The sequence below is a fragment of the Oncorhynchus gorbuscha genome, linkage group LG10, assembly GCF_021184085.1.
Source record: "Oncorhynchus gorbuscha isolate QuinsamMale2020 ecotype Even-year linkage group LG10, OgorEven_v1.0, whole genome shotgun sequence".
NCBI classification, from domain to species: domain Eukaryota; kingdom Metazoa; phylum Chordata; class Actinopteri; order Salmoniformes; family Salmonidae; genus Oncorhynchus; species Oncorhynchus gorbuscha.
Genome location: NC_060182.1, coordinates 55,685,318 through 55,829,496, shown reverse-complemented (window position 1 = coordinate 55,829,496; position 144,179 = coordinate 55,685,318). Strand labels below are relative to the sequence as shown.

Below are 144,179 nucleotides of genomic sequence, written 5' to 3'. Positions count from 1 at the left end.
GTCGGTCACACCCAGAGAGCGAAGCTTGATTAATCTCTCTGGCTGGTTTCAGTCTAGTGCAGAGCCATAGAGCCCTCCCTATTACAGCCCTAAAGGAACTTGCCTCCAGGCTGCAGTAGTTAACATGATCCAAGTCAGCAGCCTGCAGCCACAGGCCCAATCTGGCAACCCTGAGGGCAAAATGCTGTGATAGCACAGACAACTAGCTACAACAATTACTACCAATTTTCTGCTTGGTTTTGCAGCAGCAGATACTTAAAATATATTGTTCTCTAAGTGAAATGTGAGAGGGACAGCTGGTGTTTCAACACACACTCCACTGAGAAAAAAATATAAAATTCCAACTACATGCAGGAATTTGGTGAAATGACCTTTTTGACAGTTGGCATGTTTGAAGCGTTAAAGGATATGGAAATGAATCGTCCGTGCATTTGTTTCCTGTTATGAGTTTAAAAAAACATGCCTTGTGTGTGTGAGTACATGTGTATTTACATGTTTGTGCACAGAAAGGGAGATAAACAAAAACTTCACAAATGACCAGATGTGTTATGGAATAGACAGTGTAATCATCTTTCTGGGAAATGGCTGTAAATCAGGCGTGTGGGTGTGAGTGCTGTGTGAAACTCCTTATCACACTGTCAAATGGACCAAAAGCAAGACCCACTGATTCAGACATAGCGTGCAGTACTCTGCACTTCCTTCTCTCCCTCTTACGATAACCATCTCCCTCCTCCTTCTCTTCTTCTTCCCCCCTTCCCTCCCTCCACCCCTCCACTTTCTTTATGGATGACTTGCGATATTCCCGTGGGATAGTGAGGCCAGAGTGCTTTCCAGGCTTTCCTTGGCCTCGTTGTTGCCTCATCCCAAATCACCTGCAGGGAACATGTTCAGTCAGACCACCTCGCCATCTGGAATAGTACAGTATCACTGCTCGAAACCGGGCCCTTACCTGGCCGTGGGACACAGGTGATCCCCTCCTCCTCCTCAAACAGACACTTTATACTCTCTCTCTTTCGCTCTATCGCGAGGGCTTCTTTCGAGATGCTCGCACCCAGTTTCAGTCTACGTGTCTCGTCTTGTCCTGAAGTCGAATGAGAAACACACTCCCTTTCTTCTCAATCTTGTTAAATAAATCTGTGTGTACGTGTGTGTGCGTGTTAATCATACTCCTGGGCCACAGTGGGGCGCGACATCTTCATTGTTCATTCACAAAAACTGATGTCATTATTTACTATTTTCTACATTGTAGAATAATAGTGAAGACATCAACACTATGAAATAACACATATGGAATCATGTAGTAACCAAAAATGTGATTAACTTATTCGGGATCGCTGTTCCTTCCACGGGACGGTTGAGCTAACGTAGGCTTATGCAATTAGCTTGAGGTTGTACAAGACAACAAGACAATTTCCCAGGACATAGACATATCTGATATTGTCAGAAAGCTTAAATTATTGTGTTAACTTTTTGGTGAAGGCGCAGTATTTTCACGACCGGATGAAATGCATGCCCAAATTCAACTGCCTGCTACTCACCCCCAGAAGATAAGATATGCATATCAGTAGTAGATTTGGATAGAAAACACACCGAAGTTTCTAAAACTGTTTGAATGATGTCTGTGAGTATAACAGAACTTATGTAGCAGGCGAAACCCCGAGGAAAAACCATTCAGATTTTATTTTTAGGTCACTCTCTTTTCAATGGGTCTCATTGGGAATCCAGATTTCTAAGGGACCTTCTTGCAGTTCCTACCGCTTCCACTGGATGTCACCAGTCTTTAGAAATTGTTTGAGGTTTTTCCTTTGTGTAATGAAGAAGTAGCCCTGTTCAAAACGAGGGTCACTTCAAGTGTACTGTTAGATGGAGGCATGTGACAAGAAAGGTAGCGTCAGTTTGTTTTCTTCCTGTATTTAACACAGATCATCCCGTCTTCAATTTTATAGATTATTTACTTTTAAAAATACCTAAAGTTGTATTACAAAAGTAGTTTGGAATGTTTTGGCAAAGTTTACAGGTAACCTTTGAGATATTTTGTAGTCACGTTGCGCGAGTTGGAACCGGTGATTTCTGGATCAAACTTGCCAAATAAATGGACATTTTGGATATATATCGACGGAATTAATTGAAGAAAAGACCATTTGTATTGTTTATGGGACATATTGGAGTGCCAACAAAATAAGCTTGTCAAAGGTAAGGCATGATTTATATTTATATTTCTGCGTTTTGTGTCGTGCCTGCAGAGTTGAAATGTTTTCTCTTTGTTTACGGAGGTGCTACCCTCAGATAATAGCATCGTTTGCTTTTGCCGAAAAGCTTTTTTGAAATCTGACACATTGGCTGGATTCACAACACGTGTAGCTTTAATTTGGTATCTTACATGTGTGATTTTATGAAAGATTTTTATAGCAATTTATTTGAATTTGGTGCTCTGCATTTTCACTGGCTTTTGGCCAGGTGGCGTCCCACATATCCCAGAGAGGTTAATCTAACTGCACTGTCCAATTTACAGTAGCTATTACAGTGAAATAATGCCATGCTATTGTTGGAGGAGAGTGCACAATTTTGAACATGAAGTTATTAATAAACAAATTATGCACATTTGGGCAGTATTGATACAATATTTTAAACAGAAATGCAACGGTTCATTGGATTAGTCTAAAATGTTGCACATACACAGCTGCCATATAGTGGCCAAAATCTAAATTGCACCTGGGCTGGAATAATACATGATGGCCTGTCTCTTGCATTTCAAAGAGGATGGAACAAAAAATACAAAATAATGTTTTTTTTCCTTTGTATTATCTATTACCAGATCTATTGTGTTATATTCTCCTACATTCCATTCACATTTCCACAAACTTCAAAGTGTTTCCTTTCAAATGGCACCAATAATATGCATATCCTTGCTTCAGGGCCTGAGCTACAGGCAGTTAGGTATGTCATTTTAGGCGAAAATGGAAAAAAAGGGGCGTAAACAAGTCAAAATATATTTTAGATGAAAGATTCTTCAAAGTAGCCACCCATTTCCTTGATAACAGCTTTGCACACTCTTGGCATTCTCTCAACCAGCTTCATGAGGAATGCTTTTCCAACAGTATTGAAGGAGTTCCCTCATATGCTGAGCACTTGTTGGCAGCTTTTCCTTTATTCTGCAGTCAACTCATCCCAAACCATCTCAATTGGGTTGAGGTCGGGTGATTGTGGAGGCCAGGTCATCTGATGCAGCACTCCATCACTCTTCTTCTTGGTCAAATAGCCCTTACACAGCCTGGAAGTGTGTAAGGGCTATTGGTAGTCAAATGGTATACCCATTAAGCACAGACCACATGGGATGGTGTATCGCTGCAGAATGCTGTGGTAGCCATGCTGGTTAAGTGTGCCTTGAATTCTAAATAAATCACAGAAAGTGTCACCAACAACACCACCTCCTCCATGCTTCACGGTGGGAACCACACATGCGGAGATCATCCGTTCACCTACTCTGCATCTCACAAAGACACAGCGGTTGGAACCAAACATCTCAAATTTGGACTCATCAGACCAAAGGACAGTTTTCCACCGGTTTAATGTCCATTGTTCTTGTTTGTTGTTCAAAGCAAGTCCCTTCTTCTTATTGGTGTCTTTTAGTAGTGGTTTCGTTGTAGCAATTCAACCATGAAGGCCCGATTCACAGTCTCCTCTGAACAGTTGATGTTGAGATGTCTCTGTTACTTGAACTCTGTGAAGCATTTATTTGGGCAGCAATCTGAAGTGTAGTTAACGCTAATGAACTTATTCTCTGCAGCAGAGGTAACTCTGGGTCTTCCTTTCAAAGTAGGAGCAGTCCTCATGAGAGACAGTTTCATAATAGCGTTTGATGGTTTTTGCAACTGCACTTGAAAAAACTTTCTGGAAATGTTCCGCATTGACTGACCTTCATTTCTTAAAGTAATGATGGACTGTTGTTTCTCTTTGCTTATTTGAGCTGTTCTTGCAATAATATGAACTTGGCCCAGATAGGTTTATCTTCTGTATACCACCCCTACCTTGTCACAACACAACTGACTGGCTCAAATGCATTAAGGAGGGCGAAAATTCCACAAATTAACTTTTAACAAGGCACACCTGTTAATTGAAATGCATTCCAGGTGACTACCACAGCTGGTTGAGAGAATGCCAAGTGTGTGCAAAGCTGTTATCAAGGCAAAAGGTGGCTACTTTGAAAAATCTCAAATATATTGTCATTTGTTTAACACTTTTTTGGTTACTACATGATTCCATATGTGTTATGTCACTAAACACAAATGCTGCGTTAGTAAATTATGTCTGAGTATGCCCATGGCAGTTGGAGTATACCCATGGCTATCCGTAATATAAAAATAAAAAATAAAATTGTGACATCTGGTTCGCTTAATATAAGGAATTTGAGATGATTTATACTTTTATTTTTGATACTTAAGTATATTTTTAGCAATAACATTTACTTTTGATACTTAAGTATATCTAAAACCAAATACTTTTATACTTTTACTCAAGTAGTACTTTCACTTTTATTTGAGTCATTTTCTATTAAGGTATCTATACTTTTACTTAAGTATGACAAATTGGGTACTTTTTCCACCACTGCTTACATTTGACCTTTGACCTCCTGCAGATGGAAACACAGTCGTCACAAACATGAACCAGTAGTTTCCATAAGCTGCTCTTGTCAACTGCTGAACGCATGGCTGACACAGGAAGCTCTCTTTTGAGTCAAACCTTTTAAAGAAAAGTTTATTAGATTAGATTCAATTGTTACTTTTCCCATTAGGGAACTTCTTTTTTGGATTGGTTCAATAAACAAATAAAACACAGTAGACCCACTAGGCACAAATAATAGTCTTACCAGACACATATAGCCTGCAGGCAGAGGTTACACATATAAACAGGACAGTACAGTAATATCATCATAAACATTTGTAAGTGCAATATAAAGCAGGACTTCCCCAGCAGATTTCCGAATGAGCGATGTTACTAGCCACGCCTCAGAATCATGACCATGCATTCGCTGCCCACATTTATAGTGGTAGTTCATAAAGTTCACACAGCAGCATTATGGAGATTATGTTTGGTTGGTTCATACCACAGGCATAGCCATGGTAGCCAAAGTAATGGGAAACTGGGCCTGCCCAGCATTTTCATACATGACCCTAAGCATTATGGAATTGTTAATAGCTTAGGAATTGCTCAGGAACCAAACCTTTGTGGAATCACCTACTTTCAATGTACTTTGTTTCCCTCATTTACTCAAGTGTTTCCTTTATTTTGGCAGTTACTTGTACATACAGTGGAATCCGGAATTATTGGATCCCTTGATAAAGAGGAGCAAAAGAGACTAGGAAAAAATTATACAAATACTGAGCTATATTGTATGTTCCAAAAATGTTTAAAAATGTTATTTTATACTAATATAATTTCTCAGAGAAAGAGATTTTTTTAACAAGTAAAAGATAGGGGTCAAATGATTGGATCCCTTATATTCAATACTCCAGCACCCTCTCCTTGCGAGGATGACACTAGAGATTAGAGAACACATTGGGAGGGATCTTAGACAATTCTAAGCCTTCGAAAGAACAAGGCATATGTAGGAAATACCTCATCCATAATGTAAAATATGGTGGTGGATCTTTGATGTTATGGGGCTATTTTGCTTCCACTGGTCCTGGGGCCCTTATTAAGGTCAACAGCATCATGAACTTTACCAAGAACCAGGACATTTTTAGAACAAAACCTAATTGACTCTGCCAGGAAGCTGAAACCTGGCCGAAAGTGGATCTTCCAGCAAGACAGCACCAAGCACACATCAAAATCCACAAAGAAATGGTTAATTGACCACAAAATCAACATTTTGCAATGGCCATCGCAGTCTGCGGACTTGAACCCCATTGAAAACTTGCGTTTTGAATTGCAGAGGGCAGTCCATAAGCACAGACAAAGGATATCAAGGATCTGGAAAGATTCTGTATGGAAGTTCCCTCCCAATGTGTTCTCCAATCTTATCAAACATTTTAGAAAAAGACTCAAGTGTCGTTATCCTCGTAAGGTGGGTGCTGGATTATTGAAAACAGGGGATCCAATAATATTAACCCCCATCTTTTTTTAGGTTTTTAAAATAATTTGTTGAAACAAAATCTATTTCTCTAAGCAATTGTATTAGTATAAAATAATAGTAAAAAAAATAATTGGGGGAGGATCCAATATGTCTTTTTTGCTCATCTTTATCAAGGGATCCAATAATTCGGGCCCCACTGTATTTCTCTATGGGAATGAAAGCAAGCACCTCAGCTCAGCTTGAACAAAAAGGGAATCAGATGTTCAACTCGGGGACTTTAAAATCTCAAAAAGATTTTTATTTTTTTACACCAGGACATTTCAACAGGTGACTGTCCCGGAAAGAGTAACGAAAAAGGAGCACGCTGTGTCTGCATTTATTTACAGGACAAACAAACAGGCTTTGTTTTCAGTTGAAGTGTCTTCGGGGTAAGAAAATAATTTTGGGGATCGCTATTCGTACCAGAGGTACACATTTTATGTCATGTAAAAACTCTGACATGTAAGAATTTGACAACTTAATTAATAGAAATTGTTTTTATGTGTGGTAAATAATGTGAGGAGCATGTAGGTAACCTGAGTGGAGCAGCCAACACCAGCTGGCATAGGGTGACATCAGGCATGCACCTGCTATTGTGTGACTCAAGTACCTCCTGAATGAATGCACCTGTCAGGGAGAGAGGGAGGGAGAGGAATGGAGAGAAAAATAAGAAAAAAAAGGGAGGGGAGCGAGGGACTACTGCCTTCAAGACAAATATGTCCTGTCATTATGTAAAACACCACAAATCAAGATGGAGGCTGAATGAAAGTTTGGAGGAGTTTGGAGGAGGACGACAGGGTGGGGGAGACTTGGAGGAGAGGAAGGAAGAGGGGTGTTCACTTGTCCTTTGCTCTGCAACAAGTTAAACCTGAATCTAAAACTAACAAAAGGCAGGGATTGTAAGGTGCTGAAAATATGAAGGAACAAGCAAACAAAACACACTTTTTTTCTTCTTCTTTTTTTTACAGTCTTTTGTTCACTCCGCTCTTCTCTTTCTTCTCAGGTTTCAGCTGAGGTTTTCTGTCCAGAAGCAGTGTCTTCAGTCCCCGAAACAAGTACAGATTGACAGGATAAAGTGTCACTGGCCGACCCTGACAAAGTTTATACAGCCATACTGGCAGCGGGCAACAAGCATGCAGGCGGCATCCGCACGTACACGCACACACACACACACACGTACACACACACACACACACACACACACACACACACACACACACACACACACACACACACACACACACACACACACACACACACACACACACACACACACACACACACACACACACACACACACACACACACACACACCAACGAATCCCGCTCCCTAACACCTACACTTAAATATACAGTCACTCGCTTACTTTGGTATATACATTCAAAACAGCCATACTAAATCAAGCACTAAGTAACACTCTACACACACAAACCCTGATACAAATGATCTTCTGCCCCATTATGAAAGTGTTATGAAGAAATGGCAAAATAGGAGTTTTCAGATTAGGATGTATGCACGGATAGGCTAAACACAATCCACAATGCATGAACACCTCCACTCCAAACATGCTGCCAGAACCACATACAGGTGTTTAACATCTACGCTAAGGTCAAAAGGTAAGACGACGAGTTTCTCTTCTCTTGTCATGGCTTGAACCCAGAGAGAACCTATCCTTGATCTGTGCATTGTTTCGGATCAGGGCCCTCAAAACACTGTCATAGTGTTACAGTGGTACAGTTATGGCAACACCGTGCCGTTGCTACTGTGACAGACATCCGGACAGACACACGCGCGCGCACAAACACATGCAAACGCATGAGAACGCACGCACACAGAAGAAGCAAGACACATCCCTTAATTAAACCCCAAAATCTCCCATTTGTACTCAGCCTAATTATAGTACTTATGCCATTAAGAATCTCCAGCCCTTTGACCCCTCTGTTCCTAATGAGCAGGTATGGCTGCATGAGCTCACTATCTCTATGCCAGAACAATACATTGTGGGGCTTATGGACCTGACAGGTTAACTAAGTGCAACAGCAGGAATTTGAGTGGTTTTGTCAAAGTCGTAATGGTTACAGTTTAGGGGACTAATGATCCATATCATGTTCTATGTGGCAGGGTGCTGGAATTGTGCTGCCTTTAGAAATATGTGTTTTGTGTGGGTTTGTTTGGTAACTCAATACGGTCAAGACAATTGGGTTTTATTATGAGGCAGGCCTGGCATTTGATAGGTAGTGTACTCTATTGTAGGGCCAGTGATATGGGGGCGTTGAGGTTGCACGTTTTTACTTATAATAGACTGTACTGGACTGGCATAGCAGCTATTGAGGAGTAGAAGGAATGTAATAATGAATTCTACATTCAAGACATCAAGGAAAAAACGCTAGTTCGATAGTGAGCAGCATAGTGAGCAGCAACTGTCCTAAATGCTTGTGTAACGTCCACTCAATGGGACATTTGACTCCTCAACCTGTAAAAGTTATGAGACCCAAAAATCCCAATTTAATTACTTGAGCGGTCTAATAATAATAATAACAACACATTTCAAAGAGTCAGTGGCACATACCACCGAAACCAATGTTCCCGATAGGTGCATGCCCAAAAAAATGAAATTATGATTCAATCAATAAAGTCACACTCAAGTCATAGGTATGCATCAAATCCCACCCAAATCACTCATCCAGCGTTTCTGAACTTCCTCCTAACATTGTCACTGTCACCTTTATAAATCAAAGCCTCCATGTTCCCAAACGTGCAGGGAGACGAGCCTGGGCAGGTAGAGAGGACTGAAGAAAACGCCTGCTCTGCTCTGCCATGACCTAACCTCATAATGACACAACATTCTCCGCAGAAAGGAGTATCACCTCATTGCTCAAAAAGAAACTAACCAGCCTTCCTGAAAGAGTGACATGTAGACAGTAATAAAGCGTTCCTCTTGTTCTCCTAACGTACATGCATTCTTGAGCCGTGATTAAGGGACGTATGTACTGGCCGCCCGCAGGCTTGTTTGCTTTTTGAAACGGGTTTGTCGGATACACTTTAGAGACACTTGTCATTACCACCAACGTTCGTGCATTCCTCTGGAGATGGTGGGCATCGCCCACGCATGGCAAGGAACTGACAGCCGTGGATGAGTGACTTACATGTAGTTATACATGAGAAAATATAAATAATATGGGGAACACACACCAGAGGCACGCGCACACTCACACTCACGCGCACACACACACTGTATGTCACAGGTCATGACAATCACATGCTTTATTTCCCAAACATACCGAATAAAACACAATATGTCACCCCCGAAAAGATTGTGTTAAATAATAGATGCTCTGAAATAGACACACTCCAATGATCCCAACACTACTTTGACACTGCATCTGTCAAGCGCATAAGACCAAGACATTTATGCACTACAACCATGACCCTGCGAGTCACAGCTTCAACTAGGGCTAAAGAAATGACACAGCCCTTCTCCAGCCCTCCCAATCAAACCCCCAGTCATAAAACCACCTGCAGCTTGCTTCTAACCTCAACCAGGAGGAAGTTGTTAGCATTTGAAGCTAATACAATGACAGGATATTGGAGGATTTTGGGGATTGGCAGATTGATCCATCCTTAGCCTAAGCCCCTGGAGGCTGCCATAGGCAAGTGCTGTAGAAATTCCAACGGTTATTAAAGTTGGGCGGATACAGGTGGTGAACTGAACTGGTCGGTCCACTATGCAGTATGAATGAACCTCTAAGGCCCCCCGGGTAGGATGCACCCTCTCTCCTTTGGCGCATATCCCCTGGACCCCAACCCCACCCACCCACAAATTCGTATATGCACACACACACCAGTTCTCAGTACGTAGACCAAGCCTCAAAGCTCCTCCTGGCTCTATGGAGATCAATGCCTGTGTTGTGCACCTGTAAACAACCTCTGAAGAACGCCTTATGCGTTGGGGCATTCACACAACTCATGTTAAGTGGCAATATAGTTTGACAGGTGTGATTTGCTCAGGGGGAACAGCTTTGAAGTTTTGGAGGGAGATATTTGCATCACAGGAGGCTGCTAAGGGGAGGACAGCTCATAATAAAGGCTGGAACGGAGCGAATGGAATGACATCAAACACATGCAGACCATGTGTTGGATGTATTTGATACCACTTCACTTATTCAGCTCCAGCCATTACGTTGAGCCGCTCCTCCCAAATGAAGGTGTCACCAACCTCCTGTGATTTGCATGATGTCTTTTGTGGGTCATTTTTAGCCAATCCCATGATTATTTCATATAGAGCAGGTATTCCCAAACTGGGAGTATGCCAAATAAAAACGTGATTCCCATTTTCTTTTTTAAATATATATATTTTAAACATTTTTTCTTCACATTATAAAACAGTCCATTAATATTTCATCACCAGTGTAGCCTTGTTCCACTGCCAAAAATTAAATTAAACCATCTAGTGTTCAGCGAAATAACAACACAATGTCAAATACAGGTAGCCTCTTCAAATAATTAACATCCAAATCACATGAACTGTTACTCTCTCACGGGAATTCCACTAATGGTCTGTATGCAGCCAAACGTAGCTGCTGCTCATGTTGGTACTGATGTACTGATGGCGCAAATACCATAACAGGGAGACATAGTGGAGTGGGTGCAAGCAGTTGCTCCCGACGCCACTTGGGTACACCGCAGCATCCACCGAGAGGCTCTTGCTGCCAAGGGAATGCCTGACAGCTTGAAAGACATTTTGGACACTACAGTGAAAATTGTTAACTTTGTTAAAGCAAGGCCCCTGAAATCTTGTGTATTTTCTGCTCTATGCAATGATATGGGCAGCGATCATGTAACGCTTTTACAACATACAGAAGTGTGCTGGTTAGGGGCAAAGTATTGACACGTTTTTTAAAAATTGAGAGACGAGCTTAAAGTTTTCTTTACTGACCATCAGTCTGACCGCTTGCATGATGACGAGTTTCTCACACGACTGGTGATGTTTTTTCTCCCCTGAATGATCTGAATCGAGGGATTACAGGGACTCTCCACAACTGTATTCAATGTGCGGGACAAAATTTAGGCTATGATTAAGAAGTTGGAGCTCTTCTCTGTTTGCATTAACAAGGACAACACACAGGTCTTTCCATCATGGTATGTTTTTTTGTGTGCAAATTAACTCAAGCTTACGGACAACGTCAAATGTGATATAGAGAGGCATCTATGTAAGTTGGGTGCGCAATTACACAGGTACTTTCCCGAAACAGATGACACAAACAACTGGATTCGTTATCCCTGCCAGCCCTGCCTCCAGTCTACTTACCGATATCTGAACAAGAGAGCCTCATCGAAATTGCAACAAGAGGTTCTGTGAAATTTTAATTTAATCAGAAGCCACTGCCAGATTTCTGGATTGAGTATCAGAGTATCCTGTTTTGGCAAATCGCGCTGTTAAGACACTGATGCCCTTTGCAACCACGTACCTATGTGAGAGAGGATTCTCGGCCCACACTAGCATGGAAACTAAATACAGGCACAGTGTCACGACTTCTGCCGAAGACGGTCCCTCTCCTTGTTCGGGCGGCGTTTGGTGGTCGTGTTTATAGAATTTCCTGAGTTTTCCCCGCATTCCCAGCATAAGGCGCTAGTAGATTCAGGTGCAGCTGAGAACTTTATTGACTGTTCATTTGCACATAGTTTAGGGATCCCCATTGTTTCTGTTGATATGCCCTTCCCTGTACATGCCTTAGATAGTCAACCATTAGGGTCGGGGCTGATTAGGGAGGCCACCGCTCCACTATGCATGGGTACGCAGGAGGGTCATGAGGAGAGAATTATTCTCTTCCTTATTGATTCTCCTGCGTTTCCCATGGTGCTGGGCCTACCCTGGTTCGCCTATCATGACCCCACTATTTTGTGGCAACAGAGGGCTCTCAAGGGATGGTCACGAAAGTGCTCAGGGAGGTGTGTAGGTGTTTCCATCGGTGCGACTATGGTGGAGAGTCCAAACCAGGTCTCCACTGTGCACATCCCCCTCAGAATATGCCGAAGAAGAAGAAGGCGACTCAACTATCACCCCATCGACAGGGTCATTGTGCAATAAATCTCCTGGTAGACACAGCACTTCCCAGGAGTCACGTGTATCCTCTGTCACAGGAGGAGACGGTGGCTATGGAAACATATGTCTCCGAATATCTGGGGCAGGATACATTCGGCCCTCCACTTCACCTGCCTCCTCGAGTTTATTTTTTGTGAAGAAGAAGGATAGAGGTCTGCGCCCGTGTCTTGACTATCGAGGTATGAATCAAATCACTGTGAGGTACAGCTACCCACTGCCTCTCATAGCCAGTGTGACCGAGTCAATGTATGGGGCGCGCTTCTACACCAAATACGGTAATCAGCTTCAGCTTCCCCCTGATTACCGTATTAACCCCTCGTTCCATGTGTCTCTCCTCAGTCCGTTGGTGGCTGGTCCACTCCAGGAATCTGAGGTGCAGGAGATTTCTCCGCACCCTCTGGACATCGAGGCTTCGGGCGAGAGGCCTTCAGTACCTCATGGAGTGGGAGGGGTACGGTCCAGAGGAGAGATGCTGGGTGCCGGTGGAGGACAACCTGGACCCTTCGTTACTGCGGGAGTTTCACCGTTTCCACCCGGGTCTTCCCCGAGGCCGGTGTCGGGACGCAGCTGGAGCCAAATGTCAAGGGGTGGGTACTGTCACGACTTCTGCCAAAGTTGGTCCCTCTCCTTGTTCGGGCGGCGTTCGGTGGTCAACGTCACCGGTTTTCTAGCAGCCACAGATCCACTTTTCATTTTCCATTTGTTTTGTCTTCATTGTACACACCCGGTTTCCATTCCCATAGTTATATGTTCCTTATTTAACCCTCTGGTTCCCCCATGGTTTTGTTCGTGTTTGTTCATTGTAAGTTTGTTGTGAGCTTGATTATTTTCCTTATTGGAATATTTGTTGTTTTGAGTAAAGTTACGTGCATTACTCATCTCTGTGTCCTGCGCCTGACTCCACCTTACCTGCTACACCTAGTGTGGGAAATTATTTAAGACTGAGACTCTTGCGAGCCGGGTTGTGACAAAAACTCAATCATTCTTATGTTTAATACATGTATTGTATAGTGTGTGTGGCAGGCTTACAATGATGGTATAAAACAACATTTGAGAGTGCGCTGACCCTGATGCTACGGGGGAAAACAGCTGGAGGTTGAATGTTTGAAGGGGTACAGGGCTATAAAAAGTCTGGGAACCACTGATATATAGAGGGTTACCTACTGATCATAGCATATTTGTGTTCGAGACTATGTCCAATCTGAAATCCCGAAGTTGTGGCCTTGGACTGATTCATGTAAATATCAGAAGTTTGATTTCATAAATGGATCTTATTGTAATTCTGGCTTCTCAAACTAATGCAGGCATTTTGATAATTACTGAGACTTAGTTAAAAAATGATGTTCCATACTCTGATGTGTCTGAATGGTTCTAATGTTTATAGATCTGACAGAGCTGGCAGGGGTGGGAGTGTCACCATATTAATAAAGAACAACTACTGTGTGATTTGCTGTATGTATTACCACCTCTGTTCTCAAGCAATATGAATGTCTTGTCCTAAATGTAAGGCTTGGTAATTATCAGGTTTGAAGGTAAGACCCAGATGCAGACTGTGTTGGAGTGACAATGTTTATTACAGCAACAGGGCAGGCGATAGACAGTTCAAGGCAGGCAGGGGACAATAACCAGAGTAGTGGGGGAAAGGTACAGGACGACAGGCAAGCTCAGGGTCAGGGTCAGGGTCAGAGTGATCAGGCAGGCGGGCTCAGAGACAGGACAGGCAAGGGTAAAAACCAGGAGGGCGAGAAAGAGGAAGACTGGGGAAAAGCAGTAGCTGAGACACAAAATGCTGGTTGACTTGACAAACAAGATGAACTGGCAACAGACAAACAGAGAACACAGGTATAAGTACCCAGGGGATAAAGGGGAAGATGGGTGACATCTGGAGGGGGGTGAAGACAAGCACAAGGACAGGTGAAACAGATCAGGGAGTGACAGGTAATAATGCCCAACTAACTTTAGTGGGATTGCCCTCCCTCGGTCATCCCATTTGCTCTTTGCAAATTGTCTGACTTGCAAAATCTGAATACTAATATTGGGGGTTAACCTGAATTGGTTGATGCCAGTATCAGATCAACTGATCATCAAAGAGACATTTTAAAACTTTCAATGAGCAACATTTTCTGTATTACTTGGGGTTGTATGATTGGGAGGGAGTGTCCTCTAGCTCTGATTCGGATCAGGCTCCTAAATGTTTTACCGCTCTGTTGAACTCTATTGCAGTTAAGCATGACCCATATAAGAGATTAAGGGTAAAGGACAGATCTAACCAATGCTTCACGCATGATTTGTCTGAAAGATTTCATGAAAATAATCGCAGTTGAGTCTAAGGCTAGATTGACTGATTCTACCTCTGATTGGCAGTCCTTCAGATATTTGAGAAATCAAATCAAATTCTATTTGTCGCGGAAAACAACAGCTGTAGAACTTACGTGACATGCTTACTTCCAAACCCTTAAAACCTCTTAAGGATTGGCCCCTTTTTTCAATTTTCACCTAAAATGACATGACCCAAATGACCCAAATCTAACTGCCTGTGTTCAGGCCCTGAAGCAAGGATATGCATATTCTTCCTACCATTTGAAAGGAAACACTTTGAAGTTTGTGGAACTGTGAAAGGAATGTAGGTTATTAGATTTGGTAAAATATCATACAAATGTAAAAAAAACACATTTTGTTTTGTATTTTCTTGTACCATCATCAAGAGAAAGGCCATATTGTATTATTCCAGCCCAGAATAGAAATTAACCAACATGCAAAAAAACTTAAGAACATGTTTATTAAAAAAATACAAAACTTTTAAAAAATGAAGAAAAAAATTAACACAATAAAATAATGAGGCTATATACAGGGGATACAGGTACACAGTCAAGGGGGTACAGGTTAGTCAGTGTAATTGAGGTAATATGTAAATGAGGGTAGGGTTATATATTGATAAGCTGTATGCATTGATAATAAACAGCGAGTAGCAGCAGCATAAAAAGGAAGTCAATGTAAATAATCTGGGTACTGTTTAGCAGTACCTAGACTTGGTGCTCTGGTACCGCTTGCGGTGTAGTAGCAGAGAGAACAGTCTATGACTAGGGTGGCTGGAGTCTTCAACACCTTTTAGGGCCTTCCTCTGACACCGCCTGGTATAGAGGTCCTGGATGGCAGGAAGCTTGAACCCAGTGATGTACTGGGCCGTACGCACTACCCTCTGCAGCATCTTGCAATTGGATGCAGAGCAGTTGCCATTCCAAGCGGTGATGCAACCAGTCAGAATGCTCTTGACCTGCTCCACTACAGTCCCATCAATGTGAAAGGGGGTGTGCTCGGCCCTCCTTTTCCTGTAGTCCACGATCAGCTCTTTTGTCTTGCTCATGTTGAGGGAGATGTTGTTGTCCTGGCACCACACTGCCAGGTCTCTGACCTCCTCCCTGTATGCTGTCTCATTGTTGTCGGTGATCAGGCCTACCTACCACTGTTGTGTCATCGGCAAACTTAATGATGGTGTTGGAGTCGTGCGTGGCCATCGTGGGTGAACAGGGAGTATAGGAGGGAACTAAGCATGCATCTAATGCCACCCTTTGTCTTACCAGAGGTTGATGTTCTTGCCAATGCACAGAAAAGCCAGCCAACTGTATATTATCCATGTCGGTGAATCATAAGATATTACAGTTTTTAAGGCCCCGTTGGTAGGATAGTCCCGAACGGAGCTCATCCAGTTTATTCTCAAGTGATTGCAAATTTGCCAGTAGGATGGATGGTAAAGGCGGATTATCCATTCGCTGACAAATTCTCACCAAGCACCAGGATCTGCGCCCCCTGTATCGGGGTCTCCTCTTCGTGTGAATGACAGGGATTTGAGCCTGGTCCAGGAGGAGCCATAAATCTTTCGCCTCCGATTAGTTAAAAAAAAAGGTATTTTCAGTCATTATTATTATTATTATTATTATTATTATTATTATTATTATTTAACCATTATTTAACTAGGCAAGTCAGTTAAGAACAAATTCTTATTTACAACGACAGCTATTATTAGATAGATGTCTTCCTCTGGATAGAAAAGCAAAGTCAACTTACTTCTTGAATTGTGTAGCTGAGAGTGGTGGAAATCCAGCTACATTCTGGAAAGTGGTCAAATCTATGAAAAAAAATGACACCCCGTCATTGCCCCAGCAGGTTACGACAGCCTCTGGTCCCATAACAGACAAAAATTACATTTGTGATTGTTTTAATAACCCTTTTCCTAGCGTTAACCCTTTTCTTATTCACTGCTAGACAGATAGCAGAGAATGATACTCTTTTGTAAATTTGAACCATTTTTATGTCAATGACGTATTAAAAAACATCCACAGGAACAGATTCGCTTGATCCCTTTCTACTGCAGCTTTCTGTCCCCCTATTGTAAAAACGTTGACCCACATTTTTATATAACAATTGCTTCTGGTGCTATCCCTAAGATCTGGAAGGCGGTGCATGTCCTCCCCCTTCACAAAATGGAGATCTTTCTCACCTAGATCAAGACCACCCAATTTCTAAACTATCTTGCCTTGCAAAAATATTAGAATCCCTGGCAAACACTCATCTAAGAACTATTTTAAATTCAAATTATATTCTTAATGTGTACCAGTCTGGTTTTAGACCTGGACATAGCACCGTTTCAGCAGCTACGTTTGTCTTAAATGATACATTAAATTGCTTAGATCTTAGGAATCACTGTGCTGCCATATTTATAGACCTATCCAAGGCCTTTAATACTGTCAACCATCCCCTACTCATTCAAATGGGGCTCGACTAGGCATCTTGGAAGTGGTTTGGGGAATATATGTCAGACAGGACGCAATGTGTGCTTTTTGATGATGATTTCAAGTCAAGTTACCTCGGTGTTACTAAAGGTGTTCTGCAGGGGTCAATTTTGGGACCCGTCCTCTTTACTATGTATATACAGTGTATTCGGAAAAGTATTCAGACCCCTTGATTTTCTCCCCACATTTTGCCAAACTGACCAATCAGGGGAGAAGGGCCTTAGTCAGGGAGATGTATCACGCTGCATGAGGCAAATCAAAAGGTTGGCTGGTCCTCATTAAAGTCCCGTAGATCACTTCATTACTTCCTTTTTGATTACAAAGCTCTACCACACACGCTTTCGACCTACCTCACTTCACTGTTAAAATGTCTAAATATCAGACAGCGAACACTTTCACAGGGATGGTTAACTCTTAAGGTTCCACTAGTACGTACCGACCTAGGCAAATCCTAATTCAGTTTCAGTGACCCCCCCAATTTGTTGTATTGATGTCCTCAGGGAACCATTGTAAATGAGACCCTGATGTCAATGGGCTGCCCTGAATGAATTCAATTAAAATAAAATACATTAGAACAAATGAAAAATTGACACGGGTCATGTGAAAATGTATTTATAGAAACACTCTCTCTGGTACATATTGATAAAATCGAGTCCTAACTATACATTTAACTATGCATGCATCGAGTCATAAATATGCAGGCATCCATCCACCTCTCTCTCTCAAACTACCCACCTAACTACCCACCCAACCATCCATTCACATGGGCTTTAGAATTGGCTGTGGAAAGGAGGCATATAAAGTCCTGAAAGCCAAGGCAATCTTTTCACAAATCTTTTCCAAATTGTCAAATGTTGCCAATGCAAGGACATACGTCACTGTGTATTGTCCTCAAAATGTCACAATAAATATGTGATTACCTAAGAAGCATTACCCATATTGAGAATAGGAGGGGACAGATGATGAATCCAGTCCATCAAAATATGCAGCTACCTACCTGAGGGTTGTCGGGATGATGTAACATCTGGGCTCTTTCTAGAAGAGATGGCATCTTTCATTTTCATTTATATTTCTTCAGATGTGTTGATTTCTAGCCTCTGCATTGAGATGAAAAGACAAGGATTACTGACATGTTTTCATCCATGTCAGTATCCCAATTACACTGGGATACATATCTGGCAGGCTATGTATCCTGCTGTGGAAAAAAACAACAAAATATTTCATCCATGTGAATATGCCAATTTTTGTGTTTTGTGTTTGTTATTCACTGTGTCTCATAGTATCATTGTCATGGGCTTTGTCAATCATTGTCAATACTGGCTACATGTCCCCACTGACTGGAAGAGTCTATGGGCAATTTCTGTGTAAAAACTCTCTATGCAAAGTGATAGTACACTTCAAACTGCAAATTGACAACGTATGACATCATCCCCATGTGAGCGAATACCCCATGTGAGCGAATAGCCTTCCTATGTTCTTGTTGTGCTAAACCCAAGACACAGGATAGTTTTGATTATTAGTATAAATAATTGTTTGCTTCAGAGGTGTTATTTTCACTTAAACACATCACATTTTATTTTATTTGTCTGTTCATTATGCATTTCTAACGGTATTCAGCTACTCAAGTTAAGGAGGATACTTTCCAGGGTAGTGGGTTCGATCCCCGGGACCACCCATACGTAGAATGTATGCACACATGACTGTAAGTCGCTTTGGATAAAAGCGTCTGCTAAATGGCATATATTATTATTATATTATTCCATGATCAAATAGTCTACAAAATAAAGACCAGGAAAATAAACCATGTAGCTTCACTCCCCTCTACTGGATTAAACAAATACTGAAGATATTGTGTGTGGTTGAAATTGAGGATGACAATGATCAGTTCTTTTTTTCCTCCTTTTTTGTGAGCAGCTTTTTACTTTGTCTCTTTTCAAGGGGGGGGGGGTTACAAGTTATTTTTGTAAGTCAAAGAAATGCCTACAAAGATATCCCCAAACCATTCCCTCCCTCACTCCCTATCCACATCCCGACCTGATGAAAGCATGCCTCCCACAGTTTCTCACCCAGAAACAGAGGTTGCCCATCAGTCCCCATCCCACCCATTCATTCTCGCTGTCAATAATTATAATGTGATAACTTCCAATAGTAACTGTATCCACTTGTTAAATGGGAGAGTGAGGATTTTTCTATCTTAGAGGCAAAAACAATTTGCAGCAGTAACCTTCTCTGACTGATTGAGAGATTCAGGGAGATGTCATTATTAAGTAACATAAGCATTGAATATTTAAGTACATACAGTTGAAGTTCGGAAGTATACATACACCTAGGTTGGAGTCATTAAAACTCGTTTTTCAACCACTCCACAAATTTCTTGTCAACAAACTATGGGTTTGGCAAGTCGGTTAGGACATCTACCTTGTGCATGACACAAGTCATTTTTCCAACAATTGTTTACAGACAGATTGTTTCACTTATAATTCACTGTATCACAACTCCGGTGGTTCAGAAAAAATTGACTGTGCCTTTAAACAGCTTGGAAAATTCCAGAAAATTATTATGTCATGGCTGTAGAACATTCTGATAGCCTAATTGACATTATTTGAGTCAATTGGAGGTGTATCTGTGGCTGTATTTCAAGGCCTACCTTCAAACTCCTGGTCCTTCTGTAGCTCAGTTGGTAGAGCATGGCGCTTGTAACGCCAGGGTAGTGGGTTCGATTCCCGGGACCACCCATACGTAGAATGTATGCACACATGACTGTAAGTCGCTTTGGATAAAAGCGTCCGCTAAATGGCATATATTATATTATTATTAACTCCGTGCCTTTGCTTGACATCAAGGGGAAATCAAAAGAAATCAGCCAAGACCTCAGAAAAAAAAGTGTAGAGCTCCACAAGTCTGGTTCATCCTTGGGAGCAATTTCCAAACGCCTGAAGGTACCACATTCATCTGTACAAACAATAGTACTTACAATAATAAGTATAAACACCATGGGACCACACAGCCGTCATACCGCTCAGGAAGGAGACGCGTTCTGTCTCCTGGAGGTGAACGTACTTTGGTGTGAAAAGTGCAAATTAATCACAGAACAACAGCAAAGGACCTTGTGAAGATGCTGGAGGAAACGGGTACAAAATTATCTATATCCACAGTAAAACGAGTCCTATATCTACATAACCTGAAAGTCCGCTCAGCAAGGAAGAAGCCACTGCTCCAAAACTGCCATAAAAAAGACAGACTACGGTTTGCAACGGCACATGGGGACAAAGATCGTACTTTTTGGAGAAATGTCCCCTGCTCTGATGAAACAAAAATAGAACTGTTTGGCCATAATGACCATCGTTATTTTGGAGGAAAAAGATCATGTTGTGGGGGTGCTTTGCTGCAGGAGGGACTGGTGTGCTTCACTAAATAGATGGCATCATGAGGCTGGAAAATTATGTGGAAATATTGAAGCAATAACTCAAGACAACAATCAGGAAGTTAAAGCTTGGTCACAAATGGGTCTTCCAAATGGACAATGACCCCAAGCATACTTCCAAAGTTGTGGCAAAATGGCTTAAGGAAAACAAAGTCAAGGTATTGGAGTGGCCATCACAAAGCCCTGACCTCAATCCTATAGAACATTTGTGGGCAGAACTGAAAAAGCGTGTGCGAGCAAGGAGGCCTACAAACCTGACTCAGTTATACCAGCTCTGTCAAGAGGAATGGGCCAAAATTCACCCAACTTATTGTGGGAAGCTTGTGGAAGGCTACCTGAAACATTTGACCCAAGTTAAACAATTGAAATGCAACACTACCAAATACTACCTGAGTGTATGTAAACTTCTGAACCACTGTGAATGTTATGAAAGAAATAAAAGCTGAAATAAATTTCTCTCTACTATTATTGACATTTCACATTCTTAAAATAAAGTGGTGATTCTAACTGACCTATGACAGGGAATGTTTACTAGGATTAAATGTCAGAAATTGTGAGAAACTGAGTTTAAATGTATTTGTGTAACGTACTGGGTGTAGCGGGTGAGAAGTCAGGCGCAGGAAGTAGAGAGTTCAGGGTAGTGCTATATTTAATGCACAAAACGGCGAACATAAGCCAACCCCACGAAAACACAGGGCGCACAACAAAATAAATGCCCCAAACACGGAGACTTAAACTGTCCCACAAAAATGGGAAACATGTAACCCACAGACGTACACACAAGTTACACAAAACAATCCCGCACAAAGAGCAGGCGGGCCTACTGGTAAATAAAGCCTGACTAATCAGCCTAAAACACAAACAGGTGAAACCAATAAACAGAAACGGGGAAAAAGGATCAGTGGCAGCTAGTAGGTCGGTGACGATGACCGCTACCCGAACAGGAAGGGGAGCCACCTTCGGTAGGAGTCGTGACAATTTGCCTAAGGTGTATGTAAAACTTCCGGCTTCAACTGTACATTTCTTAATGAATTTTGTAACTTTGCCCCAGAAATATTTTGCTGCACTCCCACATCATATGAAGGAATATGCCTACCTGATTTAGGGGACACACACAATTAGGAGTTGTGGCCAATTTTATTGTACATGGTTTCCTTAGTGTTAAATACAGTCGGTGAACAAATTTAAAATGTACAAGTTGATGGTTGGGATTATGGGATGCCAAGGACATATTTTTCAAAATTCTGTTCCAGTTAAGGGGTTGTTCAGAATCAATTAGATATGTGGACCATACTTGAATAGCTAACTCTGAATATGAACTTTCCAAAAGTAGTTTATATATTATAGAGATCAGTCCATTCAGGAGCCCAGATCATTTATTTATAAACCCCATCATTGGATGGTTCGATAGTTGTATTTCCCAAGGGACTCCATAGGCCAGCATAGCTGACCTAAGTTGCAAATATAGAAATAAGGAGTGTCCTAGTAAAGTGTATGTATCTTTCAAATCTTGAAGCGTTCTCAAACCACATTGGGACCATTGGGTGCATGCAAAAGGCCACCCTCCAGATCACACGACATTACTGTGAAATATGCCATTTTGATTCCCAGTTACTTTGTTTTTCCAATGTTGTGCCAAATAGAAATTGTGTGACCAATCATAGGACCAAAGAATAGTTTACATTGTTTAAGTGATATATCAGTGAAGACCACCTCTCCAGGGGCAATAGGAGGCACCATATTTCTCTTTATACTCAGCCAGGGGGAAGAATAATTATGTCTAAACCAATTTAGGATGGGGCAAAATGCTGGTGGCTGGAAATACAATTTAAAGTTTGGTACGCATAGTCCACCTGCGTCTTTCCCTCTTTGTAAATGGGTTAATTTTTTAATCCGGGATCGTTTACCTTATCATATACATTGAAACCACACTATGAATTTTATCCCAATAGGCAGAAGGAGGGGCCATGGGAAACATTGAACTACAGCTGTTCAGCCGTGGCAATATAACAGATTAAAGCAACTGGGACATTATTCCATCTACTGAGGTTGGATTTAATAGATTTTTTTCTGAAAAACTAAATATAGGTTACAACATGAATATAATTTATTTGCTTATTCGCCACAATTAAACAAATACTACACCCTCACATTAAGCTCCCGCCTGTCTGAAATTCTGAATCTTATCATAATTGTGACATGAGTAGCCTATTGTATCTCCATCATTCATTGTTTTGGTGCCTCTTTACCATGGCTTTTCTCCAATCCCGTGACAATGTATTTTTACTAAATAAACTTGTCAGTCACCATGACTAATCATATAGAACAGGTGGACTGGCGTGATCCCTGTGTGTTCTTAAAACAAGAGGACACAAATAGTTGTCCTCTGTCATCAGCAGGCACAACACACCCTCCCCCCCCCTGACCTGCCTTAAAGCTACAATAGCAGGGAATGTGTATGGAACCAGTAGCTTTGACGCAATGCAGGGTATGTCAAATGCCTGTAGGAGTGTATGACACAAAAGGAAAGCATTTGTTTCATTCAGCAAAGTTAGAGATGACTGATGGCATCAGATTATCATTATCTTTCTCCATTTACCACCCAGTTTTTAATAATAGCTACCGTGGCAACGCACAGGCAGAACACTGTATCATACCATTCATTACAAGTCACAGGTGTGTGTGTGTGTGTGTGTGTGTGTGTGTGTGTGTGTGTGTGTGTGTGTGTGTGTGTGTGTGTGTGTGTGTGTGTGTGTGTGTGTGTGTGTGTGTGTGTGTGTGTGTGTGTGTGTGTGTGTGTGTGTGTGTGTGTGTGTGTGTGTGTGTGTGTGTGTGTGTGTGTGGATAGAAGAATTGGGATAACACTTTATGAACCTCTGGTTTGATATGGTTTAGCTTTGGTGTTGTGGTTATGTCATACTTTGTTCTCCCATATTGATGAATATGGTTTTTGTATAGGTAAAAACCTGGAGTACTTCATACTGTATATAATAAACGCACCTGCCTTCATTTAGGTCTATGGTAGCTCTCAAAAACCCAAGTGGGGTATACCCAGTTTACAGCCGCCTCCCCTTGGGTTCTCAGTTGACGTTACTGATTACAGCTGGCTCTCTCGTGAACTACAATCCCGACGCTCTGTTGAATCTCGACGCTCTGTCTAAATGTAAATACACTTCACTTGCGATACCGTTTTGGAAACCTTTGGAACTAACTTTTCATATAAGCGAGAAAATCTTTAAAACACAAAAGATACAGTACACTTACTGAGCTCAGTTAAGCAAAGTTGCACCCGTCTATTTTTCTTGAGGCAAGTTTTCTTGAGTCTACCGCCTCTTCATAAGAGATTGGTTAGCAGTACTACTCCTAGTAGAAGTGGGAATTAGGGGAAGGAGTCTTCAACAAAGAGTTTGTTGCCATTCAACGAGAGACGACTAGTTTTCATGCACATTTTGTCACTTGTGAAATACTGCACCAAACATCTTGGTTAGAGATGTAAAATTGCGCAACTAAGACCTCCTCGGAAAAAAAACGTAAAATTATATACTGTATATGATTTATCTTCGATTAATTCATACTATTTTGATGAAGTGTTAAAGCGATGCAGTTACGGTGGCTCAAGAGAGACAAACAGCAGTATAGCACTTTGGAGTCTGGAAGGGCAAAGGGGCATATGCTCTGCACAGGTAGACTGCGTTTAGACAAGAAGCTCAATAATATTTATTTTTTTCACAAATTGCCATGGTGTTTTGACCAATCTGATCAACCCCGTGAAAACATTGGATGTAATTGGTCAAAATGCCAATTAATGGAGAAAAAAACATCTGAATTGGGCTGCCTGTGTAAATGCAGCCAGCCATAGAGCCCTATCTGTGCATGTGCCTGGTTTAGACTCTCATGGTTCCACCTATCACCAGAGGGCGGCAGAGACCTGTCATCTTTCACCTGTCACTAGAGGGCGGCAGAGACTGTTTTAGAGACCTATGACAGGTGTTTTCTATTTAAGCAATAAGGCACAAAGGTGTGGTATGTGGCCAACATACCGTGGCTTAGGGCTGTTCTTATGCATGATGCAATGCAGGGTGACTGGATACAGCCTGAAGCCATGGTATATTGGTCATATACCACAAACCTCAGAGGTGCCTTATTGCTATTATAAACTGGTTACCAACGTAATTAGACCATTAAAATTACATGTTTTGTCATACCCATGATATACTGTCTGATATACCATGACTGTCAGCCAATCAGCATTCAGTGCACGAACCACCCAGTTTATAATACCAATTACCACCGGTGAAATATATGACTTTAAAATGCTGACTTACTCTGTTTCATCTGACTGCGCAATCCACTGTCTCATCAGTCCAGCCAGGCACTTTATAAACGTGATCTCCACTATAAAAAACATCTAGACATTATCTCACATTTATTTTAGACCAACATTCTGTTTTCAACAGCGATTTGTATAAACCTTGCTGTCTATCTCTCCGACATTTGCAACATTGTTTCAATATTGTCACGCCTTGGTCTTTGTATCTTGTGTTTTTGTTATATGTTTGGGTAGGCCAGGGTGTGACATGGGTTTATATGTTGTATTTCGTATTGGGGTTGTATTAATTGGGAGTGTGTATTATTAGGGGTGTGTCTAGTTAGGCTTGGCTGCCTGAGGCGATTCCTAATTGGAGTCAGCTGATTCTCGTTGTCTCGGATTGGGAACCGTATTTAGGCAGCCTGAGTGCGCGTTGTATTTGGTGGGTGATTGTACCTGTCTCTGTGTTAGTCACCAGATAGGCTGTATTAGTTTCTCTCGTTTGTTGTTTTCGTATTTTCAGTTATTTCATGTACCGCTATTTTCTTCATTAAAAGTCATGAGTAACCTACACGCTGCATTTCGGTCTGACTCTCTTCAAACAGCAGACGAATATCATTACAGAATCACCCACCATTCACAGACCGAGCAGCGTGTGAACTGGCAGGAGCTAAAGGAGGACGCTATGGACGGCAGAAGCAGGGATTATACGAAGTGGGAAGAAATCGACAGGTGGGTGGCTGACCCAGAGCGAGTGCAGGAGCCCGCCTGGGATTCCCTACAGCAATGCGAAGAGGGCTATACACGTATGGAATCGAGAAGGAAAGCATTGCTATACAGAGTGAAAACCGAAGGTAAAGGGGGAAAGCGCAGAGAGAGAGTGGCTGAGTCAGAGAATAGACCTGAGCCTACTCTTCCTGTTAATCGTGAAGAGCAGTTGCAATGGGAGAGACTGCATTATTTGGAGATTTGGTCATGGGAGGAGGAATTAGATGGTCAAGGACCCTGGGAGCAGCCGGGAGAATATCGCCGTCCCAAGGAGGAAATAGAGGCAGCTAAAGCGGAGAGGCGCATGTATGAGGAGGCAGCACGGCGACACGGTTGGAAACCGGAAAGTCACCCCCCAAAAAATATTGGGGGGGGCTAAAAGGGAGAATAGTTATGCCAGGTAGGAAACCTGCGCATACTCCCTGTGCTCACCGTTGGGCTAGAGAGACCGGGCAGGCACCGTGTTATGCTATGGAGTGCACGGTGTTTCCAGTGCGGGTGCAGAGCCAGCTGCGACACATACCAGCCCTTCCTATTTGCCGGGCTAGAGTGGGCATCGAGCCAGGTAAGCTTGGGCAGGCTAGGTGCTCAAGAGCTCCAGTGCGCCTGCACGGTCCGGTCTATCCAGAGCCACCTCTACACACCAGTCCTCCGGTAGCAGCTCCCCGCACCAGGCTTCCTGTGCGTTTCCTCGCGCCAGTACCACCAGTTCCAGCACCATGCACCAGGCCTCCAGTGCGCCTCGCCTGTTCAGCACAGCCAGTGCTTTTCTCCCCTCCTGTGCTATCGGAGTCTCCAGCCTGTTTAGCGCAGCCAGAGCTTTTCTCCTCTCCTGCGCTGCCGGAGTCTCCTGTCTGTCCAGCGCCACCAGTGCTCCCAGTCGGCCCAGCGCGTCCAGTGCGCATCGCCTGTTCAGCACAGCCAGTGCTTTCCTCCCCTCCTGTGCTATCGGAGTCTCCAGCCTGTTTAGCGCAGCCAGAGCCTTTCTCCTCTCCGGCGCTGCCGGAGTCTCCTGTCTGTCCAGCGCCACCAGTGCTACCAGTCGGCCCAGCGCGTCCAGTGCGCCTCGCCTGTTCAGCGCAGCCAGAGCTTTTCTCCTCTCCTGCACTGTTGGAGTCTCCCGCCTGTTCAGCTCAGCCAGAGCCTTTCTCCTCTCCTGCGCTGCCGGAGTCTCCTGTCTGCCCAGCGCCGCCAGTCGGCCCAGCGTCACCAGTCTGCCAGGATCCACCAGAAGTGCCAGTCTGCCGGGATCCGCCAGAAGTGCCAGTCTGCCAAGATCTTCTAGATCGGCCAGACAACCTTAATCATCCAGGTCCACCAGCCAGCCAGGATTTACCGGAGCCTACTACCTGCCTGAGCTTCCTCTCAGTACTGAGCTTTCTCTCTGTACTAGGCTCCCTCTCTGTACTGGGCTCCCTCTCTGTACTGGGCTCCCTCTCAGTACTGAGCTTCCTCTCAGTACAGGGCTCCCTCTCAGTACTGGGCTCCCTCTCAGTACCGGGCTTCCCCTCAGTACCGGGCTTCCCCTCAGTACCGGGCTGCTTCGGTCCCAGGCTGCCCCTCTATCCCGGGCTGCCCCTCTGTCCCGGGCTGCCCCTCGGTCCCGAGCTGCCCCTCAGTTATGTGGGGATCAGGGTGAGGACTATTAGGCCATGGTCGGCGGAGAAGGTGGATTATCCTAGGACGCGAAGGGGAGGAACTAGGACATTTATGGAGTGGGGTCCACGTCCCGAGCCAGAACCGCCACGATGGACAGACGCCCACCCGGACCCTCCCTATGCTCTTGAGGTGCGTCCCGGAGTCCGCACCTTAGGGGGGGGGGGTTCTGTCACGCCTTGGTCATTGTATCTTGTGTTTTTGTTATATGTTTGGGTAGGCCAGGGTGTGACATGGGTTTATATGTTGTATTTCGTATTGGGGTTGTATTAATTGGGAGTGTGTATTATTAGGGGTGTGTCTAGTTAGGCTTGGCTGCCTGAGGCGATTCCTAATTGGAGTCAGCTGATTCTCGTTGTCTCGGATTGGGAACCGTATTTAGGCAGCCTGAGTGCGCGTTGTATTTGGTGGGTGATTATACCTGTCTCTGTGTTAGTCACCAGATAGGCTGTATTAGTTTCTCTCGTTTGTTGTTTTCGTATTTTCAGTTATTTCATGTACCGCTATTTTCTTCATTAAAAGTCATGAGTAACCTACACGCTGCATTTCAGTCTGACTCTCTTCAAACAGCAGACGAATATCATTACAAATATACCAATTCGATCTCCAACTGTCCCATAGTAATGAACGTGTCTGGACGAGACAGGCAGAGTTTCTCAGCCAGTCGAATCATGAATCAGCTGGCATCATCTTTATGGATATACAAAGAAATGTCAATTGAAAAAAGGTCAAATGAAACAAAGTGCAGCTAGTTTGCAGTATTTCCAGCTTCAGTTTGAAGTGATTGTGTTAGCTATGTTGTTGGCTAGCTCTGTGTGACAGCTTGGAGAGACAGCTGACCGGAGGGAATAGACCCCACTGGGGCTGTCATGGGCTAGCTACCCATGTTGGCAGTCTCCGACGCTGTCTCAGTATGTTGGAGACACCCGCTAAGTGCTACTGAAAGTCAACAAAGGAACCTAGAGCCTGCGAGAGCTGGGCAGGACACACACTTCAGGTGTGCAGCTGTGGTTGGGAGAGAGTAACATCGGCAAGGGGGTTAAGGATCCATCAAGGGAGGAAAAGGTGCTTGGGAGAGCAGAGACAGGGACCTCACATTGACCAGTACTTCTTACGAAGCAGCCAGTCAAATAAGTCGAATGAAGCACAGCGACCAGACGCAAACCAAAGTTCGCAGAGCATCAGCACCCCTGTAACTGAGGAGGATAACACAAGCACAGAAATGCCGGTGGATGAACTCACCCAACCACAGAGACCTCCTAAAAGAGCAAAAGATCAAAGGGCACAGACAGACCGAGTGTGAAGTGGCCCAAAGCCGTTGAATAGAGAGAGTGGGAAAGAATCAACAACGACTTGACAAAAATCTTGGAACAACAGGTAGGAACAGCAGAGAAAAAGCTTGAAAGGATGGGAGACATTATCTACCACTACGGAGAAGAGCGCTTTGGAATAAACTAAAGGAGAAGTGGCAAGACAGCTTCCGCGCCAGCCAAATCTAGGAGGCAGCAGGAGATCGAGAAACTTGTCAGAGAGAGAAGTCAGCTGAGGAAGCAGTGGAAGAAGGCCTCTGATGCAGAGAGAGAAGGTATCATGCTACTCCAAGCAGACATTAAATGTCGGCTGGCAACCTTGCGAAGAGTGGAAAACTTAAGGAAACTTCGTAGGAAGAAGGAACACTCAAGAACACGGTTCTATAAAAACCCCTTTAAGTTTGTCAAAGATCTCTTCGCAAAGGAAAAGTGCGGAATCCTAAAAACTCCAAAGCCTGAACTGGAAGAACATCTGGAGAAGGTCCACCAGGCCATGAAAAGGCATGAGCAGATAATCATCCCACATGACATCCCACCTATTCAAACACCAGAATTCAATCTGGGTACTGACCCTCCTAAATTGAGGGAAGTAGAGAACGTTGTCCGAAGAGCAAGAGCGGCCTCGGCTCCTGGGCCTAATGGAGTACCATACAAGCTCTACAAGAACGCCCCGGATGTTCTACGCTTTCTTTGGAGGCTCATGAGGATAGTGTGGCAGAAGGAAATAATACCAAAGGCATGGCGAAGGGCTAGTGGTGTGCTAATCCCGAAAGAGAAGGATGCGACAAACATCAGTCAATTCCGAACAATCTCCCTTCTCAACGTCGAAGGGAAGATCTTTTTCAGTATAATAGCACAGAGGCTGTCCACTTATCTGGAAAGGAACAAGTACATTGATACATCTGTACATAAAGCAGGCATTCCTGGTTTCTCTGGTTGCCTGGAACATACTAGTATGATTTGGCACCAGATCCAAACAGCTAAGAAGGACAAGAGAGACCTCTATGTCATCTTCCTCGACCTGGTCAATGCCTTTGGCTCAGTTCCCCATGAACTCCTCTGGGAATCCTTCAACATTTTCCACGTACCAGAACCCATCCCTACACTGGTAAAGGCCTATTTCCAAGACCTGCAATTGTGTTTCAGAACACCTGACTTCACAACAACATGGCAGCGCTTGGAAGTAGGCATAATGGCAGGCTGTACAATTTCTCCTTTGGCCTTCACTATGGCCATGGAAGTCATCATCAGGGCATCGAGATGGGTGGTCGACGGTGAGAGAACTAAGGAAGAGCTCCATCTCCCACCTATCCGAGCATACATGGATGACATGACTACACTGACCACCACTGCAGCATGCACCAGGCGGCTACTTGCAAAACTGCAGGATAACATCAAGTGGGCCCGGATGAAAATCAAGCCAAGCAAATCTCGAAGCATCTCCATAGTCAAGGGACAGCTTAAAGATGTGAGGTTCTGCATTGGAGATGACCCGATACCAACGGTGTCTGAGCAACCCATCAAGAGCCTGGGTAGATGGTACAACGAAAGCCTCCGGGATAAAGATCAAGTGCAGCAAGTATGGCAGGACATCGCCGACGGTCTTGAGAACATCAACAAGACCCTACTGCCTCGGAGGCTCAAGCTTTGGTGCCTACAGTTTGGACTTCTCCCCCGGGTAATGTGGCCACTCACCGTCTATGAGGTCCCAATAACAACAGTGGAGAAGATGGAGCGAACCATTACCTCATACGTGAAGAAATGGCTGGGTGTCCCACGATGCCTGAGTAACATCGGCCTCTATGGCAAAGGGGTCCTTGAACTACCTCTTACAAGTCTAACAGAGGAGTACAAGTGCTCTAAAGTAAGACTTCAGATGACATTGAAGGACTCCAAAGACCAGACCATTAGCAGGGCTGCACATCCCCTACAAACTGGACGGTATTGGACATCATCCAAGGCTGTGCAGCAAGCAACATCAGCCCTGAGACACCAAGACATTGTGGGGAATTATCCAGCATGGAAGAGGAGGCTTTGGCCTGGCAGCATGCAAACCAACGTTCCATAAGGCAACAACATCTGAATGCAGGAAGCTGGTGGTCGAGGAGGTGCGCAGACAGGAGGAGACTGCAAGAAGTGCAAAGGCTGTCTCTCTTGCTAAACAAGGGCAATGGACACGGTGGGAAGGCCTGGCGAGGAGAAAGATCAACTGGAGTGAGCTTTGGCAAATGGAGGCAAGCAACATCAGCTTCATCATAAGAGCTGTTTATGATGTGCTTCCATCACCACAAAATCTACATCAATGGTATGGCGAGGACTCGACCTGCCCCCTCTGCCCAGCTCCAGCGACTCTCAGGCACATAATGACAGGTTGCAAGACCAGCCACTCACAAGGCCGCTACACCTGGAGGCACAATCAGGTCCTCAAGAGCCTGGCTGCAGCACTTGAGACCAAGAGGAGTGCAACCAATTCATTACCTCCAAAAACAAGCAATCCCGTCAAAACAACAACATTCATCCGGGAGGGACAGAAAAGGCCCAAGTATCCTCCTACAAAGCCAGAAACTGGACACCTAGCCATGGCCCGGGACTGGAAGATGCTTGTCGATATTGGCCAGCAACTCATTTTTCCACCTGAGATTGCTTCTGCCAACCTTAGGCCAGACATGGTACTCTGGTCCCCTTCACGAAAGGCTGTGTACATCATAGAGCTCACAGTCCCGTGGGAAAACTCTGTTGAAGAGGCCTACGAGCGTAAGAAACTGCGTTACACAGAGTTGGCAGCAGACGCAACTCAGCGTGGCTGGAATGCAAAAGTCTGGCCAGTTGAAATGGGATGCAGCGGATTCGTGGCTTCTTCCATCATCAGGTTGCTGAAAGAACTTGGAATCCATGGACAGGCTCTGCGGCAGACCGTCAGAGCAGTTTCTCAAGCAGCTGAAAGAGGCAGCCAGTGGATCTGGATCAAACGGAAGGACCCTTGCTGGGCTATAACTTCATGACCCCCCCACCCCCACCTGAGAACCCAATTCAGATTCCTCCAACTTGAGGAGGGCATATGAGGTATGCGGTCAGCTGTATGGCTGGCTCAGGGAAGAGGACGCCACTGCCTTGCATTGTCCCGTGGGACATCTTAATTGGGCATGGGACACAAGCTAAGGCTTGATCACCCTTTAGCTGGCCACCTTTGATGAGGGTGTTTAGTGATTAAAGGCCGAAACACCCACTGATTCGAAGGCACACTACTGAGGATGTGTCCAAAAAATTGACATCTTACCCCAGTCTAAGAAATAAACCTCCCATGCCACTCTGTCAACATCACGGCAAATCTCATGTGAGTGCATTCCATCTATTGGCACAATGGACAGTTTTTAACATCTCGTCCCGTGTTTTATGATTCTGAAGAACAGTGTCCTGAGGAGTGAGCAAATTTTCTATGCCAGGTGAAATCGTGCCTCATTAGCTCGTTTTTATGGATGTATCCAAATAAATGTCACTAGAAAACAGCTTAAACATATCTTCTTTGCTGTTATTCTGGCTCGACTTCGGCCTAACACCCGTGCCAATATATCCTCCAAACACCGGCTTCTCGGGCATTTTCACTTAATTATGATTCCCTTTTAAGAGAGGTGTGTTTCTCTTACCCTTTGATGAAGCTTGATTCGTTTGCCGTGTGCGCTTATCTCCTGAGTACATTTTCGAGTCCTAGTTGTTTCCCAGTGTTTCTTTGTACCTTCTGTTTAACTGTTTTCCAGTAAAGTATTTATGTGTACCCTATACCACTCAGGCGGCAGCCAGCGTTCTTGAATAGACGGTATAATGTTTAATAACAATTACTACCTATTTGAATGGGCTAGGTCTATGGTTTCCTCCCTTCATGTAGCCTTTTTGTTGCCTATTCGAAGAAAGGGTGTGTTAGCGTGGCCTACTGTACGCCAACTGCATCTAATCATATCCTGCAAAATATACACCATAGGCAAGAACACAATGTGTTGTTCAATTATTGTCAATCCTTTCCATTAGCAATTACTTTCTTAAGTGAATTTGTCATCTTTATTTGCAAGCTGCACAAACAATTTGGGCATGCAACTTCAATCTGGTATAAGGTGCTGTAAGGCGATGTCACGACTTCTACCAAAGGTAGCTCCTCTCCCTGTTCGGCGGAGGTCGGAGGTCGGAGTCGCCCGGTCTACTAGCCATCACCGATCCCTTTTTCCTTTTCTGTTTTTTTTTGTCTTTGGTTCTTTTTCATACCTGGTTTCATTTTCCTTAATTTCTGTGTGTATAATAATCGTAACCTGTTGCCTGCCTAAGTTTGTGCGGGATTAGTTGTTGATTGTGAGGTGCTCGGTTAAGTATTACCGTTTGTTTTCACGGGTTCTGAAGTATGAGTGTCAGAACTTTGTTTGTCGCGTGGAAAAAGGAATGGGGTGGTGAAATAATTCTGTCATGGACAAAGGAACTCAAAGGGTTTGATGATATTAATTAACAAAAATGTTAATCTGAATGTTTATTTTTATTTACTTCACCTTTATTTAACCAGGTAGGCTAGATTGAGAACAAGTTCTCATTTGCAACTGCGACCTGGCCAAGAAAGCGTAGCAATTCGACACATACAAGAGTTACACTTGGAAAAAAACAAAACATACAGTCAATAATACAGTAGAACACAAGAAAACAAAAAGTATATATACAGTGAGTGCAAATGAGAAGTTAAGGAAATAAATAGGCCATGGTGGCGAAGTAATTACAATATAGCAATTAAACACTGGAATGGTAGATCGGCAGAAGATGAATGTGCAGGTAGAGATACTGGGGTGCAAATGAGCAAAATAAATAAATAAATACCAGTATGGGGATGAGGTAGGTAGATAGATGGGCTGTTTACAGATGGGCTATGTACAGGTGCAGTGATCTGTAAGCTGCTCTGACAGCTGGTGATTAAAGCTAGTGAGGGAGATGTGAGTCAGGAATGATTCGCAAGGAAGGTGGATCCCTTTGAATATGAAAGTGGACGAAAAAGAGATTTGGCTCATTAATCTATATGGTCCAAATTAGGATGTTCCACACTTCTTCAAAAACAACAATTTATTGAATTTACAGGGAACAGATGATCTAATCATTATGGTAGGAGACTATAACACAGTGTTAAGTACCTCAATGGACCGTAAAGGTAATCACTCAAACTATCACCCGTGCCCTTAAGGAAATCACAAATATTATGGACACATTAGAAATAGTAGATATTTGGAGACTAAAAACTATACTAACAAGGAGGAGACCTAATCAAGCAAGTAGTCTTGACTACTTTCTTGTCTCTTTCTCTCTTCCATCAAAGGTTAAATAAGTTTTAATAGGAGAAAGAATGCGATCGGATCATCATCTAATTGGCATTCACTTCACTCATAGATTTTCCACGTGGATGGAGATATTGGAAATTTAATCAAAGTTTACTGGAGGACAACTTATTTTTAACTAAGACAAAAGATTTTATAACTCCATTTTTCCAGTATAATATACAGTGGGGCAAAAAAGTATTTAGTCAGCCACCAATTGTGCAAGTTCTCCCACTTAAAGATGAGAGGCCTGTAATTTTCATCATAGGTACACTTCAACTATGACAGACAAAATGAGAAAAAAAATCCAGAAAATCACATTGTAGGATTTTTAATGAATTTATTTGCAAATTATGGTGGAAAATAAGTATTTGGTCAATAACAAGTTTCTCAATACTTTGTTATATACCCTTTATTGGCAATAACAGAGTTCAAATGTTTTCTGTAAGTCTTCACAAGGTTTTCACACACTGTTGCTGGTATTTTGGCCCATTCCTCCATGCGGATCTCCTCTAGAGCAGTGATGTTTTGGGGCTGTTGCTGGGCAACACAGACTTTCAACTCCCTCCAAAGATTTTCTATGGGGTTGATATCTGGAGACTGGCTAGGCCACTCCAGGACCTTGAAATGCTTCTTACGAAGCCACTCCTTTGTTACCCGGGCGGTGTGTTTGGGATCATTGTCATGCTGAAAGACCCATTCACGTTTCATCTTCAATGCCCTTGCTGACCTAGCCAGTCTCCAGATCTCAACCCCATAGAAAATCTTTGGAGGGAGTTGAAAGTCCATGTTGCCCAGCCACAGCCCCAAAACATCACTGCTCTTGGTCTTCTTCTACAGACGATCTTCACAATAATAGAACATCATGAAATATAAGAAGCCAGGAATGGTATTTATAGGGGATTTTGAAAGGGCATTATGATGATCTAAGACTGGATTTTATTCATAAATGCCTGGATTTTTTTCAAGTTTGGTAATTCTCTCATAAAATGGGCAAAAATAATGTATAGCAACCCCAGGTGTAAAATAGTAAATAACGTTTTGAATTGTCAAGAGGAGTTAAACAAGAGTGTCCGCTGTCACCATATCTATTCGTTATGGACATCGAGATGCTAGCTATTAAAATCAGATCCAATAACAGCATTAGAGGATTAGAAATCCAAGGCTTAAAAAACAAAAGGTGCCCATGTATGCCAATGACTCAATTTTATATTAAGTCCACAAGCTAGATTCTTGCAATGTCTCATTGAAGATAGGTTTTAGTCCAGAGAGTACGGAAAAGTTAATTATGATAAGTGTACAATATTACGTATTGGATCCTTAAAAAATTATACTTTTACATTACCCTGCAGTTTAGCTATAAAAAAGGCTGATTGTGAAGTAGACATACTCACAAAATATATAAATACGTTTTCCCCAATGAATTTCAATAGAAAACTTGTAAAAATAGACAAGATACTGCAACCATGGAGAGGTAAATACCTGTCTATTTATGTAAAAATTCCCCTGATGTAACGATGTTAGTCTGTTGTATGAAGAGAGTCAGACCGAAATGCAGCGTGTAGGTTACTCATGACTTTAATGAAGATAATAGCGGTACATGAAATAACTGAATATGAAAACAACAAACGAAACGAAAACCTATTACAGCCTATCTGGTGACTACAACACTAAGACAGGAACAATCACCCACAAAATACAACGCGCACTCAGGCTACCTAAATACGGTTCCCAATCCGAGACAACGAGAAACAGCTGACTCCAATTGAGAATCGCCTCAGGCAGCCAAGCCTAACTAGACACACCCCTAATCATACACAATCCCAATTACTACAAACCCCAATACGAAAACACAACATATAAACCCATGTCACACCCTGGTTTACCCAAACATATCAAAAACACAAAATATAATGACCAGGGCGTGACACCTGATTACTTAGTCATATCTCAGTTAACTCACTTACTTATGGCGCTGCCTACTCCTGGTGATTTTGTTTTTCAAATCATATGAGCAAATAATATTTCGCTTTATCTGGGACGCTAAACCAGACAACATAAAACGTGCTTATCTATATAATGAATATGAATTTGGTGCATTGAGATTAAATATAAAAGCACTCAAACTCTCTCTAAAAGCTTCACTCATTCAAAAGTTTTATTTGAACCCTAAATGGTTCAAGCAGATTACTAAGAAAAGCATTGTTTAAAATGGCCTTTTTGCCTTTGTGCAGATTGCCATGTCTCATTTTTGATTAATTGAAAATTACACTTTTTTTCAAAGTATCTCTTTTTCAAACAAGCATTGCAGAGCTGGCTACAATTATTTGTATCCCCCTGAAAAGGTAGAACAAACATCACAACAAATATTATGGCTAAACTCATGTGCTTGTTGATAAAATACCTGTATTTATGGGAAAGATGTTTGAAAGGGGTATTTTGTTCTTAAACTATATTGTAAATTGTAATGGTAGAGTCATGGCCTTCATGGAGTTATCAGAATTGTACGGGAAGGTCTGCTCAATCCATGAGTACAACCAATTGATTACAGCATTACCCCAAACATGGAGGAGGTAGGTAGCAGCGGGAGGAGGTAGGGAAGTGGTCTGTCTGCTCAATATAAAGGATCAACTTGCGGAGGAATAAAAATAACATAAATGGGAAAGTATACCAGTTTAATTTGAGGACCAGAATGTTGACAACTGTGCCATACAGATTGCAAAATAGCTGGGAAGAGATTGATGTACCGATTCCATGGTACAGGTTGTATGAGTTGATATATAAAACAACCCAAGATTGAAGACTTTTGCTTTTCAGCTAAAACAATTATATAGAATTCTTGCAACCAACAAAATGTTGAATGTTTGGGGCAAACAATCATCGAAGCTCTGCAGATTTGTTTTGTGAGGATACAGAATCAATAGACCATTTGCTTTGGTATGTGGAAGGCCAGCATGCTGGAGTTGCCTCTTCACTGTTGACGTTGAGACTGGTGTTTTGCGAGTACTATTTAATGAAGCTGTCAGTTGAGGACTAGTGGGGCTTCTATTTCTCAAACTAGACACTCTAATGTACTTGTCCTCTTGCTCGGTTGTGCACTCCTCCCAGTCCTCTTTCTATTTTGGTTAGAGACAATTTGCGGTGTTCTGTGAAGGGAGTAGTACACAGCGTTGTACGAGATGTTCTGTTTCCTGGCAATTTCTCGCATGGAATAGCCTTAATTTCTCAGAACAAGAGTAGACGGACGAGTTTCAGAAGAAAGTTATTTTGTTTCTGGCCATTTTGAGCCTGTGATAGAAGCCACAAATGCTGATGCTTCAGATACTCAACTAGTCTAAAGAAGGACAGTTTTATTGATTCTTTAATCAGAACAACAGTTTTCAGCTGTGCTAACATAATTGTAAAAGGGTTTTTCTAATGATTAATTAGCTTTTTAAAATGATAAACTTGGATTAGCAAACACAACATGCCACTGGAACACAGGAGTGATGGTTATTGATAGTGGGCCTCTGTACGCCTTAAATCTGCAGTTTCCAGCTACAATAGTCATTTACAACATGAACTATGTCTACACTGTATATCTGATCAATTTGATGTTATTTTAATGGACAAATAAATGTGCTTTTCTTTCAAAAACAAGGACATTTCTAAGTGACCTCAAACTTTTGAACGGTAGAGTATGGTACGTAGAAATCCGAAGAGGGTGGCCAGCAGAGGTAGATGGGATGTGCTGAGGGTTGGGATGTGGAATTAGAGACAAATGGGAGTGGAGTTTCTGGGCGGGGGATAGAATGATGGTCAAAATAAAAAATTGAAATAAAATAAACAAAAGGTAAGTTTAAATGGCACTGAGGGGGAGTGTTTTACAGCTAATGCCGGTTTGCCTGAGGCTGATGCCGTGCAGGTGTTTGTACACGTGTATATACACACACTCATTCAAATGCACACGTGCACATACACGGACACACACACACACACACACACACACACACACACACATGTAAATAGTGCCATACATGCACTCAAACATATTCAGTTGACCTTGCTGTTATGATTTTTGTTTTGTTTGTTTTCTGTTTTCCTTTGTCTCTCTTTTTTTTCTTTTGTTAATTTTCTTGGTCATGGGGGGTGGGGAATGTTTATTTTATTTTTCTCTGGGGGGTCTCGGATGGTTGAGGGGCAGCTCTTGGGGAACTGTGGGGGGGGGGGGATCTTGGAGGACTGGTAGCCTGGCGGTTGGGAGTTTGGGCTGATGGATCGCTGGTTCGGGTCCATGTTTTTGACCTTGTGGGAGATCTATCGACGTGCTCTTGCGCAGGATGTTGACCCTGGTTGCTTCTGTGTGTCGCTCTGGAGGGAGTCTGTTAGATGACTAATGTGATGTAGTTGTTGAGCGGCTTCACTGCAAGTATATTGTATATTTTAGATACTCAAACAACAACAAATAATTACCAAAAGAGTTATAAACTGTTATTTATCTTATTTTTGTTTTAACAAGTTTTGTTAACATGCTTGAATCGTCAGGTAGTAGTTGGCGATATGGTCTAAAATGCACAATGATTCAATGTGTGGGTTTTATTTAAAACTGAAGGAACTGGGGGAAGATGTACGTAGAATAAAGCCATATTTATTGGGTTTGAAAGCATAATATGATAACGGTTGAAAGGCTCTATTCGAGTGGTCTTGGTGTTGAGGATGGATTTGACACAATTTTCTGCTCTTTTAAGTACAAATATTTTTAAGTAGGGATCTAGTTGCATTTATTCTGTGGACTACTGGGCTATTGAACGTTTTGCGTTACATAGATATTATTACAATTTCTATGTATCGCTGTGCAAGCAAACCCAATATGAAAACAATTCTATGAGTAATTAGAGAGGTGAATTAGAATAGTCTACAGACATTACTGGTCAAAGCTTATTGTTTGGCAGAATTAGTATTTTTTTCGCAAAAGAAAATCCAGTGGCACTGGCAGAACCATGAGCTCACAGAATCCCGCTGGGTAAAGCTAATAAATATTATACTACTGATGTTCATTCAAAAGATTAATGTATGACCATAAAACATCAAATCTATGAGAGGTTTCCCAAATACAAAGATTATCCATTATATTGACCAGATACTTTAGTGGCCGCTCTAACAATTAAAATAAAAGACTTCAAAAATGGAATGCAGTCGGGAGGAGGCAGGATCAGGTGGGACCATTCTAGCCAATGAGAGGGCACAAACGTTTCCACTAGTTACCACAGCTAGAAAGTCAAAATTGGCCATTATTGTAAAAAAAAACATTAGCTTTTTAGTCTTCATTTAATGTTATCGTTAGGTATAAGGTTAGGCATAGGGTTAGTAGTGTGTTTAAGGTTATGTTTAAAATCACATTTTAAAGAAGATCAATTGTAAAAATAGGCAGGGTTTATGACCTTGTGGCTGTGGTGACTAGTAACGACTTGGCCCAACTCCCATATAAAGTGTTTTTTATTACTTTTATAGATAACTTTGACACCTTCTGGAAACAGAAGATACTCTACAGGAATGACGGAGTACATCCAAATCATCTTGGCTCTTGGGTACACTTCAAGGCTGTGTTGAAACAATGACTTATCAATGACCCAAGACCAGCTCAGCTAATCCCTACCATTGTGATGCTGCATTAAATGTGCATTATCCTAAGGGCGTTGGCAGACACAATGTACTTAACTTAATTTATGTCCCCCTAATTGCCCTGAATACCTTTGTTAATCCTACTGCTATTTGATGCAGTAATCATGAGCCAATGAACCAGAGTTACACTGTTAGCACTGTGCCCTAGTAGGTAAGACCACTTTGTGCAGCTCACCCTGCACTATCAAGTCTACTTCTGAGAAGCTTCCCAGTAAAGCATTAAAAACAATCAAACAACGCAGAAAAGTGCTAAAAGAATTGCCCATATTAACATATGCAGCCTGAGAAACAAGGTACATGAAATTAATAACTTGCTTGTAACAGATCTCTGACTATCTCTGAAATTCACTTAGATAATACATTTGATACAGTGGTAACAACGCATGGTTATAACATCTACCGAAAAGACAGAAATGCCAACGGAGGCGGTGTTGCAGTCTATATTCAGAACCATATTCCTGTAAAGCTTTTGAGCAGATCTAATGTTACTATTGAAGTAATATGGCTACAGGTACATCTGCCTCACCTAAAGCCCATTCTTGTGGGAAGCTGCAATAGATCATCAAATGCTAACAGTCAGTATCTGGAAAATATGTGTGAAATGCTTGATAATGTATGTGATATCAACAGAGAAGTATATTTTCTGGGTGATTTAAATATTGACTGGCTCTCATCAAGCTGCCCACTAAAGAAAAAGGTTCAATGAGGAGCAACCAGACTCTACACTTGACACATTTATGAAATAGCTTATTCCAGTTACTAATAAGCACGCACCCATTAAAAAGGTATTCAGGATCGGTGGGTCCGCCACGGGACGGTTGAGCTAACGTAGACTAATGCGATTAGCACAAGGTTGTAAGTAACAAGAACATTTCCCAGGACATAGCCATATCTGATATTGGCAGAAAGCTTAAATTCTTGTTAATCTAACTGCACTGTCCAATTTACAGTAGCTATTACAGTGAAATAATACCATGCTATTGTTTGAGGAGAGTGCACAGCCACATTTGGGCAGTCTTGATACAATATTTTGAACAGAAATGCAATGGGTCAATGGATCAGTCTATAACTTTGCACATACACTGCTGCTATTTAGTGGCCAAATTATAAATTGCACCTGGGCTGGAATACAAAAAACGGTGGAAAACATAAGCTCATTCGTAGCTCATTCACAGCCATATAAGGAGTCATTGGCATGATGCGGTTTTAAAAAATGCGGCACTTCCTGATTGGACTTTTATCTGGGTTTTTCTGTAACATCAGTACTGTGGCACTCACAGACAATATCTTTGCAGTTTTGGAAACGTCAGTGTTTTCTTTCCAAAGCTGTCAATTATATGCATAGTCGAGCATCTTTGTGACAAAATATCTTGTTTAAAACGGGAACGTTTTTCATCCAAAAATTAAAATAGCGCCCCCTAGTTATAAAAGGTTAAGAAATCACGTGACTAAGCTAAATAAAAATAAACTAAACTATGAAACAAAGATGTAATGAATGATAGCCAAACCCTTCGGAGCACCTTAAATACATTTTTTGGGGAAAAAATCCAACTCGGTTCCATCATTCATTGAATCAGATGGCTCATTTATCACAAAACCCACTCATATTGCCAACTACTTTAATGGCTTTTCATTGACACGATAAACAAAAACAAACTTAGGGATGACATGCCAGTGACAAACGCTGACACCACACATCCAAGTATATCTGACCAAATTATGAAAGACAAGAATTGTACTTTCGAATTCAGTGTGGTAGAGGTGAGAAATTATTGTTGTCTATCAACAATGACAAGCCACCGGGGTCTGACAATCTGGATGGAAAATTACTGAGGATAATAGCGAACAACATTGCCACTCCTATTTGCCACATCTTAGCCTACTAGAAAGTGTGTGCCCTCAGGCCTGAAGGGAAGCTAAAGTCATTCCGCTAGCCAAGAATAGTAAAGCCCCCTTTACTGGCTCAAATAGCCGACCAATCAGCCTGTTACAAACCCCTAGTAAACATCTGTAAAAATTGGTGTTTTGCCAGATACAGTGCTATTTCACAGTAACCAAATTGGCAAAATATTTTCAGCAAAGACACTCAACAAGCACAGCACTTACACAAATTACTGATGAATGGCTGAGAGAAATTGATGATAAAATAATTGTGAAGGATGTCTTGTTAGACTTCAGTGCAGCTGTTTACATTATCGATCATAGTCTGCTGCTGGAAAAATGTATGTGTTATGGCTTTACACCCCCTGCTACAATGTGGATGAAGAGTTACTTGTCTAACAGAACCCAGAGGGTGTTCTTTAATGGAACCCTCTCAAACATAATCCAAGTAGAAGCAGGAATTCCCCAGGGTAGCTGTTTAGGCCCCTTGCTTTTTTCTAACTTTACTAACGACATGCCACTGGCTTTGATTAAGGCCAGTGTGTCTATGTATGCAGATGACTCAACACCATACACATCAGCTACAACAGCAACTGAAATGTCTGCAACACTCATCAAAGAGCTGCAGTTAGCTTCAAAATGGGTAGAAAGGAATAAGTTAGTCCTAAATATTTCCAAAACTAAAAGCATTGTATTTGGGACAAATCATTCACTAAACCTTGAACCTCAACTACATCTCGTAATGAATAATGTGGAAATTGAGCAAGTTGAGATGTCATGGTCAAAACATATTGATGCAACAGTAGCTAAGATGGGGAGAAGTCTGTCCATAGTAAAGCGATTCTCTGCAATCTTAACACTATCAACAAGGCAGGTCCTACAGGCCCTAGTTTAGTTGCACCTTGACTACTGTTCAGTTGTGTGGTCAGGTGCCACAAAAAAAGGAGTTAGGAAAATTGCAATTGGCTAAGAACAGGGCAGCACGGCTGAACCTTGGATGTACACAGAGAGGTAATATTAATAATATACATGTCAATCGCTCCTGGCTGAAAGTGGAAGAGAGATTGACTTCATCACTACTTTTATTTGAGAGTTATTGACATGTTGAATGCATCGAGCTGCCTGTCTAAACTACTGCTCGGACACCCATGCATACCCCACAAGACATGCCACAAGAGGTCTCTTCACAGTCCCCAAGACCAGAACAGACTATGGGAGGCACACAGTACTGCATAGAGCCTTGACTACATGGAACTCTATTCCACATCAAGTAACTGACGCAAGCAGTAAAATCAGATTTAAAAAAAAACAGATTTAAAAAAACACCTTATGGAACAGCGGGGACTGTGAAGCAACACAAACATTGGCACAGACCCATGCATACACACACACAAACACGATAACATACGCACTATACATACACATGGATTTAGTACTGTAGATGTGTGGTAGTAGTGGAGTAGGGGACTGAGGGCACACAGTGTGTAATGAAATCTGTGAATGTATTGTAATGTTTTTACATTTTATGAACTGCCTTCATTTTGCTGGACCCCAGGAAGAGTAGCGGCTGCTTTGGCAGCAGTTAATTGGGATCCATAATAAATACAAATACAAATAGGGTGAAGCATGGTGGTGGCAGCATCATGCTGTGGGGAAGTTTTTCAGCAGCAGGGACTGGGAGATTAGTCAGGTTCGAGGGAAAGATGAACGGAGCAAAGTAGAGATCCTTGATGAAAACCTGCTCCAGAGTGCTCAGGACCTAAGACTGAGATTAACGTTCACCTTCGAACAGGACAACGACCTTAAGCACACAGCCAAGACAATGCATGAGTGGCTTGGGGACAAGTCTCTGAATGTCCTTGAGTGGCCCAGCCAGAGCCCGGACTTGAACCCATTCTAACATCTCTGGAGAGACCTGAAAACCGCTGTGCAGCGATGCTCCCCATCGAAACTGACAGAGCTTGAGAGGAACTGCAGAGAAGAATAGGAGAAACTCCCCAAATACAAGTGTGCCAAGCTTGTACTGTCATACCCAAGAAGACTAGAGGCTGTAATTGCTGCCAAAGGTGGTTCAACAGTCCTGAGTAAAGGGTCTGAATACTTGTGATATTTCATACATAAGAAAAATATATTTTTATTTTATTTCTAAAAACCTGTTTTTGCTTTGTCATTATGGGGTATTATGTATAGATTGAGGGGGGGGGACGATTTAATCCATTTTAGAATAATGCTGCACCATAACAAAATGTGCAAAAGTCAAAGGGGTCTGAATATTTTCCCGAATGCACTGTAGCACAGAACCATCCTGTCAGCTGGCCTCAGATCGACATAAGTCAAAGTTTGCGACTGGATGTGTAGTTCTGTATGATAGCTGCTAATGTGGCTAACTAGCATTTAATTTGGGGGGGATAATTACCGCCAAATATATTGATAAAAGTTACCTTCTCTGAGAGAGATTTGCACCGTTATCAAAACATCACGCCAGGGTAAGCCTACACCAAACACATAATTTATATGGTTGGTTTGGTTCAAAAATCCAAGACACAAAATGGATGGTGAAAAATGATTGGAACCACTTCCGTGTTTTACCGCTAGGTTTTATGGGTATTATGACTCATACTGTGGTCCTCAATATGGCCGAGTCTAACCGAACCACAGACTGAATGGCAAACACTTCCAGCTGATTGCAAGGAAATGTGCTTCGGTTGACTACATTTGGCTATTGTTTACATATTGTAATGTAACAGGCAGCAAGCTCTGCTTGAACCCTCAACCTATCCCAAAGCCCAGTGCACCATCGACTGTGCCACAAACGCATGCTTGAGTAGCAGAGTCGATATCCACGCTTATAAACCAGGGTCGCTACAATATTGTGCATCATGTGCAATGAATCAAGAGACAAGTGACAGAACCTACCAGCGGCGCAAAAAGTCAGGTAAGCAACACTTTTTAAGGAGATTATTTTCTGTGCCCACGCAGCTGAAACAGGACTAGTAAAGGCCCATTCTGATTTTTCAGGCTCAGCATCCCTACTTCCCGCGGCTGCCCACCTCCTACCACCAAAAGGAACAACAACATGTACCACCGGTAAAGTAACCTCAAATGCCATTTTATTCTACATTCTGGCTTGTTGAGACTATTGCAGCCTTTTTTTACAGCGACTTCTTTCAGACTGAAATCCATGGTGCAACCATGGTAACAGTCTGATGTTTAGACAAGGATAAAACGTGAACCACTTTCCTGATAGGACTATCAGTTATCACGAGTTGAAAATTTAACTCCTCAATCCTGTTTCGAAGTATATGGCTCAGAATGGCCCGGTTCCAAAATTAATACATTTTTCACCCCTCGCAAACTATGCCTACTTGGGCGCCAGGCCAGATTAATATAATCCCCTTGTGGATGGAGTTTACCTCCTTTTGTTTAAACTCAGCTCACATTAAACTTTGCTGGCAGCTCTGTAACAAAAAACGGTATACATTGTAGCTTTTATAGAGAGATTACATTGTTACAGCATTGCGTTGTTGACATGCTGTGCAGTTTTGACAAGGCTACACTATTGTTGTTGCCTATATAGGCTATATTCTGCGCTTTGGAAAGAAACGTACCAGTATGTCAGTTGTATTTAATCACACACTTATCAGCCACCAGGGGTCACCCTATCCGACCACAGTGTTTGAAATGTCCCTCTATTGACTTATTCATGAAGGGCTACACGCTTAGAAAAAAAGAGTTCCTCGGTTGTCCCCATCGGAGTACCCTTTTTGGTTCCAGGTAGAACCCACCCTTTTTGACTCCAGGTAGAACATCTGCCTGAAACCAAAATAGTTATTCAAAGGGTTGTCCTATGGGGACAGTCGAATAACCCTCTAAACCTTTTGGGATAGGGGGCAGCATTTTCACTTTTGGATGAATAGCATGCCCAGAGTGAACTGCCTCCTACTCTGTCCCAGATGCTAATATATGCATATTATTATTAGTATTGGATAGAAAACACTCTGAAGTTTCTAAAACTGTTTGAATGATGTCTGAGTATAACAGAACTCATATGGCAGGAAAAACCTGAGGAACAATCCAACCAGGAAGTGGGAAATCTGAGGTTTGTAGTTTTTCAACTCAGCCCCCATTGAAGATACAGGGTGATATGAGTTATGTTTCACTTCCCATGGCTTCCACTAGATGTCAACAGTATTTAAAACCTGTTTTGAGGATTCTACTCTAAAGGAGGGGCTCAAAAGGGCTCTTTGAGTGAGTGGTCTGGCAGAGTGCCACAGCCTTGGTCTGGCTCGCTCATGTGAAAGGTAGCTATGTTCCACTTCATTTGTACAGACAAAGGAATTGTCCGGTTGGAACATTAAGTTTTATGTAAAAAACATCCTAAACATTTATTCCATACTTAGTTTGGCATGTTTCTACGGACTGTAACTTTTCGTCCGACGTTCGGCGCGACCTGAACGCGCTTTTGGAATTGTCTCCTCACCACGCGCTCTCACCACTGGTGTCCCCCAGGCTCTGTTCTAGGCCCTCTCCTATTCTCGCTATACACCAAGTCACTTGGCTCTGTCATAACCTCACATGGTCTCTCCTATCATTGCTATGCAGACGACACACAATTAATCTTCTCCTTTCCCCCTTCTGATGACCAGGTGGCGAATCGCATCTCTGCATGTCTGGCAGACATATCAGTGTGGATGACGGATCACCACCTCAAGCTGAACCTCGGCAAGATGGAGCTGCTCTTCCTCCCGGGGAAGGACTGCCCGTTCCATGATCTCGCCATCACAGTTGACAACTCCATTGTGTCCTCCTCCCAGAGCGCTAAGAACCTTGGCATGATCCTGGACAACACCCTGTCGTTCTCAACCAACATCAAGGCGGTGGCCCGTTCCTGTAGGTTCATGCTCTACAACATCCGCAGAGTACGACCCTGCCTCACACAGGAAGCGGCGCAGGTCCTAATCCAGGCACTTGTCATCTCCCGTCTGGATTACTGCAACTCGCTGTTGGCTGGGCTCCCTGCCTGTGCCATTAAACCCCTTCAACTCATCCAGAACGCCGCAGCCCGTCTGGTGTTCAACCTTCCCAAGTTCTCTCACGTCACCCCGCTCCTCCGTTCTCTCCACTGGCTTCCAGTTGAAGCTCGCATCCGCTACAAGACCATGGTGCTTGCCTACGGAGCTGTGAGGGGAACGGCACCTCAGTACCTCCAGGCTCTGATCAGGCCCTACACCCAAACAAGGGCACTGCGTTCATCCACCTCTGGCCTGCTCGCCTCCCTACCACTGAGGAAGTACAGCTCCCGCTCAGCCCAGTCAAAACTGTTCGCTGCTCTGGCCCCCCCAATGGTGGAACAAACTACCTCACAACGCCAGGACAGCGGAGTCAATCACCTCCTTCCGGAGACACCTGAAACCCCACCTCTTTAAGGAATACCTAGGATAGGATAAGTAATCCCTCTCACCCCCCCCCCCCCTTTAAGATTTAGATGCACTATTGTAAAGTGACTGTTCCACTCAATGTCATAAGGTGAATGCACCAATTTGTAAGTCGCTCTGGATAAGAGCGTCTGCTAAATGACTTAAATGTAAATGTTTACCAAACGCCCTAACAAAAGAAGATATTTGGACATAACTGATGGACATTATCGAACAAATCAAACATGGTGGAACTGGGATTCCTTAGAGTGCATTCTGATGAAGATCATCAAATGTAAGTGATTAATTAAAGTGCTATTTCTGAGTAATGTTGACTACCCAATATGGCGGGTATCTTTTTGGCTGCTTTGTTGTTTAGAGGCTGTACTCAGATTATTGCATGGTTTGCTTTCTCCGTAAAGTTTTTTTGAAATCTGACACAACGGTTGCATTAAGGAGAAGTTTTTTTTTTTTGTAACAGTATTTTTATTGAAATTTCACAATTTTCACCCATATTAAGAGATACAACAGAGACAAAGCACACAGAACAAAAAGAAAAACAGCCCCCACTTACCCATATCTACGTGCATATATATACACATACATACATACACATACATACACACATATACATATACCCATGCATATACACACACCTATGCATACATACACGCACGCACGCACACACCTATACACACCCATACATACGTACACCATTTTCCTCTTCCCGCTCTGTGCCTCTCTCACCCCATCACCATCATTGTGTCTCTCAATACATACATTTTAAACAAACTTACAAACAGAAATTAACCAAAAAAAACTCAGTTTAAACCAAGAGGTTAGGTTCCACACATGGAACGTACAGTGTAGTTCTGAAATACATAGATCCCCGCCATTCTAAGAGAATCCTTGCAGCATAATAGTTGATACCTCAGGTTCTATATAATTTAGATAAGGCTCCCATACTTTGTAGAACTGGTCTGTTTTAGAATGCAATGCACATGTCAGATATTCCAGAGGCACCCATTCAAATAGTATCTTATGCCAGTCTTTAATAGAAGGAACCTTATCACTAATCCACTGTAAAAGGATGTTTTTCCTCGCTGCGAAGGTAAAGATGTTGTAAAGCCTCCTTTTACAGACAGAAGTAACATGCCTACTAGGGAGACCTAACAGTAAAGAAACTGGGTCCAATTCTAGATCAACCCCTAGGATCTTTTCAATTTCTTGCAGGACACCAGACCAGTATCTTTGTATTTTGGTACATGACCATAAACAATGTGTTAAGGTGCCTGTATCAGTTTTGCATTTAAGACACTGGGGGGAAGAGGAAGTGGGGCTAAAAGCATGTCTGCGATTTGGGGATATATGCAATCTGTGTATTATTCTTAATTGGATTGCTCTAGTACGGTTACATATAGATATTGTTTTTGCATATCTCCAAATGTCCTCCCACATCTCTTCGTCAATAGTAACAGACAATTCTTTCTCCCACACTTGTTTCACCCTCTGTGTGTTGACAGCAGAAAAGGACCTTAAAGTATCATAAAACAGACTTACAGACATCTTCCTTTGTGGGGAAAAAAGCATTCTTTCAATGACATACACATCAGGGTTACCAATTAAGGTGGTGCTCTCCAGAATATAATGTCTTACTTGTAGGAAGCAGAAAAAGTCCTGCTTTGGGAGTCGATATTTCTCGACCATCTGCTCAAATGACAACAAAATCTTATCAGCAAATAAGTCGTTTAGCCTGCGTATGCCCTTATTAAGCCATAAGTTAAAGCCAGCATCCAGCAATCCTGGGCTGAAATCTGGGTTGTTAAGAATTGGGGTAAGAGCAGAGGTTAGTTTGGACCTTCCCAGGAAGCGTTGAACTGACCTCCATACTTTGAGTGTGTTAAATGTAACTGGATTATTGCAGTGTTCTTCTACAGACTTGAAACTTCTGAAAAATAAAAGATCCTGTAAGGGGTATTTTGAAAGAGAAGTCTCAATGTCTAACCAAATAGAGGAGTCATCATTTGTGATCCAGTCAGAAATATAACAAAGGTGGGCACACCATTGATATCAAATCAAATCAAATCAAATTTATTTATATAGCCCTTCGTACATCAGCTGATATCTCAAAGTGCTGTACAGAAACCCAGCCTAAAACCCCAAACAGCAAACAATGCAGGTGTAAAAGCACGGTGGCTAGGAAAAACTCCCTAGAAAGGCCAAAACCTAGGACGAAACCTAGAGAGGAACCGGGCTATGTGGGGTGGCCAGTCCTCTTCTGGCTGTGCCGGGTAGAGATTATAACAGAACATGACCAAGATGTTCAAATGTTCATAAATGACCAGCATGGTCAAATAATAATAAGGCAGAACAGTTGAAACTGGAGCAGCAGCACAGTCAGGTGGACTGGGGACAGCAAGGAGCCATCATGTCAGGTAGTCCTGGGGCACAGTCCTAGGGCTCAGGTCCTCCGAGAGAGAGAAAGAAAGAGAGAATTAGAGAGAGCATATGTGGGGTGGCCAGTCCTCTTCTGGCTGTGCCGGGTGGAGATTATAACAGAACGTGGCCAAGATGTTCAAATGTTCATAAATGACCAGCATGGTTGAATAATAGTAAGGCAGAACAGTTGAAACTGGAGCAGGAGCATGGCCAGGTGGACTGGGGACAGCAAGGAGTCCTCATGTCAGGTAGTCCTGGGACATGGTCCTAGGGCCCAGGCCAGTTGAAACTGGAGCAGCAGCATGGCCAGGTGGACTGGGGACAGCAAGGAGTCATCATGTCAGGTAGTCCTGGGGCATGGTTCTAGGGCTCAGGTCCTCCGAGAGAGAGAAAGAAAGAGAGAAGGAGAGAATTAGAGAACGCACACTTAGATTTACACAGGACACCGAATAGGACAGGAGAAGTACTCCAGATAAACAAACTGAACCTAGCCCCCCGACACATAAACTACTGCAGCATAAATACTGGAGGCTGAGACAGGAGGGGTCAGGAGACACTGTGGCCCCATCCGAGGACACCCCCGGACAGGGCCAAACAGGAAGGATAAACTTAGATAGAACTTGATATTGGGCAGGTCCAAGCCGCCCATAGAACTTGGCAGCTGCAATATTGCCATCTTAAGTCTTGGCTTGCGCTTACTCCATATAAAGGAACTTAGCCATCCATTTACATCCTTTATTACCTTATTGGAGAGTAATACTGGGATCATTTGGATTGGGTAAAGTAGTCTAGGTAAAACGTTTATTTTCAAAATGGATATTCTACCCAACCAAAAAATGGGGAGAGAGTTCCAGCGCTCCAGATCCTGTGTTATTGTAACAAACAAAGGAACAAAATTGGCTTTGTATATTAGCTGGAATTTAGGAGTTACAAATATACCCAGATACATGAAACCTGAGGGAGACCATTTAAAAGGGAAGGGGGGAGAAGTATTAGGTACAGAATGCAGGCTACCAAGTGGCATAGCCTCTGACTTAGTAAGGTTAATCTTGTAGCCTGAGAATCCGCTGAATAATTCAATAATATTAATAAGAGGTGTAATTGAAGTCTCGGGACTAGAGATGAATATCAGGACATCGTCAGCATACAAGCTTATTTTATGGTGAACATCACCAATGAGCAGCCCCTGAGTGCAAAGAGGAGGGGGATAAAGGACAGCCCTGTCTGGTACCTCTGTGTATAGGGAAGCTATTTGACCGTAGCCCATTAGTAAGGACAGCAGCCTGAGGATCATCATATAAAACTTTCACCCATTTTATAAAGTTGTCCCCCAGACCAAATTTATTTAGAGCAAATGCTTTCTCAGCATCTAGGGAGAGCACAAGACCATCCACAGCACTTTGTTGGTAGGCTTGAATTACATTAAGAAGCCGCCTGACGTTGTTGCATGACTTACGGCCCCTAATGAAGCCAGTTTGGTCTCCTTTCACAATTAGTGGCAATGAGTCCTCTAATCTTGTGGCTAGAATTTTAGAAAGCAATTTTCTATCCACATTCAGAAGGGAAATTGGTCTGTACGAGGAACAAGACTGGACATTTTCCCTTTTTGAGAATAAGTGAAATGTTGGCTTCTCTCAGCGTTTGAGGGAGTTGGTCATTTGAAAATGAGTGGTTAAACATATCACGCAATGGCACAAGGATCAGGCCATGGAACTCTTTATAGAACTCACTACAAAACCCATCTGGTCCTGGGGCCTTACCATTTTGCAGATTCTTAATTGCGAACATTATCTCTTCCTTGGTAATAGGGGCATTGAGGAGGGACCTCTGTTCTTCTGAGATAGTAGGGAGCTCAATCTTACCAAAGAAGTTCTCCATTAATTTGGGTGCATCCTTTGGCAGTTCTGAGGCATAAAGGTTTGTATAAAATTTCTTAAATGAGTCACTTATCAATTTATTTTCATATAAATGATTACCATCAGAATCAGTAATAGTAACAATTGACTGAGAGTCAGCCCTCTTTTTAGCTAGGTATGCCAAGTACTTTCCTGGCTTATCGCCATGTTCATATAGCTTTTGCCTGACAAATCTCATTTTCTTTTCAGCGTCCTGTGTTAGGAGAGAGTCTAACGTTGATCTAATGACTGATATTTCCTTTAATAGGGCAGGAGTGGGCGTTTTAATGTAGTCCTTCTCTTTAGTTCCTAATTCACCCTCTAACATTTTTTGCTTTTCCCGCTTTTTCCGTCTCTTAGTAGCTGTGTATGACATAATCAGACCCCTGGCATACGCTTTACAGGTCTCCCAAAGGAGCGAGGGGTTATCTGTTGATTGAGAGTTAATAGAGAAAAATGCTTTAAACTCTGTTATAAAATATGATGTGAATGTATGGTCTTTAAGAATGGTTGTGTTCAACCTCCAATGTCTTGACCGATTGAATGCCCCGTTGAGTTTTATGTCCAGGATCACCTCAGCATGATCAGATATGACTATGCTTCCTATCCTAGCAGATAAAATAGACTGCAAAGACATCTTGGGCATAAAAAAATAGTCTATTCTAGTCTGACATCCAGGTGCAGAGAAAAAAGTGAACTCTCTGTTGGAGGGATGGAAAGCTCTCCAGACATCCGCATACCCCAGATCATCACAAATAACTTTAAGTGACTTAGCTTGAGGAGAGAGTGAAGCTATACCGCTGGGAGACTTATCAATAAGGGGGTTCAACAAGCAGTTAAAATCTCCTCCAACCACTGCAGTGTCTGAGTTTAATTGTGAAAAGTCTAGAAATGCTTTAGTGAGGAAATCAGGGGGGTGAGCAGGGGGGAAGTAAATATTCATTATGGAAATGTTCTGCCCTTGTAAAGTACCATTAATTATAACAAAGCGACCAAATTTATCTTTCACACAATTCAAGACCTTAAGTGGTAAGTTCTTTTTCACCAGAATTGCTACACCTCTACTTCTGGATGTAAATGATGAGAAAAACAGTTGGCCAAACCCTCCTTGTTGTAATTTTAGGTGCTCCTTATCATCCAAATGGGTTTCTTGTAACAGGGCAATATCAATATTTTCTTTTTTCAAAAAAGACAATACTTTCTTCCTCTTAATGGGGTTATGGCTCCCTCTAATGTTCCACGTACATACACGCAGTCTGTTATCTGCCATTGTATCTTGACCATTCAATATTCAGACTGGATCCTACTGTAAAAGTGGGGTGGTACCTTTTTCCATGTGTTGAACTCTCCTCCATCTCACTGAGAATAAACAAAAAATATGAACCCTGAACTCGAACTATACTGAACCCAAAAATTAAACATGTAAAAATCCAAAAGGGGGTTTTCCCACTAGCTAACATACAGGGGATTTCAACTCTCCAATGTAGACTCTTAAGTCCGCATTGCCGCTCAATAGCCTCATCCTTTATATATATGGAAAATAAAATCAATAGAAGAAGATTGAGGCTCTTCCACCTAAAACCAAGCCTGGGCACCAATATGGATTCACACATATCTCAGCCTGAGCTATAGTGGCTATTACTTTAGCAAGAAAAATAATAAAGATACGAATATTACTGAGCCGGAGTACGTGAGGACTCACACCACTGTTTCATGATCAGATTCAACCAAAAATAAGCAAAGTTATTCAATGCTGTGGAGGTGCAGCTTAGAGTTATTTACCCGAGAGAGTCAATAAACGCAGCAGCCTCTTCAGGTGTGTAGAGCTTTTTAGGTGATCCGTTGACCATAATCTTCAATGTGGCCGGGTACAACAGTGCGTAGTCCATCTTCATTCTCCTGAGTCGAGCCTTCGCCTCATCAAACGCTTTGCGTCTTCGTACAACCGCTGTGGAGTAATCATTGAAGAATGAGACCTTTGGACCTTTATGTTGACTACCAACAGAGCCGATGTTTCTAGCCGCATCCATGACGCGCTGCTTGTCGGTGAAGTTGTGGAACTTTATAACCACCAGCCGTGGGCGCTGATTGGGGCCCGGTATCGGTGCTTGAGAGCGATGGGCTCTGTCCAGCTTCACACGACCAGCCTTAGTGTCCATTTGTAGGTAGCCAGGGATCCATTCCTCAAAGAATTTTACTGAACGTGTCCCTTCAGAATTTTCCGGGAGTCCCACAACACGAATATTGCATCTGCGTCCTCGATTATCCAAGTCGTCAATGTGCTCCACCATTTCGCGCACCTGTTTCTCAAGTGCTTTTATCTTAGCGTCCATAGATGTAGTTGAAGTTTCCACTGCAGCAATTCTTCCTTCCGCCTCAACAACACGTTTCACAACGTTCTGTATTTCAGCTGAATGACTTGCTATTGCTTCCAAGACCATTCTTATCTTAGCATCGATCACTTTAGTAATGTTATCAGTCATCTTTTGAATTATCAGGTCCATTGTGCCTGGGTCCGCAATGGTGTTAGCTTCGCTAACGTTAGCTAACTCCTCGTGCACATCCACAGGGGTGGTGGTTTTGGTCGATTTCTTAGTAGTTCTATTGGGCATGTTGTCGGAGATTTTTGAGAAATAGTCGTCAAGACTCATTATATGGTAACTTATTTAGCTAATTCTACCACTTTTTCAAGCTAGGAGATTAATGTAAGAATATAAATTTACGAATGCCACGAGAGCTCGCTGAAACACCGTGTTCTCTCTACGGCGCCATTTTGTCCCCGCATTAAGGAGAAGTTTATCTAAAGTTCCATGTATAATAGCCGTATCTTTATTCATGTTTGTTTATTATGAGTATTTCTGTAAATTGATGTTGCTCTCTGCAATATCACAGCATGTTTTAGAACTACTGAACGTAATGCACCAATGTAAACTCAGATTTTTTTTATAGAAATATGAACTTTATCAAACAAAACCGACATGTATTGTGTAACATGAAGTCCTATGAGTGTCATCTGATGAAGATCATCAAAGGTCAGTGATTAATTTGATCTCTATTTCTGCTTTTTGTGACTCCTCTCTTAGGCTGGAAAAATGGCTGTTTTTCTGTGACTTGTTGGTTACCTAACAATAGTTTGTGGTGCTTTAGCTGTAAATCATTTTTAAATCAGACATTGGCTGGAATAACGATAATTGTATCTTTAAAATGGTGTGAAATAATTATGAAATTTTTGTTTTGAACTTGGTGCCCTGCACGTTCACTGGCTGTTGCGGGGGGTTCCGCTAGAAAGGTTAACGTTCTAGATAGCACTTTTTCCCCCTAAGAACGTAGTTTAAATGCTGGTGTTGGGGTCTTATAATGGGAAACATGTATACGGAAGAAAGGAATATCTGTAGCATTTGGTTCGATCAATATCCTCATCACTTGTTGTCTAGTAGGCCTACTGCCTGACTGACATAATAATAGATAGGTGATAAGGGAATTATATGCTTAATGGTAATGATTAAAATATTCCACCCTGAAACCATATAATTGTATTACCTCTTAAGGAAGCTGCGAATTTTCGCAGCTTTTTGTTAAAAATCGTGCAACATTTCAGTGCCCTGCTACTCATGCCTGGACTATAGCATATGCATATGATTAGTATGTGTGGATGGAAAACACTCAGACGTTTCTAAAACTGGTTAAATCATGGCTGTGACTATAACAGAAGGTGCGTTTCATCGAAAAGTGCAGGAAAATCTGATCACTGAAAATGGAAAAATATATCCATGCGCAACTTCAATCAATTGTTAAAAGTGACCCCCATTAAATGGAGCCGAGGTTGCAATACCTACAGCTTCCACACGATGTCAAAAGTCTTGTCATTTGCCTACTATTTTTTTCTTGGTCAAACAGACTCAAGGCAGAGCAGTTCTTCCGGTCTCCGACCGGATATTTTGGTTGAGATTTACCCGGACATTATTTCAAGACACACAGCTATAGAATATAATTCGCCTCGTGATCAATTTGATCGCTTATTAACGTTTACTAATACCTAAAGTTGCATTACAAAAGTATTTCGAAGTGTTTTGTGAAAGTTTATCGTCAACTTATTTAATTTAAAAAAATTACGTTACGTTAAAAAACGCTATTTGTTTCGTTGATCACACACTCTTCATAGATCGATATCTAGGCTATATACCGATTTAATCGAAAAAAAGACCCAATAGTGATTATGGGACATCTAGGAGTGCCAACAAAGAAGATGGTCAAAGGTAATGAATGTTTTATATTTTATTTGTGCGGTTTGCCGAAAAGCATTTTACAAATCATTTACATTTACATTTACATTTAAGTCATTTAGCAGATGCTCTTATCCAGAGCGACTTACAAATTGGTGCATTCACCTTATGACATCCAGTGGGACAGTCACTTAACAATAGTGCATCTAAAACTTAAGGGGGGGGGGGGGTGAGAGGGATTACTTATCCTATCCTAGGTATCTGACTTGGTGGATAGATTCACAACGAGTGTAGCTTTAATTCACTACCTTGAATGTGTATTTTAATGAAAGTTTAATGACAGTTTGAGTTTTATCAAAAACTATAGGTGGCGCTCTGAAACTCCGCTGAGTGATGTTCCTGCCAGGGAACTGTATTCTGCTACATCCTTAAGAAGTATTAGAATTATGTATTAGAATTATAAAACTATAATCTGATGTGTGTAGTTTTAGTCAGAATTAGAACAAGGACCTTTTGTTCCTTTTTAGTATGTAAGCAGGGTGCAAGTGTGAAACAAATGATAAGAGGAGCTATCGACAGACACGTTGTACTACTGTGTTCCTTACAGGACATTCTGTCTCCACCCGTGGAGGGGAATAACTGTTAGGCTTGCAGAAAATTATGAAACATGTTGCAGATTAAAGAAACAAAGTATCTGTGTAGTGGAAAAACACAGACTGCCTGAGCAAGGCGTAGCTTAAGATTTGGACTTGTTTGTGTGTGTGCTATAAAGACCGTTCTGAAGTCCATAATACAAACATTCTTGTGAATAAACTGTATTAACCTTTTGCATATGCTGAGTCTTTGCCTAATTATTATTATTAAACCCATGGTCTTACAAACCTTGGGGATTGGTCAAAGCTATTGATTGTTAGTTATTATCATTGTGATTGAAAATTCTCCTGACACTAGGTTAGAACAGTAAGACCATGCAAGGAGCAGGGAAATTACATCAATATGTCATATAAATCAATTTTTTGATTACTTAAAGTAAAAAATCTATACTTTATTTCTGTATCTCTCTCTTTCTTTCTCTTGAGTCTTGTCCCTGCTAGTGCCCCAGTAGGGGGCCCTCCTCTCCCACTAGCAGCTCACCTCTACCCCTCTGTTCCCTGACCCTGGGCCTGGTTGGCCATGCTGCAGGAGGGGGCCAAAGCCTGGAGCAATGGCTCAGAGGCCTACAGCATAGACCCTGAAGAGACGGAGGAAGAGGACATGGTATGTGGGGAGGATGAAGACGAAGTGGAGTAGATGATGGATCTGTGACCTGCCCAAGCCTTCAGGGTCCACACGGCCTTGTTCGAGGAGGACCACCACCGGGTGAGACTAGTGATGATGTCACTTCCTGTTTCAGATGTGCCACACCCTCTGGTTGACTTGTAGGCTAAACTAAATTAAGGCCGTTAGGAAGCAATTCACCCAAAATGTTGTTTTGATTTAGCGTGTGTGCATGTGTAATGGATGTGAAACGGCTAGCTTAGTTAGCGGTGTGCGCTAAATAGCGTTTCAATCGGTTACGTCACTTGCTCTGAGACCTTGAAGTAGTGTTTCCCCTTGCTCTGCAAGGGCCGCGGCTCTTGTGGAGCGATGGGTAACGATGCTTCGAGGGTGACTGTTGTCGTTGTGTGCAGAAGGTCCCTGGTTCGCGCCCGGGTATGGGCGAGGGGACGGTTCAAAATTATACGGTTACATTGATGCTGTTGACCCGGATTACTGGTTGCTGCGGAAAAAGGAGGAAGGTCAAAAGGGGGGTGAGTGTAACGGATGTGAAATGGCTAGCTTAGTTAGCGGTGTGCGCTAAATAGCGTTTCAATCGGTTACGTCACTTGCTCTGAGACCTTGAAGTAGTGTTTCCCCTTGCTCTGCAAGGGCCGCGGCTTTTGTGGAGCGATGGGTAACGATGCTTCGAGGGTGACTGTTGTCGTTGTGTGCAGAAGGTCCCTGGTTCGCGCCCGGGTATGGGCGAGGGGACGGTTTAAAATTATACTGTTACACATGCATGCATGTATCTGACTATCCATGCATGTGTGTGTTACCTTACATGAGTTCTGTCCGTCTCCCAACCACAGATTCAGTTCTCCACAAATAGCATTATATCATTACCTATCGAGAAATTGCACCCCACACAGCTTATCCCCAGCCTAGCCAAATTCGGTCATCTCTCCCACAGTGGCTGCCAATGGCCCAGGAAGTACACCTGCTGCTACAAGGTTTATTTGTGACACATATGCCAGGAAACATCCCATGCTGGGGTCTGATATAATGACTCACACCCTATCCCGAGATGAGCCACTTGCCATATTCAGTCACATTCTATCATTGTATGCATGCACATGTGGTTAGCTTGGCCTTAGCAGGGCTCACACACAGGCACAATCAAGCACACACGCATTCAAGCACACAGACACACACACACCACCTAAGCTGAACCTATGGGCCCTATGGGACACAGTTGGTGGATCAAGGCCTGTCACATCTTTATCTACCAGGGATGAAACACAACCCAGGCTGTCTAAAAGAAAATACTTTTTAATTTTCTGCCCCTCTAATCCAATTAGGCTGTCCCAGCATCCATCCCTCCATCTGGCATGCCTCACATCCCTCTCTCTTTCTCACCCCCTCTCTCTCTTAATTCTTTACCTCTATATTTCACTCACCCAGTTCCCGCTCTTGTTACCTCACTCGCTCCTTTCAATTCCCCCTGCACTCTTTTGTTTTTTCTTCTCTCAATCCAACATGCACTCTTTTTTTTCTCTCCTTTTCATTCTCTCTCCCTCTCTCTGTCTCCTTGGACAAATGATAACCAACACACAAGCAGGCAACAACAAAAATGGCACACAAATAAATGAATCACTCTCACTTTGTGAATTTGGTTGCTTGTACACCCTTTGCTCCTTGCAGTTGAATCCGCCCCCCTTCCCTCCCCATCCTTTGATTCCTTTTAAGTAGAAATGCCACCCCCTCACACTTCAATTAACGGATATCAATACACCATACACTGCATTTGAATAGGCCTGACTAAAAAAAGAACCATTTCAACACTTATTTGAATATTCGTAAACTGGTAGCGAAATGAGAAGGTAACCTTTCAAAGGATAAGGAAAAAAACTCTCGATGCCCCCACATGTGAATGTTGTAAGCAAGAGAGTAGGTGGTCATTATTCGTCATTGTATCCATGAACACACAAAATCACACAGACGTGCATTGACATACAGTTCAAGCACACACACATAAACCCACACACATGCTCTGCATGTCCCAAATTTACAGTTGAAGTCAGAAGTTTACATACACTAAGGTTGGAATTATTAAAACTGTTTTTTTTCAGCCACTCCACAAATTTCTTGTTTACAAACTATAGTTTTGGCAAGTCGGTTTGGACATCTACTTTGTGCATGACACAAGTCATTTTTCCAACAATTGTTTACAGACAGATTATTTCACTTATAATTCACTGTATCACAATTCCAGTCAGTCAGAAGTTCACATACACTAAGTTGTGCCTTTAAACAGCTTGGAAAATTCCAGAAAATTATGTAATGGATTTAGAAGCTTCTGATAAGCTAATTGACATCATTTGAGTCAATTGGAGGTGTACCTGTGGATGTATTTCAAGGACGACCTTCAAACTCGGTGCCTCTTTGCTTGACATATTGGGAAAATCAAAAGAAATCAGCCAAGACCTTAGAAAAACATTTTTAGACCTCCACAAGTCTGGTTCATCCTTGGGATCAATTTCCAAACGTCTGACGGTACCACGTTCATCTGTACAAACAATAGTACACAAGTATAAACACCATGGGACCACGCAGCCGTCATACCACTCAGGAAGGAGACGTGTTCTGTCTCCTAGAGATGAAAGTACTTTGGTGCGAAAAGTGCAAATCAATCCCAGAACAACAGCAAAGGACCTTGTGAAGATGCTGGAGAAAACAAGTACAAAGGTATCTATATCCACAGTAAAACGAGTCCTATATCGACATAACCTGAAAAGCCACTCAGCAAGGAAGAAGCAATTGCTCTAAAATCACCATTAAAAAAGCCAGACTACGGTTTGCAACTGCACATGGGGACAAAGATTGTACTTTTTGGAGAAATGTCCTCTGGTTTGATTAAATAAAAATAGAACTGCTTGGACATAATCACCATCGTTATGTTTGGAGGAAAAAGGTGGAGGCTTGCAAGCCCAAGTCACCATCCCAACCATAAAGCATGGGGGTAGCAGCATGATGTTGAGGGGGTGCTTTGCTATAAGAGGGACTGGTGCACTTCAAAAAATAGATGGCATCATGAGGTAAGAAAATTATGTGGATATATTGAAGCAACATCTCAAGACATCAGTCAGGAAGTTAAAGCTTGGTCGCAAATGGGTCTTCCAAATGGACAATGACCTCAAGCATACTTCCAAAGTTGTGGCAAAATGGCTTAAGGACAACAAAGTCAAGGTATTGGAGTGGCCATCACAAAGCCCTGACCTCAATCCCATAGAAAATATGTGGGTAGAACTGAAAAAGTGTGTGAGAGCAAGGAGGCCTACAAACCTGACTCAGTTACACCAACTCTGTCAGGAGGAATGGGCCAAAATGCACACAGCTTATTGTGGGAAGGTTGCAGAAGGCTACCTGAAACATTTGACCCAAATTAAACAATTTAAAGGCAATGCTACAAAATACTAATTGAGTCTATGTAAACTTCTATGATGAAAGAAATAAAAGCTGTTATTCTGACATTTCACATTCTTAAAATAAAGTGGTGATCGTAACTGACCTAAGACAAGGAATCTTTTACTAGGATTAAATGGCAGGAATTGTGAAAAACTGAGTTTAATGTATTTGGCTAAGGTGTAATTTTAGTGTAATTTAAATTGAATGTATTCGACTTCAACTGTAGTATCTTTGTTGCTTCCATTCCCTGTTTAAATCTCTGGTACATTGATTCTTTCTCATCTGTAAGAACTCACATCCCAATCCCAGCCTTTCTCCTACTTACCAGCGAGACAACATTCTAGAGTCAGTCACACACCCCCCTTTCTTCTCCACACACACACACACACACACACACACACACACACACACACACACACACACACACACACACACACACACACACACACACACACACACACACACACACACACACACACACACACACACACACACACACACACACACACATACACACACACACACACGTGGCATGTGTGGGCTAGTCTGCCACTGTAATCAGGTACTGTAGGGCTCTGTAGTCGGAGCACGACGTGCCATAGCTTTATCAAATGCTCTTAAGAACTGCTGGGACTGCAAAGAGCTTTACCCCCCCCCCCAGCTGCATTAGCAAAGGGAAAACCTAGTGACACACTTTCTTTATCTGAATTATATTTCCGTGACCTACTCTCAGCAAAAAATCGAAAGGACTTAAAAAATAAAATCTAACGCTTCCTAATTCTACCTAGAAGTTATGGCGGCCCAGTCTTTCCTCCCCATCGTTATGAAGTGATAGCCTCATGGTAGTTCTTTATTTTACAGCCCAATTTCAGCTGGTACTTACCTGATGTTTACATTAGAAACTATGTGGGAATAATGTCTAGTGCTTACCTCAAAGAATTCAACACAATTGGTAACTACCAGTCCCAAATGGTACATAGAATAGAAAATAATAAAAATAGAGAATAGAATACATTAAGTAAGCAGTGGGCTGTAAAACAAAGCTCTACCCAACTCATTTATTTAGTTTGTATTTTATATTAATTGCCCTCGATTTGCTGCACTTGTTATTACACCGATATAAATTTCTGTCGAGGGAAGGTCACGCATGATGAGGCTATGCTGATGAGGGATTTTTTTGGGTTAGTAATGAGAGACAAGAATGGGAGGGGTGGTGGTGGAGGGGAGGAGGTAAAGGTCAGTGAGGCTATTAAGACTTCTCATTTCTTATACAGTCCATGCCAGCAGCCTAATCAGCCTACCGCAAGGTTTTCAGATGCTCTCAGTGCGGCTGACAGGAACGACCAGTAGGTTCCTTTCACTCCCTATCATTTCACCTTTATTTAAACCAGGTAAGCTAGTTGAGAACAAGTTCTCATTTGCAACTGCGACCTGGCCAAGATAAAGCATAGCAGTTCGACACATACAACAACACAGTTAGTTACACATGGAATGAACAAAACATACAGTCAATAATACAGTAGAACAAAAAGAAAACCAAGTCTATATACAGTGAGTGCAAATTATGTCATAAGGGAGTTAAGGCAATAAATAGGCCATGGTGGCGAAGTAAATACAATATGGCAATTAAACACTTGAATGGTAGATGTGCAAAAGATGGATGTGCAAGTAGAGATACTGTGGTGCAAAAGGAGTAAAATAAATAAATACAGTATGGGTAATAGAGGTAAATAGATGGGCTATGAACAGGTGCAGTGATATGTGAGCTGCTCTGACAGCTGGTTCTTAAAGCTAGTGAGGGAGATGGAAATCTCCAGCTTCAGTGATTTTTGCAGTTCGTTCCAGTCAGTGGCAGCAGAGAACTGGAAGGAAAGGCGACCAAAAGAGGAATTGGCTTTTGGGGTGACCAGTGAGATATACCTGCTGGAGCGTGTGCTACGAGTGGGTGCTGCTATGGTGACCAGCGAGCTGAGATAGGGCGGGGATTTACCTAGCAGAGACTTGTAGATAACCTGTAGCCAGTGGGTTTGGCGATGAGGATGAAGCGAGGGCCAGCCAACGAGAGTGTACAGGTCGCAGTGGTGGGTAGTATATGGGGCTTTGGTGACAAAACGGATGGCACTGTGATAGACTACATCCAGTTTGCTGAGTAGAGTGTTGGAGGCTATTTTATAGATGACATCACCGAAGTCAAGGATCGGTAGGATGGTCAGTTTTACGAGGGTATGTTTGGCAGCATGAGTGAAGGAAGCTTTGTTTTGCGAAATAGGAAGCCAATTCTAGATTACATTTTTTATTGGAGATGCTTAATGAAAGTTTACAGTCTAGCCAAACACCTAGGTATTTGTAGTTATCCACGTATTCGAAGTCAGAGCCGTCCAGAGTAGTGATGCTGAATGGGCGGGCAGGTGCGGTTGGATAGCATGCCTTTAGTTTTATTTGCGTTTAAGAGCAGTTGGAGGCCACGGAAGGAGAATTGTATGTCATTGAAGCTCGTCTGGAGGTTAGTTAACACTGTCCAAAGAATGGCCAGAAGTATACAGAATGGTGTCGTCTGCGTAGAGGTGGATTAGAGAATCACCAGCAGCAAGAGTGACATCATTGATGTATACAGATAAGAGAGTCGGCCCGAGAATTGAACCCTGTGGCACCCCCATAGAGACTGCCAGAGGTCCGGACAACAGGCCCTCCGATTTGACACATTGAGATCTATCAGAGAAGTAGTTGTTGAACCAGGCGAGACAATCATTTGAGAAACCAAGGCTGTCAAGTCTGCCAATAAGAATGTGGTGATTGACAGAGTCGAAAGCATTGGCCAGGTCGATGAATACAGCTGCACAGTAATGTCTCTTATCGATGCCAGTTATGATATCTTTAAAGACCTTGAGCGTGGCTGAGGTGCACCCATGACCAGCTCGGAAACCAGATTGCATAGCGGAGAAGGTACGATGTGATTCAAAATGGTCAGTAATCTGTTTTGCTAACTTGGCTTTTGTAGACCTTAGAGATGCAGGGTAGGACATATATATATAGGTCTGTTTGGGTCTAGAGTGTCTCCCCCTTTGAAGAGGGGGATGACCGCGGCAGCTTTCCAATCTTTGGGAATCTCCGACGATACGAAAGAGGGTGAACAGGCTAGTAATAGGGGTTGCAACAATTTCGGCAGATAATTTAAGAAAGAGAGGGTCCAGATTGTCTAGCCCGGCTGATTTGTAGGGGTCCAGATTTTGCAGCTCTTTCAGGACATCTGCTATCTGGATATGGGTGAATGAGAAATGGTGGGGGCTTGGGCGGGTTGCTGTGAAGGGTGCCGGGCAGTTGACCGGGGTAGGGGTAGCCAGGTGGATAGCATGGCCAGTCGTAGAGAAATGTTTATTGAGATTCTCAATTATAGTGGATTTGTTGGTTGTAACAGTGTTTCCTAGCCTCAGAGCATTGGGTAGCTGGGATGAGGTGCTCTTATTCTCCATGGACTTTACAGTGTCCCAGAACCATTTTGAGTTTGTACTGCAGGATGCAAATTTCTGTTTAAAAAAGCTAGCCTTAGCTTTCCTAACTGCCTGTGTATATTGGTTCCTAACTTCCCTGAAAAGTTGCATATTCTGCTAATGCAGAACGCCACAGGATGTTTTTGTGCTGGTCAAGGGCAGACAGGTCTGGAGTGAACCAAGGAATATATCTATTCCTGGTTCTACATTTTTTTGAATGGGGCATGCCTATTTAAGATGGTGAGGAAGGCACTTTTAAAGAATAACCAGGCATCCTCTACTGTCGGGATGAGGTCAATGTCAATCATTCTGTGATTTAATCAATCATTTAATCATTAATCATGATTAAAGTAGAACCCCCATCCCAAAACCATAAGACAATGCTCTTTGTGGTACAGACATACTGCAATGAAACAGTAGCGCAGCATTGGTAGTGCAAAAAAAGTTATTTATTAGTATCTCCATACAATCTAGTGCTTTGAACACCAGGAAAATCCAATACATTGTAGTTATATTAAGCTTAACTATACTGAATACATTTTCCATCTGCACAAAAAGCTAATTTCTCTCAAATTTTGTCCACAAATTTGTTAATATCCCTGTTAATGAGCATTTCCTCTTTGTCAAGATAATCCATCCACCTGACAGGTGTGGCATATCAAGAAGCTGAGGCCACTCTAAAATGTGCAATTTTGTCACACAACGCCAGAGATTTCTCAAGTTTTGGGGGAGCATGCAATTGGCATGCTGACAGCAGGAATGTCTACCAGAGCTGTTGTCAGATAATTTAATGTTACTTTCTCTAAAATAAGCCACCTCCAACATAATTTTTGAGCATTTGAGCAAACTGTCAGAAACAGTCTCAGGGAAGCTCATCTGTGTGCTCGTCATCCTCACCAGGGTCTTGACCTGACTGCAGTTCGACGTCGTAACTGACTTCAGTGGGCAAATGCTCACCTTCGATGGCCACTGGCATGCTGGAGAAGTGTGCTTTTCACTGATGAATCCCGGTTTCAACTGTACTGGGCAGATGGCAAACAGCGAGTATGGCGTTGTGTGCATGAACAATTTTCTGCTGTCAATGTTGTGAACGGAGTGCCACATGGTGGCGGTGCGGTTATGGGCAGGGATAAGCTAAGGACAATGAACACAATAGCATTTTATTGATGGCAATAGGAATACACAGAGATATCGTGATGCGATCCTGAGGGCCATTGTCGTGCCATTCATCCGCCCCGCCATCACCTCATGTTTGAGCATGATTATGCACGGCCCCATGTCACAAGGATCTGTACACAATTCCTGGAAGATGAAAATGTCCCAATTCTTCCATGGCCTGCATACTCACCAGACATGTCACCCATTGAGCATGTTTGGAATGCTCTGGATCCACGTATAGTTTGGGATGCTCTGGATTGACGTGTACGACAGTGTGTTCCAGTTCCCACCAATATCCAGAAACTTTGCACAGCCATTGAAAAGGAGTGGGACAACATTCCACACGCCACAATCAACAGCCTGATCAACTCTATGTGAAGGAGATGTGTTGAGCTGTGCATGAGGCAAATGGTGGTCACACCAGATATTGACTGTTTTCTGATCCACGCCACTACTTTTTTTTTTAAAGGTATCTGTGACCAACAGATGCGTATCTGTATTCCCAGTCATGTGAAATCCATAGATTATGGGCTCATTCATTTATTTCAAATGACTGATTTCCTTATATGAACTGTAACTCAGTAAAATCTTTGAAATTGTTGCATGTTGCATTTATATTTTCGTTCAGGAGTAACATCATCCCCCTGATGGCATTGTATTGTCATTGTGCACTGTGCCATGTAACCCTCAACTCCGAATTTACAATTGGTCAGAGTGGTTAGGGTCAATTCGAATTGAAAACAGTCAATTCAGGGAGTAAACTGAAATTCCAATTGAATAATTGAAAACATTGCTTCACAACAGACCGAGGATAAACAATTACAAAAGTTCATACATTATTTTTATTTCATCACTTCCCGATTTGATTGAAACCCTGCAATTCGTGCTATAGTACACTATGGTGAAAGCACAGCATTGACTGTTTGTACAGTTGGGGAGCAGCAGAGCAGAGGTTAGTGTTGTGGCCTCTTGTTTGTATCTAGAACCGAGAGATTAAAGCCAGTCTGAAGGAAAAAGATCATATTGGATGGAGCTGCTGTGCTGCGCGTGTTATGTTGTCCGTCTATTTTGGGGTCTCTGTCCCGTAGGGGGAACGTGCGGGAGGGCGCACAGAGAGCTGAAGGTCACCCATGATGCACTGTTGCAGAGTGTGTCCATCGTCCATTCCTCTGGAAGACTTCTGGAAGTCTTTGGTGAGGTAAACCTTACTCATAGTCAAGTTCATGGTCTTGTAATGGCTGATCTAAGCATCCACAAGGACATTTTTTGCACGTCTGTCACAAGACATAATGACTGCCCCTGCAATTGTAAATTGCAATTTCACATGGGAAATTTCAATAAATGCTACCTTGTTGAAGTTCAATAACCAACGTTTTATGCAGGTTGTTGTTTTTGGAGGAGGGGATGACATTTAAAGTATACTGTTATTGTGTCCTTTGGAAAGGACATCATCTTGTTCTTTGCTTATGCATTTTGCCGCTGCAATTTGCCTGGCAGGGAGGCTTGCTGGAGGATGAAAAATCTATGTATTCCACTCTCTGTTCCTCTCTTTTTCATTCTTCCCCAATGTCTCTTTCTCTCCACTTATCCCTGTCTTTATCCACCTCTCTTGCCCTTAATTACTCTCCATCTCTCTTTTATCCCTTCTCTCTCAAGCTCTATTTATTCCTCTCCTGTCATTTATATCTCTCTCCAAAGGTACAGTCTATTTTTATTTCCCTGGCATGTTAGCTACAGTTGAAGTTTACATAAACTAAGGTTGAAGTCATTAAAACTAGTTTTTAAACTACTCCACAAATTTCTTGTTAACAAACTATAGTTTTGGCAAGTCTGGTTAGAACATCTACTTTGTGCAGGACACAAGTAATTTTTTCAACAATTGTTTACAGACAGATTATTTCACTTATGATTTGCTGTATCACAATTCCACTAAATTGACTGTGCCTTTTAAACAGCCTGGAAAATTACAGAACATGATGTCATGGCTTTAGAAGCTTCTGATAGGCTAATTGACATCATTAGAGTCAATTGGAGGTGTACCTGTGGATGTATTTCAAGGCCTACCTTCAAACTCCGTGCCTTTTTGCTTGACATAATGGGGAAATCAGCAAGCCCATAGAAGAAAAAAAATGTAGACCTCTGGTTCATCCTTGGGAGCAATTTCCAAACGTCTGACGGTACCATGTTCATCTGTACAAACAATAGTACGCAAGTATAAACACCATGGGACTACGCAGCTGTCGTATCGCTCAGGAAGGAGATGTGTTGTGTCTCCTAGAGATGAAACTTTGGTACTTTGGTGCGAAAAGTGCAAATCAATCCCAGAACAACAGCAAAGGACCTTGTGAAGATGCTGGAGGAAACAAGTACAAAAGTATCTATATCCACAGTAAAACAAGTCCTATATTGACAACCTAAAAGGCCACTCAGCAAGGAAGAATCCACTGCTCCAAAACTGCCGTAAAAAAGCCAGACTACGGTTTGCAACTGCACATGGGGATAAAGATCATAAAATGTCCTCTGGTCTGATGAAACAAAAATAGAACCGTTTGGCCATAATGACCATCGTTATGTTTGGAGGAAAAAGGCGGAAGCTTGCAAGCCGAAGAACACCATCCCAACCGTGAAGCATGGGGGTGGCAGCATCATGTTGTGGGGGTGCTTTGCTATAGGAGGGACTGGTGCACTTCACAAAATAGATGGCATCATGAGGTAGGAAAATTATGTAGATATATTGAAGCAATCTCAAGACATCAGTCAGGAAGTTAAAGCTTGGTTGCAAATGGGTCTTCCAAATGGACAATGACCTCAAGCATACTTCCAAAGTTGTGGCAAAATGGCTTAAGGACAACAAAGTCAAGGTATTGGAGGGGCCATCACAAAGCCCTGACTTCAATCCCATAGAACATTTGTGGGCAGAACTGAAAAAGCGTGTTCGAGCAAGGAGGCCTACGGACCTGATTCAGTTACACCAGCTCGGCCAGGAGGAATGGGCCAAAATTCACAACTTATTGTGCGAAGCTTGTGGAAGGCTACCTGAAACGTTTGACCCAAGTTAAAAAATTTAAAGGCAATACACTCAATTGATATTTGGTAGCATGTAAACTTCTGACCCACTGGGAATGTGATGGAAGAAATTAAATCTGAAATAAATGATTCTCTCTACCATTATTCTGACATTTCACATTCTTAAAATAAAGTGGTGATCCTAACTGACCTAAAACAGGGATTTCTTTACTCGGATTAAATGTCAGAATTTGTGAAAAACCGAGTTTAAAAGTAGTTGGCTTAGGTATATGTAAACTTCCGACTTCAACTGTAGATCTCGTAACGGCATTGTAAAAATAGGAGAGAGACTGAAAAGGAATGGGAACACATTCTATCCTTAAGCAAAGTTCCATCCCTTGCATTTATGAGCCTGTGGGTTTCGTAAATAACAATGCTACTTCTCTCTGTCTGCTTGCCTCGTGGAAATGACACACTTAAGTCTTGGAACACTGTGCTGTCTTCAATATTTGTTTATCCTCTTGTCTTTCCAGCTGCTGGCTATTCAGGCTGACATACAGCGCATTTGGAATGTATACAGACCCCTTACAGACGTTACAGCCTTATTCTAAAATGGATTAAATAAATAAAAAATCTTTATCAATCTACACACAATACCCCATAATGACTAAGTAAAAACAGATTTTTAGACATTTCTGCAGATTTAGTCAAATAAACAGAAATACCTTATTTACGTAACTATTCAGACCCTTTGCTATGAGACTCGAAATTGAGCTCGGGTGCATCCCGTTTCCAATTATCATCCTTGAGATGTTTCTACAACTTGACTGGAGTCCACCTGTGGTACATTCAATTGATTGAACATGATTTTGAAAGGCACACACCTGTCTATATAAGGTCACACAGTTGACAGTGCATGTCAGAGCAAAAACCAAGCTACAGTATGAGGTCGAAGGAATTGTCCGTAGAGCTCCGAGACAGGATTGTGTCGAGGCACAAATCTGGGGAAGGGTACCAAGAATTTCTGCAGCATTGAAGGTCCCCAAGAACACATTGGCCTCCATCATTCTTAAATGGAAGAAGTTTGGAAAAACCAAGACTCTTCCTAGAGCTGGCCGCCTGGCCAAACTGAGCAATCGGGGGAGAAGATGACCAAGAACCCGATAGTCACTCTGACAGAACTCCAGAGTTCCCCTGTGGAGATGGGAGAACCTTCCAGAAGGACAACCATCTCTACAGCACTCCACCAATCAGGACTTTATGATAGAGCAGCCAGACAGAAGCCACTCTTCAGTAAAAGGCACTTGACAGCCCGCTTAGAGTTTGCCAAAAGGCACACAAGATTCTCTGGTCGGATGAAACCGAGATTGAACTCTTTGGCCTGAATCCAAAGCGTCACGTCTGCAGGAAACCTGGCACCATCCCTACAGCATGTCCTTGAGAGGCACAGCCAGAGCCCGGACTTGAACCCGATCGAACATCTCTGGAGAGACCTGAAATAGCTGTGCATCGACACTCCCCATCCAACCTGACAGAGCTTGAGAAGATCTGCAGAGAAGAATGGGAGAAACTCCAAGTACAGTTGTGCCAAGCTTGTAGCGTCATACCCAAGAAGACTCGAGGCAGTAATCGCTGCCAAAGGTGCTTCAACAAAACACTGAGTAAAGGGTTCTGAATACTTATGTAAATAATTTTTTTTCTTATATATAGATTTGCAAAAAAAATTCTAAACCTGTTTTGCTTTGTCATTATGAGGTATTCTGTGTAGATTGATGAGGGAGGGGGGGAACAATTGAATCCATTGTAGAATAAGGCTGTAACATAACAAAATGTGAAAGGGTTCTACATGGAACCCAAAAGGGTTTTTACCTGCAACCAAAAAGGGTACTTAAAAGGGTTCTCCTATGGGGACAGCCGAATAGCACTTTAAGGTTCTAGATAGCACCTTTCTTTCTAATAGTGTACATCACGCGTTATAATGCATTTAAGGAATAGTCTTCCTATCATTTGTTCAGTACTGGTCTTCCTCGGCTGTGCTCTCATCCAGGTTTGTCCTCTGCACCTGGCTTCTCGCTATCTCTTTCTCGTTCTTGATTTTTCCCTGTTCCCCATGACTCTCTCTCTCTCCCCTCCTTTCTCTGTTTCTCTCCCTTTCTCTCTCTTGTTCACTCTCCTCTCTTTAACGCTCTGTTCTTTCTCTCTCTGCTCTCTCCATTCACTCTCTTTCTTATTCCCTTACCCTCTCTCCCCACATGCTCCCTTTCTCTCTCGCTGTCTCCCCCTGGCTCCCTATGCCTGTACTTGGCTGCTTTGTTTTATTATTAGCTCGGCCTAAATTACGGCAGCTGCAGTGGCGCCAGGGGGTGGCTGAGCAGGGCCGAGTGAGGAAGTGTGGCACTGGCAACCTCCATCGCTGCGAGGGCACAGTGATTGTGTGTGTGTGGGGGGGGGGGGGGGAGTACAGTGCTGTTTTTAGGCATTAGCGACATACGGGAGCCCCCAACCAAGAAAGGAAGTCAGTCGGGGTCTCAACATACTGTTATTTAGGATAGTAGAATACACAACGTTCAATTTTGAAATTTGGTAGCACATCAGCAGTTTTCCTCTTTGGTCAGTCTCTGACTGTCATTCAAATAGCCCATGTCAGCAAACAATTTATAGCTGGTTAGGATAGCTTGTAGACCGTGTTCCTGACCTCCAGAGGGCCCCCAAGTCACTCTCACTCAGATATCATATGAACATGGCAAAATGTGTAGAATTGCAGGAAATTAGCTTTAAAACTGCCAATATTTTTCTCCATCCTATGGCAAAATGTGTAGAAATGCAGGAAATTTGCTATGAAACTGTGAAATTTTCTCGCCATCACATGGCCAAATGTGTAGAATTGCAAGGCCAAAGAAACACCTCTGGGGGTCGTGTGTGTGTGACCCTGTACAGACAGACTTTACCGGTAAAAAAAAAAATCTGGCAATGTTTTTAAGAGCCCAGTTCATACAGTCTCATTTACCACTTTATTGCCAGGATAAGCCTATTACATCTCCAGTGCACATGCCTGCAAGTTTAGGAGTGGGAGTAGATATGGGTCGTTGTGGGTGGACATCTATTTGAATAAATCCATTGAATATACACCATAACAAAGAAATCCATTATTCATTTGTTGTAGGCAGGTCATAGGAAATATTATAAGACTAATCAAATATATTTTCAAAAGAATAGAATGACATATTTTGAGTTGAATGATGTTTCTGGTCTGTGCAGCCTATATGCTAAATGTCTGCACCATGCATATGAAATCAATAGTTAAACTATTCAGTTTATTAAACAGACAATAATATAATGGAAAATAACAGAATAAAATACAAATAATATTTTTTTCCCACGGAACCGAAGTCATACAGTAATAAAGAAAAGGTGATATTTTGAAACAGAGCCCAAGCTTTTTTGATCCATGTTTCATCTCTTTCCTACCCTCACTCTTTTGTTAAGGAGCAGGCATAGGGTCTTAAGTTGAGAGTAGGCTTATCTTCATCAAGATACAAATAGAAAATAATAAGAATCTACACTACCGTTCAAAAGTTTGGGGTCAGTTAGAAATGTCCTTATTTTTGAAAGGAAAGCACTTTTTTTTGTCCATTAAAATAACTTAAAATTGATCAGAAATACAATGTAGGCATTAGAAAACCCTTTTGCAATTGTGTTAGCACAGCTGAAAATGTTGTTATGAATAAATAAGCAATAAAACTGGCCTTCTTTAGACTAGTTGAGTATCTGGAGCATCAGCATTTGTGGGTTGGATTCAGTGTAGACATTGTAAATGTCTTCCAGAGGACGTCCTCCAACCTATCAGAGCTCTTGCAGCATGAACTGACATGTTGTCCATCCAATCAAAGAATCAGAGAATTAATCTAGTACTGAAAGCATAGGCCACAGCTAGCTAGCACTGCAGTGTATAAACTATCCAGTTTAACAAATGTATTCAAAAATGAGAGATATTTTGTTCACTTTGACTTGGCCTACTTAACTAGCGAATGCAGCTAGCTAGTTTATCCTACACAAACACCCAGCTCAAACAGAGAGGGATGCAATGTTAGCTAGCTGGCTATGGCTATCCAACACTAGAACTTTCCAAGTCGAGGAACAATTTTGGTTTTATTCACTTATTGCCACCGTGGTCCGCCGGTGTAACTGCTAAACTACTTGCTGCTGACCGTACACTGTATTGCATGATTGTAGAGGGTTTACTAATGAGTTAGTTCTAGTAGCTATGTTTGTTTTTTTTTTATTGTTTTTTGAGGGAGTTCTTAAAATTGTAATGTCTTAAAGTAATGATGGACTGTCATTTCTCTTTGCTTATTCGAGCTGTTCTTGCCATAATATGGACTTGGTCTTTGACCAAATAGAGCCATCTTCTGTATACCACCCCTACCTTGTCACAACACAACTGATTGGCTCAAACGCATTAAGAAAGAAAGAAATTCCACAAATTAACTTTTAACAAGGTACACCTATTAATTGAAATGCATTCTAGGTGACTACATGAAGCTGGTTGAGATCATGCCAAGAGTTTTTGCAAAGCTGTCATCAAGGCAAAGGGTAGCTACTTTGAAGAATATAAAATATATTTTGATTTGTATAAAACTTCTTAGGTTACTAAATGATTCCATATTTGTTATTTCATAGTTTTGATGTCGTCTACAATGTAGATGTCATATATTTTTTACTTTGCTGTTTCACAAAAGTTCGGAACCTATATACATTTTACAGACACAGTATACAGTTGAAGTCAGAAGTTTACATACACCTTAGCCAAATACATTTAAACTCAATTTTTCACAATTCCTGACATTTAATACTAGTAAAACTTTCCTGTCTTAGGTCAGTTAGGATCATCACTTTATTTTAAGACTGTGAAATGTCAGAATAATAGTAGAAAGAATGAATTATTTATTTATTTCATCACATTCCCAGTGGGTCAGAAGTTTACATACACTCAATTAGTATTTGGTAGCGTTGTAATTAAATTGTTTAACTTGGGTCAAACATTTTGGGTAGCCTTCCACAGGCTTCCCACAATAAGTTGGGTGAATTATGGCCCATTCCTCCTGACAGAGCTGGTGTAACTGAGTCAGGTTTGTATAGGCCTCCTTGCTCGCACACGCTTTTTCAGTTCTGCCCACAAATTTTCTATGGGATTGAGGTCAGGGCTTTGTGATGGCCACTCCAATACCTTGACGTTGTTGTCCTTAAGCCATTTTGCCACAACTTTGGAAGTATGCTTGAGGTCATTGTCCATTTGGAAGACCCATTTGCAACCAAGCTTTAACTTCCTGACTGATGTCTTGAGATTGCTTCAATAGATCTACATCATTTTCCTACCTCACGACGCCATCTATTTTGTGAAGTGCACCAGTCCCTCTTATAGCAAAGCACCCCCACAACATGATGATGCCACCCCCATGCCTCACGGTTGGGATGGTGTTTTTCGGCTGGCAAGCTTCCACCTTTTCCCTCCAAACACAACAATGGTCATTATGGCCAAACAGTTCTATTTTTGTTTCATCAGACCAGAGGACATTTTATGATCTTTATCCCCATGTGCAGTTGTAAACTGTAGTCTGGCTTTTTCATGGCAGTTTTGGAGCAGTGGCTTCTTCCTTGCTGAGCGGCCTTTCAGGTTGTCAATATAGTACTCGTTTTACTGTGGATATAGATACTTTTGTACTCGTTTCCTCCAGCATCTTTACAAGGTCCTTTGCTGTTTTTTTGGGATTGATTTGCACTTTTCGCTCCAAAGTACGTTCATCTCTAGGAGACACAACACATCTCCTTCCTGAGCGATACGACAGCTGCGTAGTCCCATGGTGTTTATACTTGCATACTATTGTTTGTACAGATGAACGTGGTACCGTCAGGCGTTTGGAAATTGCTCCCAATGATGAACCAGACTTGTGGAGGTCTACAATTTTTTTTTCTAAAGTCTTGCTGATTTCTTTTGATTTTCCCATTATGTCAAGCAAAGAGGCACTGAGTTTGAAGGTAGGCCTTGAAATACATCCACAGGTACACCTCCAATTGACTCAAATTATGTCAATTAGCCTATCAGAAGCTTCTAAATCCATGACATTTTCGGGAATTTTACAAGTTGTTTAAAAGCACATTCAATTTAGTGTATGTAAACTTCTGACCCACTGTGATTGTGATACAGTGAAATAATCTGTCTGTAAACAATTGTTGGAAAAATTGCATTACTTGTCATGCACAAAGTAGATGTCCTACCCGACTAAAGTTTGTGAACAAGAAATTTGTGGAGTGGTTGAAAAACAAGTTTTAATGACTCCAACCTAAGTGTATGTAAACTTCTGACTTCAACTGTATTTTACATTAGTTTTCTTGTTGTTTTTAGTCCAACCCTTCAGCTCCACTCAACCCTCATCTAATTTCTTAACATCATCCATTTTTGTATTAAATTTGCCATATATTTTTTAATTGAGCTGAGATGTTTCACAAAAGTTTTGAATCTTTCTATTCTCATAGTTTCTACAGATTGTAAAAAAAAATATATATATATTATTATATTGTTGATCAATTAACTATGACTTTTAGAATCACCCAGCAGTGCTATTTGCAGAGTTAGCTCCAGGTAAATGTTGCAATTCTTCAGCTATTCTTCAGGACAGTACCAAAACATATATATATATATATATATATATATATATATATATATATATATATATATATATATATATATATATATATATATAGATATATATATATATGTGTGTGTTCTTGTCACGCCCTGACCTTAGAGCTTTTTATGTCTCTATTTTGGTTTGGTCAGGGTGTGATTTGGGTGGGCATTATATGTTCATTTGTCTGTTTTGTGTTTCTTTGTTTTGGCTGGGTATGGTTCTCAATCAGGGACAGCTGTCTATCGTTGTCTCTGATTGGGAACCATACTTAAGGTAGCCTTTTCCCACCTGTGTTTTGTGGGTAGTTGTTTTCTGTTTAGTGTTCTGCACATGACAGGACTGTTTCGGTTTCTCACTTTGTTATTTTGTTCTAGTGTTCAGTGTTAATAAATCATGAACACTTACCACGCTGCACTTTGGTCCGATCCTCCTCCAGCAGACGACCGTTACAGTTCTATTGATTGCAAGAATTTTGTATAATAATTTAAATGGAAAAACTCTTAAGTTTTGAATCCGTCGTCATTTTGCGAATCAGTTCATATTTCAAGCGCCATGGAATCGGCAAATCGAAAATCTATTCCCAACTATTTTGCAATCCATATGGCACAGCTGTAAATGTTTTGGTCCTTGAATTAAACTTTTTATTTATTTATCACAATTGTCTTCAACCAATGTTGGTCTATAACGCAGGGCCGACAGAAGCTCCTATTTCCCCCTTGCATCTTCCATTTTTGGTAATGTTGCAATTCGTTGGTTCTACTTTTGAGTAGAGCAGACATTTCCATATATTTTTGTTAGCTGCATGTGTGGCATAACTCCACCAGTCCTATTTAGGATATAATTTACAAAGATTACACCATCCTAAAAAATGTAATTCCCATTAAATATATTAAATTAGTTTATTTGAGTTGATCCATTATTGTTGTATTATTCAAAGTATTTAGACCCCTTGACTTTTTGTTATGCTACAGCCTTATTCTAAAATAGTTTAAATTGTTTTTTCCCTCATCTACACACAATACCCCATAATGACGGAGCAAAAACAGTTTTTTTTAGAGATTTTTGCAAATGTATATAAAAAAAAATACAGTTACATAAGTATTCATGACTCTTTACTTTGTTGAAGCACCTTTGGCAGCGATCACAGCCTTGAGTCTTCTTGGGTATGACGCTAAAAGTTTGGCACACTTGTACTTGGAGTTTCTCCCATTCTTCTCTGCAGAGCCTCTCAAGCTCTGTCAAGCTTGATGGGGAGCGTCGATACACAGCTATTTCAGGTCTCTCCAGAGATGTTCGATCGGGTTCAAGTCCGGGCTCTGGCTGGGCCACTCAAGGACATCCTGTAGGGATGGTGCCAGGTTTCCTGCAGACGTGACGCTTTGCATTCAGGCCAAAGAGTTCAATCTCGGTTTCATCAGACCAGAGAATCTTGTTTCTCATGGTCTGAGTCCTTTAGGTGGCTTTTGGCAAACTCCAAGCGGGCTGTCATGTGCCTTTTACTGAGTAGTGGCTTCTGTCTGGCCTCTCTACCATAAAGGCCTGATTGGTGGAGTACTGTAGAGATGGTTGTCCTTCTGGAAGGTTCTCCCATCTCCACAGGGGAACTCTGGAGTTCTGTCAGTGACTATCAGGTTCTTGGTCATCTTCTCCCCTGATTGCTCAGTTTGGCCGGGCAGCCAGCTCTAGGAAGAGTCTTGGTTTTTCCAAACTTCTTCTTTTTAAGAATGATGGAGGCCACTGTGTTCTTGGGGACCTTCAATGCTGCAGAAAGATCTTGATACCCTTCCCCAGTACTTTGTTGAAGCACCAATCCTGTCTCGGAGCTCTACGGACAATTCCTTCGACCTCAAACTGTAGCTTAATTTTTGCTCTGACATGCACTGTCAACTGTGGGACCTTATATAGACATCCGTGTGCCTTTCAAAATCATGTCCAATCAATTGAATTTACCACAGGTGGACTCCAGTCGAGTTGTAGAAACATCTCAAGGATGATCAATGGAAACAGGATGCACCTGAGCTCAATTTCGAGTCTGCAAAGGGTCTGAACACTTATTAACATAAGGTATTTCTGTTTTTGTTTTTTAATGCATTTGCCAAAATAAAATAAAATACTTTTTGCATTGTCATTATGGCTATTGTGTGTAGATTGATGAGGAACAATATTATTTAATACATTTTAGAATAAGGCTTTAAAGTAACAATGTGGAAAAAGTCAAGGGGTCTGAATACATTCCAAATGCACTGTAGGTAAACTGGGTTATTACTAAAGAGTTAATCAGGGTGATTTTTCCACAGACAGGTATTTTCCTTTCGGTGGTAGCAAGATTTTATCAATTCTTGCTCAATTTCTAATAAAATGTATTGCAGTGAGAATTTTATTTCCTACGGGATATGAAAACTGAGTATGTCCACATCATCACCAGACCATTTTGTTGGTAAACTACATAGTAATGTCAAAGTTGTATTTTTTTGTGATCCAATACATAATATAGTACATGTATCATAATTTGGTTGTAATCCGAAGAGGTTACAAAAAGTATCTAGATCAACCTCAGTTCATGAACTGATCAACCTCAATTCATCTTTCAATCACCCACGTGGGTATAACCAATGAGGAGATGGCCCGTAGGTATCTGCTTCTATAAACCAATGAGGGGATGGGAGTCAGCGGAGTCAATCACCACCTTCCGGAGACACCTGAAACCCCACCTCTTTAAGGAATACCTAGGATAGGATAAGTAATCCTTCTCACCCCCCCCCTTTAAGATTTAGATGCACTATTGTAAAGTGACTGTTCTACTGGATGTCATAAGGTGAATGCACCAATTTGTAAGTCGCTCTGGATAAGAGCGTCTGCTAAACGACTTAAATGTAAATGGGAGAGGCAGGACTTGCACTGCGTTCAGCGTCACAAATAGAACTAACTTCTATTTTAGCGCATGGCAACGCAGACGCTCAGTGGTGCTCGCGAGCAGAGTAGGTGCAATGATTGAGTAAAATGCATCTGTACATTTATTTTGCAAAGCTCGAAAATGCGACACGAGCAGTGTGGTTAGCATGTCAGCCAAATAAATAATCGATATTTCAATATTTTATTTGGAATGGCAAGGATGATAACCCTGGTACAGTCATCTTTAGGGACAGTTCTTTGTGTACTTCTGTGGTCTGAAGTGACCTTTTATGACTGGATCATCTATTAGTGTGTGTAACGGCTTTCTTCCGCTGAAGGAGAGGAGGACCAAAATGCAGCGTGGTTAGAGTTCAACATGTTTAATAAAGACCATACGAGAACACTACAAAATACAAAACAACAAATGTGAAAACTCAAACAGTCCTATCTGGTGCAACGACACAAAGACAGAAGACAATCACCCACAAAATACCCAAAGAACATGGCTGCCTAAATATGGTTCCCAATCAGAGACAACGATAAACACCTGCCTCTAATTGAGAACCAATCTAGGCAACCATAGACTTCCATAAACACCTAGACGAGACAACACCTCATAAACATACAAAACCCCTAGACCAGACAAAACACATAAATCCCCCATGTCACACCCTGACCTAACCAAAATAATAAAGAAAACAAAGATAACTAAGGCCAGGGCGTGACAGTGTGACAATTTTAGGTCCCCTATTAATCAAGGATCTGGTGAGGGGAATGACGGTTGAATATCCAGGACACTCTCAAAATATATATAATTGCAATTCATAGAGTAAAAATATTCATTTCACAGATATATTTATAAGGAGGATAAACCTCTCTGAGAACACTGGATTAATGAGGGTAGATGATGGTTTTATTCCCAATAGATTTTAAGATGAGTTTAGAAAATGCTGACACAGATCATTTGAAATTAGTAAGAAAACTCTAAAGGGGAGCACATCCTCAATCTACTCATATTTTATAATAATTGCATGATATTACTAATAGAAAGTAGTACTATGATAATGGATCAAAAAGTGTAACACCATCCCATTCGATTATATTATATTCCATTCTACTCTAGCAACATAGTGCTTCTTAGTCAATTCACACTAACAGCGGGGCCATAGCCTCAGGCCGGTCAGAACCAGATTGAGCCACCCCAGTTAACAGTGGATAATATCTGGCTCGCATGGTTGTCTGTCTCTCTGGACAATGTGCCCTGTGGTAAATTACATGACACACAGACAGACAGCCCACTCCCTCCAGGCTATTGCCTACTCATCATGGCTTATGACAACTTTTATTGTCTTAGCTAGTGAATGATGAAACTGAGAGCTTGTGCTGGAGTTGAGGAGTGTGAGGTAATGCAATACTGAAGTCTGTCGGAAGTTTGGACCAATCAGATGAAGTTGAGAGTGAGAATGCACATGTCACATGGCATCATCATAATGAGTAAGGGAGATATGACAATTGTGGTAAGTTATTGTACTACAGGCTGCTTCTGCAAGGTCCACATAATATTAGCAGACTATACTGGATTTGTCTGGATTGTTCTGTATTTGCACCAGGCACTTTACGATCAAATGCATTGGGAACATTATAATGACAAAAGACTACTGAAGCATACAGACAGCCTACCCCATAAATACATATTCAATAGGGTCACTACACATGTTGTGGGAAAGGATGGGTATATAACATGAGCATGCATATCACTTTGAACTTGAGTAAACACAAACTGACTTATTTCATTTGATTGAGCATGGTGCGTTCCATGTCAGAGAGAAAGTAGCCTAGGCCTATTCTATGGAACCAAGACATTATCAAATTCAATTCCAGGCTATTTTTGTGGACTGTGCTTATAGGCAGTCCTGATTATTATTGTTGGGAGAAGTAGGCCTAGGATACATAATTTCAGAGTTATTTTCGCAGTTATGTTCATTGGCTAAACGAGAAGAAGAAAGAAATAAAGGGAGGCAGTTAGGGAGGCAGTTAGAAACGCTCCGTGGGCTACAAGCTGCAGTGCCTCCTCCCTACAGCATCGCTAAACGAACAAATGAGGCATGACGTCAATGTTGTGCCTGAGCGCGCGCTGGTTGGTGCGCTCGCGAGCGCTTCTGACGGTCGTTCTGTATTGAAGCGGTGTAGGAGAGTGAGAGTTTACAGCTGCAGCATCACTTCCTATAGCGCACCCAAACTGCGAGGACACCACTTCATCCGAAGCAAACCCATTGGAGTGTACAATCACCTGCGAGGCTGTGACTGCACTTTCTCTGAAGCAGACAAGAACCCAACGAAATATTTTATTTATTTATTTATTAGCTACGAAAGGGAATGCCATCTATAAATATGAAACTGGAGATGGTGACCATTATCGCCTGCGAGGTAGATACCGACGTGTTTACGTCCGACAAAATGCAGGTAGGCCAAAAGTTTCATAAAACCGTACGTTCAATATATTGATTATATTTTTCGTTTTGTGCTCCGAATTACGCATGACCGTATTTTCTGCATGGCCCAAAGTGCCTGTCTTGATGACGTTTTATGGAGTCACCCGTTCAACATGGATATTTATCAATGAAACCGCAGTTCGTCAAGATGCACGTCTTGAATGCGCATAGTTGTCCTCGATTTCATAATTGATTGACGTTTGTGGGGTTGCAGAAGTGGGGACGGGAGGGCGGACAAAAAATCCTCATGCAGTAGCCTATACTTTTTTCACTGTATGCGCTTCAGACCACATCTCACCACAGATCAGTTTTGGTACGCAAGTTACGTGGTTAAATGCGAAGGGGGGTTATCGAATTGAACTTGAGGAGGAGCGCTGAACGAAATTCAGATTTCTTTTAGACGCAGTGTCGGAGTCGGACCCCCCTCAACCCTCCCTTTTTCAGCATTGCAGGGGCGCCAGATAGCGAGACTGCTACTTTAGGGAGCGCATCGATCGAATCCAACCGTCACCGGGCAGACGATGTCGGTACTTATATGCCCAAACGTTGTAGCCTTGGAATAAGAAAGTGCTAATAATTCATTGAAATGCGGCACATGTGTTCAAATGGTTCATTGTGGATCACGGCTGGCAATTGTATTGTCCATTGCAGAGAACAGCGCGTGCCGTGCAAGAACAACAAGGTATTAGGAGACTAAGTCTTTCCTAAATACAGTTATGTAGTCTGAACAGAGGTCTTATGCTATGAAAAAGTAAACAGTAGCTCTGCCATGGCCTCAATAAACACAGACATTATGCATGTGTACTCGTGCACACACACACACACACACACACACACACACACACACACACACACACACACACACACACACACACACACACACACACACACACACACACACACACACACACACACACACACACACACACACACACACATCTCCGACTCCAAAAACAAAGCACCTTTATTTTTTTGACATTCAAACCTAAGCTCTACATATCCTAACTCTTCACCTCACTGACTCCCAAAACCCTACTACCACCTTTTGCCTGGGGATGCTCGTGAAAACATGCAATGCAGGGGAGCACGCGCAGGCTCATGTTGGAATAGATGGCACAAAGAACAGGACTAATCCGTGTTTCTGGCAGTCTGGGCACGAGAGGACAGGGGTTTGGGGGGAAAGATTAGCGGGGCATGCACGTGGTTGGGGAACACTGATTGAGATCATCTCTCCCAGGCAGCTTGCGGTTTGGTTCATTGTTTTCAAATATCATTCAAGGAGGCCTCATCTGTTGTCTGTGTGTTCTTTCTCTCTACCTTTATTCATCCAAAGCAGTGGTCAACAACCTTTTCTGAGTCAAGATCATTTTCACAGTCTAAAAGCAAGCTGAGATCTACTGCTCAGATTTGTACTTTTTATATTAACCTCACACAAACAGTTTTGTAGAAATTAGGTTTGGGCAGTAGGCCTAGCACATTACCACAGCATATTGGCTATATGATTGGCCTGCAAATATTGTTAATCAGACCATATTATATTTCAAAACTCGAGCTTTGATAACAAAATATATCACAGTGAGTTACTGTGGAGCATGAATTGAAATGGCTTGCGAAAGTTTTCATCCCCTTCTGCATTTTTTAAATTTTGTTGCCTTAACCTGGAATTTAAATGGATTTTTGGGTTGTTTGTATCATTTGGTTTACACAACATGCCTACCACTTTGAAGACACAAAATACTTCTTTATTGTGAAACAAACAAGAAATAAGACAAAAAACAAAACTTGGGCCTGAAATAATTATTCACCCCCCCAAAGTCAATACTTTGTAGAGCCACCTTTTGCAGAAATTACAGCTGCAAGTCTCTTGGGGTAAGCCTCTATAAACTTGGCACATCTAGCCACTGGGATTTTTGCCCATTCTTCAAGGCAAACTTCTCCAGCTCCTTCAAGTTGGATGGGTTCCGACTGGTGTACAGCTATCTTTAAATCATACCACAGATTCTCAATTGGATTGAGGTCTGGGCTTTGACTAGGCCATTCCAAGACATTTACATGTTTCCCCTTAAACCACTCGAGTGTTGCTTTAGCAGTATTCTTAGGGTCATTGTCCTGCTGGAAGGTGAACGTCTGTCCCAGTGTCAAATCTCTGGAAGACCAAATACAGGTTTCCCTCAAGAATTTACCTGTATTTAGCACCATCCATCATTCCTTCAATTCTGACCAGTTTCCCAGTCCCTACAGCATGATGCTGCCAACACCATTCTTCACTGTGGGGATGGTTTTCTCGGGGGTGATGAGTGGTGTTGGGTTTGCATCAGATATAGCGTTGATGGCCAAAAAGCTACATTTGCCTAGAGTACCTTCTTCCATATGTATGTGGAGTCTTCCACATGTCTTTTGGCAAACAAATGCATTTGCTTATTTTTTTCGTTAAGCAATGGCTTATTTCTGGCCACTCTTCCATAAAGCTCAGCTTTGTGGAGAGTAGGGCTTAAAGTGGTCCTATGGACAGATACTCCAATCTCCGCTGTGGAGCTTTGCAGCTCCTTCAGGGTTATCTTTGGTCTCTTTGTTGCCTCTTTGAATAATGCCCTCCTTTCCTGGTCCGTGAGTTTTGGTGTGCGGCCCACTCTTGGCAGGTTTGTTATGGTGCCATATTCTTTATTTTTTTACAATAGATTTAATGGTGCTCCGTGGGATGTTCAAAGTTTCAGATATTTTTTTTATAACCCAACCCTTATCTGTACTTCTCCACAACCTTGTCCCTGGCCTGTTTGGAGAGCTCCTTGGTCTTCGTGGTGCTGCTTGTATGGTGTTTCCCTTGCTTAGTGGTGTTGCAGACTCTGGGGCCTTTAAGAACAGGTGTATATATATACTGAGATCATGTGACACTTAGATTGCACACAGGTTGACTTTATTTAACTAATTGTGTGACTTCTGAAGGTAATTGGTCGCACCAGATCTTATTTATGGATTTCATAGCAAAGGGGGTGAATACATATGCACCCACCACTTTTCCGGTTTTACATTTTTGTATATTTTTTTAAAACAAGTAATTTTTTAAAATTTCACTTCACCAATTTGGACTATTTTGTGTATGTCCATTGCATGAAATCCAAATAAAAATACATTTAAATGACAGGTTGTAATGCAACAAAATAGTAAAAACGCCAAGGGGGATGAATACTTTGCAAGACACTGGTACCTGCATCTGAATGTCAACAAGGTCAAATCACGACGTCGGTGATCTTCAGGTCTCAAAATCAGAGCTCTAGAAAGATGCCAGAGTTTCCGACTTGGAATTCCGAGTTTCCTCCAGTGAGACTGGCCAGAGAGAGGGGACACAGTCTTCCACCTGATGGCGAAGCTCGAGTCACACCGCATCTGCCTCATGCACGAAATCATGTTGTTCCTATGACCAGAGAAAGTTAAATATTCGTTAATATTAAAATCGTCATGACGAGCTGCTAATAATAACAATACAATGCAGGGCTGTCGATACTTGGCTACTCATTCATTGCAGCTTCAGCCCGAGCGGAAGTACGGAGAAGTGCGTTTTGTAATAGTGTTGAATGAAACAGTGACAGTGCTGAGTATAAACTTAAACATGAACTCACACATAAAAACAGCAGCTCTTTGCTGTATTCGTTGAGTCTCTCTGTGGTCATAGTTTTAAAAGTTAGGCTACTAGCCTACGTAATTTCATATTAAACTTGGCTGTGGCCAGGGTCATGGAAGTTCTGTAGCCACGGTGATTTGAGCTATCCGATTGGGCAGCGCAGTAGGTGCACTCGATTTCGTCACAGATATGCCGTTCCGCCGGGTAGGCGGAGTTTGTCTCATGGGAACACTTTACTTACTCGGTTGGCGACCACTGATCTAAAGTAACATAAATATTATAGCATGGAGTTTGAAGCTATAGCTGAGATATAAATGTTACCCAGCTAGCACAATCTAGAGGCGAAAGAAACGCACACCTATTTAGGCGAGGTGCTGGCTAGCGGAGTGGAACACTTTTAAAAAATTGAGGAGAGCCGCACACTCTAGGAGCTCAGATGTAAAATGATTTATGTCCAACCTTTCGACAGACAAGCTGTCTTCATCAGGGTATAATGACAAACACTGCGGAATGACTCATTTATATAGTGTCAAAAGACACACACAGGTGTCTGTAATCATGGCCGGGTGTGGCCTGATATCGTTGGTTAATTCTCATATATTAAAATAGCATACAAAAAATATAAATGAATAGATACGATTTGGCTACATGAGCCTACAAACATTTACAATAGCACAATCATCAGAAGAATGGCTTCAGATCAAAGTTTACGTTGAGACAGCTAGCACAAAACATTCCTGTAACGTTTCCTAAAGGTTCTCCTTTGGTTATTCGAAAAACAACTTTCCCGTTACGTTCTGGGAACGAAAATGTGTTAGCCGGATAGGCCATCTTGTTGAGGTGTCTTGCCTTGAGCCAAGGAGCCTGTGTAGGAATTGAGGGACAGTGTGTGATGATATTGTTGCTGGTTAATACTGATACAGTGTCTGGTTGTGTATGATACTATGCTGTCCATCTGGAAGTGTGGTTCATAGCCAACCTAGAACTGAGACTGTTCTAATTCTACCATGCAGACTATGAAATATTAAGGAATTGCTACCTACAATATCCTACTAAGAGTATATCTAGCTCTGGTCCAGGCAGGCGTTAATGTACGTTCCTTTACTAACAGTGTTTGTAGAGGAATATGCAATAATGCCCCTGGACCATAGCTAGCTTTTAGCTTGCAGTCTATTTCGAGATGATTATACTATGTTTTTCCGATTGCCACTGGTCTAGGATTAGTCAGTCAGAAGGACCGGTTGGGTCTTTTCTCAATAGTATAGGCTGAACCTGTGGCTTTCGGTTAGTAATGCCAATTGATAGCCTGGTCCCTGATCTGTTTGTGCTGTATTGCCATCTCCTATGGTTATTGTCATGCCATCGCAAACAGATCTGGGACCGCGCTAGTTAATTTAGTGCTGTGCCCAGTGTTTTTATGCGAGTGACGCTAACGGGTGCTTACAGGGTTAGTTTAAGTATATGGCTGGCCTTAGCAGTTGCTATAGGACTTGCGATAGCTGATGCATTAGTCTGTGTGGTGGTTTGTAACACTGTTACCTGGAGAATATAGAGCAACATCAGCAGATTAAATGTGAAGATCACAGGAATGAGCTACATGAACAGGCTCTCTCACATGTTAGACAGCATATACACATACAAACATGCACACACGCGCGCACACAAATGAACATAGAAAGTACAAACACACAGACACATGCAGATGGGCAGTAATTCTGTTTCAATGTATTTAAATGACTTCTGAGTATTTTGTAACTTGAATTTCATTGGGCTGAAATACACTCCACGGTATTTTGTAACATGATACCTTCGAGAGCTGTAATTTCTATACCATTTTCTTTTTTATAGCAGTTCACATTTTGTGGCTCACTTTCATGGTATCAAAGGTCTGATGACACTATGGTGTGATAAAAGGGTCTGCTAAATGAACTAAATATACATGTACACTACCGTTCAAACGTTTGGGGTCACTTAGAAATGTCCTTGTTTTTGAAAGAAAATCCGATTTTTTTGTCCATTAAAATAACATAAAATTGATCAGAAATACAGTGTAGACATTGTTAATGAAAAAATGAATGTTGTCTATCAACAATGACAAGCCACCGGGGTATGACAATCTGGGTGGAAAATTACTGAGGATAATAGTGGGCGATATTGCTACTCTTATTTGCTATTTTTTTTTCAATTTAAGTCTAGTGTGTGCCCTCAGGCCTGGAGGGAAGCAAAATTAATTCTGCTACCCAAGAATAGTAAAGCCCTCTTTACTGGCTCAAATAGCTGACCAATCAGCCTGTTACCAACCCCTAGTAAACTTCTGGAAAAAATGGGGTTTTACCAGATACAATGCTATTTTATAGTAAACAAAATTACAACAGCACTCTCATTGAGAAGGACATTCAACAAGCACAGCACTTAAACAAATGCTTTGTTAGACTTCAGTGCAGCTTTTGACATTATCGATCATAGTCTGCTGCTGGAAAAAGTTGTGTTATGGCTTTACACCCCCTGCTATATTGTGGACAAAGATTTACTTGTCTAACAGAACACAGAGGGTGTTCTTTAATGGAAGCCTCTCCAACATAATCCAGGTAGAATCAGGAATTCCCCAGTGTAGCTGTTTAGGGTCCTTACTGTTTAGGCCCCTTACTAACGACTTTGAGTAAAGCCAGTGTGTATGCCAGTGTGGATGACTCAACACGATACAAGTCAGTTACTACAGCAACTGAAATGACTGCAACACTAAACAAAGAGCTGCTGTTAGTTTCCGAATGGGTGGCAAGGTATAAGTTAGTCCTAAATATTTCCAAAACTAAAAGCATTGTATTTGGGACAAATCATTCACTAAACCCTAAACCACAACTACATATCATAATAAATAATGTGGTAATTGAGCAAGTTGAGGTGACTAAACTGTTTTGGAGTAACCCTGGATTGTAAAACTGTCATGGTCAAAACATATTGATGCAATAGTATCAATGGGGAGAAGTATGTCCATGATGAGGTGTTGCTCTAACTTCTTGACAGCACTGTCAACAGGGCAGGTCCTACAGGCCCTAGTTTTGTCGCCCCTGGACTACTGTTCAGTAGTGTGGTCAGGTGCCACAAAGAGGGACTTAGGAAAATTGCAGTTGGCTCAGAACAGGGCAGCACGGCTGGCACTTAAAAGTACACAGAGATCTAACACTAATGATATGCTCATCAAACTCTCATGGCTAAAATGGAAGAGAGATTGACGTCATCACTATTTGTTTTTGTAAGAAGTGTTGACAAGCTGAATGTACCAAGCTGTCTGTTTAAACTACTAGCACACATCTCGGACACCCATATGCATACCCCACAAGACATGCCACTAGAGGTCTCTCCACAGTCCGCAAGTCCAGAACAGACTATGGGAGGCGCACAGTACTACATAGAGCCATTACTGCATGGAACTCTATATGGAACTCTTTTCCACATCAGGTATCTGATGCAAGCAGTAGAATCAGATTTTTTTTAAACAGATGAAAATATACCTTGTGGAACAGCGGGGACTGCGAAGAGACACACACAAATGTACAGACACACGCATACATTGTAATATTGTTGTATGGTGGTATTATACATGTTGTATATGGCAGCAGCTAATGGGGATCCCTAATAAATACAAATACAGGAGAAGCATTTGAACATATTTTTTCTTAATCATCATTTTTTTTGTTGCAATAATGCATTCTCGAACATGTACACTTTCATGTGCCTTAATAACTAACTTGTATTCCATCTGTAAATACAAATAAAATTGTTAAATTACGAGCCTAGTTGGTTTAGCCACGGAAAAAGACAGGAACCTTTCCGCTAATCTTGATTTACTGACATAATGGATGGGCTGGACATGCCAGGAGATGAGTGTGGATTAGTCTGCCATGTAGCAATCTTCTGTCTATAACTTGAGCTGCTCAGTATGTGTTGATAGTCCTTTCTACTGCAGCGTTTTTGAAAGATATAACGTTCGCCATCGAGAACTACAAAAGTTTTACTACTTTCTCAACAACATTGATGCCCTGTATAGCAGGCGCTATCGACAGATCAGTTGGAAAAAGTAGTGATGGGCTACTTTCTGCACACGCCACGGTCAGTATGACCCGGAGTGACTTGACACAACGCTGGCCAAACAAGATGTAGCTTGAAACAAAACAGAGATCAATGGCCGTGAGGCCATTTACATGGGTAAGAGTCTAGCTACATTTTCCGATATTATACGTTTCAAATTATTGCAGGAATTCGTTTTCATTTCAAGTTAAAGCGTACTGTTAGCTAGCAAACGTTAGCTTGCTCGCTCGCTAGCTAACATTACATGTATGATCTGTGTAGTAATATTATTCGAATCAGAAACAGTTTGCATTGATAGTTATAGCCTAATGTTAGTTAGCTAACATTGAACCTAGTTGGTTAGCTTGATCTACCTGCCAATTCATACTACAGCTATGACAATGTTTGTATTGGTAGTAGTATGAGTTGAGATGATTCCGGTTCATTGTTTAGCTAGCTACATGTCTAAACAAAAGACTCCACTTTACCAGATTATTACATGACCATCAAGTTAGCCAGGTGTGTCTGGGAGTGATTATGGCCATCTATTGTATTTCATGAACATGTGTACATGTCTAGACAATAATGACCCATCCATTTAGCTAGCTGTGGCTGGGGGATGGTTATAGCATTTCTTTCACATGACCCATCAATTTAGAGAAGTATGTCTGGGTAAGCATCATCTAATAATGATAAAATGTTTATCAAATATTTTTATCTGGACATTTTCTGTTTTTGATATTGATACTTTAAAAGTAACCATTTCAATGTACTGTTTACACCTTCTGTATCCTGTTAATGTGAATTTGATATTATGTGTGTTTACCACAAACGGTAATGTGAAGAAGAACATGGCCTGCACCAAAGTCAGATTAGGATATATGCTAAGGATAGATAAAGTGTATTTTTACCTGGAGTTTTACCTTATTTGTAGACTACTACTTTTAGTCTTGTTAACTACACTACTTACTCTGTTTAGCATATGGCCTCACATGTGAATCCTTAAAGAGATGGGGGAGGATAAGATTTAAGAGGGTGTGAACGATGCTGAATGGGTGGAAACAATGAAGAGCTCTGCAGTAGGTGTACCGGACCATTCAAGGGCCATTTTCTCAAAAGTGGGGTCATAGTTTATCAACTTTCAAAGCAGAATTATTTTCACATTGTTCCTCAACTGCAGTGCATGATATACTATTTTCTAGTCTTTACTTTTATCCAATGTAAAAAAAATACCATTAAAAATGTTGCTACATAGGACTGAATCCAGGCAGAGGGTCACAAATAACTTCCCCTTATAGTGTGGCTCAGTTGGTAGAACATGGTGCTTGCAACTCCAGGGTTGTGGGTTTGATTCCCACGAGGGACCACTATAAAAATGTATGAACTCACTACTGTAGATTGCTCTGGACAAGAGTGTCTGCTAAATGACAAAAATGTAAAACAAGTGAAAAAAGAAACAACACTATGTGACCTTCACACACATGCACAAACACACTCCACATACATTATATAGGATCACGTGCACATGCTCTCTCTCTTTCACAGTAGTGACAGGATGGAAAAAGATAATTGTTGTATATTCCCTCTGTCAGCAAACCTCCATCCTTCCAGACTAAATCCCAGGCCTGTAGAACCCTACTTTCTTTCCATCAGCATTTGTGGTCTGCCTGTCTGTTCCCAAGCCTATCATCATAACAATGGCAGCTGTCTGTGTCACTTGTACCTCTGCCTACCGCCCTGGAAACTCAGGGGAGAGCTTTGAGGAGCCACATCTTTTTTTGATGCCTGTTTTGGTCTCTTGCCTATTTATCAAGCACGTACCAACTGTATATTCAATGTGGATGTGTCAAAACGTCACGTATGAAATTATATTTGATTGAAAACATGGAACATTTGGATTGTTGTTTGGCTTGCTTTAGTAGGTCATCGTATCATCTTCAAAAACCTGCATTGATTTTTAAAAAATCTATCCATATTTCAAACAATCAGCAACCTATCAGCAAGGTTGCACTCAGCAAGCCCTCACAAAGCGCAGGCACTTGCTCGATGATATAACTATTCTGAAACAGCTCTGTAGAGGTTTGCATTGCTACAGTAGAGATATAACAAACGGCGTGTGTCAGTCAAACAGGTATAGCAGAAGGGGAAAGAGTGGAGGATGAAGCAGATGGCCATATTATGTTCTGTCCAGGTGGGAAACCAGATCTGGCCCTGGCAGGTGGACAAGGCCTAGGCCCCTGGTCCACCTGTGTATAACTCTGATAGCCTAGTCCAGAGGAGGGGGCTCAGGTGTTCACCGCTCTCAGTCTGTGGATATGTCGATCTGGGCCACGGTCGTCTCACATTCCCCGAAACCTTAGAGAGACTCTGGGTCTCAGGTGTCACGTAAAAGGTTAGGACGATGTCCGCTGGAGTGACATAGAAGAAAAAAAAACACAAAGAATAAAAGTCTTGTCTCCAACTCCGACTTCTATCGTTGGCGTTGCGTCGGGATACAAGAGCCAAGACAACAGGGTTGTGAGATGCTAAGGTGAAGGCTAAAGGGAAAAGCTTTTTATCCACTGAAGTGGAGAATTTTTGGGATCAATGGCAGGATGACATGAGGTCTAGTCACTTGATGTTTTATTCATGGCTACCACTTTGTTGCCATGTAAAAGCATCATCTGAAATGAACGTTTCAGAGCTTTAATTTGGATAAGGCATCAGTGCCTTTACATCGCACAGTATGCCAATAGAACCAGCCCCATTTTTAAAAATGTAATTCAAGGAGCAAAATCTATTTATATTTATGAAAATGTTCATATTTTGAGTCTCCGCTAGCAAGGGCCATTGTAAGCTCAACGGAGTCATTCAATTTGTGTAGTTGGAGTCCTACCATCATGATTGGTGCAATACTTAATAAATAATATCAAGTGAACGATGGTTTAGAGTAGGCGTTAATGATGTGGCCGAGGATATGGATACTGGATATAGTCGTCTGTCAATCTGCCAGTCGGTCAGTCTGTCAGTTAAATAACCTCTACAGCGTTCAATAGTCCTGAATTACCGCGTTAAAAAGAGATGGCACAAATCTTCAGACCAGGCCATTACTAGATCTAGCTCAACAACCAAGGTGACACAAAGCGACACGCGAGGGAGAGAGCTTCATTACATTTGCTGCTGAGGCGTAAGGTGAGAGTGACCCACCATCACAGCATCTTCTGGAGGATGTTGTCATGGTTATGTCAACCATTGGAAGTTTGGAAAGGATATTGATGATGAAGATTATGAAGGAAATTGTCTTCCACAGTGAAATACCTAAATGACAGATTGGTAAAAGGATTCATTTCTCCCCACAGTTATAAACTGATTTCAATCTATGAAGTACAGAGCGAGTCATCAGAGGCCATTACGTCTCACTCGTCAAAACCATCAGCGTTTCCAATTTAACAACTTTGTTTCTATATTTAGGGAGTTTTCATACCCCTCCAATTACTGTTATTGGTAAAGGATTCTATCGACTAAATGTAGCTACTTTTCAGGCTGCCTTTGGGGAGTTTTGACAGGGGGTTTCTATCGTTTTGATAGCATTTAGTGAATTTTCCCACTAAATTCTGCCTCAAACCAGGGTGGGAGAAGCTGTTTGTGCAACAGAAGTCACAGCAACGGCAGAGAAGCACAAGGGGGGGGGGTGTGCGGTGGGAGAGGGGGGCGAAAACGGACTGCAGCAAGCAAGGCAAATTGGTGCAGTGACGTTGTCGCGGCAACAGCTAAACGTAATCTAGCCATTTCTAGCGACAAAAATCAAGGGGCCAATAGCGGATCTCACTGAAAGAAATGGTTGGCAATACTGGATACTGTTCCCACTCCCGTATTGATCCCATAGCAATTGCATGGCCGGTTTTGGCTGCTTTTTAGTTGCCCGCTTTGCAGCGCTGAAGGCTAGGCTAAGAGCATAGTGCAGCTAGATCTGAAGCATTAGCATATGAGGCTCTAGGTAGCCTTACTGTCATTTGTTATGAGTTGTTTTGCTGCATTGTTGTTTTGTAGCGCTGGAGACTAGACTAACATGCTTTTTACACTGGCCACACGCACCAGACGCGATCATGACACTCGGGTTAAAATACAAAAAACTACTGAACCAACTATATTAATTTTAGCGGCAGGTCGAAAAAAACACATCAAACATTCATGGACATTTAAGTACCTATCTGTTGCTAGCTAGTTTGGCCTGGGAGATTAATATTGGTTTACCTGACATGCATATGGTCCTCTTTTTTAGCTGCTTCTTTGTAGAATTTTGACTTGGAGTCATACAAAATCGTGGGGTTCTCTACGACGATTAATAGACACATGTAAAAAAGAAAATCTAGTTCGTTTTTAGTTATTAATTAATCTTTCAAGCATCCACGTGGGTTTGTATCTTCCTGATCCGTGTTCTATTTTAGCGTTTAGCTACACACGCTCTTTCACGTGTGTGGGTGAAATTATGGAATAACATGTATGTGCACATTTATTTTGCAACAGTCCAGACCAAATCTGAACCAATCATATATGTCTATGTATCACAGGTTTGGACAGCAGATTAGAGGAGTGCAGTACAGTTCAATACATTATAGTCATGTATAGTACAGTACGTTACAGAGGACAGTAAAAGTATAGTTCAGTACATTAAAGTACAGCATATACTGTACTGTACCCCACTTTACTGTTCTGTTCTCTAATGTACTCTACTGAACTAAACTGTACTGTGCTGTACTGTATAATGTGTTGCCCAAACTTGTGAAACAAATACTTCCGGTCTGGACTGACCAAATGTGGTCTTGTTTGGGGGCGGAGCTCATTCAAATAATACCCAGCTTACTTTGCAAGTGTTGTTTTTTTACATGTATTTTTCTGACTTACAGTCAGTGGATAAACAACCACATATCACATTCAGAGCAACAAAAGCCTTTCTGTAACTGTTACTGAGAATGTTATTGTAGTTGTGTTCTTTTTTATAAAAACAATGTTGGTCTGAAAACTTTGAAAATGATCATTGCTAGTTTTAAAGCTTTAAAAAAAGTTACATAAGTGCATGTGACAGATGGGAGGCAACTTTTCCTTTAAGCTGCGCGGGTGCGCCCACCTCCTCCTGGCACAGAATAAATGCCATGTTGCGCAGAGACGCAAGAGTTCGAACTTTACTGAGTTCACCCCATTAGCTTGCACTACATAGATCAATGTTTTTTTCTGTGATCGAATCAACATGATATCTGCCCCTTTTCAATGCAACAAACCAAGACAAAATCTAACTTTGCAAGATTGAGGATGTGATTTTGCTGTAGACAGAGCCAGAGCAACGGAGTAGAATTCTATTGACAGGGGTGGCCCCATGAGCTGTCTTTCAGTCACCCACGTTTGAATGCACTTTTCAGATCAGATCAAATTGTGAGTGTGCACATTTGTTGATATTATTTGCTCATTAGTGAGTTATTAGCCCAGAGCTGCCAGTCTGTAAGAAGCTGCCAGAGCTGTCAGCCTACATGGAGCAGCCAGAGCAGCCAGAGCCGCCAGTCAGCGTTGAGCAGCCAGAGCAGCCAGTCAGCATGGAGCAGCCAGATCTTTCAATCTGCCAGGATCCGCCAGTCAGCCAGACTCTTCCAGATCTGCCAGTCAGCCAGACTCTTCCAGATCTGCCAGTCAGCCAGGATCCGCCAGTCAGCCAGACTCTTCTAGATCTGCCAGTCTGCCAGACTCTTCCAGATCCGCCAGTCAACCAGACTCTTCCAGATCCGCCAGTCAACCAGACTCTTCCAGATCCGCCAGTCAACCAGACTCTTCCAGATCCGCCAGTCAACCAGACTCTTCCAGATCTGCCAGTCAACCAGACTCTTCCAGATCCGCCAGTCAGCCGGGATCTGCCAGAACTGCCAGTCGGCCAGGATCTGCCAGTCGGCCAGGATCTGCCAGTCAGCCAGGATCCGCCAGTCAGCAAGGATCTGCCAGATCCGCCAGTCAGCCAGGATCCGCCAGTCAGCCAGGATCTGCCAGTCAGCCAGGATCTGCCGAAACCACCAGCCAGCCAGGATCTGGTAGATCCATCAACCTGCCTGAGCTTCCTCTCACTCCCGAGCTTCCTCTCACTCCCGAGCTTCCTCTCACTCCCGAGCTTCTTCTCACTCCCGAGCTTCCTCTCACTCCCGAGCTGCCCCTCAGTCCCGATCTGCTCCTCAGTCCAGTCAAAGTATTTTGTGTTTATCTTCATTTATTTGGTCAGGCCAGGGTGTGGCATGGGTTTTTGTATGTGGTGTGTATGTATTGGGATTGTAGCTTAGTGGGGTGTTCTAGTTAGGTCTATGGCTGTCTGAAGAGGTTCTCAATCAGAGGCAGGTGTTTATTGTTGTCTCTGATTGGGAACCATATTTAGGCAGCCATATTCTTTGGTTATTTGGTGGGTGATTGTCCTTAGTGTCTTTCTTTGTTCTTTGTTCTGTGTGTATGTGCACCAGTATTAGGCTGTTTCGGTTTTCATTACGTTTATTGTTTTTGTAGGTTTTGTATTTAGATTCGTGTTACGTTTGTTCATTAAACATGGATCGCAATCAACACGCTGCATTTTGGTCCGACTCTCCTTCACACCTAGAAAACCGTTACAGGAATATAATGTTTTCTGCATTGACATGTAGAAATAAATGATTGTATGTACTGTTGAAATTTGGCCAAAGAAACAATGACCCAAAAAATATGTACTGTATTTTCAACGTCCGTAAAATACGTTCGTTTAAAAGTCGGGAAGAGATGTATTTTCAACTTTCAATCAGAACCAAAAAATAAATGTGATTTTAACGTTTGGAAAAGTATTTTTAACTTAATTTTGCTCACTGGGTAAGGCTTAAGTGCTGCTAGGCGAAGGTGTGTTTTGTCTGTAGCATTAGCATATGAGGGAAAAGCTATCCACTCTGAGGTAAATGCTCATTATAGCGTCTGTTGGAGTTATCCAGACTAGTCTGTGCTTAGTGGTTCCCAGAGGCGCCAACCTCAGGCCTCACCCAGTGTGTCGATCTTCCCACTGGAAGACTCAGACAGTAAACAAGCATTAGTCTGGGCACTAACACCCTCCTCCCTGCTCTACAAGCCAGTACCAGGGGATAACATTGTGCTAACACCAAACAAACACTCCCATCATTCATTATGACATGCATTATTTTCCAACTGTGAAATTCTAATCTAGACTCTTTCAAAGCTACCTTTTTCTACCAACTGCCACCTTATTGTCTGGTAGGTGAGATTAGAGATGTCTCCTCTGACTTGAGGAAGTGTAGTTTGTATGCGTGCATGAGAGAGTGTGTGTGTGTGTGTGTGTCCGCACACACAAAGATAACAGGTGGATCACTCAACTGCTCCCATCATCCCCTGACCTGCTTTGATTGGCTCCAGCTCAGCCGACAGGGGGACTGTAATTAAAAAAGATTGTTGGCACACTTAAGAGATAGATTTCCTTAATTATTTCAGCACACTCTATTTTTAGTTTAAAGTCCTTCCTGAATCCCTCCGGGCGGCATGGCCTAGATTGTTGGTTTTCACCCAAATCTCCCGCAGTGGATGAGAGTCTCTTCAGTTTGTCCTTAAATAAAGCCCTGCCTCAAGGGAACGCTCTGATTACCAGCTGACTTGGCGGATATCGGTTTTTGGCTAGCCATCCAGGGTCATATTAGGGCACACTATAGCAAAATGTTTTGCAACTGAAAACTAAAAACCAGTGTTTCTTATTGGACATGTTCAGGTAGGCCCTCTCTGTTTCAGTCCGCTTTCTTCCATTTGGTGCTTAATGAAAACAGCCCGGGCTATAAACAAGTTCCAAACTGGTAGACTACAGCCAGCGACTGCTCTCTCCACTCTCTTGCTATTGAACGCTCCCCTGCCTGCTGATTTTAACTCCATTATGTAACGTGTCAGCCGATGGAGTGTGCAGCCGCGGAAGGGTTTTACGATGTCTTGCATTGTGTGATCTGTAAAATGACAGTAGGCCCATTAGTCGAGAGGGCTTTTCTTTGGATGAGTGTCGCTCATGCATTTATCAGACATGGAGGATCAAGGCAATGTTATGGAGAGATGACAGCCATCAGTTTATTTCCACCGATAAGGCATGTTCAAGGCTTATGTCATCAGAAAACATTTAGTCAACATTATGTTGATTATGCAAATATTAAATGTCTGAGGCTTTAATACAGATTATATTTTATATATATATATATATATATATATATATATATATATATATATATATATATATATATATATATATATATATATATATATATCAAATCAAATCAAATTTATTTATATAGCCCTTCGTACATCAGCTGATATCTCAAAGTGCTGTACAGAAACCCAGCCTAAAACCCCAAACAGCAAACAATGCAGGTGTAAAAGCACGGTGGCTAGGAAAAACTCCCTAGAAAGGCCAAAACCTAGGAAGAAACCTAGAGAGGAACCGGGCTATGTGGGGTGGCCAGTCCTCTTCTGGCTGTGCCGGGTAGAGATTATAACAGAACATGACCAAGATGTTCAAATGTTCATAAATGACCAGCATGGTCAAATAATAATAAGGCAGAACAGTTGAAACTGGAGCAGCAGCACAGTCAGGTGGACTGGGGACAGCAAGGAGCCATCATGTCAGGTAGTCCTGGGGCACGGTCCTAGGGCTCAGGTCCTCCGAGAGAGAGAAAGAAAGAGAGAATTAGAGAGAGCATATGTGGGGTGGCCAGTCCTCTTCTGGCTGTGCCGGGTGGAGATTATAACAGAACGTGGCCAAGATGTTCAAATGTTCATAAATGACCAGCATGGTTGAATAATAGTAAGGCAGAACAGTTGAAACTGGAGCAGGAGTATGGCCAGGTGGACTGGGGACAGCAAGGAGTCCTCATGTCAGGTAGTCCTGGGACATGGTCCTAGGGCCCAGGCCAGTTGACACTGGAGCAGCAGCATGGCCAGGTGGACTGGGGACAGCAAGGAGTCATCATGTCAGGTAGTCCTGCGGCATGGTCCTAGGGCTCAGGTCCTCCGAGAGAGAGAAAGAAAGAGAGAAGGAGAGAATTAGAGAACGCACACTTAGATTCACACAGGACACCGAATAGGACAGGAGAAGTACTCCAGATAAACAAACTGACCCTAGCCCCCCGACACATAAACTACTGCAGCATAAATACTGGAGGCTGAGACAGGAGGGGTCAGGAGACACTGTGGCCCCATCCGGGGACACCCCCGGACAGGGCCAAACAGGAAGGATATAACCCCACCCACTTTGCCAAAGCACAGCCCCCACACCACTAGAGGGAAATCTTCAACCACCAACTTACCATCCTGAGACAAGGCCGAGTATAGCCCACAAAGATCTCTGACACGGTACAACCCAAGGGGGTATATATATATATAAATACAACCCAAGGGGGTATATATATATATAAATATATATATATATATATTTATTTATTTTCAAGCAGTAGGGATAATTACTGCTTGAACTTTGCTATATACTTCTATGTTTACAGAATCCAGTGCAGCCCTGCAGTTTCTGTATTATCCTGGTTTGGCTGCTGCACCTCGTGTGTGTGTGTGTGTGTGTGTGTGTGTGTGTGTGTGTGTGTGTGTGTGTGTGTGTGTGTGTGTGTGTGTGTGTGTGTGTGTGTGTGTGCGTGTGCGTGTGTGTGTGTGTGTGTGTGCGTGTGTGCGTGTGTGTGTGTGTGATTACTATCCTTGTGGGGACCAGAAGTCCTCACAAGGATAGTAAAACAAAGAAAATTCAGACAAGTGGGAACATTTCGCCAGTCCCCACAAGAAGAAAAGGCTATTTTAGGTTTAGGACTTATGGTTACAAATATGGTTAGGGTTAGAGTTAAGAGTTAGGGGTTAAGGTTAGCTTAGGTTAAGGGTTAGGGTTAGAGAAAATAGGATTTTGAATGGGAATCAATTGTTTGGTCCACACAAGGATAGTAAAAAAAATGTGTGTGTGTGTGTGTTTACTCGGCTAGCAAAGCAGTATGGGCCCGGCTAATCATCACTGAGCCATATGCTAATCTAAACAAACTCACTCATACTTTTACATAACACAGCATACAGCCACATAGTGAGTGTTTGTGTGTTCCTCTCTCATCCACACTAACACCGTAGAGACTGCTAATTTAAATTCCATTTCTAATTAATTTCCTGTCTTCCTATCTGTGTCATCTTGGTGCTGATGAATGTGAGTCAAGGCAGTGTCCCGTTGTTACAGCCGTGACAGCTTTTCCATTACCATCAGGAAAATGACCGTCTCATTACCCACAGGGCAATCTGCTAAAAGATGGGATTGTGTCACTTGCCTCTGTCTGTCTCTCGCTCTCTCTCTTGGCTAATTTGGGCCAGCTCATTGGCCAGCCGAAGTAACCTGGAGTGTTTCATAAAGGTGACATGGGGAGGTAGTGGAGGAGCGTGGGTAATGCGGTAATGGCCATCTTTCCTCTTGGAGCTCTTGAGGAGCTAGACTTTGGCCACGTTTCAATGTCCAATGTCCATACTACCATAGGCTACTACTTAGAATGGATGCCAAATGGATTGCTTCATATTAAGTGTTATAATCTAGTGTGGCTATTGGCTATTGTAACAGAGCCTTTTGTCTGTCTCTGACTTGGCTTTTTCTGGGGCTATTCCCCCTCCATTATAGAGTAGGAGACCCAACTCATTACTCATTAACCTTGTGGTCTGAGTGTCCGCGCTGAGATTGGAAGGTTGGGAGTTTGATCCTCATCCGAGTCATACCAATGACTTGTAAAAATGGGGACCTGGTGAGTTTCTGTTTGGCACTCAGCAGTAAAGAGCTAGATTGGGGGTAAGGCCCTGCAATAGACTAGCGTCCTGTACTTGTACATCAACCTGGCCTCACTCTACAGCGCGTGTCGAACTCATTCGACGGAGGGTGGAGTGTCTGAGAGTTTTCGCTCATCCCTTGTAATTGATTGACGAAATAAGGTCACTAATTAGTAAGGAACTCGGCTCACCTGCTGTCAGAAATCAGCAGACACTAGGCCCTCCATGGAACGGGTTGGACACCCCTGCCCTACAGAAACAGGCTCCTACTCCTAAAAGCCATTTCGGCTCGCTTAAGCCAAGCCTTGTGCAGGACTACTTACTTATGTACAGTACAGACATATGATCTGAACAGTCATTCAGCCTTACTTGTTTTGTCCCGTTACTTCATCTAGTGACAAAAAATGTACCCCAATTTCCTGCACAAACTTAACTCCATGAAGTTAGAGGAACAGGGCCCACAGCGGCCGTCTCTGATAAAAAGTCACCTTTGAGAGAGTCAAAAACAAGAACAGCTTGTTCTGTTTTCCTCATACTCATCCTTTGTCCACCATGTCTTCATGCTTCTCTCTTACTGTGGATAGCAGGTTCAGTGCGATGTGTGTGTGTGTGTGTGTGTGTGTGTGTGTGTGTGTGTGTGTGTGTGTGTGTGTGTGTGTGTGTGTGTGTGTGTGTGTGTGTGTGTGTGTGTGTGTGTGTGTGTGTGTGTGTGTGTGTGCGCGTTTTACCTGTCACACCCTGACCATAGAGAACCCTTTTATTCTCTATTTTGGTTAGGTCGGGATGTGACTAGGGTGGGTAATGTAGGTTGTTTTATTTCTATGTTGGCCTGGTATGGTTCCCAATCAGAGGCAGCTGTTTATCGTTGTCTCTGATTGGGGATCATATTTAGGCAGCCATTTCGTTAGTGATCTTGTTTATGTGGTCCGAATGTTATTTCGACGATCGTGACAGAAGATCCCACCACACCAGGACCAAGCAGCGTGCCCAGGAGGAGAAGGTATCCTGGGCTTGGGAGGAGATCAAGGAGGAGACGATATCCTGGACTTAGGAGGAAATAATGGGAGGACACGAAAGCCTTCCATGGAAGCAGACGCAAGGAGAGAAGGGAAAACAGCAACGACGCCGGGGTTCGCGGCCACATAGAAAGCCCAAAAGAACAGCCCCAAGGGGGGGCATGGGGTGGTCGGCGGAGCCGAGGAGTGAACCAGAGCCAATCTGGGAGAAGAAGGAGAAATTGGAGGAGAGTGAACGGAGAGAGTCAGAGACCATCAGTGAGTTGATGGAGAAATTGGAGGAGAGAGAAATGAGGCACGACATTCGCCCTAAAGAGCATGTCATCAGTTTGATGCCACCTGAGTCAGCTCTCCATACTCCTCCTGAGGAGCGTGCTAGCAGTCTGGTAAAAACTGTGCCGGCTCCATGCACCAGGTCTCCAGTACGCCTTCACAGCCCAGTACGTCCTGTGCCAGCTCCCCGCACTCGCCGTGCGAAGTTTGTCATCGTTCCGGTACAATTTGTGCCGGCTCTACCCACTAGGTCTCCAGTACGCCTCCACAGCTCAGTACATCCTGTGTCAGCTCCTCGCACTTGCCCTGAAGTGTGTGTCACCAGTCCAGTACCACCTGTGCCGTCTCCACGCACCAGGGCTCCAGTGTGCTTTCCCAGCCCAGTACGTCCTGTGTCTCCTCCTCGCACTCGCCCCGAAGTGCGTGTCACTAGTCCGATGCCACCTGTGCCGGCACCTGTCCAGGGCTTCTGGCGACGGTCCCCAGTCCAGAGCTTCCGGCGACGGTCCCCAGTCTGGAGCTTCCGGCGACGTTTCACAGTCCGGAGCTTCCGGCGACGTTTCACAGTCCGGAGCTTCCAGCGACGGTTCACATTCTGGAGATTCTGACGACTATCCACAGTCCGGAACCTCCTACGACGCTCCACAGTCCGGAACCTCCTGCGACGGTCCACAGTCCGGGAACCTCCTGCGACGGTCCACAGTCCGGGAACCTCCTGCGACGGTCCACAGTCCGGGAACCTCCTGCGACGGTCCACAGTCCGGAACCTCCTGCGACGGTCAACAGTCCGGAAACTCCTGAGACGGACCACTTTAAGCTGTACACTACACAGAGCTGGGATTTACGGAAGAGTGGCCAGAAAAAAAGCCATTGCTTAAAGAAAAAAGTAAGCAAACACGTTTGGTGTTGTAGGAGACTCCCCAAACATCTGGAAGAAGGTACTCTGGTGAGATGAGACTAAAATGTAACTTTTTGGCCATCAAGGAAAACGCTATGTCTGGCGCAAACCCAACACCTCTAATCACCCCAAGAATACCATCCCCATGGTGAAGCATGGGGGTGGCAGCATCATGCTGTGGGGATGTTTTTCATCGGCAGGGACTGGGAAACTGGTCAGAATTGAAGGAATGATGGATGGCACTAAATACAAGGAAATTCTTAAGGGAAACCTGTATTTGGTCATCGAGAGATTTGAGACTTGGACAGAGGTTCACCTTCCAGTGGGACAATGCATACTAAGCATACTGCTAAAGCAACACTCGAGTGGTCTTGGAATGGCCAAGTCAAAGCCCAGACCTCAATCCAATTGAGAATCTATGGTATGACTTAAAGATTGCAGTAAACCAGCGGAACCCATCCAACTTGATGGAGCTGGAGCAGTTTTGCCCTGAAGAATGGACATAAATCCCAGTGGCTAGATCGGTAAACATACCCCTAGAGACTTGCTGTCAAGTCCTGACCTTAGTTCCTTGTCTCTATTTTAGTTTGGTCAGGGCGTGAGTTGGGGTGGGCATTCTATGTTTTGTTCTGTGTGTTATATTTCTATGTGTTTGGCCTGGTATGGTTCCCAATCAGAGGCAGCTGTCAATCGTTGTCTCTGATTGAAAACCATACTTAGGCAGCCTGTTTTCCCACTATGGGTTGTGGGTAGTTGATTTCTGTGTCTGTGTTTTCACCATACAGAACTGTTTAGATTTTCATTTCTTTCCTTCACTTTGTTATTTTGTATTTTTCGTGTTCTGACATAATAATTTATCATGGACACTTACAGCGCTGCATTTTGGTCATATCCTTCCTACTCCTCATTAGACGAAGAAGAAGTTTGTTACACCTGCAGCTGTAATTGCTGCAAAAGGTGGCTCTACAAAGTATTGACTTGGGGGTGTGAATAGTTATGCACGCTCAAGTTTGCGTTTAAATTTGTTTTATTTCTTGTTTGTTTCACAAGAAAAAATATTTTGCATTTTCAAAGTGGTAGGCATGTTGTGTAAATCAAATGATACAAACCCCCCAAAAATCCATTTTAATTGCAGGCTGTAAGGCAACAGAATAGGAAAAATGCCAAAGAGGTGAAAACTTTCGCAAGCCACTGTATCTATTGTGCTTGAGGCCATATCACAGCAGCCTTTCGAGCCAATGGAAAGTATGGAGATTAAACATCTCTCCTTCAAAACCGCTTTACTGATTGCCCTTACATCTGCAAAGTGGGTGAGTGAGCTGCATGCACTGTCAGTCCACCATTCGTGCCGACAGTTTGCCCTAGGTTTTCCAAGGTGACTTTGTTACCCAACCCAGCCTGTTTGCCTACTGCCAGCAATACTTATTATTTCCTCACCTTAGAGGTTTTGGCCTTCTATGCGCCTCCCCTCTCTTCTACTGGAGGAATACTGTCTCCACCGTTTGTGTCCAGTATGCACTTTGCGCATTTACTTGGATAGAACGAGTACATTGCGAAAGAGCCATCAACTCCGTTTCCTGGGCACTCTCTCTCGTCAACGGCTATCCCGTTGGATAGTGGAGGCTATTATACTGGCTTATAATAGCAAGGCCACTGGAGGGCCTGAGGGCTCATTTCACTAGAGGTATGGCTACCTCTTGGGCACTGTTCAAAGGCATCTCTGTACAGGAGATTTGTGATGTGGCATGTTGGGCCACCCTGCATACATTTGAGTTTTTTTTCAACTGGAGGTGGCTGCACCTTTTTTGGCGCTTACTGTCCTCAGTATCAGAGCCTCTGATGCGTGATGATGTTGGACCCTGGCTTCGAAGAGCTTATCTGCGATACGGAGTTGACCAAATCCCACAGTGAGACATGGGAACGAGTATTTGAAAGAGAACCCAAGGTGACTTGTGTAACCCCAATTCTCTGAGAATATGAGTGAGATGCTCGCAAGAGCGCAAGGAAAAGAGAGACATGCTTGAGAATGACCAGAGGGTGTATTGAGTGGCGCCTTATAAAGAGGGAGGGGCTCACCTCATTCAACACTTAACCTGTCCGTCTCCGACAGATGTTGTGTGATTGGTTCTTCCGTAGTGATCCGCCTATCCAGCGATACCATAGTGAGACATCTCAATCATATTCTCAGAGAACCGGGGTAACTTTGAGTTTCATCTCAAACAGTGCCAAGGAATCAGGTTTAGTGGATTCAAGTCCCACATTGAGTGGCAGTTTTGTCAAGTCGCCTGCCAAGTGACCATCCTCTTGCCAACATCACATATATTTTGTTGGAGATATGTTTTGTTGCTATGGAAATACTGTGCGTGGCTGCTGAGGGCTAGGACTGGTACTGGAAGGATGTATCAAAGTCTGTGTGGTCCAGGATGTAGAATTGAAATGAGTGTTGTCATTGGCTGGAAGGATGTATAAAATTTGTGTGGTCCAGGAAGTGGAATTGAAATTAGCGTTGTCATTAGCTGGGAGAGGTTGTCTGTCAAAGTGCTGCCCACGCAAACACACAATTCCTGGCCCACTCTACCATGACAGCTTTTGAGTGGCACTGCATTCGGCAATATTTAGCTTGAGTTTCATCTATTTATATTTGACTACCACTGGGAGAGATTGACTCACAGGCACAGCCATAACAATATTATGTGATCACCAGTCTTACAGTGAGGTAAGATGGAACTGTGAACTGAGGAGTTGAACACCGCTGTTGGGTCGTAGATGGGGTGATGTGTGTCACTGTTTTCCATCAGGGTAGTGGTTGCCTATGCTAGTTTCAAGTGCTAGTTATCAGGTGTTACTGACAGTCTGCGATTTATATTTATTGAAATTGAAAGTGGATTAAGCTGGTAAAGTCAAACACCACAACACTTTCTAAACCACTCGGGCGACAAACACTTTTTTCTTTGTCGCCATTCGTCCACATTGCTGCTGGATTTGCTATCACCAGAAATATTGTGAAGATTGCCAATTAGGACCCCAAAAACAGAGGTAGTAGGGGAACCTATTCGAGTATGTAAATACATTTGTTCTATGTAAAACAAACCCTTTATTATTAGCTAGCTAGCAGGTTACAGTAGGCCACGTTGTAGACTGACTCAACTGAGCTGCTAACTTAAAACACACTGTTCAGCCAAATTAATTAAATATCATCAGCTAGCTATCTAGCTGTCTTGATGTAATCATTGTAAATTAAAAACACCATCTTCAAATGCATTTGTAGATAACAGCCATGGAAGAGGCTGAAATTGCAGCTCCAGCTATCAGTAAAGCGAGAGTGTAGACTACTGGATAGTGCAGGTAATTTTGTGGGAGGACATTATGAAAAGATTCTCCAGTTCCGGTCCCTAGAGGGGAAAACTTTTGAGGACAGAGCAACATAATATTCAGTGCTGTCTAATTGAAGTATAATGAAGTATGTTTCTTTGTGATGTTTCCAGTCCTCAAGATATGTTAAGCTGCCGAAAGCCTGTTTGCAGATGAAAAAAAGAGGCCCCAATGAATGTCCCAAGATACTAAGGGTATGGCCTATATGCCATGGGTTATATGTGTAGGCCCATGTTAGCAAACGTTGCATACAAAAATACAGTTAAATACATCACAAACAATGTATGAACCTATTACAATTGGAGCAAGCCAACCATGCTGGAGGTCTGCTGGATGTGCAGTGTTCTGCTTCAGCCCAGCTATAAGATACCTGATTTAACTTATCAAATCTAATGAGTTGATAATCAAGTGTGCTATTGCTGGGCTGGAATTGAAGTGTTCTCACCCAGTAGATCAGGGATCAGTGGAGCAAGGTTGGCCACATATGGAGTTTTTTTTGTTAACCAGAAATGATGCTTTAGTAATAAAAGCCTACTTGTTACTACTCAATTATATATATTGTTGTTTAGACTAAGATGTCTAATCTTTACATACGAGTTAGCTTATTTGTACACTTTGAAGTGATGACGTGTTGATTCTTTGAAGTTTTAATTGTTGAACTATTATTCAAAATGAACTAATGTCAATGTTGATGAATCACATATCTCAATCCTTTAATAAAGAGGGGAAGGGGTTCTTTCTCTAATGTGTCTGTGTTTCTGTGTTGTATTATCAAATGAACATGTCCTTTTTGTCTAGTTGTAAAATCTTCAATCTCTTTTATTTTGTTGGCACTCATGTATATCCGCTATGTGGATCCATTTTGCAGCTTAACTTCTTAGTGATCCCTTCGCGCGCCAATCTCATTAACGGGATTGATTTGACAACATCCAGTGTAATAACAGTGTGCCAAATTCAAAAACAGAAATACTCATAATAATAATTCATAAATCATACAAGTGTTATACACCGGTTTAAAGATGTACTTCTTGTTAAGCAAACCATGCTATTAACTGAGGACAGCACCCCATCAAACAAACACATGAAAATCATAATTCAACCCGCCAGGCGCGACACAAAAGTCAGAAATAACATATAATTCATGCCTTACCTTTGAAGATCTTCTTCTTTTGGCACTCCAATAAGTCCATTAAACATCACAAATGTTCAATTTGTTCGATTATTTATGTCGTTATATCCCCAAAATGTCAATTTATTTGGCGCGTTTGATTCTGAAAATACACCGGTTCCAACTCGCGCAACATGACTACAAAGTATCTAATAACTTACCTGTAAACTTGATCCAGCCATTTCAAACAACTTTTCTAATCTAACTTGAGGTATTTTTAAACGTAAATAATAGATCAAATTTAAGACGGAATAAACTTTGTTCAATAGCGGATAAAAACAAAGTGGAGCGAGCTTTCAGGTCACGCTCCCCAACCACAACAGTACACTTCGCTTTCGACGCTCGTTCTGAACTGCCCTACTTCTTCATTTCTCAAAGGAAAAACATCAACCAATTTCTAAAGACTGTTGACATCCAGTGGAAGCGATAGGAACTGCAAGCAAGTGCCTTATAAATATAGATCCCCATAGTAAACCCAAACCCAAATCCTGGATGGTTTGTCCTCTGGGTTTCGCCTGCCAAATAAGTTATGTTATACTCACAGACATGATTTTAACAGTTTGAGTGAGTGTGTTCTATCCATATCTACCAATTATGCATAACCTAGCTTCTGGGCCTGAGTAGCAGGCAGTTTACTTTGGGCACACTTTTCATCCGGACGTGAAAATAGTGCCCCCTAGCCTTAAGAAGTTTTAACATATAGCATGTATTGCCAATGCAGCCATAGGCCTACAGTATGATGGCATCACTGGCCTTATGGGCATCTCTCATCTGAAGCAGAGAATAGCTAAACTCACCACTATATGTTCGCAATTTAAAATAATACCAGTAGGCGAACCATATACCAGATTTTGTACATGCCTTTTAAGCTCTGACATATAAATAGTTTAGTGCAAATCCAACCCTTGTAATTAGGTACAGTATTAAAATAAGGCAACAATTAAGGTACAGGAAAGGGAATTAGGCTACAGGAAGGCCTTCACTATGAGCATTCCAGGTAAATAAAAAATTTGACGTTCATTTTATTTAATTCATTTTAAATTCAAAAGGCACTCGCACATCTGAGCAATCTCTTTGCAGGTGCATGGCAACAATTGAACAAGATGAATGGATGTGGATGGGGCTAGGTCTACATAAGGGTGCTAATTTAAAAAGATTCACAAAAGCTCTGACGAAGGCTGTGAGGCCGATACATAAGCTTATTAAATATCAGTGATACTACCAAGAGCAGTGTGCGGTTTCCTTTTTCCTTCATTTCATTCATTTTAGAAATGTTGCTTGCGAGATTATTGCAGTTGTTCCCATAGACTGTACATGGTTGCTCTATGTACCATTGACCCTGGATAAGTGAGGCTGGGCAATATGGGCTAAAAATCATATCTACATGCATTTTAAAGTTTTCTCTAAATAAGCTTTATCGCGCAATTAAAGGTCAATACACTGCATATAAAATTATACCTAGGTTAAATGTAAGCCTTCCACACCCATAAGACCCACTAATAATAATCTAGCTTTCAAGTCTGTCAATGAAAATGCCATTTTTTGTTACAAATTTAACCAGAACCATGCATTTAATGAAACACGGACAGGAACAGAATAGGGACAGCGTCTGGACAGGGGGAAACAAAAACGACAATAATGCTGACACAGGGATGAAACAGAGGAAACGGACAGATATAGGGAAGGCAATCAAAACGTGAACGAGTCCAGGGGAGACAAATGAGCGCAGATGCGCGTAATGATGGTGACAGGTGTGCGTAATAAAGGGCAGCCTGGCGCCCTCGAGTGCCAGAGAGGGGAAGCGTGAGCAGGCGTGACAGTACCACCCGGACCTGACATCACCAACAAAACAAAAAACTAAAACCTCTCTGATGCTTAAAATATTGGTGTCAGCATTCTGTGAGGACAGACGCTGGAGATGTGAAACAAGTACAGGAAGCGCACGTTTAATGAAACACGGACTGGAACAGAATAGGGACAGCGTCTGGACAGGGGAAAACAAAAACGACAATCAAAACGTGAAGGAGTCTAGGCGAGTCCAATGAGCGCATATGCGCATAATGATGGTGACAGGTGTGCGTAATGAAGGGTAGCCTTGCGCCCTCGAGCGCCAGAGAGGGGAAGTGGGAGCAGGCGTGACAGTTATAGAAAATGAGCACTGGTCTCAAAAAACTATCTCGAGCACAAGCCCACGTGTTAGGGAGTAGCCAGCTAATCTTTATATTTAAAGTCTAGCCAACTTGGAACTATTTGCTTGCTAACATGGTAGACGAGTTACACATTATGAATACACCATCTCCAGCTGTTTGAACAGCATAGCCTATTCACTTTAAGATTTGGAAATCAAGTGGCTTACCTGCTTAGGAAGACACTTGTTTTTTAGAATGAGAACAAGTTGCCTATTCCTGATGTAAATAAAGATTGGTATGCTCATTGCACATGTATAAAACACAGACAGAACATGACAGTCTGTGGCTAAAATGCTGCTAGCGGTACGTAGCACGAGACAAACTGAGCATCCATTTTCCACAATCATGTTCATTGATACTCTTGTTCTAGTAGTGTCTGCTCTATTCTACATGGGAGTTGAGACATAAAAAGGGTGTCGTTAGAAAGGTTAGGCTCTCGTCTGTTGGACCAAATCTCAAATGCAAATAGCGAGTTTAAACTGCTTGTTTAAAGTTATCTTTCGTCGTTGTGAGTGGCAGGGGGAGGGGCTTGGTGTCTGTGTGCGAGTGGCCTGCCCAGAGCCCTGACCTCAACCCCATTGAACACCTTTAGGATTAATTGGAACGCCGAATGTGAGCCAGGGCTAATCGCCCAACATCAGTGCCCGACCTCACCAATGTGCTTGTGGCTGTGTGGAAGCAAGTCTCCACAGCAATGTTCCAACATTTAGTGGAAAGCATTCCCAGAAGATTGAAGGCTGTTATAGCAGCAAAGGGGAGACCAACTCCATATTAATACCCATGATTTTGGAATGAGATGTTTGACGAGCAGGTATCCACATACTTTTGTAGTGTAGCTAGTAGCTAGCTAGTTATACCTAGGTAGCTTACAAGGTTAGCTGACTTCTCAAAACAAACCTCGTACTTCTTGTCCCTCATGCTTGCCTTTACAGGCAAATATCACTTCAGAAACATCAAAATGTTAATATTGATAATATATAATATATAATATTGAAATGACCAGCATTGAAGACCATTTCTCCCCTTTTCCTTGAGCTTTAGCTAATCTCGAAATGACAGAGAAATATTGTGAAAACTAGTGTGCTGCAAACATTCTAAAATGGTTTGTCACCAGGGCTTGTTATGTTGACATTTTCTGTCCTCACACACTGGTGCTCCTACGGCACTCTTCTGGTGAGCACCTTTGGAACTGCACCCAAGCAAGGCATTTGATTTTTTTTATGTATTGTGGAAAAAGTACCCAATTTTCATACTTGAGTAAAAGTAAAGATACCTTAAAGGAAAAGGACTCGAGTTAAAGTGAAAGTCACCCAGTAAAATACTACATGAGTAAAAGTCTAAAAGTATTTGGTTTTAAATATACTTAAGTATCAAAAGTAGAAGTATAAATCATAAAAGAATGTCTTATATTAAGCAAACCAGACTGATTTCTTGTTTTTTACATTTACGGAGGGGTCACAAAACAGCCATAACTCAAGTAATGGATGAATGTAGCTTACTGTAATAGGGTTTGATATGCAACCCATTTCCTGGCAGCTCAACATCAGGAGGACTTTGGTATATCCATGATGTTTTTGTGTGTGTGTGTGTTTTCCACATGTTAGTCATGGGTGTTGATGATGGTAGTCTAGAATTAACTGTTAGGGGTTCATCACTACTCGTTCAGTACAGAGGCTCTGAGTGGAAAAGTAGTCCCTATGTCAGGGGGTTGGCACGGCTACAGACTGAAGGGCGGAGTCAAGACACAGAAACAAAAATTGAACAATTTTCTTGGCTTATGAATGGAAAGGCCCTTGTATGGTGAGTTAAACACCAATCCGATGTGCCGCCGATAGTGAATCTAGCTCTGGCTGGAAAGCAGATAAGGAAATTCACATGGGGATTGAGGAGTGCTCATCTTTTACAAGCAGCTTATTTACTTTTCCACAGTTTACGCTCTTTATCAACCTGTTACTGTCAGTGTCTCATACCTTCACACTTCCGTATCCCCATAGCAACGCGGTACAAACGTGTATGTGTTTGATGATACCTTTGGAACAAGAGGTGAATTACGTCCTATGCTCTTGTACCAATAGTAAAGTCTGACACATACGCGTACCAGTACCAATATTATTGTTATTTTAGCATTTCCATTTGAAGGAGTAATTATTATTTAGTGTGATAGTAAATGCTTCCTTCAATCAATTGTGTCCTTTCAGGAAAACTATGATATGTATGTGATTGAGAGCCTTTCTGTTTAGCTGAATTCAACTACAGTTGCTCTAACCCAAAATGGCATCGCCGAGCCGACCAAAAGGAAGTCAGCACCAGTTCCTTTTAAACGATGCCTATAGTTTCGTGGCTACCTTTCTTCCCTCTTTCAAAAACAGGTTTGATGAGAGAGAAAGAATAGTCTCCTTGAATGCTCTGTCTGTGGAGTGTGCTGTGCGAAAGCCCCCTGTATCAACTAGCCAGCCTCCACCTTCCCTGGTCTCTTCCCAGTTACTGGCTCCCGACAGAGTCCATCGATTGAATTCACAGCTAAAATGTCACTCTGTCCAAGCAGTGAGAGAGTGAGAGAGAGAGAGAGAGAGAGAGAGAGAGAGAGAGAGAGAGAGAGAGAGAGAGAGAGAGAGAGAGAGAGAGAGAGAGAGAGAGAGAGAGAGAGAGAGAGAGAGAGAGAGAGAGAGAGAGAGAGAGAGGGGGAGAGAGAGAGAGAGAGAATATTGAGAAAAAGAGGGTGTAGGAGGGAGAAAAGAGAGAGGTTGGGAGATAGGGAGAGGAGAGATATGATAGCATCTGGAGGGCCAGAAGGATTCAGATGGGAAATCTAATTTCCTTACCAAACACAGCAGTGGATCGGCAGAGGAACAACATGGTTACCCCTGAGATATATATGTACATATATAAATTAGGCATAAACTAATACCACCATTCTGAATGTTGACACTGAATGACAGTGGAACTCCCTCAACAAGCTTTTTGTTTTGCTAAATATGACAGACACACATCTGACCAAGGGCCATATGTATGGCTCTGATCATAATACTGTAAACACAGGCTTGGGTAGGTTACTTTCTAAATGTAATCCGTTACAGTTACTAGTTACCTGTCCAAAATTGTAATCAGTAGCGTATTTTTTTGGATGCATTCAGAAAGTATTCAGACTTTATTGGATTACCCAAACTCAGATTACCCAAACTCAGATTACCCAAACTCAGATTACCCAAACTCAGATTACCCAAACTCAGATTACCCAAATGCCAACAGCAGTTGCACCATTGGAAGACATAACCTGGACTGTAGCCTACAAAAGCCTATTCCTGCTCTTTTCCCGCGATACACCAAATGTGTTTGATGTGTCATCATAGTGGTCTCTGACTTGTGGTCAGACTCGCTCAGGTGGAACAAACGTAAACTTTTTTCAATGCTGATTTGAATGTCATTGAGAAAACAGAGAAGTGTTAAATATTTTTTCAAAATATCTATAATCTGATTACATTATTTTAGCTGGTAACGTAATGGATTACAGTTACTGTTTTTTGTAATCCTTTACATGTAACGGATTACATGTACACGGATGACATGTAATCCGTTACTCACCAACACTGTGTATACCTTAAATACACTGAGTGTACAAAATAATAGGAACACCTTCCTAATATTAAGTTGCACCCCCCTTTTCCCTCAGAACAGCCTCAATTAGTTTGTGCATGAACTACAAGGTGTCGAAAGCGTTCCACAAGGATGCTGGCCCGTATTGACTCCAATGCTTCTCACAGTTGTGTCAAGTTGACTGGATGTCCTTTGGGTGGTGGACCATTCTTGATACATACAGGAAACTGTTGAGTGTGAAAAACCATCAGTGTTGCAGTTCTTGACATGCTCAAACCGGTAATGGCACCTACTACCATTACCTTTTCAAAGGCACTTCAAATCTTTTGTCTTGCCCATTCACTCACTGAATGGCACAGATACACAATCAATGTCTCAATTCTCAAGGCTTAAAAATCATTCTTTAACCTGTCTCCTCCCCTTCATCTACACTGATGGAAGTGGATTTAACAGGTGACATCAATAAGGGATCATAGCTCACCTGGTCAGTCTATGTCATGGAAAGAGCAGGTGTTTTTAATGTTTATAACAGTCTCCACCCTTCTGGGAAGGCTTTCCACTAGATTTTGGAACAATCCTGCAGGGACTTGCTTCCATTCAGCTACGAGAGCATTAGTGAGGTCTGGCATTGATGTTGGGCGATTATGCCTGGCTCGCAGTCGGTGTTCCAATTCATACCAAGGGTGTTCATTGGGGTTGAGGTATGGGCTCTGTGCAGGCCAGTCAAGTTCTTCCACACCGATCTCGACAAACCATTTCTCTATGGACCTCCCTTTGTGCATGGGGGCATTGTCATGCTGAAACAGGAAAGGACCTTCCCCAAACTGTTGCCACAAATTTGGAAGCACAGAATCATCTAAAATGTCATTGTATGCTGTGGCATTAAGATTTCCCATCACTGGAACTAGCCCGAACCATGAACAACAGCCTCAGACCATTATTCCTCCTCCACCAAATGTTACAGTTGGCACTATGCATTCGGGCAGGTATCGTTCTCCTGACGTCTACCAAACCCAGATTCGTCCGTCGGACTACCAGATGGTGAAGCGTGATTCATCACTCCAGGGAACGCGTTTCCTCTGCTACAGAGTCCAATGGCGGTGAACTTTACAGCCCTCCAGCTGACGCTTGGCATTGCGCATGGTGATCTTAGGCTTGTGTGCGGCTGCTCAGCCATGGAAACCCATTTCACGGATCTCCTGACGAACACTTCTTGTGCTGACATAGCTTCCAGAGGCCGTTTGGAACTCCTTAGTGAGTGCTGCAACCAAGGACAGATTATTTTTATGCACTTTAACACTTGTGGTCCCATTTTGTGGCCACAAGCTCACTCCACAATCCCCCGACCTCAACCAAATTGAGTAAAAGAAAAGCAGCCAACAAGTGCTAAGCATATGTGGGAACTCCATCAAGACTGTTGGAAAAGCATTCCAGGTGAAGCTGGTTGAGAGAATGCCAAAGCTATCATCAAGGCAAAACAAAAGAGTTTGATTTGTTTAACACTTTTTTGGTTACTACATGATTCCATATGTGTTATTTAATAGTTTTGATGTCTTCACTATTATTCTACAATGTAGAAAATAGTAAAAAATAAAGAAAAATACTTGAATGAGTATGTGCAATCTTTTGACTGGCACTGTATATTCATGTATATATAGTCAAGAAACAGCTTATTTTCTTAAAAAGTGTCACGATTTCGAAGCTACAGTGCATTCAGAAAGTATTCAGACCCTTTGACTTCTTCCAAATTTTGTTACGTTTACAGCCTTATTCTAAAATGGATTAAATATATTTTTCCCTCATCAATCTACACACAATACCCCATAGTGACGAAGCAAAAACATGTTTTTGACATTTTTGCAAATGTATTAAAAAAAAAAAACAGAAATCCCTTATTTACGTAAGTATTCAGACCCTTTGCTATGAGACTCGAAATTGAACTCAGGTGAATCCTGTTTCCATTGATTATCCTTGAGATGTTTCTACAACTTGATTGGAGTCCGCATGTGGTAAATTCAAATGATTGGACATGATTTGGAAAGGCACACACCTGTCTATATAAGGTCTCACAGTTGACAATGCATGTCAGAGCAAAAACCAAGCCTTGAGGTCGAAGGAATTGCCCCATAGAGTGCCGAGACAGGATTATGTCGAGGCACAGATCTGCAGCATTGAAGGTCAGCAAGAACACAGTGGCTTCCTTCATTCTTAAATGGAAGAAGTTTGGAACCACTAAGACTCTTCCTAGAGCTGGCTGTCCGACCAAACTGAGAAATTGGGGAAGAAGGTCCTTGGTCAAGGAGGTGAACAAGAACCCGATGCTCACTATGACAGAGCTCCAGAGTTCCTCTGTGGAGATGGGAGAACCTTTCAGAAGGACATCCATCTCTGCAGCACTCCACCAATCAGGCTTTTATACTACAGTGGCCAGACGGAAGTCACTTCTCAGTAAAAGGCACTTGACAGCCTGCTTGGAGTTTGCCAAAAGGCACCTGAAAGACCATCCCTAAGGTGAAGCATGGTGGTGGCAGCATCATGCTCTGGGGATGTTATTCAGTGGCAGGGACTGGGAGAGAGAGATCCTTGATGAAAACCTCAGGACCTCAGACTGTGGCGAAGGTTCACCAACGACCCTAAGTACACAGCGAAGACCACGCAGGATTGGCTTCGGGACAAGTCTCTGAATGTCCTTGAGTGGTCCAGCCAGAGCCCGGACTTGAACCCGATCGAACATCTCTGGAGAGACCTGAAAATAGCTGTGCATCACTGCTCCCCATCCAACCTGACAGAGCTTGAGAGGATCTGTAGAGAAGAATGGGAGAAACTCCCCAAATACACGTGTGCCAAGCTTGTAGCATCATACCCAAGAAGACTCAATACTGTAATCGCTGCCAAAGGTGCTTCAACAAAGTACTATGTAAAGGGTCTGAATATTTTTAATACATTTGCACACAAAAAAACATCCTGTTTTTACTTTGTCATTATGAGGTATTGTGTGTAGGTTGATGAGAAAGAAACAACAATTGAATTCATTTTAGAATAAGACTGTAATGTAACAAAATGTGGAAAATGTCAAGGGGTCTGAATACTTTCCAAATGCACTGTATAATATATCTGATATACACTATTTTTCAAAAAGTCAAGGAGTCTGAATACTTTCCAAATGCACTGTATAATATATCTGATATACACTATTATTATTTTTTTTAAATCAAGGGGTCTGAATAGTTTCCAAATGCACTGTATAATATATCTGATATACACTTTTTTTTCAAAAAGTCTGTCAGTTTTCCAGTCTGCTTAGTGAACAACAGGGGAGGGTGAACCTGGAAAGTTGAAATCCTCAAATTTCACAATCCAACATGTCCGCCAGTCCAGAAAATCCAATACGCGTAGCAGATGCCGCTAGAGTGCTACCACAACAGAGGATGGGCCACAAGAGAGGAACTATGACACAGGACACCCCTATGTCCCCTATTGCTCAAATGACAAGATCATATTCTGTTTCAAATGGCTGAATGATTGATTCACCCACCCTTTTCACTACTCCCCTCTCTCCCACAGTTTGTCTGCTTCCTTTCATTAATTAATAGAATATATACTTTATTGTCCCTTTTTTTATTTCAGCCTAATCTTAACCCTCCCCAAAATGCACACATTCACGTGTATCACACACACACACAAGGCATAGGGTCAGCCATGGAGCAGCATCTATGGATGTAGATTTATATATGTAGTTTTATAATAATTACATTAATTGATTGCATTTATATAACACCTTTCCAGATGCTCAAATCCTTGTAAGGGGAGAACACACCTCTAGATCTATGCTGCAGTGTAGGGATATGCTACCTTACATAAAATGCCTGAAATGCTTAATGGTGACATTTCAGGACAGGAGCGGGATCAACTCCAGTCTAAAATGGCCAATTGTTCTTTCTTTCCCTCCCAGGAGCGGTTTGAGGCCTTATTCAGGATCTATGACGAGCAGACGTCCTTCCAGATGTTCAAGAGCTTCAGGCGAGTCCGCATCAGCTTCAGCACTCCGGAGGCGGCCGCCCGCGCTCGTGTCGAGCTCCACGAGACCGAGTTCAACGGGAAGCAGCTCGAGCTTTACTTTGCCCAGGTGAGTGAACTCTTCCCGGTTTAAGGTTTGTTTTGCAATGGAAAACTAAAATGAATGTTTTTAAAGTCTAGATTGGATAGTCCCCCCATTTTTCAGTGTTTCTTTTTCAATTTGGTACCTAGTAAACACGACCCCAGGTGTTACAGAAGCCCCGTTTATACATGGTTCTAACATGCATCCTTTGTCCTGATCTTTTCCACATTCTGATTGTGCCCGCATTTTCAGACAGGTGAAGACGATTAAAAGACGCATTGTGAACTGTTTGTGATCAGATCTTCCTGACCACTTCCGGAGGTAGCCAGGCACGGATTGTGTTTGGATATCTTACATGTATAGATGGATCAGGACAGTTAAACCATTTAAATCATCATTATCCCACCTTATAAAAATCATTGACAGGTGGCACCATTGACTTATGCATCAATATGCATCTTAAAATAAATAAATAAATATTATTTTTGAAATAATAGCTGTAAAATAATTTGCATACAGGGAGGGACCAGGAAATCTGGTCACAATCCAGGCACTATTACGCAACAAAGCCTCCTTCACTCACGCCGCCAAACTTACCCTAGTAATACGGACTATCCTACCGATCCTCGACTTCGCAAATTGGATGTAGTCTATCACAGTGCCATCCGTTTTGTTACCAAAGCGCCTTATACCACCCACCACTGCGACCTGTATGCTCTAGTCGGCTGGCCCTCGCTACATATTCGTCGCCAGACCCACTGGCTCCAGGTCATCTATAAGTCTATGCTAGGTAAAGCTCCGCCTTATCTCAGCTCACTGGTCATGGTAACAACACCCACCCGTAGCACACGCTCCAGCAGGTATATCTCACTGGTCATCCCCAAAGCCAACACCTCCATTGGCCGTCTTTCCTTCCAGTTCTCTGCTGCCAGTGACTGGAATGAATTGCAAAAATCGCGGAAACTGGAGACTTACATTTCCCTCACTAACTTTAAACATCAGCTATCTGAGAAGCTAACCGATCGCTGCAGCTGTACATAGTCCATTTGTAAATAGCCCACCCAATCTACCTACCTCAGCCCCATCTTGTTTTTATTTACTTTGCTGCTCTTTTAAACACCAGTATCACTACTTACACATCATCATCTGCTCATCATCATCTGCTCATCTATCACCCCAGTGTTAATCTGCTAAATTTTAATTACTTTGCTACTATGGCCTATTTATTGCCTTACCACCTCATGCCATTTGCACACACTGTATATAGACTTTCTTTTTCTTCTATTGTGTTATTGACTGTACGTTTGTTTCTTCCATGTGTAACTCTGTGTTGTTGTTTCTGTCGCACTGCTTTGCTTTATCTTGGCCAGGTCGCATTTGTAAATGAGAACTATTTCTTAACTAGCTTACCTGGTTAAATAAAGGTGAAATACATGAAAAATAATGTTTTAAAAGACACAGTGGACAGATATGAAACACATTTTAATGTGTAGACATGTTTCAGAAAATGTGGGCACAATATCAGAATGAGGACAAGATCAGGACAAGAGGACACTTGTTAGAACCAGGTATAGATTATGCTAAAGCATAGACATTAAGACCAGTAGATAGTGATGTCATCCACGTATTTCTATGGAAAACTCCAGATGGCTTGTGAAGCTGGAAATATGTGAATTTGAAGCGCGCCATATTGTGGAATGGAATGGCACCACAAAATCACTAAGCATCATGGTGAAAGTGGCCGTAAGAGTCAACCTATGGCATGAGGGGGTGAGCTTCCTCGTAGCCTGCTGGCCCTCGATTGGTCTATGTCAGCACGGGGTACTGTGTGACAACAAAATAGTAGTCAGAAAGGATCACTATTTAACCCATATGAGTCTAAGCCCTGTCTAGGCCGAGGTAGGGGGGGGGGGGTTCTATGCTAAAATGAATTGTTTTAAGAAGGTCAAACCAAGGATAATTTTGCTATTTGATTTTGAATTGTAAAATTCCTTTAAGTATGAAAAAAGTATACTTTTTTATATAATTGTCTGACTGCTATTAGCCAATACAAACACATTGAATAACATACATGGACTAACAGAATCTAAAGGAAATTTGTTCTGAAGTGTTTGTCCTTCATCGTAGCTAGCTACTAAGCTAGCTACATAGCCGTCTTTGTATCAAAGATAGTTGTGTAGTCTAGAGCGATTTTCTAGGTTAGCTAGCCAGCTATTGTCGTTCTTTTAACGCAACGTAACGTAAACAACACTGCTAGCTAGCCAGCTAGCCCCCGAATAGCAGCACTGCAGAAACTATTACACTCAACGGAACGACTTGATTAGTGTAGTGTCAACAACGCAGCCACTGCCAGCTAGCTTACAAAGTCAACAACGCAGCCACTGCCAGCTAGCCTACTTCAGCAGTACTGTATCATTTTAATCATTTTAGTCAATAAGATTCTTGCTACGTAAGCTTAACTTTCTGAACATTCGAGACGTGTAGTCCACTTGTCATTCAATCTCCTTTGCATTAGCGTAGCCTCTTCTGTAGCCTGTCAACTATGTGTCTGTCTATCCCTGTTCTCTCCTCTCTGCACAGACCATACAAACGCTCCACACCGCGTGGCCGCGGCCACCCTAATCTGGTGGTCCCAGCGCGCACGACCCACGTGGAGTTCCAGGTCTCCGGTAGCCTCTGGAACTGCTGATCTGCGGCCAACAAGGCAGAGTTCATCTCAGCCTATGCCTCCCTCCAGTCCCTCGACTTCTTGGCACTGACGGAAACATGGATCACCACAGACAACACTGCTACTCCTACTGCTCTCTCTTCGTCCGCCCACGTGTTCTCGCACACCCCGAGAGCTTCTGGTCAGCGGGGTGGTGGCACCGGGATCCTCATCTCTCCCAAGTGGTCATTCTCTCTTTCTCCCCTTACCCATCTGTCTATCGCCTCCTTTGAATTCCATGCTGTCACAGTTACCAGCCCTTTCAAGCTTAACATCCTTATCATTTATCGCCCTCCAGGTTCCCTCGGAGAGTTCAACAATGAGCTTGATGCCTTGATAAGCTCCTTTCCTGAGGACGGCTCACCTCCACAGTGCTGGGCGACTTTAACCTCCCCACGTCTACCTTTGACTCATTCCTCTCTGCCTCCTTCTTTCCACTCCTCTCCTCTTTTGACCTCACCCTCTCACCTTCCCCCCCTACTCACAAGGCAGGCAATACGCTCGACCTCATCTTTACTAGATGCTGTTCTTCCACTAACCTCATTGCAACTCCCCTCCAAGTCTCCGACCACTACCTTGTATCCTTTTCCCTCTCGCTCTCATCCAACACCTCCCACACTGCCCCTACTCGGATGGTAATCACGCCGTCCCAACCTTCGCTCTCTCTCCCCCGCTACTCTCTCCTCTTCCATCCTATCGCCTCTTCCCTCTGCTCAAACCTCTCCAACCTATCTCCCGATTCTGCCTCCTCAACCCTCCTCTCCTCCCTTTCTGCATCCTTTGACTCTCTATGTCCCCTATCCTCCAGGCCGGCTCGGTCCTCCCCTCCCGCCCCGTGGCTCGACGACTCATTGCGAGCTCACAGAACAGGGTTCCGGGCAGCCGAGCGGAAATGGAGGAAAACTCGCCTCTCTGCGGACCTGGCATCTTTTCACTCCCTCCTCTCTACATTTTCCTCCTCTGTCTCTGCTGCTAAAGCCATTTTCTACCACTCTAAATTCCAAGCATCTGCCTCTAACCCTAGGAAGCTCTTTGCCACCTTCTCCTCCCTCCTGAATCCTCCTCCCCCCTTCTCCTCCCTCTCTGCAGATGACTTCGTCAACCATTTTGAAAAGAAGGTCGACGACATCCGATCCTCGTTTGCTAAGTCAAACGGCACCGCTGGTTCTGCTCACACTCCCCTACCCTGTGCTCTGACCTCTTTCTCCCCTCTCTCTCCAGATGAAATCTCGTGTCTTGTGACGGCCGGCCGCCCAACAACCTGCCCGCTTGACCCTATCCCCTCCTCTCTTCTCCAGACCATTTCCGGAGACCTTCTCCCTTACCTCACCTCGCTCATCAACTCATCCCTGACCGCTGGCTACGTCCCTTCCGTCTTCAAGAGAGCGAGAGTTGCACCCCTTCTGAAAAAACCTACACTCGATCCCTCCGATGTCAACAACTACAGACCAGTATCCCTTCTTTCTTTTCTCTCCAAAACTCTTGAACGTGCCGTCCTTGGCCAGCTCTCCCGCTATCTCTCTCTGAATGACCTTCTTGATCCAAATCAGTCAGGTTTCAAGACTAGTCATTCTACTGAGACTGCTCTTCTCTGTATCACGGAGGCGCTCCGCACTGCTAAAGCTAACTCTCTCTCCTCTGCTCTCATCCTTCTAGACCTATCGGCTGCCTTCGATACTGTGAACCATCAGATCCTCCTCTCCACCCTCTCCGAGTTGGGCATCTCCGGCGCGGCCCACGCTTGGATTGCGTCCTACCTGACAGGACGCTCCTACCAGGTGGCGTGGCGAGAATCTGTCTCCTCACCACGCGCTCTCACCACTGGTGTCCCCCAAGGCTCTGTTCTAGGCCCTCTCCTATTCTCGCTATACACCAAGTCACATGGCTCTGTCATAACCTCACATGGTCTCTCCTATCATTGCTATGCAGACGACACACAATTAATCTTCTCCTTTCCCCCTTCTGATGACCAGGTGGCGAATCGCATCTCTGCATGTCTGGCAGACATATCAGTGTGGATGACGGATCACCACCTCAAGCTGAACCTCAGCAAGACGGAGCTGCTCTTCCTCCCGGGGAAGGACTGCCCGTTCCATGATCTCGCCATCATGGTTGACAACTCCATTGTGTCCTCCTCCCAGAGCGCTAAGAACCTTGGCGTGATCCTGGACAACACCCTGTCGTTCTCAACTAACATCAAGGCGGTGGCCCGTTCCTGTAGGTTCATGCTCTACAACATCCGCAGAGTACGACCCTGCCTCACACAGGAAGCGGCGCAGGTCCTAATCCAGGCACTTGTCATCTCCCGTCTGGATTACTGCAACTCGCTGTTGGCTGGGCTCCCTGCCTGTGCCATTAAACCCCTACAACTCATCCAGAACGCCGCAGCCCGTCTGGTGTTCAACCTTCCCAAGTTCTCTCACGTCACCCCGCTCCTCCGCTCTCTCCACTGGCTTCCAGTTGAAGCTCGCATCCGCTACAAGACCATGGTGCTTGCCTACGGAGCTGTGAGGGGAACGGCACCTCAGTACCTCCAGGCTCTGATCAGGCCCTACACCCAAACAAGGGCACTGCGTTCATCCACCTCTGGCCTGCTCGCCTCCCTACCACTGAGGAAGTACAGTTCCCGCTCAGCCCAGTCAAAACTGTTCGCTGCTCTGGCCCCCCCAATGGTAGAACAAACTCCCTCACGACGCCAGGACAGCGGAGTCAATCACCACCTTCCGGAGACACCTGAAACCCCACCTCTTTAAGGAATACCTAGGATAGGATAAGTAATCCTTCTCACCCCCCCCCCCCTTTAAGATTTAGATGCACTATTGCAAAGTGACTATTCTACTGGATGTCATAAGGTGAATGCACCAATTTGTAAGTCGCTCTGGATAAGAGCGTCTGCTAAATGACTTAAATGTAATGATGTAAATGTCCTCGATCTGAGAGATATAAGAAAGATCAGGAAACTTGTTTTAATTTTTTACATGTACAGTTGAAGTCGGAAGTTTACATACACTTAGGTTGGAGTCATTAAAACTCGTTTTTCAACCACTCCACAAATTTCTTGTCAACAAACAATAGTTTTGGCAAGTCGGTTAGGACATCTACTTTGTGCATGACACAAGTAATTCTTCCAACAATTGTTTACAGACAGATTATTTCACATATAATTCACTGTATCCCAATTCCATTGGGTCAGAAGTTTACATACACTAAGTTGACTGTGCATTTAAACAGCTTGGAAAATTCCAGAAAATGATTTCATGGCTTTAGAAGCTTCTGATAGGCTAATTGATATCATTTGAGTCAATTGGAGGTGTACCTGTGGATGCATTTCAAGGCCTACCTTTAAAGGCCTACCTTTAAACTCAGTGCCTCTTTGCTTCACATTATGGGAAAATCAAAAGAAGTCAGCCAAGACCTCAGAAAAATCAATTGTAGACCACAAGTCTGGTTCATCCTTGGGAGCAATTTCCAAACGCCTGACGGTACCACATTTATCTGTACAAACAATGGTACGCAAATATAAACACCATGGGGCCAAGCAGCAATCATACCACTCAGGAAGGAGACGCGTTCTGGAGACGCGTTCCTAGAGATGAACGAACTTTGGTGTGAGGAGTGCAAATCAATCCCAGAACAACAGCAAAGGACCTTGTGAAGACGCTGGAAGAAACAGGTTCAAAAGTAACTATAAGCACAGTAAAACGAGTCCTATATCGACATTACCTGAAAGTCCACTCAGCAAGGAAGAAGCCACGGTTTGCAACTGCACATGTGGACAAATATCGTACTTTTTGGAGAAATGTCCTCTGGTCTGATGAAACAAAACTAGAACTGTTTGGCCATAATGACCATCGTTATGTTTGGAGGAAAAAGGGAGAGGCTTGCATGCTGAAGAAGACCATCCCAACCGTGAAGCACAGGGGTGGCAGCATCATGTTGTGAGGGTGCTTTGCTGCAGGAGGACTGGTGCACTTCACAAAATAGGTGGCATCATGAAGAGGGAAAATTATGTGGATATCTTGAAGCAACATCAGTCAGGAAGTTAAAGCTTGGTCGCATTGGGTCTTCCAAATGGAAAATGACCCTAAGCATACTTCCAAAGTTGTGGCAAAATGGCTTAAGGACAACAAAGTCATGGTCTTGGAGTGGCCATCACAGTGCCCTGACCTAAATCCTATAGAAAATGTGTGTGCAGAACTGAAAAAGCGTGCTCTGTAAGGTGGAACGGGCCAAAATTCACCCAACTTATTGTGAGAAGCTTGTGGAAGGCTACCCGAAACGTTTGACCCAAGTTAAACAATTTAAAGGCAATGCAACTAAATACTAATTGAGTGTATGTGATCTTTTGATCCACTGGGAATGTGATGAAAGAAATGAAAGCTGAAGTAAATCATTTTCTCTACTATTATTCTGACATTTCATATTCTTAAAATAAAGTGGTGATCCTAACTGACCTAAAACAGGGAATTTATTCTCGGATTAAATGTCAGGAATTGTGAAAAACTGAGTTTAAATGTATTTGGCTAAGGTGTATGTAAACTGACTTCAACTGTATTTATCCCCATATTTCTGGCACTAAACAGTCTCAGCAGTGGGGCAAAAAAGTATTTAGTCAGCCACCAATTGTGCAAGTTCTCCTATTTAAAAAGATGAGAGAGGCCTGTAATTTTCATCATCGGTACACTTCAACTATGACTGACAAAATGAGGGGAGAAAATCCAGAAAATCACATTGTAGGATTTTTAATTAGTTTATTTGCAAATTATGGTGGAAAATAAGTATTTGGTCACCTACAAACAAGCAAGATTTCTGGCTCTCACAAACCTGTAACTTCTTCTTTAAGAGGCTCCTCTGTCCTCCAATCGTTACCTGTATTAATGGCACCTGTTTGAACTTGTTATCAGTATAAAAGACACCTGTCCACAACCTCAAACACACACTCCAAACTCCACTATGGCCAAGACCAAAGAGCTGTCAAAGGACACCAGAAACAAAATTGTAGACCTGCACCAGGGAAGACTGAATCTGCAATAGGTAAGCAGCTTGGTTTGAAGAAATCAACTGTGGGAGTAATTATTAGGAAATGGAAGACATACAAGACCACTGATAATCTCCCTCGATCTGGGGCTCCACGCAAGATCTCACCCCGTGGGGTCAAAATGATCACAAGAACGGTGAGCAAAAATCCCAGAACCACATGGGGGGACCTAGTGAATGAAAGTAAAAAGTAAAGTAACAAAGCCTACCATCAGTAACACACTACACCGCCAGGGACTCAAATCCTGCAGTGCCAGACATACAATATATATACAAAAGTATGTGGACACCCCTTCAAATGAGTGGATTCGGCTATTTCAGCCACAACCGTTGCTGACAGGTGTATAAAATTGAGCACACAGCCATGCAATCTCCATAGACAAACATTATCAGTAGAATGGCCTCACTGAAGAGCTCAGTGACTCTGGAAGCAACGTCAGCACAAGAACTGTTTGTTGGTAACTTAATGTAATGGGTTTCCATGGCCGAGCGTCTGCACACAAGCCTAAGATCACCATGCGCAATGCCAAGCGTCGGCTGGAGTGGTGTAATGCTCACCACCATTGAACTCTGGAGCAGTGGAAACGCGTCTGGAGTGATGAATCATGCTTCACCATCTGGCAGTCTGACGGACGAATCTGGGTTTGAGGGATGGCGGGAATATGCTACCTGCCCGAATGCATAGTGCCAACTGTACATTTTGGTGGAGGAGGAATAATGGTCTGCGGCTGTTTTTCATGGTTCGGGCTAGTTCCAGTGATGGGAAATCTTAATGCTTCAGCATACAATGATATTCTAGACGATTCTGTGCTTCCAACATTGTGGCAGCAGTTTGGGGAAGGCCCTTTCCTGTTTCAGTATGACGATGTCCCTGTGCACAAAGCAAGGTCCATACAAAAATGGTTTGTCGAGATCGGTGTGGAAGAACTTGACTGGCCTGCACAGAGCCCTGACCTCAACCCTATCAAATACCTTTGGGATGAATTGAAACGCCGAATTGAAACAGCAACATTAGTGCCTGACCTCACAAATGCTCATGTTGCTGAATGGAAGCAAGTCCCCGCAGCAATGTTCCAACATCTAGTGGAAAGCCTTCCCAGAAGAGTAGAGGCTGTTATAGCAGCACTGGGGGGACCAACTACATATTAATTCCCATGATTTTGGAATAAGATGTTTGACGAGCAGGTGTCCACATACCTTTGGTCATGTAGTGTACTTCCATTAATCTTTTCAACTTGTACCGGGGACCTTCAGACAACTTTCTTTAGGAAAACAACTGACAGGTACATATTCGAGAGAGTGTCACCTTTCCACAGAGGGATCATGTTGGTGTGTAGCCCAAACTGTTCGACTGTTCGATTGTAGTCATAGAGCAAAATGGAGCACACCTTCATGTTCGTGAGAGTCTTCCCTTTCGATAGAGTAGTCATAATAGTTTGTAGGCCAAACAGTTCCGGATGCTATAAATTATTTTGTGATAAGATCTATATTCAGGATAACTCATGGTCTGACAAACACCACTCTAGCTCTGTCAGATTTCACCGCAGATGCGAAAGTGTGACTCTTCCAATGCATAGAAACAGATATCTCTAGCTTAAACTGACAGATTTTTATAGGGATTTATGTATTATACTAGTTATACTGAACAAAAATATAAACGCAAATTATAAAGTGTTGGTCCCATGTTTCATGAGCTGAAATAAAAGATCCCAGAAATGTTTCCATACGCACACAAAGCTTATTTCTCTCGTATTTTGTGGACATATTTGTTTACATTCCTGTTAGTGAGTATTTTTCCTTTGCCAAGATAATCCATCCACCATGTGTGACATATCAAGAAGCTGATTAAACGGCATGATCATTACACAGGTGCTCCTTGTGCTGGTGACAATAAAAGACCACTCTAAAATGTGCAGTTTTATCACACAACATTTTGCCACAGATGTCTCAAGATTTGAGGGAGCATGCAATTGGCATGCTGACTTGCAAAAATGTCCACCAGAGCTGTTGTCAGACAAATCGATGTTCATTTCTCTACCATAAGCCGCCTCAAATGTAGTTTTAGAGAATTTGGCAGTACATCCAACTGGCCTCACAACCGCAGACCACGTGTAACCACGCCAGCCCAGGACCTCCACATCTGGCTTATTCACCTGCGGGATAGTCTGAGACCAACCACAAGGACAGCTGATAAAACTGAGGAGTATTTTGTGACTTCACACTCCAGACAGGACACCGGGGGCCTGCACTTACATTTTACACTTTAGTAATTAAGCAGACTCTCTCATCCAGAAGACTTATAGGACTAATTAGGGTTGATATTTTTCACCTAGTCGGCTCTAGGATTCTTACCAGCGACCTTTTGGTTACTGGCCCAACGCTCTTAACCACTAGGCTACCTGCCACATGTCAGTACACTGTATCCTCGGGTACATACCTTACTTTACTGTACTCTCCAACGCTGTGTGAGGAAGTGATTTGCTCATCCCAAATGTTCACACCGTCCATGGCCCCGACAACAAAAAACGTACACTCTGCTATCGTGAATGCGCTTTCTGTAATTGTTGTAATCAACTGCTTAGAGTGATCAAATCGTCCAGAACAAATGTGATCACTATATGTGGAGTGCAATGTACTACGAAGATAAAGCCGGCACATGCCATTGGCAGCTGCTCCCATTAAGTACTTCCCCAAGTACTTTATTTGCACTGGTTCCACGAGAGAGATGTTTCATATGCAACATACAAGACCATACATAGAATGTATGCACACATGACTGTAAGTCCCTTTGGATAAAAGCGTCTGCTAAATGGCATATATTATTATTATTTAAGACATATAGCCTTGTGGTGCAGGTTGAATCAAAGCACTCGGGAGCAGCATATTTGTGTGCAGCCTTTCTTTCTCTATTTCTATACTGTACTCTCCCCATTGAGAATGTAGTGGCCTCTGAGCTAGACCTGACCTCGTCCTCCACTCACAATGGGTTCAGGTCCCTCAGTCTGAGGTTTTTCTGAAGCGTTGTCATTAATTCCACATTTTTTCCCTTTTGTGTCATTGCAAGTGTGTGTCTCTTTGTATATCTCTCTACAGGCATTGTGTATGTGTGCGTGAGTGTGTTCTGTGTTTGTGCGTGAGTGTGTGTAGTCGGGCATGCGTCCTTGTGTGTATTGTGGGTGTGTGTGTGTGTGTGTGAGTGAGTGAGTGAGTGGGTTCTGCTAATAACTATGCTCCTTGGTTGTGCTCAGCATGTGTTTGTTCGGAGTGTGTTATCTACGTGGGTGGGCCGTTAAGGGGACTAACTATGTCACAACTTCCGCCGAAGTCGGTTCCCCTCCTTGTTCGGGCGGCGTTCGGCGGTCGACGTCACCGGTTTTCTAGCCATCGCCGATCCACCTTTCATTTTCCATTTGTTTTGTCTTGTTTTCCCACACACCTGGTTTACATTCCCTCATTTCGTGACGTGTATATAACCCTCTGTTCCCCCCATGTCTGTGTGTGGAATTGTTTGTTGTAAAGTGTATGTGAACTTCAGACTGGTTTGCGACGGGTTATTTCAACCCATATTTTGTTGTCCTGGGTGCCGTTGTTTTTGCATCATTAAACTGCTCCAGTTATTACCCAGTTCTGCTCTCCTGCGCCTGACTTCCCTGCAGTTTACACACCTCTTACAAACCTAGGTGTTTAAGGATGGGCATTTGACATTTTTACTCACTTTTTTTTGTGCAACAATGCCTCATATATCATAAACGTTACAGGGAACAAATCCTAATTGCTAAATTGCCCCATATATATTCAGCCAATCAAAAAAGCAAGTGCCATTTAAGATTAATTTATTGAAAAAGTAATATCAACTGGTTATATTGTATAGTGAAACACAATCTTCAAAAAGGCAGTAACCTCAGTGGGTTGTAGAAGCATATGGCTGTGCAATGGCATAACCTTGTTTTGTTAATTGAGCAGACAAGAAGCTCTTATTTTCCAAGGCCTTATCACAGTCAATACAAACCTATTTTATAGTTAAAGAAAAAAAAACATGATGTAATATAACAGAATAAAATAGAACATACTTTTTTTTCTCAAAATTAAACAAGTTGCCAGTGCGATGTGATATGCATCTCGCGCGTCTGGAACATTCTTTCTCACAGGGTGATCATTTGAAGCAGGGCTCAGTTTGGTGAGTTGAAAGACCTTTTTTTTTTCAAGGTTACAAACCAAAATGTGTCTACAGTTCGATTTTGTTTATTCTGCCTCGTTGGAATTTTCAAAAAGGATGAACAATTCCACATTGAACACTGCATGATGATGAATTACCTATGTAGGCCTATGCTTAATGATTCTGATAAAAAAAATACACTGTCTTTATCAAACTAGAGTTTTTGCTTATTTTCAGTGTGGAATCTGTCTATGGGTTATAGCCTAGGCTAACCAATCGGGAAATGGCACTAGCAGTTGGCAAAGTAGCCTAAGAGGAAAATAGACGGGAAGCAATTATTCCAAAACTGCAGCTCATTGTTGGAACACATATTTTCCTACTTCAATCAACCAGTCCATTTTCAATTTGTGATGAAACTGTCGTCATTTGGCAAGGAATGTAGCTTGTGTAGTATCCCATCAGTTAGATGCATTTATCTCTGTATGCGTAACAGGAGCTTGTGTGCGCACGCAGCACACGTGTGTAGAGGGAGCGGTCGGAACGCAATTGAGTGAATGAGACATGGAGGGGAAAGGAAATGTAGGGAGAAGAACCGTCTAATGCTTGGCTTGGTATCTTTTTTTTGTTGTGCCCTGCAAATGCACCTGTACAAATGGAACACCAGAGTCAAAGCAAATTAACATCGTCTTCAAGACAAAATGTATTTTTTTTCAGACAGGCATATTCCACCAAATAATTATACAGTATTTGAAAAAAAATGTGATCTCTGGTTAAAAAATCGAACTTTGATGTCAGTTCGAGTACTCGATTACTCTTGTCCATCCCTACACCGAGTGCGTGTATTATATGGATATAATCCAGTACATAGTGTTCCAACAGGAAGAACCAACAGGAAGAGAACACAGTGTGCTTCCTATACAATAGCAGCCGGGTGTATTCATTAATGCACAACGTATCTTTAATGTCTTCTACTTTAATGTTTCCAGCATTGCAATGTTTTAACATTTTTCCATGGTGTGTCCAAATGAACATGATCCGTTCTGACATGCCCCCCTGTCTCCTCTCCTCCTCTCTCCCCCTCTATAGGTTCAGAACTCTGGGGAGGACATAGACAAGTCGTACCTGGCCCCTCCCGCGCCCGTCAAACAGTTCCTCATCTCGCCCCCCGCCTCGCCGGGTGTGGGCTGGAGCCAGAGCGAAGACGCAACGCCTGTCATCAACTACGACCTGCTGTGTGCTGTGGCCAAGCTAGGCCCAGGTTAGTACACACACACTTTACACACACTCTTGTGCACACACACACACAAACACACACACATAAATACATATATAGACACATACACAAATGCACGCACACATACGTACACATAAATCCACACCATTTTGCAAGCACACACACACTCTACCCTTTTATAAACATTTAGTCAAATTGTTAACTGAACTGAGTTCACCAGCTTTATCTGCTGTGGTATCGTGAGAATCATAGGACAACAGTAAGGTCACAAAAAGGGCACCAATTAGCATTCAAGCATACAATTGCTTTGTGCGGCATGCTGGGTGGTTGACGAAGTATGAATGTCCATCAGAAAAAGAGATTAATCCTCAGACTATATATTATGTTCCCTCATGCCTCTCTCTTATGGCATCCACACTTCTCTGTCTGTCTGGCTGAGTAGAAGGCTAGCATTTGCAGGCAGACGGTGACCTTTGAGAGATGCCAGCCATATCAAACAGGGAGTAATGACACCTGTGTTTGGCGTAATGACACCTGTGTTGGAGTAATGACACCTGTGTTCTTTCATACTGGGGTCAGGAGGGTCACATGGTTTACTAGGTCACCAAGCTCCCAGGATTCTTCACTGTGTGCATCCCAGTAACATGTCCTTTCTCCTGATGTGTGCGCCCATACACAACTCCCCACAAATGTTAAAGCATTTGGCTCGGGGGAGTTTCCACTGTTATTCTTACGCCAGTTATTTCCTTCTAAGTCCATGAAAGGAAGGGAACCAACCATTTGCACACTTCAGGAGGAAGGACAGATTCATTGTTTTATGATGCTAAAGACCCTTGTCATCTGTAAAAAGGAGACCCTTCTAAGATATGGTCGTCAGTTACACCATAATATGTTTTTAATAGGCCCACGTGACCTGATCCAAGAAAAACTCCTGGCCTATTGTCAGGAAAAGGTCTGGTCCCTAGTTCTATTATAGGTGTGTGTTGTTCACTCTACATGTGCGTCAATACGTTTGTGTGTGAAGTGTCTTTTCATCCAGACATCAGGACATGCAGTACCATTTTGAGTGCTTCTCTTATAGTCTACCAGGGAACATTAAGGGCTGTTAAAGGAGATATAGCCTATGCCATTTAGCCTCTGACATGGCTTCATTTCAAATGCACCACCACAACCCCCTCTAATGCATTACAAGAACAATCATGATTCCTACATTACATGATTTACCATGTTGAAGCCCAGACCACCGGCTGCACTCACTGTTACTATGGTAACAGGAGGAGGCATCAGGAAATGGAGCTGACGCTTGTTTGGGCTTCTTTAGCCTGCCTCGGATTCAGATTAGTGCTTTGCTGCAGTGTGGCGCCCTAGCACTCTCTGCTGGCCGCCTATGGTAGTGACCTTCCCGGGACAAAATAGGGCCTTGTTTTTCCTGTCAGACAGTGGTGTGGGAAACCTCTTATCACGTTTCCCTCTGCCCTGTCTGGTCTTCATGGCAACCGTGATACAATCTGCATGCGTATTTGAGGGCAGTTGTGATGTGAGCATTGGTGTTGCCTAGTCGGTATTAAATAGAACATTGAGGCCCTGCCCACCTATGGGAAAACAACATGTGGTTACCTTGGGCACCCAATTGGCTCACAGCAAAAACAAACAACCTTTTTCAGACACAATTTTCTTGTTTTATGCTTGTTTTAGTCAATAACAAAACTACACTTAAGAAATGTACAAAATGTCTAGATTACTTTTCAACATTGCCGGCTCCCAAGCATTTTCACTACTTAGAAAAATGTAATATTGTAGGGCTTTCTTCATGCCCCTTTTCATGACGGTGCCAACATTAAGCCACGTGAGGGCTTCCTTCATGCCCCTTTTCATGACGGTGCTAACATTAAGCCACGTGAGTGCTAGTTCTCTACCAAGCATAGCTTTAAGCTGTTGAAGAAGATGGGCAGGGCCCCTGGTCATGGCATTCTGCCAGGGTATGGAGTCCCTACATAAGACATTGCAGTAACTCCTTGTGTCTTCCAAAGGTGGTTCCTTACAGGGAGACAGCATTGTGGAGCTGGTCTGAGTCTGCTGGGTCAGTCATGGCCAGTTCGTACTATCAGAACTGAGGATAAGACCCAGATACAGACAGCTAGAGTCACAGATGTTTACTGACCCAAATAGGGGGCAGGCAAAAGACAGGTCAAAGGCAGGCAGAGGTCCGTAATCCAGGTCAGTGTCAATAAGGTACAGAACAGTAGGCAGGGTCAGGACAGGCAGAATGGTCAGAACCGACGAACTGGCAACAGACAAACAGAGAACACAGGTATAAATGCACTGGAGATAATGAGGAAGATGGGCAACACCTGGAGGGGGGTGGAGACAAGCACAAAGACAGGTGAAACAGATCAGGGTGTGAAAGTACCCTACAATTACATCTGCAACCATGTGCATGTGAGTAATAAACTCATCTAAAAATGAATATATTCTAAACTAGCCAAGACCAACAACACAAACATAAAGACTATAAACCTTCAAGTAGTAAGTGGAGTTACAAACAGACTATACTAAACAAGCTATGATTAAATGTTTTCCACACACATAGCTATGTGTGGCTTACTTGGACACTGTGTCCCCACTTTCCCACTCTTCCACACCGAATAGCTTGAAGCCAGAAGGCTATTCTCGTAGGCTCTATTTCCTTACATGGACGCATTGCGAACCAATGGTCAGGATTTTTTACCTGTTTACACTCGCATTGAACAACCCAGCAGCTTTTCTGGATGTTTTGTCAATTCTGTATAGCAAAAGATCGACGATGAAGTTGGCTCTTTTACAATGGGGGTCAATGGGAAAGAATGTTTGTTTTTCCAAATTTGTGGGTGTGGTTGAGGAGAATTCCTTCTTATGACATTAATACCGAAGTATATAAAATCTTGATATCTGTATTATTCCACCTTTATTTGATGTATTATACTTGCTGTATATTTTAAGAATCATATAACGTTAGTAACATTTGTTCCATGCCATCTAACATTTATAACGTGTTATATATTCTCTAGTAGCCAATTCACTAGTTGTTTGGCACATGATAGCAACAGACAGTTTGACCCTCTCCTGTCTTGAGCTACATTTCATTAGGCTGCAGCCAGCCAGTGTTGCAACAGCTGATAACATTGGCCATTGGGAACCACCGGCCATTGCAGGGGAGTTCCATCTGTCAGGAAGGGTTCTACATGGACCCCTGAAGAGTTCTACCTGGAACCAAAAGGGGTTCTTCAGAGTTATCTCATGGGGACAGCTGAAGAACCCTTTTAGGTTCTAGAGAGAACCATTTTTTCCTGGCTTTTGCATCTGTTCCTGGAGTGGGTTGACTCGCTTCAATCTGCTTCAGTGGGAGATCCGACATTCAGGGGCTCATCTAATCAAAATATTTAAACTGGAATGCTGATGTAGGCCTGTTGATGCATGTGTAGCACTGTAAAGGCAAATAAAGTCTGGTATATTAGTCTTTTTTTCTCTCCCTCACTCTCTTTCTCTCCCTTTCTCTCCCTCCCTGTCTCTCTCCTCCCCCCCTCCATCCTTCCCTCCCCACTCCCTCTCTAGGGGAGAATTATGAGCTGCACGCGGGCACAGAGTCGACCCCCAGTGTGGTCGTGCAGGTGTGTGACAGCGACGCCGAAGACGACAACAACGCCGAAGCTCGCCCCAAGCAGAAACAGCAGATTGTCCAAACCAGGCGCCCGGACGGACCACCGCAAGTCCTCCACTAGGACCCTCCACTTCGGACCCCACTCCTACGACCTCCCCAAAACACACACCTAGACCTGTCTTCTCTGTCTCTGCACTCGCAGAGACACAACGAGACAACGCCCCTCATTTCAATTCAACCAAAAACAAACAAACGACAAACATTTGGTGGTGTTTGTGGACGGAGTGTGGCTATTGGATGGAATGAGGCGGCCTGGCCTGTATGGATGATGGAGGATGGATGAGATTCACACGCACACTCATCACACTCAAAGGAAAGAGAGGGAGGGATAACGGAACCCTTGACCCTTACTCAGCCAGGGGCGGTAATGTAACACCGTGTCCCCCCTAAAGCAGGCACACTGTCATAGAATCATACACTCAGCTCTCATATGTGCTAGTACTGTAGTAGTTCCACTAGTCTGACCTCTCCTTCTTCTTTCCTTCATTTCCGTCATCGGTTAGTTGTGTGCAATGGACTTCGGGGACATGCAATACCTCCGAAGAGAGATTTTGGTTGTTTACATCGGTTCTTCTTCTGCTCTTTTATCATATCAGCCGATTGGTTGTTTCTGCTATCACAGGAATCAGGAGTGATTGCCTGGTATTCCTCTCGTCTGCATGTGTATATATGAGTTCTTATGAGAAAAATACTTACTACAGAGACTCAAACACTAAACTACTGTACGAAGCAAAGGAACCTATCGAGGTCACACACGACATAACAAAAGGTCGCCATGTGGTAACAACAAAGTTGCGGTGGTGTTTGCACTTTCTTTTTTTTGGTTCTGCTTCTGTCCTTCTTCTTTTTTTTAAATCAGAGATGTGTATGTTGGTTTTTGCTGAACTAGATGTGTGTTCTTCCTCTTAACATGTATTTGATACCACAAATGATCGTTTTTTTTTTGCATGCTTACTTACTATAGTCGGCAGCTGAGGTGTTTTATACTGGTCCAGACGACAGGGAAATGGAATGACGCTTTTGACGACACGCATATCTATCATTTTATAGTGTCAAGTGAGAGGGGAGAGGCTGACTGAGCAAGATATAAGACTGAGAGTGAAACGCAACCTTTACAGTGTGAGTAAAGGCCTAAGAGTAGGTCTCTCTCTTAAAGCCTAATAGTTGGGCTTTGGGATAGGAGTAAAAGCTAGCGTTAATCTTCAAGAGTGTTGATGTTTTTTCAGGGGGCATTTTTATGATTCCCATCTTTCTGGTAATGGTTTTTGGTTCTTGTTATGATATCAACCCAGTTTATATATATATATATATATATATATATATATATATGTATGTGTTTTTCTTCTTCTGAGACCTATATTGCTCGTTTTGCACTGAAAATCTCGAGATCTCTGGAGCTACACTGAAGGAATGTCCTGAATTTCCTCTGTCAGCTCTTGAGAGTTTAAGGCCGCTTCTTCGTTCTCGCTGTAAATAGCTGAATAGTCAGTAGGTTGAAATAGTCCATTAGGTTTTAATGATTGACATTAAGCGTTGCTGAGAAAGTGAAAATGGTTAATTGGCCTCCTTGCCTCTGGAGATATCAACCAACGCCTTCGTCTCACCTTGCAGTCACAACACAAATCATTGGAAACTCAAGAAACTTAAGAGAAAGCATTGATTTGATTCACTCCAATCTGGAATACTGCTGCATTCACAGTTGTTACTTTCCTCCTCCAAAAAGAAGCTATTACCAACTCCTAAATAAATAAAGTGTGCTTTTAGCCATTTAGACAATTATTTTCAGAGTAACTATTTCCAGAATGTTTGATTTTTCTCCCCACTATGCACCTTGAATAAAAGAATATGTGATGCCAAGTGTCTGTCATTACAATGATTTCATGCCATAAAAAGTCCTTATGTTTTTGTTTTGTCACAGAAACATATTCCATATAGTGAGACTGTCGAATACAGACTATTCCATGTCGAGTCCTTGATTTTATTCCCATCCTGAAAAGGTGTTTTGAATCTAGTCAGGTTTTTTTTCTTCTAAATTAAAGCCCAACTATTGAGGTGGAGTGTTCAATACAGTACATTTGGCCTCAGTGGTGAACGTAAACCTTATCCGTGTTAGAAAGCATTAAAAATGCATTATGGTCTCTGCATGCGAGCACTTTTTCTGCATTTTCTTTTTATCCTTGTAAGATGCCGTCTTGCTCGAGAGAACGCTCCTCATCGACATTCTTTTTGTCTGTTATTTTTTTATCTTCTGTTTTTCAAGATGAACACCTGGGAAGCCTTCTCACCAACAGAGCAGTGTGAGTCCCGACTCTCAAATGATCTGAATTCCACCTCTCGCTAATGGGGTTTTGAAGGCTCGGGAGTCCTTTGGATATAAGTGTACCACTGAATAGGTGTGGAAGGAAGAACAGGGAAACTTGTCTTTTGACAGGATAGATGGTTGCAACCACAGAACGAATGTGTGTTTTTGTTTCAGGGCTTGTCTTCTGGAACATACTTCCATGTGCAAAGCGTTGTCCTTTCAGAGGTGACTTCTAAAAACGAAGCCGGCAGCAAGTGTTGAAACGCACCATAACTGCATAAGCAGTTTTTAGTTGTGCTGACTGGTGAAAATATTGATGATTGATGACAATGACGATGATTATGTTGATGATGCTTATCTGATGTTTTTTACAGTCTTTGAAACTGGGTGCATTTTTGGTCACTGTTGAAAAGAGAAAACGTATATTTATGTATATATGCCAAGTGTTTTTGTTGCCGAGACCAATTCCAGCGTGCATCAACAAAAATTGTGGCTTCTACTTTTATGTTGATGTGAAGATTTTTTTTTTTTAAGTCCTGAAATGCTCGATCAAATCAATTCTCATTGCGTCGTGTTGAAAATTGACTCTGTTTGAATGTTTTTTTTGGAAAGTCTACAATACAAAAAGGTCAATACCGTCCGTTATTGTTGTATACTGTTCTGTTGAAATCTGAATATTGTGTATTGTACTGTAGTTATCCAAAAAAACAAAGTAGCAATCAAGCAATAATTTACAGTTATATACTGGTATCTGTATTTCATGTTATGTACTAATTTCCAGAGTGGTTTTCTCTGACTGTTACAACAGTACTTGCTTATTTGTGTAGTATGATTGTCATTTGTTTCACATAGAGAAATATATAAAGAACTATTCTTAAAGAAGTTTGGAGTTTGTGTGTTTTTTAAGTTCTGGTATGATGTATTTTTTCCTTTTGCTCTGAATGTATCTTCAAATATTTCACATATAGTATAGTACTTGTACTATATACTACCAGTGGTGGGAAAAGTACCCAATTATCATACTTGAGTAAAAGTAAAGATACTTTAAAATAAAACGATTCAAGTAAAAGTGAAAGTCACCCAGTAAAATGCCAGTTCAGAAAAAGTTTAAAAGTATTTGTTTTTAAATATACTTAAGTTTTAAAAGTAAATGTAATTGCTAGAATATACTTAAGTATCAAAAGTAAAAGCATAAATCATTCCAAATTCCTTATATTAAGCAAACCAGACAGCATCATTTTCTTTATTTTTTAAATTTACTGATAGCCACTCCAACATCCTTTACAAACAAAGCATTTGTGTTTAGTGAGTCCGCCAGATCAGAGGCAGTAGAGATTACCAGGGATGTTCTCTTGGTAACTGAATTGGACCATTTTCCTGTCCTACTAAGCATTCAAAGTGTAACAATTATTCTAGGGTGTCAGCGAAAATGTATGGAGTAAAAAGTACATTAGGACTGTAGTGAAGTAAAAGTTGTCAAAAATATAAATAGTAAAGTACAGATACCCCAGGAAACGATTTAAGTTAAGTAGTACTTTAAAGTAAATATACTTAAGTACTTTACACCGCTGTACAGTATACTACTAAACTATAGTACTACTGCAAATATACTGCTACAAGTATAACGTGAAAGATGGATCACATTTCATGTTTTGAACCAGTAGCTGCTGCACAGACAGTCAACAGTGCCAACTGTTCTCTTGCTTGAATGTCAATATTGTCATGGTTAACCTTTTCAATCGCTTTCATACTTAACAGTTAGTTAGCCCGTTACCTGAATGTCTTTTCTAAAGTGACTGAATTCATTTCAGTGTAATTATATTCTTGTTTTTTTTTAGATTCAATTCATATTCAAATACATTTCCCAACACATTTTTCACAGAAGGATTTTTCACAGTGCCTTCAGGAACTGTATCACATATGTCCTACTTGTTACTTTTCCCAAATGTTACTGTTACAGCCTGAATTAAACATTTACTACATTTAGATGTTTAACATGTAATAGTATGGTAACACGTTATAGTTTACACACAATAAAATGTCAATTTCAGTGTAATTTTTCTTGTTTTAGTTTAATTTTGCTCATTCTTGTTTGTTACAGCCTGAATTAAACATTTACTACATTTAGATGTTGTTTCACTGATCAACACACAATAAAATGTCAAAGTGGATTTTTTTGTTGTTGAATTTTTTTAAAGCAAATGATTTAAAAATGAAAAGGTCAAAGGTCTTGAGTCAATAAGTATTCAACCCCTTTGTTATGGCAAGCCTAAATAAGTTTTAAAAACATTTTCTTAAAGGAAAGATTCACCCATTTTGAATGGTATATTGTTTTTGCGCATCTCTGAGCTATGTTCTATTGATTCCTATTGCCATTCAAGCAGGCAGAATATAGCCGGTATGCTTGAACAGGGTTGGATACACACACGAAAACATTAAATGAGCCGGGGAATCGATAGAACATTTCTCAGAGATGCACAAAAACAATATAACATTCAAAATGGGTGAATCTTTCCTTTAACAAACCACAAGTTCCAAACCAGAAGCCATGGATTACTGGCAACACCGCACTGAGCGAAAGGCTGGACCTGCTGCTTTCAAGGAGCTGGACACTAATCCGGACACTTATAAGAAATCCATCAAACAGACGAGCTAAATGCCTACCAGAGGAGCTAAATGCCTTCAGTGCAACACTGAAGCATTCATGAGAGCTGTTGGGGAATAATCAGAATTAGGTGGTAACATAGGTAAGATGTTTTATATTCATCATATGTTTGTAAGTTACTTCTCATCAGAATGTTATTTTTGTATAATACTGTGGCGAGGTTGCAGTATCTGTTCTATGTCAGGACTAAGTTGTTTGGGCTGGAGAGAGGGGAGAGGTCAAGGTGTCATCATGTGTAAACATATCTTTTGCTCCACTGTGTCTGTGTGCCAATCACTCCCTACTTTTCCCATCGGGGAGAGGAGGATGGCATTGTCTGGAATCATTCTATGCTCCCTCTTTTGTTGCTCCTATCTTAACCTATAGCCTCACTCTCCTCTCTGTGAGCTTGTCCGGAATTGGTTGTATCTAAATGACAATTTGATATATATAATAGGGTGGGGGTAATGTCTTGGTACCATTTTGTACCGAGGACGAAATAAGAGCTTTGTTTAGGAGGCCAAACTGAACGATAATTTATAGCCAACTCTGTCTGGCTAGGGAATACTCCTCTCTGAAGTAAACTCTTTCTTTGTGTAAGCTCCTAAGACCTGTGGTTTGACATTTCGTCTAGGGGGGGGGGGTGGATCTTTGCTATAAAGGATCCCATTTGCCATTATGTTGGGACTCTCAACTTTTCATTAGAGAAACTGAACTGTTGAAAGTCAAAATGCTATTGCAAAAGCTTAATTATTATTAAAGGTGAAGATTAAGCATAACTCTGACTTGTGTTGTGGTTTGCTCCCATGATTTGGTAAATAGAGGAAATTTCCATGACAGAGCACCAGCTGTTTCGGATGACTGTGTGATCACGCTCTCCGTAGCCAATACGAGCAAGACCTTACAACAGGTCAACATTCACAAGGCCATAGGGCCAGATGGATTAAAAGGGCATGTACTCACAATGCAGAGAGAACAAAAATAGCAAAACAGTAGAAAAGTAAAACACTACAAAAGTATGTGGACACCTGCTCGTCACACATCTCATTCCAAAATCATGGACATTAAACTCTTAAGTCGACCCTCTACTTTTTCGAACATTCTGTTAAAAATCGCGCAACATTTCAGCGCCCTGCTACTCATGCCAGGAGTATAGTATATGCATATGATTCGTATGTGTGGATAGCAAACACTCTGACGTTTCTAAAACTGGTTAAATCACGGTTGTGACTTTAACAGAGTGTGAATTTCATCGAATAGCGCAGGAAAACCTGATCACTGAAAATGGAAATAAATATCCTTGCGCTTACTTCCAGGAATTGTTCAAAGTGAACCGAATTACATGAGACCGAGGTTTCAGCGCCTACAGCTACCACACGTTGTCTAGAGTCTTGTCATTTGATTCGCAATTGATTCTTGGTCTAACCGGTTCAAGGGAACTCCTTCCCTCCGTTCTCCGACCGGATGTTTTGTTCGAGCTCTCTCGGCCATGTTTTTTTCCAGACGACACCTATAGAAGTTACATCGCCTCCTGGTGAATTTTATCGCTTATTAACATTTACTAATACCTAAAGTTGCATTACAAAAGTATTTCAAAGTGTTTTGTGAAAGTTTATCGTCGACTTTTTGAATTAAAAAAAAATGACGTTACGTTATGAAACGCTCTTTTTTTCGTTTATCATACAGTCTCTACATAGAACGATATCTAGGCTATATATGGACCGATTTAATCGAAAAAAAGACCCAATAGTGATTATGGGACATCTAGGAGTGCCAACAAAGAAGATGGTCAAAGGTAATGAATGTTTTATATTTTATTGTGCGGTTTGTGTAGCGCCGAATATGCCAATTATTTTGTTTACTTCCCCTGCGGGTCTTTTGTGGTGTTACATGCTATCAGATAATAGCTTCTCATGCTTTCGCCGAAAAGCATTTTAAAAATCTGACTTGTTGCCTGGATTCACAACGAGTGTAGCTTTAATTCAATACCCTGCATGTGTATTTTAATGAACGTTTGAGTTTTAACTAATACTATTAGCATTTAGCGTAGCGCATTTGCATATCCAGAGCTCTAGATGGGACGCCTGCGTGCCAGGTAGGAGCAAGTGGTTAATACAGGTAACGAGTGGAGGACAGAGGAGCCTCTTAAAGAAGAAGTTACAGGTTTGTGAGAGCCAGAAATCGTGCTTGTTTGTAGGTGACCAAATACTTATTTTCCACCATAATTTGCAATTAAATTATTAAAAAATCCTTAAATGTGATTTTCTGGATTTATTTTTCTAATTTTGTCAGTCATAGTTGAATTGTACCTATGACGAAAATTACAGGCCTCTCTCATCTTTTTAAGTGGGAGAACTTGCACACTTGGTGGCTGACTAAATACTTTTTTGCCCCACTGTATCTGTATGGACCTCGGTTTGTGCACGGGGTTGTTGTCATGCTCAAACAAGAAAGGACCTTCCCCAAACTGTTGGAAGCACAGAATCGTCTAGAATTTCATTGTGTGCTGTAGCGTTAACATTTCCCTTCACTGGAAGTAAGGGGCCTAGCCCGAACCATGAATTTTTTTTTTTTACAGTTGGCACTATTATGCATTATCTTGGCATCCTCCAAATCCAGATTCGTCGGACGGACTGCCAGATGGTCAAACGTGATTCATCATTCCAGAGAACGCGTTTTCACTGCTCCAGAGTCCAATGGCGGCGATCTTTACACCTCTCCAGCCGACGCTTGGCATTGCGCATGGTGATCTTAAGCTTGTGTGCGGCTGCTCGGCCATGGAAACCCATTGTTGGAAAGGTTGTATCCTATGATGGTGCCACATTGAAAGTCACTGAGCTCTTCAGTAAGACCATTCTACTGCCAATATTTGTCTAAGTAGATTGCATGGCTTTGTGCTCAATTTGATACACCTGTCAGCAACGGTTGTGGATGAAATAGCCAAATCCACTAATTTGAAGGTGTGTCCATATAGGTTTGTATATAGTGTATATATATGGTTCCTTCCTAGGTTCCTGCCTTTCTAGGGAGTTTTACATATATATGTATATATAAATATATATATATACAGTGCCTTGCGAAAGTATTCGGCCCCCTTGAACTTTGCGACCTTTTGCCACATTTCAGGCTTCAAACATAAAGATATAAAACTGTATTTTTTGTGAGGAATCAACAACAAGTGGGACACAATCATGAAGTGGAACAACATTTATTGGATATTTCAAACTTTTTTAACAAATCAAAAACTGAAAATTGGGCGTGCAAAATTATTCAGCCCCTTTACTTTCAGTGCAGCAAACTCTCTCCAGAAGTTCAGTGAGGATCTCTGAATGATCCAATGTTGACCTAAATGACTAATGATGATAAATACAATCCACCTGTGTGTAATCAGTGCACCTGCACTGTGATAGTCTCAGAGGTCCGTTAAAAGCGCAGAGAGCATCATGGAGAACAAGGAACACACCAGGCAGGTCCGAGATACTGTTGTGAAGAAGTTTAAAGCCGGATTTGGATACAAAAAGATTTCCCAAGCTTTAAACATCCCAAGGAGCACTGTGCAAGCGATAATATTGAAATGGAAGGAGTATCAGACCACTGCAAATCTACCAAGACCTGGCCATCCCTCTAAACTTTCAGCTCATACAAGGAGAAGACTGATCAGAGATGCAGCCAAGAGGCCCATGATCACTCTGGATGAACTACAGAGATCTACACCTGAGGTGGGAGACTCTGTCCATAGGACAACAATCAGTCGTATATTGCACAAATCTGGCCTTTATGGAAGAGTGGCAAGAAGAAAGCCATTTCTTAAAGATATCCATAAAAAGTGTAGTTTAAAGTTTGCCACAATCCACCTGGGAGACACACCAAACATGTGGAAGAAGGTGCTCTGGTCAGATGAAACCAAAATTGAACTTTTTGGCAAAAATGCAAAACAGCTCATCACCCTGAATACACCATCCCCACTGTCAAACATGGTGGTGGCAGCATCATGGTTTGGGCCTGCTTTTCTTCAGCAGGGACAGGGAAGATGGTTAAAATTGATGGGAAGATGGATGGAGCCAAATACAGGACCATTCTGGAAGAAAACCTGATGGAGTCTGCAAAAGACCTGAGACTGGGACGGAGATTTGTCTTCCAACAAGACAATGATCCAAAACATAAAGCAAAATCTACAATGGAATGGTTCAAAAATAAACATATCCAGGTGTTAGAATGGCCAAGTCAAAGTCCAGACCTGAATCCAATCGAGAATCTGTGGAAAGAACTGAAAACTGCTGTTCACAAATGCTCTCCATCCAACCTCACTGAGCTCGAGCTGTTTTGCAAGGAGGAATGGGAAAACATTTCAGTCTCTCGATGTGCAAAACTGATAGAGACATACCCCAAGCCACTTAAAGCTGTAATCGCAGCAAAAGGTGGCGCTACAAAGTATTAACTTAAGGGGGCTGAATAATTTTGCATGCCCAATTTTTCAGTTTTTGATTTGTTAAAAAAGTTTGAAATATCCAATAAATGTCGTTCCACTTCATGATTGTGTCCCACTTGTTGTTGATTCTTCACATAAAAATACAGTTTTATATCTTTATGTTTGAAGCCTGAAATGTGGCAAAAGGTTGCAAAGTTCAAGGGGGCCGAATACTTTCGCAAGGCACTGTACATTACAGAGTATTTTGTCTAGATCGTTGACCAAAAATTACAATTAAATCCATTTTAATACCACTTTGAAACACAACACAATTTGGGAAAAGTCCAAGTGACAACTTTCTGAAGGATCTGTACGGAAAAAGAGTAACAAGAGTAACAATATCTGAACAACAGCAGCGTGAGTAGAGTTCCACATAATTCTAATAAATCGAAACTCACTGAACAAAACAACAAACAATCGAACAAAACATGATGCTACTGATGTGCACTAAGGCAACTATACATAGACAAGATCCCACAACACAAATGAGGAAAATGGCTTCCTAAATATGATCCCCAATCAGAGGCAACGATAAACAGCTGTCTCTGATTGGGAACCATATCAGGCCAACATAGACATACAAAAGCCCCTAGACATACAAAAACTAGAGTACCCACCCTAGTCACACCCTGACCTAACCAAAATATATAGAAAAACAGAGATATCTAAGGTCAGTCACCAATGGGGACTTTAAAACAGTTACAGAGTTTCATGGCTGTCATAGGAGAAAACTGAGAATGGATAAACAACATTCTAGTTACTCCACAATACTAACATAAATATGTTAATATTTATATAATATTTATATAAATATAAATAAATATGGACAACACCCTGTCGTTCTGAACTAACATCAAGGCGGTGGCCCGTTCCTATAGGTTCATGCTCTACAACATCCGCAGTACGACCCTGCCTCACACAGGAAGCGGCGCAGGTCCTAATCCAGGCACTTGTCATCTCCCGTCTGGATTACTGCAACTCGCTGTTGGCTGGGCTCCCTGCCTGTGCCATTAAACCCCTTCAACTCATCCAGAACGCCGCAGCCCGTCTGGTGTTCAACCTTCCCAAGTTCTCTCACGTCACCCCGCTCCTCCGCTCTCTCCACTGGCTTCCAGTTGAAGCTCGCATCCGCTACAAGACCATGGTGCTTGCCTACGGAGCTGTGAGGGGAACGGCACCTCAGTACCTCCAGGCTCTGATCAGGCCCTACACCCAAATAAGGGCACTGCGTTCATCCACCTCTGGCCTGCTCGCCTCCCTACCACTGAGGAAGTACAGTTCCCGCTCAGCCCAGTCAAAACTGTTTGCTGCTCTGGCTCCCCAATGGTGGAACAAACTCCCTCACGATGCCAGGACAGCGGAGTCAATCACCACCTTCCGGAGACACCTGAAACCCCACCTCTTTAAGGAATACCTAGGATAGGATAAAGTAATCCTTCTCACCCCCCTCCCCTTAAAAGATTTAGATGCACTATTGTAAAGTGGCTGTTCCACTGGATGTCATAAGGTGAATGCACCAATTTGTAAGTCGCTCTGGATAAGAGCGTCTGCTAAATGACTTAAATGTAATGTAAATGTAACATAAATGACAGACTGAACAATAGGAACCAAATACAAATTCCAAAACATGCATCCTGTATGCAATGAGGCACTGAAGCAAAGTGGCAACTAAAGTCACTTTCTGTCCTGAAAACAAAGCATAATGTATGCGGCAAATCCAACACAAACCAGCACTGACGACCACTCTTCATATTTTCAAGCATGGGGGTGGCAGCATCATAATGGGTATGGAGTTCTTTAGGATAAAAATGAATGGAACAGAGCTCAGCACAGGCAAAACCCTAGAGGAAAACATGGTTCTATCTGCTTTCCAACAGACACTGGGAGCCAATTTCAGGACAATAACCTAAAACACAAGGCCAAATATACACTGGAGTTGCTTACCAAGACGACATTGAATGTTCCTGACCGGCGTAGTTACAGTTTTGTCTTAAATCGTCTTGACAATCTATGGCAAGACATGAAAATGTCTGTCTAGCAATGATCAACAACCAACTTGACAGAGTTTGAAGAATATAAAACAATAATAATGTGGGGGCCTCCCGAGTGGCACGGTGGTCTAAGGCATTGAATTGCAGTGCTTAAGGCGTCACTACTGGGTCGGGTTCGATCCCAGGCTGTGTCGTAGCCGTGACCGGGAGACCAATGAGGTGGCACACAATTGGCCTAGCGTCGCCCGGGTTAAGGGAGGGTTTAGCAGGCCGGGATATGTCCCTGTCCCATTGCGCTCTAGTAACTCCTTGTGGCGGGTTGGGCGCATGCACGCTGACTTTGGTCACCAGTTGTACGGTGTTTCCTCTGATACATTGGTGCATCAGGATTCCGGGTTAAGCAAGCAGTGTGTCAAGGATCAATGCGGCTTGGCAGGGTCGTGTTTCGGATGCCGCATGGTTCTCGACCGTCGCCTCTCCCAAGTCCATACGGGGGTTGCAGCGATGGGACAAGACTGTAATTACCAATTTGATATCACAAAAAAAGGGGGTAAAAAGTCCATTTTTAAAATGATGTGCAAATATTGTACAATCCAGGTGTGCAAAGCTCTTAAAGACTCACAGATGTAATCGGTGATCCTAACATGTGAAGACTTAATTAAGTAAATTAGATATTTATTTATTTTATTTTCAATACATTTGAAAAAACATTTCTAAAAACATGTTTTCACTTTGTCATTATGGGGTGTGTGATATCGAGAACATTTGAATTTGAATTCAGTCTGTGACACAATAAAATGTGGAATAAGTCAAGGGGTATGAATTACGCCATATATTATGGAGTAACTGTGTGAATGATATCTACTTTTCCCAGTTAGGAGATGGATTATGACCTAGTGGAAAGACCCGGGTGTGTTTACCCTCATGCATTGAGACAGCTGGTCATTGATCAGCTCCATTTCTATTGCGCTACAGGACTGGTTGTACTTTCCCCACACACACATGAAGGCATGCGCACACACACACACATCACCTTTCCATGCTATGCCTCAAAGGACCAGTGTACAACAGAGGTATGACCACTTCCACC

At 42.4% G+C, this 144,179-nt stretch overlaps 1 protein-coding gene and 1 long non-coding RNA gene across 2 annotated transcripts; one reads left to right on the top strand and one right to left on the bottom strand.

The window, feature by feature from the left end:
* Window positions 1-15,638: 15,638 nt before the first annotated feature.
* On the bottom strand, window positions 15,639-23,994 carry LOC124045203. Its single transcript, XR_006840803.1, has 4 exons — window positions 23,695-23,994; window positions 18,004-18,103; window positions 16,282-16,342; window positions 15,639-16,097 (listed from the first exon to the last, which is right to left on the bottom strand). It is a non-coding gene; the product is annotated as an uncharacterized LOC124045203 (long non-coding RNA).
* A 55,427-nt stretch (window positions 23,995-79,421) lies between these two features.
* Window positions 79,422-134,868, top strand: rcan3 (regulator of calcineurin 3). The gene is made up of 4 exons (XM_046366418.1): window positions 79,422-79,722; window positions 114,707-114,880; window positions 127,840-128,011; window positions 131,579-134,868. The coding sequence occupies exons 1-4, from the start codon at window positions 79,636-79,638 to the stop codon at window positions 131,743-131,745; spliced, it is 600 nt and encodes a 199-aa protein (XP_046222374.1). The 5' UTR covers window positions 79,422-79,635; the 3' UTR covers window positions 131,746-134,868.
* The last annotated feature ends 9,311 nt before the right edge of the window (window positions 134,869-144,179 follow it).

Excerpts from the sequence above, each read along its gene's own strand:
- rcan3 (XM_046366418.1), top strand. The coding sequence starts at position 79,636 with ATGCCATCTATAAATATGAAACTGGAGATGGTGACCATTATCGCCTGC. Across the intron at positions 79,723-114,706 it reads TTACGTCCGACAAAATGCAG|GAGCGGTTTGAGGCCTTATT; the intron begins GTAGGCCAAAAG and ends TTTCCCTCCCAG. Across the intron at positions 128,012-131,578 it reads TGTGGCCAAGCTAGGCCCAG|GGGAGAATTATGAGCTGCAC; the intron begins GTTAGTACACAC and ends CTCCCTCTCTAG.